At 47.1% G+C, this 122750-nt stretch overlaps 3 protein-coding genes, 1 long non-coding RNA gene, 2 other non-coding genes and 1 pseudogene across 15 annotated transcripts; 3 read left to right on the top strand and 4 right to left on the bottom strand.

The window, feature by feature from the left end:
• Window positions 1–5960: 5960 nt before the first annotated feature.
• Window positions 5961–8448, bottom strand: LOC129380751 (uncharacterized). The gene is made up of 3 exons (XR_008608923.1): window positions 8347–8448; window positions 6420–8214; window positions 5961–6351 (listed from the first exon to the last, which is right to left on the bottom strand). It is a non-coding gene; the product is annotated as an uncharacterized lncRNA (long non-coding RNA).
• Window positions 8449–13064: 4616 nt separating this feature from the next.
• Window positions 13065–13137, bottom strand: TRNAA-CGC (transfer RNA alanine (anticodon CGC)). Its single transcript has one exon. It is a non-coding gene; the product is annotated as a tRNA-Ala (tRNA).
• A 437-nt stretch (window positions 13138–13574) lies between these two features.
• Window positions 13575–13647, top strand: TRNAA-CGC (transfer RNA alanine (anticodon CGC)). Its single transcript has one exon. It is a non-coding gene; the product is annotated as a tRNA-Ala (tRNA).
• A 25973-nt stretch (window positions 13648–39620) lies between these two features.
• LOC126547176 (muscle LIM protein Mlp84B-like) lies at window positions 39621–100909 on the top strand. Of its 6 annotated transcripts, XM_055062761.2 has the most exons (6): window positions 39627–39926; window positions 42723–43026; window positions 85383–85517; window positions 85791–85953; window positions 87315–87522; window positions 100788–100909. In XM_055062761.2, the coding sequence occupies exons 2-5, from the start codon at window positions 42800–42802 to the stop codon at window positions 87507–87509; spliced, it is 720 nt and encodes a 239-aa protein (XP_054918736.1). In that variant the 5' UTR covers window positions 39627–39926; window positions 42723–42799; the 3' UTR covers window positions 87510–87522; window positions 100788–100909. The 6 variants fall into 6 exon arrangements, with proteins under 6 accessions (XP_054918738.1, XP_054918737.1, XP_054918736.1 ...); XM_055062763.2 differs by lacking the exon at window positions 87315–87522 and having other exon boundaries at window positions 39621–39926; XM_055062762.2 differs by lacking the exon at window positions 85791–85953 and having other exon boundaries at window positions 39625–39926.
• LOC126547300 (uncharacterized) lies at window positions 49783–52637 on the bottom strand. The gene has a single exon (XM_050195259.3). It carries the CDS (start codon window positions 52284–52286, stop codon window positions 50391–50393), a length of 1896 nt encoding a protein of 631 aa, XP_050051216.1. The 5' UTR covers window positions 52287–52637; the 3' UTR covers window positions 49783–50390.
• LOC126547471 (U2 spliceosomal RNA) lies at window positions 79970–80144 on the top strand (annotated as a pseudogene).
• LOC126547312 (LYR motif-containing protein 4B-like) lies at window positions 86875–106873 on the bottom strand. 5 transcript variants are annotated; one of them, XR_011894608.1, is made up of 5 exons: window positions 106679–106873; window positions 105703–105823; window positions 102879–103025; window positions 101797–101887; window positions 86875–87540 (listed from the first exon to the last, which is right to left on the bottom strand). XR_011894608.1 is itself a non-coding variant. In XM_055062766.1 (3 exons), exons 1-3 carry the CDS (start codon window positions 106759–106761, stop codon window positions 102957–102959), a joined length of 273 nt encoding a protein of 90 aa, XP_054918741.1. In that variant the 5' UTR covers window positions 106762–106873; the 3' UTR covers window positions 102833–102956. The 5 variants fall into 5 exon arrangements, 1 of the variants encoding a protein (XP_054918741.1); XR_011894611.1 differs by lacking the exon at window positions 86875–87540 and adding an exon at window positions 97965–98087; XR_011894606.1 differs by lacking the exon at window positions 86875–87540 and adding an exon at window positions 100710–100847.
• Between the last annotated feature and the right edge of the window lie 15877 nt (window positions 106874–122750).

The following is a 122750-nucleotide window of genomic DNA, read 5'->3' as shown; positions in this document are numbered from 1 at the left end:
CAAGGTCTCGACATGACATATCCTATAGTCTGGAATTATTTCGTGTTTGAGAATGTTTATAGCGCGCAGTCACTACATGTTGTGCTGCTGCTGATGCTGTTGTCGTCGGTAGGTTCGAAGCAATTATCTGTATTTGCTAACGTTGTGCTGTATGAACGGACGTCATGTAACCCGAGACCTGCTTCAGAGGGGACACGTGCTGGTTGATTTGGCGTGTACTCACAACCTGTGCCTATATAGTACGCATGAAATTAGTGCTCCGTGCGTTGTTAAGATATATATTTTGTGCTTGCATGCCATTTCTTTTTTCCCTCTCACTCTTTAGAAAGTCTGCGGCGTGATGCGACACGGTTAATTGTGCACCTGTTTTCTGAGCATCAGTTTCGTGCGGCCTCGCACAAACAAGCGATGCCGAAGGGCGTTGCAGGTGCTAGTCGGCGATGACGTGATGGCCTTGCGGACAGCTGCCCAAGTCCGGACATAACGTTTGCGGAGGTGATTATCCTGCTGCATTCCCGACACTACTTCTGACAGGGGGCCCCTTTTATAGGTGCAATATTTTGCACGCCCGTTGGTTGGTACAAGTCCGTTTGTGCCCTTCGAGAAAAGTAAGGTCTCTGGCCGGGTCCTCTGGGCTCGCCCGAACGCCGACCCCCGCCATTTCTTGTTAGCGCGTGGTATGCGCTCTTGCGGTGCTATGACACGGATGCGAAATTCCGTCCACCAGTGTTGAATTTGCTAGGCTGCTTCGACGTTTACTGTCGGCAAGGTCAAGGAACTGCCGTATCCTCAAAGGAATGTTGAGCACGGTGTTGTTATTGCCGTTGGTATAATTATTGTGCGGCTGTGAATATCTTTTTTGTCTGCTACTACGCAGGTGGACGACTTAGCTTCCCGTTTTTGTTATTCTATGTCTGTGATAGCATGAAGTACGTAATTCTCTCTATATATATAGCCGCGTTAGTAATAAATTTTCTTGAGTGCGAACAAAAAGAGGCAACGATGGCGGGCCGCACGGAGGTGTGAGGGATCGAACATACATCATTTGTCCATGTTTTCAAAGTCGCTGCGCAATTTACAAAAGCTGTCGCCGGGCTCTTTCGCGGAGGTTCTGTAGTACCCTGGCGCTGCGGAGCTCAGGAGGATTTGAGGATTTCTCGCGCGTCAGGTTGGTAAATAGAGTCCGCTGCTACTAGCTTGTAGACGTAACACGCAACATAATATGTTGCGTTGCGCCTTATGTTCGCCGGTACATGCATGCAATCGGAATGTATTTGAATATGGCCACTTTAGGCTTGATTGAACTGGATTAAAATGTTGCACGCGGTTTATTTTTGCGTGTAGGTGTAAGAGATACATCAATACAGTTTTTTTTTTTCTTGACTTTCCCCGCCCTGAAGTGTCGCTTTTTCAAGAAATTCTCCATGTCAAGCCAGATTAGACCTATTCGCCTTTTTTTTTTTTTTTCGACGAGAACACGATCGCCTTTGTATCGTATGTATGCTCTATACTCACTGTCTGCGCGCAGACTGCGGCAAGCGTGACTGCAGATGCCGCCGGCCATGTGACGCGGCTGCTACGTCCTCAGTTGCCCGAAGCTCTGTGGACAGCGATATGCTTTAGCCTGTGCAGAGCACTGTAGCGCCAGCAGTGCTCCCATCCCCAGCAAACGTTGCGCGGATATTGCCAGTTTTACGCAGAGTGTTTGTTGTATAAGCCACGTTTGTACACGGCGTCGAACAACGAACTATTAGAAAGATTTGAATGCGGAAGTGTTAATGATGTGTATGCAATTTTAGAACACTTTATGCCATAGTGCATGCGTTACGGTGGCCGTGTATCCGGCACGTTTGTCAGTGTATACTGCATGACTTTGGTGTTCATGTTATGCGTCAGTGCATGACATCTGGACAGTGGTTCAGGTGGCGAGTCTAGTCATGGAATTTAGATATGTTTTTTGTTGACTGAAATATTGATGTATTTTTCCCCCGTTACAGTGACCGCGCGGAGTCTAACACGGTGCAATACGTGCAATTCTGAAATAATGTGCTTCCAAAGAACGAATAAAGTTTTGTTACTGGCAATGCTTGGTAGTTTTGTCTTGCGAAATAACTGGGTGGGTCGGAGGTGGAGTGAACGTGGATTGGGAATGACGATTAATAAAAGCCGAGCTCTTAGCGACGCCGCCTTAACTTGAATCCGTGTGTATACGGCGACGTAGTCGCAGCTCCCATCCCGCGCACCCTCTTCGGGCCGGACCCGAGACCCGCGTTGGTCGCCGAAAATCTTCGTTGTGTTTCCTGCAGCCTTAAAAAGGGACACCAACGAGAAAAATCGGTTGGGGTGTACTGCAGTAAAGTATGCTTCTACAATACCAAAGAGGCCACTCTTATACTGCCACAGGAAGCTTGGCGAGCTAGAAACTTGGACGCAAGAACGAAACACTGGCGACGACGCTGCCTTGACTTTCCCACACCAGCTTGCCGTGACGTCATGGATTCTGGGGGCGTCTGCTGGGGTGCAGTTGATTTTTTGTTAAAGGTGGACTATATTGTAGTTCAAATTCAAGAACATATGATAATAGCAGCGACACTACGGAAAATACGAGAAAATACATTGACATACGTGACCTCACACTGACACACCTGCAGTGTGGTTCCTGCGCGAAATAAAACTAAAAAAAAAAAAAAGTGGATGTTTGACCTTTAGTTTCTCTTCAAGGAATCAGGCTATTACCACGAAATTAACCAAAATGGCGTTCTGAAAGAAAAGCTTTATCGATCTGAAGTTTACTGTTTCTCTTGCGTATGCCTTTAGAGTGAGGAACACGGCTACTCGATTCGATTCGGATGCCTCATCATTGTCGCTGTTGCGTCACCGCCCTCTTACCCGCCGTGGTTGCTTAGTGGCTATGGTGTTGGGCTGCTAAGCACGAGGTCGCGGGATCGAATCCCGGCCACGGCGGCCGCATTTCGATGGGGGCGAAACGCGAGAACACTCGTGTACTTAGATTTAGGTGCATGTTAAAGAACCCCAGGTGGTCCAAATTTTCGGAGTCCTCCACTACGGCGTGCCTCATAATCAGATCGTGGTTTTGGCACGTAAAAACCCACAACATTTAGTCACCGCCCCCCCCTCCAGCATCAGACGGCTACTTTTGTGGGTGCGTCGGGGCTTCTTTCGTCTGCATGAAAAGAGGCACCCGACGTTCACCAGATTCGGACCTTGTATGCGCGCCTCTTCCAGTAAGAGGCGGGACTACGCTATCTTCCACAGGCGATAAAATCTCTCTCTCTCTCTCTCTCTCTCTCTCTCTCGCATATATATATATATATATATATATATATATATATATATATATATATATATATATTGTAGCGGCGTGACTATCGCGTCGAAATCCAGTGAAGAAGAAGATGGCTCGCGTGCAGGTAGCGCAAGAATAGAGCACGTTGGTGGCGCTCGACCTAAACGGCTGCGGTGTCGGCCGTTCCCCGAGATCCCACTGCACCATGGCTGGCCGGCCGAAATAAACCGTGGCCACGGCGGCTACCTCTTGGCGCCGCCTCCAACAAATTCCGGGTCACCACTTTGTGGGTGGGCTCGGTCGTCCAGGTCGCCACTTTGTGGGAGGCGGCGCGAAGAGGTAGCTGCCGTGGCCACAGTTTGTTTATTGGAGTATTTAGCCACTAAGCAACCAAGGCGGGTTTGGTATAGTCAAAATTATCCTGGAGTACCCCGCTACGGCGTGCCTCATAATCGAATCGTAGTCTTAGCACGTAAAAATCCCAGAATGCAATTAAGATTAAGTAAGCGGAAGTGAACGTTATTATCGATGAAGAAATAACGCGAGTGCATGCAACACACTTTTTTTTTTCTTTTGCCGATTGTATTTTTTTTTTTGCGCGTTTTAAGAAAATATAGAAGCGCCCCTATAAACTTCCTTACTGCAGATAACACTACTTGACAATGCCATTTACCACATATTTAAGCGATTTAGTTTCATAGTCGGTAACGCACGATTTCATAAGTTTAATAATGGCAACGCCGAAACCACGAGTTTCGTGTATGCGTAACTTATAGGCTAAACAATAATTAAAAGACAAAAAATCAAGCGGTCCTACACGTTGCAGCATACGTGTAACACGTGCAATATTACAGCGTGAGATGGTGTTGAACTGTTACGTTGAAGTACACCTTATAATGAAATTGTCGACAAAAATATAGAAAGAAAGAAACCAAAAGTTGGGTGTTTGTATAAAGTGCGATGAACGTACGATACGCGAAATTTGTGAATAACAGAAAAAAGGAAACGCGCAGCCCATATAGACACAGGCCTCGGAGAAAGGGTGAGGTTGGGTGGGGCGAATATGACGCTCCGAAAAAGGCGGGGAAGTATTGCCGTTACACTTGAGCAACAGCCGTATTATCGCTCATTCAGGAAGCCTCGACGTCTGGTCCGGATTTCGGGCCGACGCGGAAGGGGCGGCGTGTGGAGGCACGGCGGGGCGGAAAAACGGGAACAGTTCTCCAATGTATAGTCGGGCCGGGCGTCCTTCGGCCTCTTCGCTTGCCACTTCATTGTCGTATCTTTGCAGGCGCAAGTTGGAATCGGCTAGCGCAAGACAGGGGTCTGCAGGAAGAGGCCTTCGTCCTGCAGTGGACATAAAAATAGGCTGCTGATTATGATGATGGTGATTATGGTACTTACAGTCAGGTAGATACAACCATAGAGTTACTATACTGACTCTAGAGGACAAGCTATCCATAGGACCCATGCATTGAAATTGGGAACCGCAAGAGCGCCGCCATGTTGCTACGCGCCGAGGTTGCCAGTTCCTGATGCGCTTGCTAGACTTGGTGACAGTAGTCAGTTTTAATCTGGCGACCGTAGCAGCGTAGCCAGCATAGCAGTTGGTTCTTAATTCTATGGCGTAGCAGCATGGCGTCTCGCTTATAGTGTGGTGATGTGGTGTGCGTGCATCCGTGTGTTTGGGCTGTTTATTCTATGTTGCGAGATGGTGTGGGTGTGGTCGATGTTGGCCGTGCAGATGGCAGTTATGCAACCGAAGGATGATCCTGTTGAAGTTTCCGGCGGTATGCGGTTTTCAGCGGTCACGCCTGTTACAGGAGTGTCACTCGACGAGGTTAACGGTTAGGAGCTCGAAGCTGTGGTCAGATTCCTCGTTGGCGTTCCGTAATTCTCTTCGCACGGGCGCAGTATATTGCAGAAGCTGCTGTCGCGATCTATCGTCGCGACGATTTTTTTTTTCTATTATTACAAGTACTGATCCAGCTGTAAGGCACATGTAACCGACCAACGGAAGTCTCAGGAGAGCACCTGAGATTATAATAAAGCAGACGGCGCAGGAACTCCAGGGCACCCAAGGGACGGGAGGGGGGGGGGGGGGGGGGGAATCAAAGCTCTAAGCAGAACGGTACGTAGGTTGGGGCCGCCGAGGCAGGTGTGTGCCAGGAAGTGTTCGCACGGACAGCTCTCCTAGCACGCGCAGCGGTGCCTCGCAAGGTCGAGATACTTTAAAAGCACCTGCGCCCATGATCTTTCTTTTGCCTCGGTGCAGTGAGCAAGATTAACCAGAATAATATGGAGGGCATCCGGTGCAGTCGCGAATGCGAGTCATGGCAAATGTAGCTCGCGTCGCCTGGCGTGTGTACTAATATCAGAGTTAGTTGTATGAACTTTATGCATAATACGTTTTGTTACGGTACCTTAAAGGAATGGGTCTATAGGACGGTGTAGGTAAATTTTTTCGTACCGCCCTAATCCTATACCCCCCCCCCCCCCCCTACAAACACACACATACCCCCTTTTTTTCCTATATGTATACATAAATTCATTCCCATGACCGATTGACAAGTTCAAGTTGTCAACTTGTCAATAACTGCCAGGAATTACTGTAATAAACACAATTCCACGATCATATCGTGTTTATTTTTTATTGTAACACTGAGAACTACATAGAACCTTATTTTGTATATGTGAGAGAAGTATAGGCCTTTTGCACATGTGGATATCACAAGCTTAATCCAATGTGCAATACATAGGCAAAGCAGCTGCTACAATGAACTGCATTGAGGGCCACACAACACATACGTAATTAAAGGTGCAAAATATAGAGGGAAGCTTCAAAATACGCTCTGTAGCACTGCAAAGTATAACGTTTATGTGTACACTAAATGTTCAAAAAAGCAATGCATCAATGTCCCATTTGCCTTCAAGTTTATTATCAAGTTCAAGTTTACTGAAGTTTATTATGAGCATATATATGTACAACAGGAATCTGCTGACACACCCGCAGTCAAGGTGGCGGTTCGAGGTGTGCTGGCTGCCTAAATGTAAGAAAAAGAAAGAAATTAGATTAATGTCAATACCGAAGCTATTGCTTCTTGCCTCTTACCTTCATTTGCCTCCACGGCCTCTTGGCTTGCGGATTCTGCATGAGGGAGCTGCTGTGGCTAGGCGTAGGCATTGTCTAAGCAAAAAGAAAAGGCCATTCAAATGGGGAATTATGGAAATAAATGCAGTTGTTATGTCTGCTTCTTGCACTCTTTCTGCCTAAAAGTTTTCAAACATAGTGTCCAGAATACACCAGCACTTTGACTGCTTTTGCTTTTTACCTGCAAGTGTTGCTGTGAGATCCTTAGCATGGCTGCGTGCAGCATTGTAACACTTGGTAGAGGCATTTGAAGTGGTAGCCAAAAATATAAAGAATCATCCTTGTCTGCATGAATGCTTTCAATTTCTAAATGCAGTGGTAACTATCACTACTGGTGCAAGGCCCCCCACATCTATGCGGCAAGTGCCATAGCTCGACACTGAATTTTTCCTTTAGTCTTTCACAAGGCGTCTGATATGTCTACATTAGATGTGATCCGTTTCTTTTTATTTATCCCAGTGTGGAGAGAGCATCATTAAATTGAGAACTACATAGAACCTTATTTTGTATATGTGAGAATTGTTTTTTTTTTATTTTTGCGTGTCTTGTTTTTTGGTTTGTTTCTGAATTTATCAAGCAGCAGCCTCATGATGCTAAAGTGACTTATGTAATGACAATCATCAGCTTTTGTTTTGCAGAAAAACAACGCATTTCCTGGCCCATTGTTTGCCATCCCATCACCCGAGTAATTTTGCAGAGTATTCTACCTATATTGACTTGCTTGACCTCCACTAAAGAGTCTTGCATTTTCAAATACCATTCTTTCTTAAAATCATTCGACACTTCTCATAATTTCTGTACCTTGGGCTTCTGATACTATGTATTCACCATTTTTGCTTGTTGTTTTTGAGTAGAGTTGTCTTCTTTAATTTAGAGCTTAAATTTTACCTTTGGAACACACAGAAGGGCTTGCCATTGCATATCTGCATAACAGGGAAACATGTTTCATTAAACATTTGCAATATCCAATAGAAGATTGATGAATGTAGCTTGCAGTGTGATTGGACTGAATGAGCCATAATAGTAACTCATCTCACTTGATAAATTAAAGCGCATATTAGTGTGATGTAGAACATATGTTACACTAACGTGGTGAGTTCTCTTGCTTATACAGCAAAATAATCGGCGCGCGAGAAAAAAAGTTATTTTTGCATACTCATTGTACACACTAAATTAAGGAAAATGAGCTGGAGCTGTCCACATGATCTACTTATTTTACCTGCGAGTATACTCAACAAAAATGTGTCTCAGCTGCTTAGTGGTATTTGAGATTGTCAGTATTGCACATGTGCGTGTTGTGTAAAATAATTGTATTTTGAAAATGCTTGTAGGGATCTGATGTGCATATCTGCAGCTTATGGATACATGTAAAAGACTCGGCATCAAGCGCAAGTGAGCGGCCCCACAGGCCCGGAGTCGATCATGCAAACAGATTCGCTGCACAAATTTGTGACCAGAAAAGATATATGCCACATGAAATGACATGCAAGGAAGTGTTGAAAATATTGCACAGTTAATAAAACGCCTACGCTATTGATATGTGGGTTCATGCACTCGATTCCGTCCTTATTAAGCACTCGCCTCTTGGTTGCTTCGTGGCACAGAAATACTCAGAATCGGGCTGTTTTTCTGCTGTGGCCTTTGTAGAAGCATGATTGTTCAAAGTGCAACAATTACACAGATTCTATGGCTTGCTTGTGGATTCGCCAGTACAATTCCGGTGCGCTGGTCTAGCAATTTCCTACTGAAGGGAAACCTGAAAATAAAAACACCGCTCCGCATGTAAAAAAAGTTCTCTACTGTGACGCTTCTCAAACGATTGTGATGCATCACAAGAGCTGTCTACTCGCGTGATGTTCTGAACAAGAAGATACATTCGTTTACTTACATGTGAAGGTATATGCCAGAGCACTTCGGGGCTTGGGTGGCACAAAAGGCATGAATGTGCCATAGCGTCCGATGTTGATGCGCGATAGCATGCCAAACCTAAACTGTACGAAACTACTACGCATCCAAAAATCAAATTCGAAACCGAAATTCGTGTCATCCTTTATTCCATAAATGCGTACATCGTGATTTACATAAGTCACGCACTTATCAATCGCTTTCTGTAAACTTAATATTAACGCATCGCCTTCATAAAGCCATCAGGTATGCGTTTTTAGATGACAAAGCATAAGGTGACTTGTACTTGTTTTCAGCTCTCTCAATAATAACTGCGCTGGCCACATTGACCAGTAGCAACAGGGCGGCGCCCTAGCGGTTCCCACTTTTTCGGGCCAGCTTTTCCTCTAGAGTTTATTATACTAACTCTATGGATACAACCGTTGGACTATCGCCGCAACGTGCTTTGAGGCCAAGATGCCTCATCGCAGTGCGATCGCCGCGCGCTTGGTTTCATTATTTCAGCTTGAGTAAATGCAGGAGTTTCCAACCCACGTCAAGCGTCGGGCTGCATATAGCATCGCGCACGTGACAGTGTGGCGTCGCCAAAGGTTCAGGCAACGTAGGGACGATGACGTACATGGCTGAATGCTCGGGAAGGCCATGCGGGTTGCATACGAGGCATGTTGAGGCGCTTGAGTTACTGGATTGCCGTCTGACAGCAGCGCTGTATTAAGGAGAGGGGGGGGGCTAAGGAGCCATGCAGCCCAGGGACTTCACTCCGAGAGCAGGGAAAAAGGGCCCATTGCTTAATATTGGAACTACTGGAACTTCGGACGACACGTATGAAGCAAGAAAAGCCGGAGGATACTGGGTCCCCGCCTAATGTAACTTCGTTTAGACCCATCAGCCAGAGGCCGTTTTCCGAGCGGTCAGATGCAAAGATTGCCAAACGGAGTCGCGGAACCACACTGCGGCCACTGTGTCTAACTGGGCAGCACTGGAGTGCGCAATCTCGGAGGCCACGGCAGCACATGGCATCCAAAACCGAAACTGACCTAAACTGACCCTCGTGTAGTTCCCATAGTGCCCTTGACGCTACAAGTGGTCCAAACAGTGGTCCAAATATCCAAACAGTAGTGGTCCAAACAAAGCCAGGCGTTTTCGGAAAGCAGAATGCAGATAAAGTGAACCAGTTGTTGGTGTTTCACAGCAGCAAACGCTTCGATCAAATTTTCTAATTTCCCTTATAATTATAATGACGTTTTCTTTTACTACGCCAATTAAAAAAAAAGCCGGCTCATTGGGTGTTTCGGCGGCCGCTGAGAAATGGAAAGACTCGTTAACTGTTCATCAGGTAATTAAATTAATTTTGGGAATAATGGAAAAGCAGAATTGAAGCCCTGCCACCAGATAATCACTTGAAAAAAAAATAAGAGGAAGGAAATAACACGCGTGAAAAATCGCACGCGTGACGCTGGTCGCTGAAAAAAATCCGCGTTTTTCACGCAGTTTCAGAGCGAAGAGCGAGCGACGAGCGTAAATGCGGGACAAAGAGAATAAAAGCGCACATTTCTTCAGCCTGCAGCGAACTTGCGATATTTTTGTGCTCGTTCTCCCCCCCCCCCCCCCCCCCCAACCTTGGGATTGGTTACATATAGCCAGGTCTTAAATTCTGCTATTCCAATGTGCCCTAAAAGTGCAGCATAAAAGTTTAAAAAATTAACCTTATTAGATTATTAACTTATTAACTAGCGTTTCTCTTTAATAATCGCCACCGAAGCACCGAACGCAACTGTAGGGCCTTCAGGAAGCTGGCTCAGCCTGATTTTTCTTCATTAGAACGGTCATGCGAACGAGGGGAGATTCTTAATGGGAGGGGGTTGAAAATATGGGATGAAGTGCAGCACAGTAACTGTCTCTCCGTTGAGGACACCTCAACCGCGCTGCACAGGGGGAAAAGGGGATGGAAAGAAGTCATGCGAACGAAGGCCCGCCTGTCGCTTTGTGTACGGCGCCAACAGCGGAGGCGGCGAGCGCGGTGCGCCGGAATGCCCCGCGCCCCACGCAGTTGGTGCTCGGCCACGTGCGCTCGGTCCACGTGGTCACGTGTTCCGATAGTCGCCTTACTGGCTACGTTTGTGTTCTGTGTGCTGTAAAAGTAATGCTAATGCATTACTGTCGCATGAATTCCATTGATCACACTTTGTTCGTTTTTAACTTGGTGCAGTTGAAACGAAGCCTGGGGTGTATTCCAGACGTGTAGCGCTGGGGTAGTGGAACCGACCAAGAGGGGAAAGGCAGAGGGGGGGGGGGGGGGGGGCTGCGTGAGAATCAGGCCAGGGCCCCCATTTTCCCTAATCCTGTCCTGCCTAACGGTCTCCTGTGGTTCGGCATGCTGGAAAACTTATGGTATCAAAACTAAAGCGTTAAGAGCGCTAAGTCAAATTTAAAAAATAGATGTCGAGCACTTCCCATAACAGTGGCCTCTCAGTCATGGTTTAAATAACTAGTCGAAAATAATACTAATGACTGTGGCTCTCCGCCAGAGTACCAAGAGTATGCGCCAATTATGGACGCCACCCTGAAGCTTACAGGAACAGTGTACTGGAACAAGTAGAATGACGATGTTAAAAATATTCGCTTTGTGTTTTTGTTTCACGGTCGTTTAAATATGTCCGTTTCACCACGAGATATGCCAGAACTGCCATGACGAGGCTGGCTGCTTTGTGCTCCCCTTTTGAAACTGTTACACCTATTTGTTGCATATTACTTCACACATATTACTTCAATTTTATTTTGCAGCCTTGTTACTCACGTTACCTCCTGAAGTTTGTTATTTTTTTTGTCATTGTCGTTATCGTAGTACAAGCCAGCCTAGCACATACCACGTACGACGCCGTCGCGCCACTTTCGCGAGACGATTTTTTCGTAAATTGCTCCATTATTGATGCTATACGTCGACGATGCAGCATATCGAGGCTTTCGGCGAAAATGTTATGAAGTGCGCTGTTCTCTCGCTTCCGGTCTTTTCACTCCCCTCCTCCGTTCCCCAGACCCATTTTGATTCCCATAGGCGGATCAGGTGATGAGCACATGATCTACATGTACTTAATGGGCGATCCTCTCTATGCGAGTTCTGCATCAGCATGAGTCACAGGTGGTTTCGGTGTTGTGTTTCGTACTCCGAGGAATATCGCTGTCATATGCCCCTGACGTCGCGTTACCGACGGCGGACAGGGAAGAAAAGAAAGGAAAGAGTGCGCGATGGAGAAACCGCGAGTGAATTGTGCGTGACGCCAGGAAATCGGATCTGCCTGCTCATCAGCCCTGCGTCATCTGCGATACGTTTGTCGGGCACACGCGCTCCTTTTGTTCGTAGCTGAAAAGGCGTCAAGCGCTCGAAAGCTTTTTCGCCTATGTCAGCGCCGCAGTGCAGAGTGCTGCGAGTGGAGAAAATATACTGTTAAGACATTCTATTTGGCCATATATACTCGGTGATTTCCGGCCACGGAGAGCATACGTTTGTACCGAAAAAAAAAAAAAAGTTATTTGATTCAAAATTATTTAGTATAGTAATTCATTCGGAATTGGCTTGCTGAACTTTCCGCAACTGGGAAACTTCGCTTCTGGACGTACGATGATATGGGTTTCATGCCGTTTTAGGCGCTTAAATCGGCATTTCGAGGTATCAAACTCGGCGCATCAAAAATTTCACGTAGGCCTGTTCACGGGGATAAATATGCGCCGCCACCAAATGAACAGGACGAGCGATATATAGTCCTGCATACGTTCCCTTTGTGTGGTTTGTTTTTATTTGCTCACTTGTTATTGTTTACGAAGCAGTGCACTGTGTGCCGTACGCACAGGCAACCTGGCTGCCCAAGCCGCTCCCCACAATGCGTGAGGTTGGCATCGCCGCGATGGCGGCAAGGATACACGCCGCTGAAATCCGAGCTGAGGCGCACGTACAGAGCAGCTGCGCTTCCCGCTGCTTGATACGGGATGTACGCGAGCGGTTCATCGCGTGACTCGAGTTTTGTGCCACCATCCACCATGTTTGTCGGCGTCACTGCTGGCGCTTGACGATATGTTAGACAGAAGGTGTTCGCATCCGTGTAGTACTGCCCGTATTGGAAGGAGCGAAATCCGGTGAGTATTGCATCCGGTGCATCGGGGTCTGCGCAAAAAAAAAGAAGGAAAAAAAAAAACTTCGTGATCACCTTGTGTCATTCGTACATGTCAGGTCCACAACACAATGGAAACTATATCAGTGAAATCTGCATTGGCCGCGAATATTAAAGGCCTTGCAGGAGAGAGAAAGAGAGAGATTAACTTTATTTTACAGATGGCTCTTTGGTGAATCTTGCAAGGAACGACTCGGGCAAAAACCCTTGCAGGGATCCATCGATTGATCCTAACCAATGCATCGATCACTGTTCAGACTCCAAGAACAAGGAAAGTTCTGGCAACCCTTTTTATGTGGGAGTAACTGAGTGTCTCGTATTAAACTTTATTTTGGAGATGAGAGCTTATCTGCCGCTACAGGAGTATGAACTACAAGAAAGGGAGCTAACCGAGGGGCCCGATTTTTATTAATCGTATCATAAGAAGCCAACAAACAAAGACACCAAGGACAACACAGGGGAAATTACTTGTACTTACTACTTGAATTAAAGAAAGGATAAATTAATGGAAGTGAAAGTGGATGAAAAAGCAACTTGCCGCAGGTGGGGAACGATCCCAAGTCTTCGCATTGCGCGTGCGATGCTCTAACCAATTGAGCTACCGCGGCGCCGTTTTCCCATCCACTTTCCGGGGTATTTATGTGTTACTGCTAGAACTAACCCTGGGAGTGTTAGCCAGCACCAGCCACTCACAAACTTTGGCTGCGGATGTGGAACATCCTTCCTGCCGCAGGCGTTACGAGTACGTGATTTTGTTCAGGTGAAGGCAACTGGTCATTAAACCCACACATGCTACCTGAAGGCATCAATGTTGCCGGATTCGAGACCTTCGTTAAGTGATGAACGAGAAGAAAGGGGGTTAACCGAGGGGGACCGATTTTTATTAATCATATCATAAGAAGCCAACAAACAATGACGCCAAGGACAACATAGGATGTTCCACATCTGCCGCCAAGGTTTGTGAGTGGCTGGTGCTGGCTAACACTCCCAGGGTTAGTTCTAGCAGTAACACATAAATACCCCGGAAAGTGGATGGGAAAACGGCGCCGCGGTAGCTCAATTGGTTAGAGCATCGCACGCGCAATGCGAAGACGTGGGATCGTTCCCCACCTGCGGCAAGTTGCTTTTTCATCCACTTTCAATTCCATTAATTTATCCTTTCTTTAATTCAAGTAGTAAGTACAAGTAATTTCCCCTGTGTTGTCCTTGGTGTCTTTGTTTGTTGGCTTCTTATGATACTACTGGAGCATGGTCACACTTAGTGGGCACAGTAAACTTACTTAATCGGAGAGTATGAGAACTCTCGAAAGTGTAAGTTAAATACAAAAAGTAATAGAAACGCAGTTGCTTGTGCATAGACGTCACTCAACGCGAAGTGAACAGTAATCTAAGGTTCTGCTCCTGTGAACTGAGACAAGTGATAAATTTTGCGTGATGTGATGAGTGTATTAAAGTTTGCTATAAGTGCTTACCACTTCATAACAGCAGCACTTAAAGTTCGCGCTTTAGTTAGACAAAATAATTGTTAACGGCGTGAGTATGAACCAGGAAAAATATAAATGAATCAATGAATGAACAAATAAATAAATAAACAAGTAAATAAGTAGCCCTGAATACCGTTACATATCTTTACTGGCTGTTTGACACCCTATTGAATAAGCGCCGTTATTTTGGTGAGCAGCGCGCGGTTCATGTAGCGCTATCATTTTTACGTTTTATGGAAATTTTAAAGATGGCCTGTGGTAGATACCATAATTCTTGTCCTTGAGCTGGATTATACGATGAGGCGGACATTACTAGCACGAGGAAATCGAAACACATATTCAACCAATGAACAGAAATATACTAATCCACTTCTTAATTACTTTACGGTACATATATCATTTTGCGCATTGTAGCCCGTGAGCTTGCAAGAGGTATCCACTTGAGATGAATTGCCATGACAGAAGTGTGGAACGAAATACCTGGGCGTTCCAGTTACTTCTGTGCTTCAATGCATAAAATAGCGTTTTGTTCTAAAAGTAAGTGGGACAACGGTACATTTTCACAGCAAGTTGGATGGCGCATATCTTCAAACTGGTGTCATTCTGGAAATTCATTTCAAGTGGGTACGCCTTGCAATCTCCCCGGTTACAGTTCGTAAATTGCAATATGCGCCGCAAAGTAATTAATCCAAAAGTTAATTAGTGAATTTTTCTTAATTAGTCGAATATGTGTTTCGATCTCTCGTGCAAGTAATGTCCGCCTCTCTGAAAAACCCAGCTCAAGGACTAGAATTATGTTATCTGCAACGGGCCATTCTTTTTTTTTTTTTAATTCCGTAAAACTTGAGAATGATCACCCTGTATAAGAATAGTCGCCGGCGATGCGCGCGATAGTGATCACATTATTATGACCATCTCGTTACTGATCATACTGGCTGTGCTGCTCGAGCTGCGCTCTTGGAAATATTTATTGGCTCTCGCGGCGTGCGGCCCCGGTACACACAGTGAGCAAGACGCGCGCCCGCCGTCCTCTCATTTCCGCCGCGTGTACCGGCGCAGTGGTCGAACCGCGGTGCAGTGGGCGGCACCGATCGATCTGTGGGTGGACGTGCACTGCAAGCCGAGCTGCCAGACAGTCTTGCCGCTCGCCCACTTCTGTCGCGCGAAGGACACGGACGAGGCGCAGAGAGTGCGCCGTTGTGCCCTCGTCGTCTTTTTCGCACGCCACTGGGTCGGTCCTCCACAATGAACGAATGACGAGCTCTTTTGTGCGGCTGCATATGCGCCGCGCCTCTTTCGAGTCTCCGACGGCGCTGCGCACGCATCACCCACAGCGAACGAGAGTCGCCCAACCGGCGGTGAAGTGCGGAGCAAGTGGCGGCGACCCAACGAGAGCGAACAGCAGCGGGGCGCACGAAGACGGACAGCACGAAGTGCGCGCACTCGACGCATTAAACGGTTTCGCTAAAATGACGAACTGGGCGAGCTGGTGCGCATTCGTTGTCGTGGGAGAAGCGCGAACGGACAGTGACGACAGCGCTCGTTCTGTGTTCCGCTGGCGTCTTTGTCTGTTCGCGCACTTTCCCTAGCAATCAGTGGTTTCGCACGTAATAAAGGTAAAGAATACGTGGCCGTGATCGGTATGTTTTTAAGTCCGCTGATCGAAGGCCTCTCGCCAGTTACGCCTGTCCTATATACGACAACTGGATCCATTTGGTCTGCAAATTTTCGAATTTCGTAAATGCGTCCAGTCCCCTGGTGCCCTCGACTACGTTTCCCTTTCCACAGTCACCTCCCCTCCCCGATTCTGTTGATATAATATACCAGGTGTTCTTTGTTTTTTAGTTGCAGCAAAATTTTTAAAAATGTAGCCTGCGGCAGGTAGCACAATTCTAACCTTTGAAGTAAATTGCTCGATGAGGCGAACATTACTTCTCGTAGAAATCAAATGCATAATTGGCTAATTAGAAATGTTTTACTAATTTGCTTTTTAATTAGTTACTTTACGGCACATATTACGATTTACGAATTGTAGTCGGTGGGTTCGCAAGGCGTGTCCACTTGAAACGGGTTCTCAGCGTTGCACCAGTTTCAAGATAATTTTCAAAGTGTGCTACAAAATGCATTAGCGTTCCCGTTACTTTTGTGCTTCAATGTATAAAACAGTGTTTTCTTCAGAAAGTGGACCAACAGTGAATTTTTACCGCAAGTTTCGCGGCGCATCTCTCGAAACCCGTGCCGTGCTCAGATTTCGTTCCAAGTCGATACGCCTTGCAAGTTACAATTCGTAAATTGCAACATGTGCTGTAATGTATGCAGTAAATAACCTTTCTTAGTGAAATTTTGGTAATTGCTCCATTGCGCATTTGATTGCTCGTGGAAGCAATGTCCACCTCATCAATTTAGATCGAGGGTTAGAATTATGCTACCTGTCGCAGGTGTCTTTTTTTTCTTTTTTAATTTGGTGCAGTTAAAAAAAAAGCGCCCTATAGCAGACCAGAGGTTATATCATGTTCGAAGAAGGCTTTCTGTTGCGGAAATGGCGGGCTAGGTTGGGCTGCGGCAGGATGGCCGAGTGAGATAGACAGCCTCGCAATACAGGCCCACGTATACGTATTATGCACTGAGAGCGGGTGAAGGATGCGGGGCCACTGCGGCGCTCCGCTATCTGCCGGATGCAGACGGCCATGCGCACACACGCGCCTCCATTTGCCAGTGCGGCCTGCGATCGAGTGCTTCCAAGGACCGTCGCTACACCCTGGCAAACGCCAGAGCCTCGTTATACTGCGATAACTCCGCGGACCTGGGCTACTATTCACAAATAGTTCCTTAAGCCAGAACTGTTAGTAAGGGCAGCTGCCAGCCAAACAGATAGATTAGAGCGTAAGCGCTCTTGGCCCATGGCCAAGAGCGCTTACGAATGAAAATCTATGTGAATTCGACTCCTGGTATATCTGGTAGAAGTGGTGTCGGTGTCGGCAATGCCATGACGATATATATAGCGCACAAACATTCTGTTACAGCGATATACCATTCTCGATGCAGTAGGCGACCCATGGCACGGCGGCATTGCGCATGTGCGCGAGGGACTCGTCTGCGCACGATGCAGTGGCGCCGCGCCAGCACCACGCGCCGTACCGAGACGGAGGTAATCATTGTATAGAGGATATCACTAAAGGGTAAACATGAATTATACGAGCTACATCCGGTATTACATTTACTGCCTGCGAACTAAAAAACAAAATCTTATGAGTTGTGAATACGAAAGCATGAATGTTGAATTAAACGCTGCTGGGCTGTCCTTCCGCGTTATGAACTCCTCGCGGGCAAGCGGAGACGCTTGGCCAACGCCTCCTAGATAGTACAAGGTCGGCGCACTTCGATCCGTGACGTCATGCTACCTTGCCCGACTGCCATAGAATCTAATGGGGACGCTGTCGAGTAAGCCGCGGTAATTTTGACGTCACCGCTTTGGCGATGGAAATTTCGGTCCAAGTAACACGATTTCATAAAGCAAAGCGCACAGGCCCGCTATCTAGGAGGCGCTGGTTTAGCCCAGTGGGTGAGTCACTCGGCTTTTGAGCGCGGTGTCGTAGGTTTGAAACTCACTACTGCCAACATTCTTCCTTTCCAAGTTATTTTCTGTGTTTTTATACATTAATTTCTTTATATCGATTACCGAGTTTGAACGCAAGCGAGGGCTTGAGCAGACAAGGAACGCGCGCATAACACAGGCTTAATTCCGAGAGCGAGGGTGGCGTCCCTGCGACGCCCTCTCCCCTCACGCAACACACGGCGCGGCAGCACCCTCTCACCCGCTGGGCTCCGTCGAGGCGCGGATGTGACGTGGCGTCGCAGCCAACGGAAATTTAGGTGCCGTTTCGCTGCTGCAGACGCCGGATTTTTCGCCCGACTGGCCATTTGATGCTTTTGCATCAATAACCCATCCATCTAGACGTTATTACGCAGCGTATGTATATGTATTATGCACGGCTTCTCAAGGTTTACCGGATGTCTGGAGATTCAATGCATATCTTAAATTATAAATATAATTTACAAAGGTAGCGAAGTCTACTGTGGTGGATTTGATTTTGTTTTGTATAATGGTAATGCATGGAAAGCTTTTTTACCCGCCGTGGTGACGTAGTGGCTTCGGCGTTGCGCTGTTAAGCCCAAGATCGCGAGATCAAATCGGGGCCGCGACGGCCGCATTTCCATGGGGGCAAAACGCAAAAACGCCCGAGTACCGCGCATTAAGTGCGCGCTAAAGAACGAGGTGGTAAAAAATTATCCGGAGTCCCCCGCTACGGCGTGCCTCAACATCATATATGGCAGTTTTGGCAAGTAAAACCTGAGAATTTGCTTTTTATTATGAAAAGCTTTTCTGCTTGTCTACAATACACATCTGCGCTACATCATAGTCCACAGTTTTCTGCGACAATTTAGGTATATGCTATGAGCATAGAGCGTTTCTGAGGACACCTCGAATTCCTGACTTCAGCTGGTATACGGAGCCTGCGGCTCACAATGGTCCGATAAACTAATTCCTTCACACCAGCCACACAAGGAGAAGTCGCACATGCCAAATCGGCGCTGCAATACACTTCGTAGCGCAAGTCCACCCGAGGGCATTCGCTCAAGTAAAGCCATAGCAGGAAGTTCAGTACTCTGTCCAAAATGACGTTGTTCTACTGTTACCTGTTATCCTCTGCAATGAAGAAAAATTGTCGGTTCATCTAGATCATGATAAAGATGACTAATAATTGCGTATTTTTTTACTGCGTAAACTTAGAGTTGGAACTGACTTCGTGGCCATCTTGTATACGTATACTACGAATTGTCAAGACATGTAGCGCAAAAGGCAAGAAGAAATAAGGACATAATGAGCGCGAATACGCAATTAATTTTATTTCTGGAAAGCGCGAGCACATAAACACTGGTTGGGTGCCTCAGTTCGAAGGCGTACGTATCCACGGAAGACGCCGTGATGTGATGGCACGGAAGCTGACCAGAATAATATTTCATTAAGGAGAGAAATGAAGCCCATATACATCGTTGTTCCTGGTATCTCACTATACAAAAGCGAGTTTCAAGCTCTATTGATAGTTCGCGATAGTGCTTTTTTTTTTTTCATTGCTGATGTTGCTTGTGACGTTTGCGCTGTGGATCTGTACAACCAGAGTTTATTTGCGGGCTCTTTCCGGATATTAACCTAGTTGCAAGTTGGCGTTCTTTGTGTCCATTTGTTCTATAGCTGCTCCATTCTTACCTTCTTTGCCACAGGCCTTGACAGCTATGCACCAACTCGTGCAAAACAGTGCTTTGCGGTGTACGACTACCAAATGTAGGTCAGCGCATCTGACCAAAGGTAGAGGCGCGTGCTTCCGACAGTGTGCGTGATCGTCGAGCCTGTGTAGGAAGGAAACGCCGTCGTCACTTCGCCCAGCTAGGCGGTAGAACCACTGACGGCGCCGCCGACACTTCGCAAACCAGACGCATCCGACGGGAGCGGCCGATATCCTACAGGCCGCACGTGGCGCGCTTCCTTCCCGCTGTTGGCAGCTGGGCATCAGAGCCTTCGCAGAGAGAGGCGACATATAGAGCCCAGCTGGAGGGGGGATCAGTGCAATCATGTCGTTATTAATGGTGTTTTCCCGTGTGGTCTGGCACTTAGCATACATCAGCAAAGGACAGCCGCCTCTCGTGGGCTCTCGGGTGCACATCTGCAGGGCGTGCTGTTGCTATATATAGCTATTGCTCGCGCCTTGTCAACGGTGCCATTTAGACCAGGCCCACTGTTTATTTATTTATTAATGCCTCAAGGGTCCAAAATAGGACATTACATGAGGGGTGGGCACGTAAAAGGCGGGATTGATGATGATGAAATTAGAAAGATGAGTCGGAACACTCAATGTCAGATCTAAAGCGTGCTGTATCGCGGATGAGTGCAGTTTGTCTGGGAAGGCCATTCCAGTCTCGGGCAGTTCGGACGAAGAATGACTGCGGGAACGTAGTGCTGCAGGCTTGTGGTGGGTGTGGTGCGGGCTTGTGCGGGCTTGTGGTGAGACGAAGCCAAGGCTTCTTCGAAACCGGCTTCACCTGTTGCTGCTATGGGTGCAACACGCCTGCAGTTCGGATACAAGGTGTTCGCCATTTTGGTCGCTTAGACGGCGTTGCGGCCCGATTTCTGTTTTTGTTTACCGCATACTCGACTTAAAATATATGCGTTATCTTTGCCTTTGGCGGGCGTCTATTGACACAATAACCAAGCCTCTGAACTTGTGCGGCACATGAACGTCGCTGTGGTTATTTCGTCACATTCACAACGGCTGTAGTGAATATATATATATATATATATATATATATATATATATATATATATATATATATATATATGTATGTATGTATGTGTGTGTGTGTGTGTGTGTGTGTGTGTGTGTGTGTGTGTGTGTGCACTTCGCTGCTCGAAGAGGCAGGACGTGTGTCGATCGAGTGAGCTGCTGAACAACACTTTTCAATGTGGTGAACGCTGTTTAAATCATAGATCCGGGACCTCAAACAGGTGCGACGTAATGCTAACGCATTTCTCTCGCATTTACCGCTAAATCGCCAATTAATTTTATTGCGCTAGCAATTATATGGGCACTCCAGACTCATTTCCGCCGTCGCCTTATGTTCCGCATAAAGTTCAAGTGCGATAACACCGTGGCCGCGCGCCTTATGGTGTAGGTTCGAGTGAAAGCGTGGGAGGGTCTACTGAGGGAGGGTCTACTCCGGAGGCGGCTGCGTATGGAGCAGCTGAGCGCTGCGTGAGCCCAACCTTGATAGCGATCTGCGACTAATACAGAGTCTAGGCGTGCCGAGGGCTCATAGCTTCGTGTGCGCTGTGTTCTCGCCGCTTAGTTCGCGTTGAAGCGAGAGGCAGCACGAAGGTAGTTTCGCTCGCTGCTGCTGCCGCTCTTGCTCACGCCAACATTTTGACAGCGAGTGTCCGCGCTCATCAAGTGAGATGTGTTTATGTTTGCCAGTGCGCGCGTGGCACCATGCTTGTTAATTTAGTTAGTAAGCGAATGTTTACGAGTTTATACGGCCGATGTAACTACTATCATTACTTCGTATGACTGTCTACTAATTTGTTAATTTAGTTAGTAAGCGAATGTTTACGAGTTTATACGGCCGATGTAACTGCTATCCTTACTTCGTATGGCTGTCTATTAATTTGCTATCGCAATCGATGGTTCGCCTTTCTGGCGAAACTGCGACTTTTTTTTCATTTGATACGGAAATGACTTCGGTGCGTATACAAGAAATGTAACTCATGGGCAAAACTTTGCTTCGTAGTTTCACGTCAAGGCTCTTTTAAATTGAGGACTTCGACTTGGCTGCCGAGGACTGACTGCTTTGATGCATGCCTGAGCGCAGTACCGTATGACTAAAATTCTCGCTTTTACAAACTCGAAGCGTAGTATAGGCATGCTTTCAGGGCTACAGTCTTGTCAATATGTGTGGCATACGAACACTGCGCAGTGGTTCAGCGAATATTCACGATTCAGCGTAATGGACCCAAAAGAACAGAAGATAGAAAAGGAACACCCATGCACGCACGTCTTCTCTCTTCCGTCTGCGACCTTTTGCGCTGGTTTCATGACTCGTGAAGATTCGCTGCGAATCACGAAGCCTTAGCAACTCGTCTTTCTGTCTGAACGGAGGATCTTGTAGTATGGCATTAGGCCGGCAAAATTCTTTTACGGTTTTACGGCCACGGATTCAACCCAAGCGCGCGGCCACATCTGTGCTCGTGGCAAGTACTCCTTTCTCGAGTCGCATGCGCCTTTCACAATTCTTGTCACATGGATTTATCTGACTATAGAGCCCAGCGACGACAGGCACATGGATAATCCGGTGTGTGTGCCACCTACATAATTATTAACACGTAGCGATAAAACATACAACCAGGGCCTTTGAAAGGCTCATTCACCGTCTGCGGCTCGGCACCGCATACACGAAACACTTTCTAGATAAAATTTCAAGAGATAGTCTGGAACGCACTTTTGGCCACGCGGATGAGGATGTGCAGCATCTTCTGGTAGAATGTCCGTGACACGACACGCAGAGACAACGTTTAGCGCGTGACTTAGTGGCATTAGATCGCAAGCCCTTCAGCCTCGGGAAGATCTTATAGGTCCTTGGCCAACTTACTCATTGCAAAGCCGAGCGTTACTGGCCCTTCAAATATTTCTACAAGCAAGCAATATTCTCTAAAACTACTGAGTAGAGGGTTTAAATGTGATAAGCGCATTCTATTATTTTTTTTCTGACCCGACTTTCGACAATTCAATGCCTGGTTTTATGTACCTTCATGCGAATCTAATCCGTGCTTTCTTATGTGCCCTGATTTTAGTCTAGTTACGTGACCGGTCTTTGTGCTTACTTTAGGTAACATATATGTGACTGGACTTGGTGTTGCTGTGTTTCTGAGTTGACTTTCAGTTTTAGTGTGGAATTAATGTACTTATGTGACTGGACTTTGTGATGTTCTTTATGATTTGGAGTTGACTTTCAGTTATAGTGTGGCATTAGTGCACTTATGTGACTGGAATTTGTGTTATTATTATTCCATTATATTTATTATGATTTTTTTTTTATCCCTATGTGAAAAGGAGTAGCCGGCGTCAATTAAAGGCGACATCTCCTAAATAACATATAATAATAATAAAAAAAGGATAATTTCGGCCAGACGATCGCGTAAAAGCAACAGCGATAGATTGAAATCATAGGCTTTGGGTATATGTGTATATACGGCTTCCGCGAAGATAATCAGCGGCCGCGACGACTGGCTTGAGTGCCGACTTCCCGACAGTTATCTTGCACTCGAGGTGACCCGCTGAAAGCCCAGTGAGGGATAACCCGTCTCAACGAAAATAAAGTCTGCTTCCGTGTCGATATCACTGCTGCGCAAGGGCTTTCGTTGTATCTCGAGCGCGTTCGCGGCAGTGGTTCGTGTACAATAACTGGACATTTATGGGCGCGAGCGCTGTGCCGGGAAAGAAAGAACACGAGAAATAAAAAATATATATATAAATTGTGGAGTTTTACGTGCAAAACAACGATCTGATTATGAGGCACGCTGTATAGTGGAAAGCTTGAGATTAGTTTTGACCACCTGCAGGGGTTCTTTAACGTGCACCAATTGCACGGTTCACGGGCTCTTTTTTTTTTTTTTTTTTTTTTGCATTTCGCCCTTATCGAAATGCGGCCGCCGCGACAGGGATTCGATTCCGCGCCCTCGGGAGAACCCTAAAGAATCAGAGCCCGTATTCACAAAAGACTCTTAGGTTGGAATTGTTCGCAAGAGAAAATTGCAGTCAATCTTGATGCTGGATATATTATTAGCAAAGTTTGCCGACCAATGGTAACGAGCGCTTAAGAGCGAAAAGCTTTGTGAATTCGGCCCAGGGCGTGAATTCACAAATATTTTTGTTCGTAAGAACATTTTTTTTTTCATTGGCCGGCAGCCTTCGCAAATACCCATCGTCGCAATGCTGGCGCCTGCGTGTGTGTGTCCAATGATGTCACATCTCTTCTCGCTGTCCCCAAGTATTCTCGTTGATATATGTACCAATAAGCTCTGCAGTGATCTTACAATTCATTTACTAGATGTTTTTTTTTTCTTTTACTTCTGAACTACGTTGTTACCCCGTTCACCGCGTTGCAGATGTTATCTCTGCCTTCCCCTCCAGATTCCATATAAGCTTCTTCCCCTCCTCTCCCCTTCCTGTCGTTACACTTCCTCTCCTGATTCCATCAACAATTCTCGACGCAGAGTGCACGTATTCTGTAACGGCGCGCCGGCAACGCCAATGCAGCCAGCGCGGCGCTGCGACCAATCGGACGACAGTGGCTGAGTGGTCGCGAGAACGCCGGCCCTTCCGTGCGTAGTGGTGACCCGCTGGTGCCTGGACTCTTGTGTCAAGCTTTTCGGACGCAACCTCAGGGCTTTTGCCAGCGCCGCGGAGAGAACGTTTGCGCAAGCAGCCGCGATCCGCTCTCTTTGTCAGCACGCGCAAGTCGTCCTTGTGTTGGTTGGTTTTGCGCGCATGCAGACAGTTTTTAACCCCTGGGGATGGCCTCCTACTCGCCGCGGCGCCCGAAATATACAGGGTGTCACGTACGGCGGCTGCCGCCGCGCACAGGTGCAGACACTAACCACTCGAAAGGGACGGTCCTTTTTTCTTTTGCTTTTCACGCGGAACATCAATTAGTTAAAATGCTTCTGGCGCAGGACCAATTTCTGCGCCAGGTAAAAACGCGCCTTGGCACCGAGAAAACGCGAAAGGGTGCCGCTGTGGACATCGCGTGCGTTGGAGCTAGGTGCGTGGAAAGGGCGAAAACTGGTTGATTGATTTTAACGTCCAATGCGTGGACTGGGGTCGCAGCTGCAGCACAGCGAAGGGCTTCTAATTTTGACCGCCTGAGGTTTCTTAACGGGCGCTGAAGTAAATGCGCAGAACGTTTAATTCGCGTTCCACTCCAGCGGCTATTCGGTCGCGGAGGCCGGAAATCGAACCCTCGACCTCTTGCCCAGCATCAGAACGCTTCACTGAGCACGTCGTGTCGGATACGAAGCGTCATAGCTCCGTCACGTACTGTCGGTGCCGGATGGAAGAGCCGGCGAGTTGACTGTATATATGACGGATACTTGTTCGGTTTTTGACAGCGAAACGACAAACAGCGACATAGTGATGCGCCCTGTAGACGGATCTTGTTTATTCATAAAGTATGGTGCGGTTCGCTCTAACAGGAATATTTAGGTGGACTATAAAGAGAGAGAGAGAGGAATGGGTATTAAAAATAATAAATAAAATGCAACCTCTATGAGAGGTGGGGTGCCTATATATATTAATATAAATTAGATCTATTGTTTTGCGCCTCAGGCAGATGTGTCGTATTGGAGGCTTTCCTGTGAGCAGGGGGTCTCTCTTGAAAAGATCCAGTCGTTCGATATAACGACTGAGCCCCATAGCCCAGCAAGGTGCAGATGTCTTGCAGTGCGAGTAGGACACGTCCATATAGCAGGTGGTGCGCTGTGGCTGGCTCACCTGTGCTGCAAGGGCCACATGTCTACATGACCCAGGGCTTACGACCTTTCCGACTGGAGTGCAAATAATATCTAGAGAAGCGGGACAGTTACCTCAACCGCACCTTGTCGTCCGTCTGCGGGGATTGTCCTGCAGTGCAGGTGCCAGAGAGCATAGGGGGGCAAATGCACCGTGCTGCATATATATGGCCGCTGCGTTCCCAATGGCGTGCCGCGGAAGGAGACGATGTCACAACACCTGAGCGGGTAGCGACCTTCGAATATCGTGGTTACCTCGTGCGCTGGTTTTCGGCTTTATGCGCGAAAAGACGTCGATATATTTTACTTCTCTTTAAAATCAATTAAACACGTGTAACTGTCATCGACGATCTGCCTCTGCTGGTTTCAGGTTTATCTCCAGTTCTCCAATTACCGTGCGTCTGCGGAATTGAGGGCGTTTCTGTGGTGACTTGAAACCTAGTGACTTGATGAAGAATAATGTAATGCTCGGGTGAAAACGAGGCACAATTGTGCTCGGTCCCCTTTGTTCGCTATTACTCCTACTCAAGTGCTTACACACGAAGAGCAAGAGGCCATCGCGTGGTGTGCTCGCGGCATTGTAGCTTGCTGTAGATGACTGGAGGTTGGAAGAGTATCGCTTAACAGCTGACGCTGTCCTTGATGAAGGCTTACAAAAGAGCAAGAGGCCATCGCGTGGTGTGCTCGCGGCATTGTAGCTTGCTGTAGATGACTGGAGGTTGGAAGAGTATCGCTTAACAGCTGACGCTGTCCTTGATGAAGGCTTACAAAAGAGAGATAAATCTGCGAGTGGATCCTCCTAGGAGTACTCGAAGATGTTTTAAACCCCCGCCCCGTCCTTTCTTCTTTAAATGACTTAGTGCCTGCTGAAAGGGAAGCGAACGAGAATTAACATAAGTAAACACGTGCACGAACGTTGTGTTGGCGTTCTGCTTCTGAACGCGAGGTATGTAGTTAGCAGTTTCGACTCCGGGCTGTGGCACTCGCATTCCGATGGAAGCGGAGCCGTGTGCTAAAATTTCGGCACATGCTTTGAATGAATGAATGAATGAGGAGCTTCCTGTCCCGGCATCTCTTGTAGTAAAAAGGAGAGCTTCGGGACATAAAACTCCACGTCAACTTTACGCGTATACTTCAGATTTCACCGAGGGGATGATTATCAACGGAGTGACCCTAAGCGCACCTGCTCCTTTTGCATGCCACAGTGACCGCTCACACGTTTACTCCGATGGGTCGGTCATGCACTCCAGTTCAGCAGCTGCAGTATTTGTCCCAGCAAAATCTACAGCGATAAAATTCAGGACATCGCACTTGACATCAACGACGGCTGTCGAACTTGCAGTTCTGCGTGCAGCACTTCAATTGGTCGATCAGGAAACGCCTCAGAAATGGTACTTGCGATTCCAAAGTTGCCCTCCAGAGCCTGCTCTCTGCATTACGCCGTGGACCCCACGAACGACTTGTCGCGAACACACGGGAAATTTACCAGCAGGCAGCTAGTTGAGACAGGACATGACATCGTATTTTGATGCTTGCCAAGTCAGTGTGGCAACCTTGGAAACGAGCAAGCAGACACAGCCGCTCGACCTTCACATACCAGTGCCGATTGCGTTGCTATCCCGCTGTCAAGAACAGACGCAACGGCAAAGCTCCGTGCGCTTGCTCGCGAGCTTACGTCGGCCCAACGGAATTCGGCAGACCTTAAAAAACCATCGTCTTTGTTCCCTGGATCCTCATCTGAAGCTCCGCCTTCCACATGGCTTACCACGACGGGAGGTAACTCTAATTTGTCGCCTATGGCTTGGAGTAGCTTTTACCAATGCGTACTCTTACCTCGTCGTAATGGCCACAAATCCAGACTGTGAAGTGTGCGGGTGCAAAGAGATGATAGCCCATATTCCGTGATTGAGGTCGTTTCAATGCACAAAGAAAAGTCCTCAGCACCACGCTCGACGAGATTGACAACCATCCCCTTACGGAACGCAGAATTCGTGGATACGGAAAGCAGAATTCGTGGACCCTGATTCCAGCCGACGGCGGCATGAACCGGTTTAAAAGCGCTATAGTGTGCTTTTTAAAGGAAACGGGACTCATCAAAAAACAATAGAATGTGCTAACTGATGCGTTTCTTTTTTTATCTTCTCTTGTTTTTTTAATCTTTCTGCCATTACCCGTCCCCCTGTACAGAGTAGCTAACCGGACACTTAATCTGGCTAACCTCTCTGCCTTTCACCTCTTTTCCTTCCTTCCTTCCTTCCTTTGCATGCATTTTGCCATGTTACATTCAGGATGCGAGACCGATGGTACGCCGGTCGGTGGGCGCCATTTGATCGGTCGCGCTATGGTGATAAATATCGTCCCGCAATAAGTGCAGCCCACGCGACAGACGCGTGCCAATCTCGCGTTCATCCATGGGTGCCGGTGATGGCGGCAGTCTGACGGGAGCTCGGTGCGTCACCAGCTGCCACGTGTGGTCAATGCCGAGCGTTCGAGTTCCGAGAAGCGCGGGATCCGTGCTCACCGCATGCGGGCAAGGTGTTGCGAGTGGGTGCCCCCTTGCCTGGCGTCGGCACTTGCCCGAGGAATTCACGCGTTACCGCTCTTGGCAGCGACTGGGTCACCGGTGTCCGTTTTCTGCCGCTTTGTTCGCGGACCGAAATAGGGTTCCATTGGCACCGGTGCCGGGTCTCCGCGTATAGAGCGATGGCCTCGACCTTTATAAATACAGAGGGAGCGATGCCGCCGAATCGCGTGACACTTCTATTAAAAAACCCACTGTGCTCCCTTCCGTGCCTTTGGAGTGCGGTGCGTTGTAACCCCTCCGTTCATGACAGTCGCTGGCAGCTCAGCGCACCGCGTCGGCGGCAGAACTCGGTCCCGGTACGGCACACGTACGCCATGGGCACGAAGCCACTATACGCGAGCGCAGCAACGTGGTAACCGCGCCAACGACGTAGCACCTTGTTTAGGACGCAAATTTCGGCGCGACGTTGCCGCGTCGTAACACGGCGTGAGACGGCCGCGCTGTGATCGCAGTAGAAATTTCTTCCATGTGGCTGCAGCTTTAAGCGACAAGGAACGTCATTCAGTCGTGATTTCTATAATTGGCCATGGCGCGGCTTCAAATGAACGCATCGTTTCCGCGCCGAAAGTAGGTCGTTCCGTGTGATTGATAATGAGAGGTATACGCTCTTGTGCAGACACACGTGTGCCTCACGTGTATACACAACTCTTCCGTGAAAGCACCAGTGCAGGACAGAGACATTTAGGGCCAGCTACACTTATGCGTTTGTCTGCGTATGTAGTTGTAAACGTAAGCTGAGAAACTTTCATCCAGGTCAGTTAATCCAAAAGCTTTAGTTTGACGTGGGGTGACTAACCAGTCACAATGTCATGGTGTAACAGCGCGAATTTCACAAGCGCCGCTGTCATCTGTTTCTTTTCGTCCGCGTTTACCATTTTTCCGCGCGCCTCAATTCTTCTGCATTGTATAAAGCAAACACATTTCAGTGACTTGACACTGTATGCGAGAGGTACACGTGGGTCTGCGGAAGAGCTTGCGCCTCTCAATCAAAGGAAGTATTTATAGTCCGTCGTTTTCGGTTTATATATATATACAAAAACCAGGGAGAAATCGAGGGTATTCTATGCCCAAAATTCATTTTTCTGGTAACGTTTACAAGAGAGCAAGAGAGAGAGACAAAAGGGAAGGAAAGACAAGAAGGCTAGCCAGTGTAAGTACCGGCTGGCTTCCCTGTGCTGGGGAAAGGGGTAAAGGGAATGAAAGGTAAAAGAAGAAACAAATTGAAAAAAAAATTACGGACGGACGGACGGACGGACGGACGGACGGACGGACGGACGGACGGACGGACGGACGGACGGACAGACAGACAGACAGACAGACAGACAGACAGACAGACAGACAGACAGACAGACAGACAGACAGACAGACAGACAGACAGACAGACAGACAGACAGACAGACAGACAGACAAAGAACTTTAATTACAAGGTCCTGAGAAGCTTTACCCTAGGGCAGAGCTGCGGGCTACTCGCAATAAACCACATTAACAGAAACTACAAATATAGAAGGGTTTGTTGATCGCTTATTTCCTTGTTGTCCTCCGTTTCTCAGTCTAGCGTTTTCTTCATTACACCCAGGGTAGATAACATACGTGTTCTGGGCTTACACATCAGGAGACTGGAAGGCGCGGTCGCACAGACCGCCAGGTTACTCAGACGCATAGCCAAGAGACAGCGGGATGAAAGAGGGCAACATGATCAGACTAGTTTAGGCCTTCGTAATTGGCCGAATAACGTACGTGGCACCCTACCTCAAGTGGCAGGTAGCGGTGAAGACAAAGATGGAAAGCTTAATCAGAAAGACCTATAAACAGGTCATGGGGTTGCCGATCAACACGAGCAGGTTACTCGATCTGGGCCTACACAACACGCTGGGGCAATTGATAGAGGCACAGACCATAGTGCAGTACGAACGCCTTTCCAAGAGTAGAACAGGCGGATACATACTCGAAAAGTTAGGCATCGGGTATCACGATCAACACGGCGTCAAAGTCGACGTACCGAGCAACGTCGGGGACGGGTTAGTCGTCCCTCCGCTACCGAGGAACATGCACTCGGAATACCACAGGGGTAGGAGGGAAAAGAGAGCGCAGGACGTACAGAAGAAGCACGGGCAACTGTGAAGACGTGGTGTTCGTGGACGTGGCCGCGGTGGTAGAACGCTTGCGAGACTAGCGTCACGGTACGCACAGTGCACGTGGAGACGGCGGAGGAGGTGTCCATCGCGCTCGCGGTGGCCGCCACCGCGGCCGAAGTGGTAATCAGCGACTCCCAGGCGGCAGTTCACAACTATACGCCAACGGCCGCATCTCCGCTTGATGTGTAACGAATACTACTCGTGGGTAAAACCAGAATAAGGAAGTTTACATCGACGTAGGGCGAGGGGTGGGAGTGGGAGGGTCGCCTGACGAGTTAAAGAGAAATCACACAACACTACAGACTGTCGAGGTGCGAATTTCCGCCACCACACCAGAAAATGAATAAGAGACAAGCGCTCGCTTGGCGACAGCTGCAGTCAAGAACGTTTCTAAACCCGGTGATCTTGAATCTCTGTTACCCAGAGCTTTATTCGTCAAAGCAATGCAAGTTTTACGAGGCCAGGGCAACCCTGGAACACATGTTATGGGAGTGCGAACAAGGGGGGGGGGTTCCAGATGGGGAAACAGCCTCGAATCGAACGCGCTGGGAGACTACGCTGCTTTAACGGGTCTTCAGTGCTGCTCAACTGCGCCCTCGAAGACCAACTCTGGGCCATCCAGCGGGCCGAGGAAGCCGCCAGAGCTCAAGGGCTCGTGGCCGACGCCTGTATAGGAGGGGATGTTCGCCCAATCCCCGAATAACTTGCCGGACCTTTAAATAAAGTTCTTCTTCTGGTTATTGTTGATCTCTTCTATACTTTGTCTTCTGCATTTTTTTTTATTAAAGAAAAGTAATGCGAAGAGTATTGCGCACGGTCGGTCATGCTTTGCAGGAGGTGTGATGCTTTTCCTTACCTTACAAGCCCTTGTCGACGTACGTTATCATATGCGTTGGGAACATACTCCTGTGTGGATCCTAGACCCGTCGGGCCTTTAGTCCTTGCCTGTGGTCGTCGTGTTTTACTGGTTCCCATTATAAACCCTTCCAATAAATTAAATGGAATACGAACTTGACATATCAGACATCCTTCTTTGAACGTGACGTAGTTGGGTAAACGTCCTCGTCACAGCTACCGTTCGCAATGCAGAGCAGCGTCGCAGCTGCGTAAATTCAATTCCTAGCGCATTACCGCCGTTCACATGTATGCGACGTGAGGAAAATGCCAAGCAATGATCCATTGCCGCATTGAATTAAACGCTGCTACTTAAAAAGGCAACACAATTTCGTTCACTCAAGACCGGAAGGCGTTGAATATATTCTTACAACTACCGATATTCGTTGAGTGTTAAGAGAAAACGAGGCATGTAACATAGTCATATATTATTATTATTATTATTATTATTATTATTATTATTATTATTATTATTATTATTATTATTATTATTATTATTATTATTATTATTATCTTCGGGATACCTGCATTTATTGTAACCCTCCAAGAAAAGTTCCGAAAATTCGGGCAGAAATCGGGTTTTACCCGAAAACGAAGGACCCTATAGGTATTGCGACAGGGTACTGAAACAGAAAACCGCCAGAGACCCTTCTACTCTTTTTTCAGTCGACGCGCCACCGGTTCTCCTTCAGATTAGTGCACACTGTATATAAACGTGCGAAAAAAACAACAAAAAAAGAAAGCGTGGCAAATGCTAATGGATTTCCTTATATTATTTTGGGGTGCGCTTAGGACAAAGTTGCACGAGTGTTGACGTGGCGGCGTGCGCGCATGCCGTACGCTGCCGCTACAGCAGCAGGCTCCGAGCCAGACTTAACATTCCACGTTTAGCTTGTCTTACTATCGTCCCGAAGTGGCTGCAGCCATTTATTTGCAAGAGGAACGAGGGAAAAAAAGAATAAAACAGGTCTAGGAAACTATTTTAAGCGACCGACCCAGAAGTGGCTGGAGGTGAACCTGCAGAAATCACCGCAACCGAGCAACACCCTTTAAACCCGGCGGTCTCGCAAGATCTCGCGGTCGAGGAGAAAGGCGACCGCTGCGCGCAACAGATATGCCAGCCTGCTTGATCACTTCCGCCTCGTGATGCACGCCAGCTCTCGATCGGTGCTAAGCCACCCAACACGTTTAGCCAATGGATCGGCTCTGTCACCAGAGCCATTTAATGAAGCATTAAATGACTACGCGAGAATCCGTCACACTGCAACTGCAAAGGCGTGTGTATACACCAACTGTGGAAAAAGAATGAGGAACTACTACGTGCCGCATCTTTTTAACAAATTACCGCAGAAATACGTGCAATGTAGGAGCACCAAAGAAGTGAAAAATGTGTTAAAGAATTTGTGCCGCCTTCCTTCATAAAGTATAATTCCGTGTATTTTGTTAGTCTGTGTATTTTCACTCCTAATGCTATTACGAGTTTTGTTTGATTTTATGCATTTGTGTTCCTCCGGTGCTGACTTCTAGCGTTGACAAATTGATTTTTTTCTGTTACATATGTTCGAGTTTATCTTCGCTCAGTCAAAACTGTAACCAATTCTTGTTACACACCGAACGTCTTTTGTTTCTTTTTATAACGTATGTTTGCCTGGCACGTCACTGCTGATCTGCCTACCCACCCACAAGCAATGTATGCTTAGGTGAGATAGAAAATGTTACGAGAAAGGAAAGGGCAATAAAGATTATTATTATTATTATTATTATTATTATTATTATTATTATTATTATTATTATTATTATTATTATTATTATTATTATTATTGTGTTATATAATGGTACATACTCCCGCCGCGACGATTTATGCAAAAGCCAGCGCGGCGGCTAATCACCGGGACGCTAATCTACATGAACACCCCGCTGTATACCTAACGGTGGCGCGGGCCATACAGCCTCAGGTCACAAATGAAAAGTGAGACAAGCTTTTCACTATATGTGGCAGAAAACGCAATACAACTTTACCTGCGCTTAGAATTATCTCCGGCAGGACGGTGCCGACAGAAAAGTGGCCACCGCGCGCATACATGCACGGAGCCGCGCACCAGCGCAACCGGCATTTTTCGCGCCATGCGGCGTAGCACAGGATCGAGACACAACTGTGTACGACTTGGCGTGTTAACCGGCGCACGACTATTATGGTACCAACAGTCGCATCCAGAAAGCTTAAAACAGGTTCCTATAGTCGTAGCAGCCACGTTTAGATGCGCTTCGCTTCGTGTGTGTACATTCGTCGACGTTGTGAAGGTCGAAATTCCGCGGCGGGCGCCTTCGGGCGCGATGCTGGGACGGGGTCAGGCTTCTCCTTTTCCTCGACTGTTGCATTTCAGTCATCCTGAGAAGGGCAAGGTCAATTCGATTAGCTCCGTGCCGCCGCGACAAGATTAAAAAAGTCGGCGACTGTGTATATACGTGCACGCACACCCGCGTCGTATATACCACGTGCCTCCTGCTAACTGCATCCCCGCGCGACGCTCACGGTGGTACTTTACTGCGGCAGCCGTTGTGTAGCAGAGTCGCGCTTAATGTTACCTTGTCGTCACTCCAACGTTATGTAAACAAAAAAAAAATAATAAAGGTTGAAGAAACGCTGACACTTCAGCGGTGTGTCGAACACAAGGGGCTGCGCATGCGCTCTGGAAGTTGACGCTCCGACCAATAGCGGCATCGCGACGCCGGCAAAATACGAGTCGAAGGGAAGCGGCAGTGCCCCGCGGTGCAACCGTTGCGGTGAGCGCCGCGAAGCGCGAGACAGGCCTGAAACGTGTCGAAGAAGCGAAGTGAAGCCTGAGCCACGACGTGAAGCACATGCACACAGGAAAAAAAAAACACGGTTGTACAGAGCTGCAGAAAACAGGACGGTTGCGTCGGCGCACGCTTCATAGATGTGGACTTGGATTGACGCTCGCCAAGTGCTAGGGAGCCTGACGCGACATATATGCCATATACAATTTTCGCCTCCCCGTATATCGCACAGCGCTGCACGAGCTCGGGCTGAGCCCGCTGCCTGACCCGGACGGCACACCCGACTCCCCATTGTCTCGAGCCCGAGACGCGCCCAGATCAAAGTGCTAGCTGTCACGTCCTACGCAGGCGGACTGCACATACAAAGCTCCACTTTGTACGATGGACAGTGACGCGCAGAGTGTTCGCGCGTCGCTCAGAATGCGCACTGTAAGTGATACGCGGTGCGCGAAGCACTGCGAATCTTATACTGCTCGCGACGGTGCCAAGGTGTCGCCGTCACTATACTTCCCACTTGGAGAGAGAATGCAAAATAGCTCGCTAGCTCTCCGTTCACTGGAACTGCCTCTTGCGCCCGGCCGCCTGTGGTTAGAAAGCAAGATCACTTTTATTTGTCGCACCTTGTGGAGAACTGCGTGACAGAGGAAGAGAGAGGAGTGTGCTGGCACTGAGGTTGTGGGCAGCGAAAAGCGCGCGCTGTGACCAAAATCAGTGAGCGAAAAGCCACGAGCTTCTTGCTCTGCTTCAGCTGGCTACCACGAAAGATCTGGCACTCCGGTGCGATCAACTAAAAGTGGTTTATTTTGCCTTATACGGCACAGCGGGTGTTCAGGCATCCGGAACGAGAGAATTCGCCTGGAAGAGAGTGTTGCGTAATCGGCGTCGAAATAATTCGCAGTTTCGCTGAGAGTGCGACGATCGCTTGTGCAGCTCCCGAGACCCGTCGCTCGTGAATCTTTCCATTTCCTTTGTTCCCGTCGCCCCAATACAGAACGGCGCGAACCTACAGCGACGGAAAGGCCAATCAATTTCTCTGGCTTCATTTCACGCTTCAACAGTATTTCTTCCTCTTATTGCTCTTTAGCTATCGTTCGGAATATATATATATATATATATATATATATATATATATATATATATATATATATATATATATATATATATATATATATTTATTTATATTTATATATATCGGTTACGCTCGGTCGCAGGCCGTTCAAGTTGAGCGAAGAGATCTTACAACAGCCATTTCCGTAAAAAATATAATTGCTGAGTACACCTATCTGTTGTTTTCAAGTCGAGTGTATTTTGGGCAAACGAGAGCATGCACGGCAAACAAGCATCTTGATTGTGTAAGTCAACTATATAACCAGCCCGGTTAAAGAAACGTCTTCGTTGGAAGAAGATTATTCCGCGGCCCGTTAATATGAATGAATGAAAATTCATTTGAACAGGGGACCGATTTTTACTTTAATTGTACGGGAGCAGCAGAGTTTCATAGAACTGGATCACATGCGACGACCGAATTACGAGAGAGAGTAGCACATCGGTGGACTCGCTGTCGCAATGCGTTCTTGAAGGTCGTTTGCACTTTAATATAAACTCATTAGTATCGACGCCTCGTGAAATTAGACCGAGTCGCTGGACGGGCTGCAACATCGATTTTTCTTCATCTATTCTGTTCCTCCTTAACGGCCGTTCATTCGGGTGACTCGACGCAGCTTTCCACGCCGAAGATGATCGTTGCAATACAACCTCCTGCAGCGGATCTTGCTACTGAGGGTATCGCTGTACTCGGGCAAGTTAAATATTTTACATGAGTAGCCTGACCTCTTAGTCAGTGTAAATTGCCGTGTTATTATGTGCGCACGGATCCCAATAAGATTGAAACTTGCCAAATCAATGTCGTTGCTTCAAAAGCATTTGGTGCGCTAACGTTGACCTTGAGAGTTGCATAGCTGTACTACTCGCTCGACGCCAGACCTAGCAGCCCTATACTTTTTGAAAAGCATTCGACAGGTGCATCAAATACATGAATTCGCTTGAGCGCGTACGAGGCGATGACTTGCACAAATATCTTGTCGCGTGGGTTGACAAATTCTTAGTTGGCAGAACATTTTGTTGCCTTTTTTTTTTTTCGGATATAGGCAGTCGAGGGGCGTTCGTCAAGGAGCGGTTGTTTCTCTCGCAGCATTTCGTGTCTCTTTTAGTTTCTTGTAACATACCAGCCACGGCGGCTCCGTGGCTGTGGATTTGCGCTGCTGAGCACGAGGTGAAGAGTTCGAATGCGGCGGCTGGCACTGCCGATGTGGGAGAAAAATAAATAAAAGGACGCCCGTGAACCGTGCCTTAGGTGCACTCTAATCTGGAGCATGCGGAGCGCTGTAAAAAAAAGAAAGAAAAAACATTTTATAATTTTTAAAACTCAATGTTTTTTTTTCTTCTTTACAATGCGTTGCATTTGCCTCTCACTCCAACAAGTCATAACTCACAAACAAATTGGTATGTGGCATAACGTTTTGGCATTTATCCAGGTGTGCGGGCAAGTATCCTTAAAAAGACTGAACAAAGACACACACACACACACAGAGCTGGAGTTTCGCAAGGCTATGTTTTGAGATAACAAGCCATATTGTAAAAAAAAATATTCGGGAATTTTAATAATCCTAGATCATACTGCATGCCTTAATATGTAAGAAATCAGCTTGAAAAGATTCAAGACTAAATCTTGATTGGGTGGAACACTGTTAATGTCGGCGTAACAGAAAAAGGAACAAATTCGCATTTTAAGATAAACAAGAACCAATATTAAGTTGCAATCGCATAAAAACAAAATTTTAGAGCGGTAAAATTCTAGACTTTTGTAACAGGGCCTTGTGGTGCTTCTATTATACAGGGTGTCCCAGTTAACTTCCCAGCCAGAATTTTAAGATATGCAAATTCCACGTAGCTGGACAGAACAAAGGTTTGTTGTTTGCCGTCGCTTGGAGATACTCAAAATATTCTTTTTCATACCGCATAATTAAATAATTAGTCTTAATTGGTTAATCAGCCTCAAATATCATAATTTGATGAAAAGTGTCATTGAGCAAATTGTAGAGCGACATGGAAAACTCCCGATACAGCTTTCTGTTGCTCAATACGTGCTACATAAAAGTGTTTTCCCGAGCGAGGAAGTAGCCCGCAAATGCACGCAAAATTTCCGCGCGACTGGCCGCTCGAGGCAGTTTGCGTGTATTCGCGGGCTTCATTCACGCTCGGAAAAACTTTTATATAGCACATATCGAGCAACAGAAAGCTGTATCGGGATATATTTATTTTTTATCTTAGGATGGCAGCGCTGAATTCTTTATTTATATATATATTTTTTTACTTCTGTTATCTTGCATATTGAAACGCATCCGTAATAGAGGATAGCGCCATTACTACCAAAACCAAGAATAAGAACAAACACCACAAATCTCTCTTCTTCTATTTCTGTTTTTTTTTTCCTCGAAAGCTAACCTTACTTTTAATACTTATGCATCTAGATTTACTTAATTTTTTCTTTAGTCTCCAGTTTCTTCCAGAACAATCTCGTACATACTTCGCGGTTGCTGCCTGTGTGGCTAATCTGTCGTAATAGCGTGTGTGTGCCATGGATTTGAGGGGGAAAAAAAGACGAAGACGGCAGTGTGAAAGCCACAGGGTAGAACGCTTGTATTGCTAGTTTGTGATTTTGATTCGCGATGCAAAAAATGCTGCCGTAAATTTTATAAAGCGGTACTTGTTTCTTTCATATTTTTTTTCTTTTTTGCAAATTTGGTATTCCGCAGATTTATTTTATTATGGCAAGATTCGTCTAATGTCCGCTCTCTTTTTGTCTCCCTATAGAAACTATGAGCACCCATACTTTAATATTCTAAATTAGATTTAGATATTGTCCCTCTAAAGCTAATTTGAGAACCGCCTCATCTTGGCCAATCCCCAGTAGTGGGTGAGCGCCATTGTTCGGGAACAATAACAAGATCTGCGGGTGAGTTGACAGCCACATATCACCAAAACTCTTAAAAATTTCTAGTATGTAATTTACTTTCAACTTCGTTTGCTCAACGTTCTTTCTTTATTTTTCTTGAACCCTCGTACCGCCAGATTCCTCGCTCATCACCCGGAGTGTTTGAGGAGCAACAACTAACCAACTTGACTCAGTAGGAGATAGCATGTAGCCGGTGAAAGACTTCGAATGCACGTATAACCAATAGCTGTTTGTTAGTGCACGATAGGTCCAGCAATCAGCTGACATCGTTTACTTGCAACTTGCACGTGTATTTGTCTTCACTTATGCAATAGTTGATTATGGTTTGGTGGCAGACCATATAGAGCGCCGTCAGTGAATAATAAATGTTCAGCTTATTAATTTGTCTGTATGGCTTACGATCCGAGCTCTCTGGAACGAGGCCACGAGTGGTGCTGGGAAGCCACGGAGTACGTGTGGGAAGCGCACGCCAACCGGGCGGGCGGGCGCTCCACCGTATAAGGGCAGCGAAGATTGCCCAGGTGCGTATAACGGAATTACTCTCTCTTACTTTTTTTTTTTTTTAATGTCGCGCGCGGTACATAAAGTCTGCGTCTCTCAAGTAGTACTTACAGAGGCTAACATGTATTAGTTGATCATTTTAGCTCAGTTCTCTCTGTATTTTTTAATTCATCGGCTTAGATCCAAATCTTGCTTTGCTTTTCATGTCATCTGCACTCTTGTTTTAATGTCTGGGTATACCACAAAACAGCATGGCACTTGTATAGCCGCAAAAGAAAGTGCCTTGTATAGCCTCGCGGAATGTATAGTTATGGTCTGAACGCGATGATACGCAGACGGGAGCGGAAAAAGGAACGTCTTTTAGAATGATAGAATTTGCGGAACAATGAAAGGCGAAAGCATTTACGGCGCAAACATAGGTAAGGCAAGTGTTGCTTTCGTTGATAATACGCCGGCATGCCGAGAGTAATTTGATAGGATGAAACGAGCTGCGGGATTCTGGACGGATTCAATAATTGCTGAAAGTGTACTGTTTTTGGGGTCCCAGATAGCGAATGCGTAATCTAATTTAGGGCGCACAAGCGTTTTACATAGATGTAGCTTTACTGGCGAAGGTGATCGGGAAAAATTACGTCGTAAGTAACCCAGCATGCAGTTTGCGGCGTTGTTAGTAACTTAATTAACACGTATGCGCCAGGAAAGATCGCAACTGATGTGGATGGCGAGGTACTTGTACGAAGTTACAAGATCTAGTAGGATGCCGTCAAGAAAATACGCGCTGCTAACAGTGTGGCCCCTTCGAGATATTCTCATGTTTTTACACTTCTTGATGTTGAGCCGCATCATCCATTTATTTATGTAGTTGATGTGTTAACATACAAGATTAACTTCATATCGAAGTAATTATTAAGCATCTAGATAAAGCCACGACATTCTCGAAGTTGCATATGTAAGGGTCGCAGCGAGCCCTCCGGAAACAGGACTGCTGAAAGAAAGGAGAAAAAAAAATTACAACCATTCCACTCTGTGAAGATGGAATGGCAGCGAAAGCTGACGACAGTAAAAGCTCTCAAACGAAAAGCGTAAGTGCTTTCTCTGCCATGCAATCTTCACAGAGTGGAATCGTTGTCATTTCTTTGAGTTGCGAGTGTGGCGTCGTTGCTCGCTCGGAGGTGCCCGGGCTCGCGATTGCCGTTTTCGTTCAGCATCGCGGGAACGTTCTTGTCGGTGGTCGTTTCGCGCCGGCGCCGTTTACATTCTCGTTGCTGTTCCCTCCGGCGATCCTCGTACGCATGTTTTTTCTTCTTCGGGTGTACGAACTATACGTGTCCGGCCCGTCGACAACGCAGCTGTTTTTAGCGAATACCTCTTCTGGTTATGCACTGCGATAACCTTGACGTCACGCTATTGTTCACGGCGAGCGTTCTAATCTGTTCCGCATTTTGACACCTGCGCCGCCGCACTTCACCCGTATGGGTTTGTTAGAAATCGCTAAGTCCGTTTCTGCTGCGGGACGCCGAAAACAATACGGTAGGTTAGTCATATACAGCTTTCGCTGTAAAATAAAAGAGCAAAAGTCGAATAATGACGCCTGGGAAATGACGATACGTCGTAGAAGACGCGAGCGCTTCACGTACACTTCGTTTGCAGGCCGCCTTCACCACAGTTACCGGGAATACTACGTCGGAAAAAGGCGCAGGAGCACACTCGGTTCGAATCAACCGGAAGTAGGCAACGCTCGCGTCGCCATGCGTTGTGCGAAGACGGCGGGACAAAGCCATGGCTGCACGGAATATGAGTTGACGGGGAACGCCGCGGCCTTAAAGGACGGGTAATGTGCAAAGCCCTATTCGCTGACATCAAGTTCAGGTGAGAAAACATTCTGTGACTGATACTTTTTACAGCGAAGCTGTTAGCCTCTAGTTGATCGGGATGTTTCGCGGCGGCCTCCTCACGGACAAAAAACAAAAAGCAAAAAAAAAAAACAAGACATTTCAGCGATTGAAGCGAAAAGTGCATACATTCTTTTGTATGAGGCGTACAACATATAGCGCAGCATTCGTTTCAATAAACCCGTGTGCTTAGATTTAGGTGCACGTTAAAGAACCCCAGGTGGTCAAAATTTCCGGAGTCCCCCACTACGGCGTGCCTCATAATCAGAAAGTGGTTTTGGCACGTAAAACCCCATATATTATTATTATTATTCGTTTCAATAAAGAACACGCACAAAACAAGCACCGAAACCACATAACAGGCGCTCCTGCCAGCAATGCGAAGCATACGTTCCCAGTAAAGATTACTGTTGCGCAAGCTGCCGCGGCGCCGGCAGCTTGCGACGTGTGGAGTGACGTCACTAGCCTTTCATATATAGACTAACCAGTCTATCAACTGGTTTCATTGTTGTTGCAGCACCGCTATGGGTAGTCAACGCATAGTTAGTACTCCCGAGGAGCGGCGTGAATACGAGGAGCGGCAAAGGGAAAAGGAACCGCAGTACAGCCAGCGGCGGCGTGCTGCCGCTGGTCGTATTGCGTGGAATCCCAGCACAGAGGAACTGCGCACGTCCACATTCTCCTGCGGCTGAATGATGCGCCGGAGGAGGAATTGAGCAATAAAGTATTGGCGTGCCCGCCCTGAGGCGTTGCAGTTTTCAACAGCTTCGCTGGACATCCACTCTCGTAGGGCCGGGATGGCGAGTCAATTTTTCATTCCCAAGCGGTGTTCTATGGCACGAAAAAAATCGTCTCTTGGACAGAACATCATGCAATGGAAAATGAACCGTATAGCCCCCCACTGCGATGTCTCCCGTAGCCAGTGCTTTGCTTTGAGTAGTCATGTATATCCCAAATTTTCAGAACCCGCCGTGGTTGCTCAGTGGCTATGGTGTTGGGCTGCTGAGCACGAGGTCGCGGGATCGAATCCCGGCCACGGCGGCCGCATTTCGATGGGGGCGAAATGCGAAAACACCCGTGTACTTAGATTTAGGTGCACGTTAAAGATCCCCGGGAGGTCTAAATTTCCGGAGTCCTCCACTACGGCGTGCCTCATAATAAGAAAGTGGTTTTGGCACGTAAAAACCTATAATTTAATTCTTTTTTTAATTTTCAGATTTTAAGCTTACCGCTGTTTACTGTTTAAGTATATTTGTGAAAGAGGGACTCACTCCAGCTATAACTACAACCAATGGGTAATTAGGAACGATTATTACTTTGATTCTCAGACTCTGGATTCGTTATCTGAAGATTTTTTCCTTCCGCAAGTTGTGGAACTACCGCGAAAGCGGTAAAAAGTTGGACGTTTACAGAAATAATAAATTGCAAATTGAATGAAATAGCAGAGGTGAGTAGTCAGTACACGGATACTTCGTACCTACCACCTGATTAACCCGCCGTGGTTACTCAGTAGCTATGGTGTTGGGTTGCTAAGCACGAGGGCGCGGGATCGTATCCCGGCCACGGCGGCCGCATTTCGTCGGGGACGAAGTGCGAAAACACCCGTGTACTTAGATTTAGGTGCACGTTAAAGAACCTCAGGCGGTCCAAATTTCCGGAGTCCCCAACTACGGAGTGCCTCATAATCAGAAAGTGGTTTTGGCACGTAAAACCCCATAATTTAATTTTCTTTACCATCTGATTATTATTTTTTTTAGCTCAGCCTGTTTTTTTTTTTTTAAATAAACGCCAGTGAGCATATGGAGTCGAAATGCCATCGATGGCATCAAATAATTTAAGTACAGAAAGCCCCGGTGCTTTGTTGCAGCTCTTGAACAACATAGAGAACTGGTTCACGGCCCACTGAATATGTTTGTCTGGCCTTCTCTATAACGGTACATGTTGTTCGAGGCAGTCTTGATCCGCAAAGCTGCGGCCGAGGACCGACCTGTTCATTCTCCGCCAACTGATGCATAGCTTATTTACGGCACGGTATGCGAAGTTGGCAGACTGCTGGCGTACAAGTATTTTGTTTTTTCGCGAGTACTCTGGCAAACACACTATACGGATATCGGAAAACGAATATTTATTTATTTCTTCATACTGTCAACCCTCTGCTGAGGGTTCTAACAGGGAAGGTTTTAAATACAGGCAGACCATATGCAGACTATGCATCAAGCGGCAGCGGAATCACAAAAAACGTGTTTAACAATTTTTCAAATTCACAAACATCACTGGCATTTGCCACAAAGCTTGGTGTCGCGTTCCAAAGTTCAATCACGGCAGGGAAAAAAGAAAAGCGAAGCACATCACTGTGAGCAAAGTATGGGCGTAAAACATATTGATAATTAATATTAGATGATTAGCGGTACAGCGAGGTTTACGGATAAGAAATTCTTGTCGGGACCACTTAAAGCACCCGTACGATCTACTTACTCTAGATTTACTTTAGAAATAATAGTTCCTCCGTCAACCCGGCTCATCAAAACCGTGCTTCTACCTTCTCGCGTACCTCTATGCATGAGCTTTCTGGCAGCTATATATATTAGTGCGTCGGCTTTCTCCACTGGAAATGGCCTGCCGCTCCTCGTGTCACGCCTAAAGATAACGCGTCCCTGCAGCTTTCTCCTCCCCCGCCTCTTTATCTCCGCGCGGTCGTGTCACCGGCTAAATTCCCTTCCGCAATAGACCTCTCTCGTTCTGCTATGACAACGCGTAATCTTTATTTGTGCAGGATGCCAGAAAGAGAGAGAGAGAAAAAGAAAAACATGGAGAGAAAATAAAGCCGGTCGACGTTCCTGCACAGCCAGAATGAGCAGTGGCGGGGAGCAGAACGTGGCCTTGGGCGACGCGCATTATTTACAAACAGCCTGCCCCAGAGCAGTCGCTAACGGATCGTCCCTCCGGCGGCGGCCAAGGTGGCATCCGGCCAGCCTGGGGCTCGAGATCAACTGCCCGCGACAGTGTTGCGGCGATACTCGCACTACTTGCGCCATCTTAACCGCTGGACCAAGCCGGTCGGTGCCTGCGACCGCGCGGTGCGCCCTCGTGTGCCTATAGAGTTGCTAGCGCACAGCTTTTCTCTCTCTCTTTTTTTTTTTTTTTTTGTTTCTCCCTCTGCATCTTGCCTCCCATTTCAGCCGACTTCAGGCACCCAGCTGGGATCAATCCTAGTTGAATGCTTCCCTTTGCGTATCCTTGTGCGTTGCTCGCAGTTGCCGAAGAGTGTTCGCTGTATCTGTATTCTTCCAAAAGTTCATTCAAAACCTGACACGTACGCAACTTTGTCGGATGGAGAGAGCGAGTTGCCAAGGCGAATCTCGTGCTGGAAATTTCGGGCAGAGATGGATGGCTTTGTACAACAGCATGGAGTAAACATGCATAACGACGACAGCTCTTTGGCACTCCGAACGTTTAGTGTCCACAGTTGTTTTGCCCAAATGGTTGAGACATTTGCGACTCATATGAGCTGTGTATAATTTTCAGTACGTATGCATCCCTGCGCACGCTTATGCATATACGAGCGCCATGACCACCATTTCTCTAGCACGGCGGCTGTCGTGGTGGCGTCAGCGCGGTTTTATGGCGAGCTCAAGCGGGCGCCCGATGCAGTTGAACGCTTCGTCTCATGTATGCCACAATGCCCATGCGCAACGTTCGTAACGCCTTCAGCACCGAACCATGCTCCGTTGCTAGTGTTACTTGTTCGGATACTTGGTGAAACAGAACTACGTACTTAAACAGGCGCGAACAGACACGCATACAAAAATGAAGACAGACAAGGACAAGGACTGCTCATCTTCTCTGTCCTTATTCCTGTATGAGTCTGTTCTTGTCTGTCGTTCATGCACCATGTTCATCGCGCTCGTATGGCTCGGAAAAAAGAAAGAAAACCATCAAGAGCGAACAGCCGGCTTGAAGACATATGGAATGCAAGTCACTGAAGGCACCCGTTCGTTCAGCATTTACCGGGCGATCATATTCAAGTTTTAAGGCATTTATAAATATCGTCTGTGGCAGATGGCATTATTCTTGTTCTTGAGCTGGATTATTCCAACAGGCGGACATTATTAGCGCGAGAAATCGAAAGAACTATTCAACTATTTAACAAAAGATACTAATTAATTTAATGACCTTTCCGCACATATTGCAGTTTGCGAATTGTAGCCGGTGAGCTTGCAAGATGTATACACTTGAAATGAATTTCAAAGATGACACCAGTTTCGTGATATTTCCCAATGTGTGGGACGAAATACATGTGCGATCAAGTTACTTTTGTGCTTCAATGCATAAAGGAGCGTTTTGTTAAAAACGTAAGTGGAACAACAGTGCATTTTTAGGGTAAGTTTGATGGCGCATACCTCCAATGTGGTGTCATTCTGGAAATTCTTTCCAATAGGATATGCCTGAAAAGCTCAACGGCTACAATTCGTAAATTGCAATATAGGCCGTAAAGTAATTAATTCGGAAGTTAGTTGATGCATTTTTGTTAATTAGCTGAATATGTATATCGATTTCTCGTGCAAGTAATGTCCGCCTCTCTGCATGATCCAGCTAAAGGACTAGAATTATGGTATCTGCAACAGGCTATTTTTAAAAATTTCATAAAACTTAAATATGATCATCTTGTATGCAGTACTGGAAGGCTGACCTTAAATAACGTTCTATTCTTAATGCTGTGCATGATTTATTGCGCTGTAGAAAAATAGTTTCCCCACCAGACTGTATGGAGAACAGCCATCTTGCTCCCAGGTGTGTCGGGGACTGCGGCACACATGTGTGTTTAAGCTCCAATCACAACGTATGCACAGTACCGGATATATATATATATATATATATATATATATATATATATATATATATATATATATATATATATATATATATATATATATATAGAGAGAGAGAGAGAGAGAGAGAGAGACTAGCCAGTTTTGCGATAACCAGACCCGTGAAAGACATTGTTCTTTATGTACTTTTAGAGAACGTCACCCACGTTCTTTTTCGCGTGCATAATTGGTCTGCACGTTATCGGTCTTATACGTCCTGGAAAAGGGGGGGGGGGGGTAGGAGGGCAGAATGGGACGGTTGCATGGACACGAAAGTAATACGGATGTGCGATTTAAACCAAATTGACTTGCAACCAAATTAAATCAAATTGCCACGGGCCTTGGAAGTGGTTGGCGAGATGGGGGAAAGGTGCTTTCCCCAACCTCCACTTCAACGTCACTGGCATTGATGAGCAGTCGGACACTATTCAAGAAACGCTCAGACTTTTGAACATCACTTATATCACTTAAACGAGTACATATATTATAGCAGGGGTGCCCGTGAATATTCGAAACTCTCGTCACTCTAAGGTTTAGAATGTTCGCAATCTCCCGAATAGAGAATGCCATAACCGTGGCATTCAATCTGCGTCAATTTGCACAGTCAATTAAGGCAACCAAAAGATGCAACGGATGTGTAATCAACTGTTATCGCGAGGTGTAAAAATAGCCTCTGTGCAATTCTGTTTATTCCAATTATCCATTCTCATTAAGGCTGTGCAAGTATTCGAAACTTTCGAATAAGGAATCGCATAGTGTCCTATTCAATTCGCTCTTCGAATCGAATAGTTACTATTCGTAAATGCGAATATTTTTCGAACACTTTTAGAATATTTCGAAATGTCAACTGCGCCCAAGTAAACATAAAATTGTAGCAAGAGTACGGTAAATTTTCACCTCCATGGGCATCATCATCATCATCATCATGTTCACTGCAGGATGAAGGCCCCTCCCCGCGATCTCCAATTATACCCCCGTCTTGCGCTAGCTGATTCTAACTTGCGCTTGCAAGTTTCCTAATTTCATCACCCCACCTAGTTGTCTGCTATCCTCTACTGCGCTTCCCTTAGCACTCATTATGTGACTCTATTGGTCCACCGGTTATCTACCCTACGCATTACATGGCCTGCCCAGCTCCATTTGTTTCTCCTAATGTCAACTGTCCACGGGCATAGTATAGCTACACAAAAAAACATGAAAATTTGCGTAGTGGAGCAGGCTACGTCACTTAGGTAGCGATACTTTCCAGACTAGAGAGAGATCATTCGCCCTCTCTGAAGAGCCCTGTGCATGTGAAGAAACTTTACTTGTTTGCTCCTAATGCTCCATTTGTACTTTTAATAAACAACGCTTCATAATGTACCGTGTAATGACAGCAACTTGCGAAGTTTAGAATTACTGTGATGTGAGCATCGTTTTATATTAATTGTGGTAACAGCTCGCTATTCTTCATTCGAAAATTATTCGGTATTCGATTCAAATTCGGTTCGGTCTGAAAAATCACTATTCGCACACCCTTACTTCACATATTCTGGAAAAACGCTTGCGTGCGTGCCACGCTTCTGGCACAATTTTCATCTTGTTCCATGTTGTAGAGTCACAATATTCTTTGTTTTATTGTATATTTTCCCAGTAGCACTCTTGTCATACTCCCCCCCCCCCCCCCCCACCTTCTTGTTTTTCGTCTACTTTGCACTGCGTGAACCTCACGCTCCTTTTTCAAACACCCACTTACCAACTCGCACTTTCGCCACTGGCAGTAGTGAAAACATGACGCAATGTCCGGGAGGTTTTGCTGCATCTGCCCCAGCAAACAGACCACATGTGGGAGGGCCAGTTTAAAGAACGGTGTGGTAGTTGAAAAATATAACAAGGGCTTTTGAGGCGCCCTTAGGCTTGCTGACAGGACGCATTTCCAAGAAGCTTGTAGATAACGCACGATATCTGCGGATATACTGACGCTATCAACGGTTCATTGTAGCTAAATGCTTGGAACTTGAATACACAGGAAACAAAGCTACCGATTTACCGTGACCATTTTACGGAGAAGTGCATAATAAATAAATAAAGGCGGGGGGTGGGGTGGGGGTGAAGGAGTTAGGGGGATACGCGCCTTCATATCTAAAATGTGGCACATGCGACGACATATAGCGATGAATGTATATCGACCTAAAGGTGCGTCGCGATTATCCGGCACGAATATATGAGCGTTACGATCGATCGATGAACTATAGGTGTGGGTGGTGTAACGGAAGGACACTTGTCATTCGCTACCGATGCCACCGTTGGGAAATTCGCTATATGCTTTCTCCTCGGAAGCATATTAACACCCCCCCCCCCTTCCTTTTCTAACTTACGCTATTTGTCGAAACAAACATTCAAACACCGCACGGAGCTGATCGAAACACTCCTCATGCAGGGTGCGCGCTCACTTCGCTGTCATCACGGCTAGAGCGCTACTACTCGAACCGGTGCACTCGCCGCAGCTAAGTCGTGCAGCACGACTATAGAGGCTAGAAGGTTCTTCTAGCCTCTATAGCACGACAATTCGAAAGCCTGAAAGCAGCGCGGTGCGCGAGCCCACTGCAGCGTCGCGAGAAGAGCGCGTAACCGTCTTTGCTGCTCCGCGACTGCACGACCCCGGCTTCGTCCTTTATGCGCGTCGTGGTCTCGAGGGCCACCAAGTCAACCATCGCTTATTATAGGGAAGGTAGCCTCCGTGAGCCGCTTGCCGAATAACCCTGTTTTGAACTTGCCACTGCTTTGCGCGGCGCCAACAAGCAGAGAAAGTGAGCTTCCGCTTACACTCGAGCAGCCTTACTGCTGGCCTCTGTGACAGCCTTGGAATTATCCTCGCCGATAACAATGCCTGCACAAATTTCGCTCTCCAAGCATTCTCAAGCCCACTCCAAACACGCACGCGAAGATCACCGCTTCCGCGCTCCTTTCGCGGTCTTTGTGCTCCGAGAGAAAACGCCAGAAAGGGTTTCGTTCCAGTCGCTTCCTTCTATCGTCGCGACCGCGACACACGTGCGTATCGATTGGGAGGGAAAGGAACCGGGGGGCGCTTGCACGAATAATTTTAACCGTAGGTAAATTAGCCCAGGGTTAAAATGCCCTGTGCAAGTGGCCCTTAGAGTAGTAGTTGGTGTTATCCTGTTAACATTGTGGCTCTCATCAGTATGGGGGAACGGCGAAGACGAAGGTGGATAAGCTTTAATGAATGTAGAAATTAAACTTCACTTGCGAAAACCTATTTCAACGTAAAATTTGCAAGAGAACCAATGACGTAGCCTGAATCGAAATGTGCTAAAAATAATGATCGTCTACTTTAAACAAGAACATGCTGATTATCAAATTTCCCTTGTCACACACACACACACACATATATATATATATATATATATATATATATATATATATATATATATATATATATATAGTTTTAGAAACGAAGGTGCACACTTACGAAAATTGCATCTTTAATGTTTTTAACGTTTCGGCCGTGGCACGGCCTTCGTCAGAATATTTTTTCTGACGAAGGCCGTGCCACGGCCGAAACGTTAAAAACATTAAAGATGCAATTTTCGTAAGTGTGCACCTTCGTTTCTAAAACTACTTATGCACCGGACCCACAGAACTTCTCATAGAACTATATATATATATATATATATATATATATATATATATATATATATATATATATATATATATATATATATATAAACAAACAGAAACGCGGCGCAAGCACTGCGAGTTCTGACGTATCGGTCCCGAAGCTGTCAGCCTTTATGTTTGAAGAATAAACTGCAAAACATTTGGCACCCACCTTCGCCGTCGGAAGAAATGGAAATATGACGCAATGCCGTGGAGCTTTTGCTCCGTCTGCACCACGGTACAGTGTTCGGCACTGAAACACGTACGGCGGGTGCGAGCGCCCGTCAAAAGAAATGTGCAGGTAAGGAAGCCGCCAAAGAAAGACTATAAGAATGCATTGTCACGGCATGTTCGTTTAGTTCAAAGAATTCTCATGAGGTGGCTCGTTATCGTCTTTTGCTCCAAAAAGAAAACAAAGAAAAGAACTTTCTAGACGATACAACAGCATACAACTAACTGAACTGTACGTTGCATTTAGTGATGTAGCGGGTATGCATCGCGGATGACCGCATCAGGCGAATAACAAACATAGCTGACGTGTTTATGTTCTTTGTTCACTGTCTGGATAACGCTGATAAAATGCGACCGCTATTGAGATTTGGGCGTTGCAATATCGATTAAATCGTAGCCTATGGCCTCTCGAACCAATATTAACAGGCACAGCCTGTTGAAATTGCCTCGACAGGACTGCCATTACGTGGATTCCTCTCTGCATTAGCATTATAAGTGAGCGCTCATTGAGTATTGAATGCAATGACCAGGCATCGCACAGTTGCCAACGCACACCAATTTGAAGTGTGGCCACCGCGCGTCGTAAGTGACAAGCGTCACCAACAGAGCTGTTGTTAGTAATTGGGATATACGTAATATATTTTGAATAGGCAGCGTATATACGCAACGATTTCTGCTCATGGAAGGCAAACTTGGACTTAACAATGAGGTGCCTTGTGCGTAGACACGCCTCCTTGGTGACTTTTTTTTTTATGTTGAATAAATATTAACCACGTTCCACTGATCGTACACAGGTGTCACTCGTTGACACTAGGCGAGACGTACCAACGATATAGACGTCCTGAAGCCAAAAACACGCAAGCACTCGCCTGCGTGGTTCTGGCCCTGACGCTATGGTGCACTCACCTGCAACGTGCGAACGACTCGCACAGGTAACCGAATAAGTGACTGAAGCGCTAAACAGACGAGGACAAACGGAAAGCACGCAAGCGCTTACACGTGCGTTCCTTTCCTTGCCATCTTATGTTTAGTGCTTATTTCTTCATGCCAAGCTGTTATCAATAGCAAACAAACCTGAAAGGTTCAAGAATCGTACGTTTACAACTTGCTTTCGTCCCATACACTGGAAAAACTGACGCGGCAGGAGTAAACAACCGCGCGAGGCAAGTGAATCAAGATCGCGCACCATCAATTTCCAACATAGTAGTACTCTTCACGTGCGTATGTTCTGCTTTCCGGAAGCATTTATTTTTTTTTCCTCATTTCTCTAACGTTAACACCCACAACAGACTGTTCAAAATTCGGTGGAATAATTTTTAAGGCATTTGTCGACCCAAATTTCTGAAAATATTCCTTCCGTGCTGAAAAACTCGTAAGGGCTCGCTGCTCCTTATACACCACTGGCGTGTGCGCGCCCGCACAGAATAAATAGAAAGGCGCGGGGGTGGCCGCGCTCTCCCGCGTGGCACCTGCGCGGACACGTCGGCCACAGTCCTCGCACATCCAGTCGCGAGCCGATCCTGCGCTCGTCTGACACGTCCATTTATTATTGCTAACCTATGGTGGCTTCGCGGTAGAGACGCACAGCGCGAACGAACTCAGCCCCGGCCACACACACTCGTTCCTGTACAGCTACGCGCGCGCACGAATAAATACTAGGGTCCTCCGAAGGGCCTCCGCTCAGGTCAGAGGTAGTTCATCAGGGGCGTCACCTCGGGCTCGTCTTTAGGGGAGTCCCGGAACTCGAAGCAGTAGTTGGCGCCTTCGTTGTTGTCCCAGTACTCCTGGTCTCCGACCACGTAGCGCACGCACATCTGCAGCTGCGCGTCGCCTTGGGGCGTGAGGTAGACGTCGACGCCGAAGCGGTCCGAGATGCCGTCTGACGATCCCGGGAGGTAGACGGCACGCAGGTCGCAGAAGGACCGCCAGTTGTCCAGCGAGTAACGCAGCACCACCAGCTTCTCGAAAGCCACGTTCAGCACCCGGATGACGGCGTGCAGCGCGCAGCCCGACGACACGACTGACTCGAGGCAGACGCGTTGGCTCGTCAGCCGGGTCATGAACGTTGGGCTGGCGCCGGGCTGCGAAAACAGTGCCTTTAGCTCTAGCGTGCACGGCGGTGGCGACCGCACCAGCGGCGCCAGCTGGAGATGCGTGAAGGCGGAAGCCGGTACCAAGGGCAGCTCCTCGGACACGATGGTCCGCACGGCAGCCAGGTCGAGACCTAGCGCGTCGGCGAAGCGCACGATCTTCTTCTTGAACGGCGTACCCGGTGGACTCTTGCCGCTCTTGAGCGACGTGCTGCGCACCAGGACGGCGCGGCCAGCCTCGTCATCGTCGCTGTCCACCGAGTCTCGTTTAGGTGGAGTGGCCGGCGGCATCTGGGTGTCTGCGACGGGCGACATGGTCTCAGACGACGAGGACTCGTCGGACGGATGCTCCGGCACTTCGGGCGCTTTGGGCGTCACCTTACGCGAGGGAGCCTCGGTGAATCGGTGCTTCGCGAAGCGCGACGACCGAGGCCGGCTTGGAGACGCCACCTGTGTCGAACTGCCGCTCACCGACAAGGAGCCCACGTCGGGTGAAGTGGCCACTGACGAAATGGCGGGAGGCGAGGAAACAGCATCTGGAGAAGCGATTGTGGCCGCGACGTCAGTGGTCGCAGCGGTGACGGTAGCTGTGTCGGTGGTTGTAGCGTCTGTGGTAGTAGGGTTGGCTGGAGCAGCAGTCCTGCCAGACGCGTTCTGCGCCGCGAGTGCCTTTTCCTCGTTGCTGGTCTCCGAGGAACCGCTGCCGTCGCGAAATTCCTCGGCGAGCCCGTCAGCGGCGTCGTGGAAGGCGTCGTCCGAGAGGTCGCATGAGGAGTCGCTCTCGTTGTGCACAAGCACGCCAGGCCGCACCAGCTCTTGCACGATGGGGAAGCGAAAGCCGTCGTCCAGGGGGCGATGTGCGAGCGCGGCGCGCACCACGTCTCGCTCGGCTGGGTAGCGGCGCGGCTCCTCCTCTGCATCGCCCTTGACATTCCCGGCGCTCTTGACCTCCAGCTCGCGAGGGACGCAGAGCACCGTGTCGGGAGCTACGGCGGCACTTTGAGGCAGGCGCTCAGGCGGAGTCACGCTTCGGGGTTCCTCTACGACAACAAGATCTTCTTGCCCGCACGAGTCGGCAGCTGGCGGAACTGTTTTCTCAGACGCCTGTGCATCCGCAGCTTCATCGACGGAAGACGATGGCGACGGGTCATCAGCGTTGGAGCCCTGCTCGCAGTATTGAACGACGCAGTCGGTGGCTTGATCTTGGAGCAGCGAAAAAAGGCGGTCGTACAGAGCGCGGCCCGTACGTACCAGGAAGTTGGACGCGTCTTGCGGCGCCGCGGTGCTCGGCGGCCAGGATCCCGTCGAGCCGTTGACAGAAGTGGACGACTGCGACTGTTGACGGCACGGCGGACAGCGCACCACCGCGGCGGGCTGGTCATCCATGGAAGTGAAAGGCTTGCAGTAAAGCTGCCTAGCCAGATACTCGGCGCGGAGCCGGCAGCTAGCGAGCCCAATCGCGCACGAGGACTGCCATTCGCTCGGGGTCATAGTCTCCCACGCGAAGAGACTGACGACTAAATATAGCGCGCGGACGACGCCATCGCACCGACCTCTGGGCGACCTTCCCGGACGAGGCGCTGCCGTCGACGACGCCGCCGGGCGGGACCGGGCCCGCACCGGCGGCGGCACGGCTCCACGGTGGCCGCCATGGCCTGGAACGAGCTGCGCCTGTCGTCCTCGGCTTCGTCGTCCTCGTCAGCGCCGCCGCCGGCTGCCAGCGGGCCCCGGAGGAAACGCCAGAGCAGCTCGCGCGCCGCCTGAGGCTGCCTCGCCGCAGCTGGCCTCGGCCACTGCGCCGCCGCCCGGCCGCCCCGCCGCCGCCACCGCCGACGGCCAGCTGCTCAACGAGGCGGCGCTGCATTCGCGAGAATGCCTTGCGGCGGCCATCTTGAGCGGGACTCCGCTTCCCGTCCCGCCAGCCGGCGTCTTCTCTGTCGCGAAAGCCTTGCATTCCTAATCAAAGTTCCGCCGTCGAACAGTTCCGAAGCGTTGATAAGAAACCTAATCGCGGGCAATAGTTCGCACGTGTCTGTGACTGCTGCCAGCGTCTCTTTTTGAAAGTGTTATCGGACCAATCGGTAAATTTCGTCCCCTCGAACGCCGATGTTTTTATGCATATTAACTGTTTTTTTTCTTCTTTTTTAAATTCAGGCACCAGGGTACGGTGTTGTTGTGCCACTGTCGAAATGGTACTTACCTACAGGGAGATGGCCACTAGAATGAGAAGACAAAATATTCACGCTATGATTACAAAACAGAAAAGGAAGAAAAAAATAAAAAGATAGAAAGAAAACAAGTAATTAGTATGAAAACAGTAGGGCTAGAAGAAAAATAAGGAGGTGACCATTGACGAAAAAGAAAAGAAAGAGACAAATACATGCCAAGAAGCACCCTTAATGTAAAGCATGGTGGTGGTGGTAACAACTTTATTGAGATTCTGATCAGTTATGATCTGGCAGGCCCGAGTCCTAGGATGGCCCCTCACGAGGAGCGACCCTTTCGGCCCAGGCATAGACGGCAATCTTAGCTAGCAGCGTTATCTACCAGAAGCCCCACTAGCCTGCGGAAACCGCTTTGCGGCTGATGAGGAATGACAAGCGCCAAAAGATAGCTGTAATCGAAAATGCTGAATATCGGTTGGAAAAATACAAGAATTATCTGACATAGGAAAGTGAAACAGCGGCATCAAAGAAGTTGTTTTTGCGGAGACGCCTGCCTAGTTTTCCTTTTCTTTTTAAGTTTCATGATGACCCGCCGTGGTTGCTCAGTGGCTATGGTGTCGGGCTGCTGAGCACGAGGTCGCGGGATCGAATCCCGGCCATGGCGGCCGCATTTCGATGGGGGCGAAATGCGAAAACACCCGCGTGCTTAGATTTAGGTGCACGTTAAAGAACCCCAGGTGGTCGAAATTTCCGGAGTCCTCCACTACGGCGTGCCTCATAATCAGAAAGTGGTTTTGGCACGTAAAACCCCATAAAAAAAAAAAAAGTTTCCTGATGATGTCCTTTGCTTTGTAAGAATCTGTCTTCCGCTGGTGGGCTCGTTTGGCGTCTTGCTCGATTGCTCTAGATCTTTCAAACGTCTTGAACTGCAGTGTAAGAATTCACTGCAGGTAAGTCGAAAAACCTATCAACAAGGTTCAAGTACACCTAATTATAACAAGCGCAAACTCAGAAGTGCTCATCGCATAGCTGAAGGAAAACGTAAACACACGTTAAGACGCAACAAGCAGTCTTACAGCTGTTCGTTAAGCAGACGAAAACAACTATTCTTCTTTTTTTTCATTGCAAATAATTAAAAAAAAAACCGAAGTGCAAATATTCGCACACACGTACGGCTAATAACCAATGGGACCGGGCCTTCTTTTTTAAAAATAATTTAACTGCGAGTGGCACATCTTCATTGGAGCGAAATGTGATAACACCCACGCTACTGCAATAGGCGATGACCGGGGTCTTTCACTGTGGCATCCTTCAAGGCTTATGTGCTGCCCGTTTCTTACTATATTGACGTAGAAGACACGGTCAATTCGGGATTAAAAATAAGCGGAACATCTTTGCCAGTATCACATTGTATTTACAAAAATCTAAGTTAGCGGGGTCTCTGAGAACTCGGATCACTCGTGCTGTCGCTTGACACTGAGTACTTCTTGCCATTACATGAGCTTTGTATTGTCAGCGTCATTCGTGGCGAAGTGCGTTCTGTTTCATCAATCTAGACGGGCTAGAACATGCGGACGGCGACCATAATAAATGACGGTTCAACCACTCGGTCGGCCATCGGCCATACCATGCTGAATACGCCGGTTCTCGTCCGAACCACTCGGTCGAACCGCCTTTTATTATTAGATTCATAAAAAAAAAAGTTAATACGCCGAATTGGGGGGGTGGGGGTGGAGGGGGCGTATGCGCAAGCTGGGCGAGAGATAGACGGTGAAGCGGAAAACCGATAACAACCGACTGCTAGCTGGCCATCACGCTACCTGACGCACCCTTAATGTGACCGCGTTTAACTGCCCCAAGCACGATAAGGTATATTTCACGCGTGGTAAACCCTTATTCAAATCCGATTGTGGGCTTACAAAACCCATCAGCAGTCTCCGTCGAGGTCGAATTAACGGAACACCACTGCATATGAACAGGCTTGCGAGGTCGCTTCCTTTTTCTTTTCTTTTTTTCTCTCTCTTTTTTTTTTGGAGTGGGGGGATCATTGTCTAGTAGACTTTGAGAAGAGAAAGGTGTGTTGCTCTCCACGGGAATCGTAACTGCCTCACTGCTTTGCAGGCACCCGAACTATCCTGCGCTGCGGTCAAAGAATGATAAAGAGAATGGGTAAGGGGCGGGGTACGGGTGGAAGTGAACTTGATTAAGTATGCAGGAAAGAAAGGAACTCGGAAGGTAGACAGGCAGAGAGAGTTCTGGCGATCTGGTGACCCTGCTTCTTTGGCGGACATCCCGCGTCGTCGCAGGGTCAAGCGCAGTTATTCCTTTTTTGTTTCTTTATTTCCCCGGGCAACCTCGCTCGTGCGAAGGTGGCGTCGACAAAAGGGACTCGTGTTGTGTTTCCGTTCGTCAGCGCAGCGGTGCCGGCCACCGCGTGACTGCGTCGCCCCGGTGTCGATCGATCGACCCCACGGCGCGGCACTCGGCTCAGTGACCCCGTTATTGCAGCGACGCTGTTGCGCTGCTCCGCGACGCCTCCGCCGCGGCGCGCGCGGAGCGGCGAACACGTGCGCCGCCGGCCGCGCTCCCAGTGGCCGGTCCAGCTGCTGACCCGTAGGCGCCTGCGGCGGGAGAGAGTGGGATTTTTGCTATTTTTCGTGCAGGACGTGCGAGGGACGATGGGAGAAAAGGGCGCAACGAAGCAGCTTGACTAGCTCCCAGCATCCGTTACAAGGGCGATAAGTAGGCAATGGATCTAAACAAAGGAAGAGTACTAGCATGAATAAGGGCTTGAGCAAGCCAGAAAGTAAGCGAAAAGAGTAGTAGTAGTAGTAGTATACTCAAGCACTGCCGAATCCATGACAATAATTACAAGGAATAAATGAAAGCGTAATCATCAACTAATACTTTTCTTTCAAAAAAACGAGTGTATACACTTGCACACACCGTTTCAGTCATCAATAAACCGTGTGATCGTGCTTGATGCACCCCGAATGGTTCATTGATTATCGATACGTGGGCGCAAGTGTATATATTGCTGGCGCCTTTCAAGAAATAAAAATTTTGTCGGAAGCCAGCGCTTACGTTCTTCTCGTCTCGTTTCCGCGCTGTCGATACGCATCGCAGAACCCAAACTAGCCCACTCGCTTTTCTATTGTAATGCTGGCGCGATGGCACCGATGCGCAGGACTTTGTGTTCTGCAGTAGTGGGCGCAGCGAGGCGGAGACTGTTCCTCATTTTGAAATACGCATAAATAAATAATTAATGAGAAGAATAGATACGCTGCCACCTCAACACCGGTCGAAACTTGCTTGCTTGTGTGACTCGGCACTGAGAAGTCGCATATGTAACTGTAAAATGAAAATAGTAAAAAAGAAAGTTCAGTGTAAGAGCGGATAAAATGAAATCGAGGGATTATTTGTAGGATATTGTGCACTTAACCACATAAGAAAAGAAAAAGAAAACAAACTAACGCATCGATATCAGAACGCCACATGTTGAAAACTTAAGAGCAAGCGCTGTGACACTACAGACAGCATGCATAGCAAGAAAAACGCTTATCCCAGCGGTGATGAAATGTTATAACTTTGAACAAGAGTGTTTGCGAAGTATCTCTGTGGTTATGTAAAAAAAAAAAAAGTTATAGGGCTTGAGCTGCCGTAGCAACTCACGGGCTTGGGAGACGCCGCAGTGGTTAGCTCCCGATTAATTCACACCACGTGGGTTCTTTATCGCGCGCACCCTACAAGCACGAGCACTTTTGCATTCAGCCCCCGTTGGAATATGTGGTCGAGAAACGAGCCTAAAAGCATAAAGTATTTCGTAGCCAGACTTTTAGTCATAAAGCCAATTTCGAATGCAGTAATATTCTATAAACGTAGAAGCACAATAGCTTGAGAAAGCAGTGAGTGGAAGTTCGGAAGGCTTCGATCTTTGAAGATATCGGGTGACAACGACTCAGGTTGGTTGCACGCCATGCATTTAAGCCTCGCAAATGTTGAAATGTTAGCTTATTTCGTGCATCGCTTCCTCAGTGGTTTCGCCAAGAACTGGCACGCAAAATTTGGGGTGCAAAGCGGTGGGAACAGTCGTCAATTATCCAGCGTAACTGTTGCACATCATTGAGACTGTGAATTTTCCATCAGTAAAGCTTCGACTGGGGCTAGTTGGTACGGCATCTTTCTGCTTGCTGCGCTATGCTGTTATACGAAGGACAAAAAAGAGACATTGCTGCGCACATGTGTGTCGGTCTCTGCTTTGTCCTTCGTATAGCGCAGCAAGCAGGAAGAATTTTTCATACACAACACCAGCGACAGAAATTTCCAAGATGACTAAAGCACCGAACAATACTTCAACTGTGCACTTAATTCTGCCGGAAAACCGCGTATTTCAGTGAGTGCAAACGAAAAGCACCGTTACAACGTGTGAACGTTATTGGGCCTGCCAGAGACATCGGCTAAATTAGCGAGGCAATTAACAGTCTAAAGTTTCAACTGACAGACAGTAGCCGTACAAGAACGGAGACATATTACAGAAACAAGTAGTGTGATATGCTCAGCACGAGGCTAGTTGGTTAGGGACGACTAATTAAGACTACACCGCATTAGAGACGGCGGAGACAGTAGACAATTGACGCGAAGAGCCCGTTACTGACTGGTTTACTCTTTCGCGACGGCCCTGCATACGTAAGCAATTATAGTTTTAGTGAATCGCCAAACAGCCGGAAAGAGAAAAGCGCGACGAAAGGAAAAAGCGAGCTGAGGCAACCCATGATTGGCGTCGATAACCGTTTCCCCGAAAACTATGCTATCTATATTTCTAGTCAGAAAACAAGGTTCTTTGTCGCAGGGAACAAAAGACCGATTGCTGACACCTGTGTGTTTCAGTCTTACAGTACTTTTTGCTTCTATGCTTTCTAATGCGGTGCTCAAGTAGTCCGCAAGCTTGGGAGAGGAACCAAACAAGATATATATAGAAGCGGAAACGCTTGAAAGAGACACGCCAAAGAACACGTGTTTAACATCCCGTCTTTTGTTCCTTCCGATAAGGAACATGTTTTTGAGTTGAAATAGAATCTTTCCAATCGCGAGCGTGCTTGACGCCGCCTTACCGCTCTGTGGGTGACGTTGAAAATACGCGATTCCTGACTCAGCGGACCAAAAGCCAAGTTCTAAAAAAAATGTTTTCGCCTTACACACATCTGCAGCTATATTTTGTAACGTAGGCCACCAAATTTTCACTTGGTAGAATATGTTCTTTCTTTCTTTCTTTCTTTCTTTCTTTCTTTCTTTCTTTCTTTCTTTCTTTCTTGCTTTCTTTCTTTCTTTCTTTCGTCCGCGAAGTAAAGACGAAAGTCGAAAGTGAAACACTAAGGAAGGTCGCGGATTCAAGTTTGTCATTTTCCGAAATTAGGAAGAAGAAAAAGACAATTTAAAGATCAAGTCAAAGTCCAGTTACGCTTCACTCCATTCTGGTTAGCGAAAGCCGTATAACGAGGTCCGTGAACTCTCTTGGTCAGCCGCATCTTGAACACGCCATCAAATAAAAGAGCCTGTGAGATGGCACTGGCTTATATTCATACGTGCACAGGACAGCGGAGGTGTACATATACTCAAAAATTCATTTGTGCAGTCCTCGGCGGGGCTCGTTCGTGATGCAAGAGTCGGTGTCCACGCCACGCGCCATCCTCCACCTGATGGCGATACGAAGGAGCTTAGAGCGCACGGCCGCGCCTAATCCGTTCTGCTTGTTGTCTTTCCAACCGGTGTGAACGGCTGGTCGTATATTTGCCTGATGCAATCCCGGGGCAGCCTAAACCGCGGGATCAACGGTGGCAGTGCAAGGCCGCTCGTGGAGCTACAGCTGCGATACTGCACCAAGTTTATGGCCCATCAAACGGACGCTGACCGGCACAGCGCTTCTCGCTGCGCAACGGGACACGTCCAATTTCTATCCCCTCGCCGGTTCGTTGGTCCTCGTCTCCGTCTGCCTGTTTTCCCTTCACGCAGATAGCCCTGCGTTTGTGTGAGCTACGGTCGACTACTCGACAACCCACACCTCTCTCCCACTTCTTTTGCCTTGGCCATAAAACACGGTCTCTTCAAGCAGCGACGTGCCCGGCCGGCCCCATACATTGTATACGAACTACGCGCCTGTAGAGTCTGGTGTGGCAACAAGGAATCAAGACACGAGCAACAGCCAGCAAAGTGCGTCCGTGCTTGCGAGGAATCTTTCTTTTTCAATTGTGCATATTTAGTAACAGCGAGAGCTGTTGTGCGCTGAGTTAATTAGCAAATCAGGCCCTGTGCGTCGACGACCAAAAGAAGAAAAGTAAACAGCATTGCGCACAGCTCAGACCGCACGCTACACTTCCCTGTTACACGGCAAATGCCCAGTTGCACTGACCAGGAAGGGCACCAGTAACAGCAACGAGAGCTCAAAGGAGTTGGTTTTAGAGCGAATGCGTGCTATAGTCGGCGATGGTGATGCTATAGCGCGCAGCACTTAGTTTGCCGCGTTGCGCACCTATACCTCCTGCGTTTAGAGGAAGCCGGAGGGTTCGCGAGCAACGAGCTCGAAAAAAAGAAATGGTTCTGGACGCACAGTGGCCAATATGAACAAAAGCTAGAGCGAGAGACCATCTGCGGTATTATCTTGCTAAACTGCAACATAAGCACGCAGTGTGGTGAAAATGCAGAGGAAATACTACGCGTCTGTATTTAGGGATGTATTCCTGATCAACGATATCAGAGCAATATGGCTTACGTGCGATATGCGTTGCTCGAATGCGCATAAATGTTATCGCTTGATTTCGTCTGCAAGGAATTGCGGGGACGGGCAATTTCTTGATCCCGCTTCTTGTTTTTCGGTTTTTAAGTATTCACATTTTTTACATGCATTACACTATGGCGTGATAGCTAAACGCTAGTATGAGCTTAAGTTGGCTTCCTTCTTTAGGTGAATAGAACAGAATAAAACGAAGCGTGACCTGTGGTTTAGGCCGTCAGGCCAACAACAAACGTCCTCCCCCGTCCGTTCATCTCTGCGGTGGTGCAAGACAGACTGGTCAAAAGCGGGCGCTGCCCAAATTTTCGTACTCTTTTTCCTTAGGACGGCACGTGTGTCCCGCGGGGAATTTATCCGTGGCTTGGTGCCAGAGTCGCTTTTTCTGAAAGCTGTGTTTCTCTCTCGCAATATACACAAAAAGAAGCAGCACTGTTGCTTACCGCAGCTTCTGCAGCAGTCGCTGGTAGTGATGACGATTATTTACACCATGGCAAAGCACCAATGACGAAGCAAGTTCACCCAGAAGGGTATATGAGGCATGCGGGAGGTCACTGCGCTAAAACCGCGTTACGTAATGCTTCCTCACGTGCGAGGACAACGCTTGCTGCTGTACGGTAACTATATAGATCGTGAGCACCTCCTGCTGCCGGCGCATTTATGCCGTCCCAGCGTAGTTTTATGACTTAAACCCTTAAAACTCCACCAACTCTTGTCGATTCTTCTTCCGCGACGCAAGGTTAGGCGTGATTCTCTGTAGACAGTAGCGGCAAAATTAAGTGGCATACGCGATTGTACGCGTCGTAAAGGACGGTGGTGGCCACTGTCTATCGTTCTCATTGCACAACATTTTGCCGATGCGGCGTCCTTTCGCACGGCTCACTTAGATGCACAGGTCTGTAACTACTTATACTCGGCTATAACTGACCATTTCTTTCTGTAGTAAGACATAGTAGGTGTTTACAACGCTGCACGGAGTAGTACGAAAGCAGAGTAATGCGCCTTTCTACTCGTTAGTACGCCAGCGCAGCATCTTGGAATACTGCAAAACTATTACGTGATGGTGTGATCACCTGTCAAATCCTGCTGTCAGTGTTAAGACGAGACCCTTCTTATGCATCGAGGCATCAAAGGCGAGGCTCAGTTCAATGGATTGATCACGTTTTTAGACTGAGCCTTCTCTGGCTGACTAGTTAAAGAAAATTTTGCTTAAAAAAGTCACAGTTTCGCCCAAAGTCGAAGCATCGATTGCCAAGTTAGTAGACAGCTATACAATGTAAGAATAGTAGTTTTATCGGCAGTATAAACTTGTAAACATTCGCTTACTAACTAAATTAACTAGCACTGTGTCACGCGCACACAGGTAAAAACGAACACATCTCACTCGATGACCACGGAAACTAGCCGTCAAAACGCTGGAGTGGGGAAGCGCGGCATCAGCAGCGAGCGAACTGACCTTCGTGTTGCGTCTGGCATCAAGGCCACCTAAGCCGCGAAAACAGCGCACGGTGGACTCTGTCCACATCGCAGATCGCTTGCAAGATGCGGCGCGCGTCCGCGCGGCCTCGCCGTATGCAGCAGCCGCCGGAGTACCCCCCACCCCCCCACCCCGGTGCCTCGCGCGCGACGGAAGACGGCGCGCTTCCTCTGCGCTTCCCTCCCTCGCGCGCGCGAGTTTGAGCCGCGATGATTGTGTGACCCTCGCAAGTTTCACTCGCACATACAGCATACGGCGCGCGGCGACGATGTCATTGTGCTTGGACTTTATACGTGTCACAAAACTTACACCCCGTTCGCCGATCCGGCTGCCAGGCGCAAGCCGACGGAGCACAGGGGTCCGCTTTACGCTTCACCCCGGCCTACAAGCGAGAGGTTTTGTACAACATTTATTTATTTAGGGTTGGTCAGCCCGAGCAAGGCGCTCGGGTATCGGTGCGTCGGCAATCAGGAAGCAACTCGTTGAAGGGCGATAACAAAGCATTTCATCATACACAAAACTGATCAAGGACAATAAGGGAACAAAGAATTCAAAGTAGGAACGAACAAAATTGGCGAAAAGCACACAATATTCGAAACGCGACCAGGGGCGCTATAACGTAAAACTATTCCAAACTTTTCTATTCCAATTCTGTAATCAGCACACCGCGATTGGTCAAAAACTTTTTTGGACCCCCCCCGCCCCCCCACTGCACCTGTCTGTCACCCGACGTCACGAAAACCGCGATAGCTCCCCACCTGATATGACGTGTACACACTGATTATGCATAATTTGACCGAACAAAACAAAAATAGTTATTTCTGATTCGATGCCTTTTTGCCATTAGCCCTCGGCTATTGGTCAAAAGTTATCGGGCTGCACCCACTTCACCTGCCTCTCACGCGACGTCACAAAACAGCAAAAACTTACCGCGTCAAAGTGACGCGTACGCGTTAAAGGTGCATTAATATGCCGAACAAAACTGAACTTTCTTCTGAATAGCGGCAGTCTGCCCCGTTCCGAAAGGAATAAAAGATGGCTGCCGCCCATCGCTCTGGCACTGGCTACTCGCCCCTGACGGAGAGCATGGGTTTATTTGCGTGTAATAAAACTGTTTGCGTGGCCGTGTAACATTTTCGAGAACTTTCGGCAGGTTTATGACCTCGTTCTGCCAACTCTTCCTTGCTGAGGATCCGTTTTAGCGACATTCTTAAGCTTCCGTTGCATGCCGCCGCGATTGTCGACGAGCCACCGCAAGCTAAGTAAGAAAAAGCGGACCAATCGCAGACGCCGGCACCACCCTCTTCATAAGGTTATCGATGTTCAGTGCAGTGGCTCGGCCCCATCGAATCCCTCTCCACTTGAGCATGCTCCACGCCTCTTGTGAGCCAATTAGATAAATCAAGCCGCTCAGTGCAGGCAATGTTATTCGTTTTTCAGGCAAACAAAAGTGACCTCCTATGAACAAGGGGAGCATTTGATTGGTCTTTTCAGACAGCCCTGCGGGTGACCACCTGATGCTTGCGTCGGCGGTTACGCAAATTTGACGTCAGGAGATTGGAATAAAAGCATATTGGAATAGTTTTACGTTATACGGCCCCAGAGCACACAATAATCAGGCAGGGTTACAGCAAAAGCAAACAAATGAGTTTAGAGGCACACGAGTCATTGAGAGTTAACAGAAAAGAGAAGAGGACAAGCCGGCGGACAGACTATATCGGAGCGCGGCGAAGAACGGGGACGGCTCGGGTGGCAGTCGTTGCGGCGATGGCTCGAAGGCGGCGGGCCCTGTGCGATGAAGCGCGCGCCTTGCCGGCGCCGGCAGGAATTCGGCCCCGCGCGCCGCAAAGACTCACGCAACCTTCTTCGCTGCCTGTTTCCAACCGACTGTCCCTTCTCACCGAAATGCTAACGAGCCGGCGGAAGACGCTGGTCAAAGACAGTGCGTTTTCCTCGGCGCCACCGAAGACAGCATGAGCTCTGTCTATTTATGGCCCGGTCGTCTCCGCGATCCCGACCAGCGGAAGCGACCGAACAGTGGACACAGAGCGCACAACTCTCCTCACCGTGCGCTCTGCCTGCTCCACTCTGGTAACCTTACACCGCGGCCAAGCCCCGACTCCGTCGAAGGGGACAGCGAAGCCGCCTCCGAAGAACAGCCGCTTGCGCGGCTCACAAAGCCGACCGTCTCCAGATGCCCCTCGACCCTGGGCAGCCCTCTCCGCCCTCTCTCGCGGCCTCCTCCCGTAGCTTCTGAACGGGAGGCCCGAAACAACGCACTCTGTAGAAATATATATATATATATATATATATATATATATATATATATATATATATATATATATATATATATATATATATATATATAACAAGGTTGGCGCCGGTCTGTGACAATACGGAACATCACGGCGACGGCAAACATGCGCCTGGAGTGTCCATATAATTGCCATCGCAATAAAAAAAGACAGAAAAAAAAGCTGCGAGGTTTCTGGCGCTAATCGCAGAAAGGGCAAGAAGAGGCAGACGACAGCGTCTGCGTTCGACAATTCTTCCATGATCCTCAGAGGACTCACTCGCCTTCCTAGCCGATGACGCACAGCGATTGTGGGTGATAATCTCTATGATCAAAACATCTCTCCTGAGACCGAGTGCAGTGCCCACTGACACCCAAGCCGCGTACTACGATTCGCTGTCATCGTACAGCGACTAAAGGCGGTGTTCAGTTTTCTCTTTTCCGTTTCCGTATTTATTTTTTTGCAGCGTTCTCTTCCGTTTTGTCGCCTTCGCATCATATATTGTTGGTACATTTATTCGTGTGCAAGAGGTCATGGGATGGCGTCTCCGCCACGGTGGCTCTATTCATATGTGGGTGGGATACGCAAATATTGATTGACTGATTTGATTTGATTGATTGATTTAGGCACAAATGATGTACTTAGGCTTAGATGAAATATAAAGAACCATAGGTGGCCAGAATTAAACCGGAGGCCCAACCACGACTTCGCAGCGGCTAGCGTCATGTCCTGTTTGTTTGTCGCTCTCGTACGCCTTTAAGCGCCAGTTAAAAATGTGTCAGCCTATACGTATATGCCTAGCTTGCGAACTCAGGCTTCCCAGATAAGCTTTGACTCTTGGATGGCGTGACATACAAGAGCCGCCTATTCTACTTCCCAGAACTTCATTCCTTCTTGTTGCTACAAAGCCGGTCAAAGCTACAAAATATGGGCGAAATGCACGCGGCTTGTAAAAGAAAATAAACAAATGGAATAAATAGAACGGAGGAAAAAAGGTATACGTGAGCAATACACTGGTATCAGGAAAAGTACCAGAGCTCGAAAAAAGAGTGGGATAAAAGGTCCCTACAAACAACAAGTTTTCTTACTAAAACGTCTTTTTTTTTTCTTAAGCTTTCAATAGAAGCGCCCTATTCTTCTTTTTCTTCCAACCAAACGAAAACAGAAAGCGGCAAAGCAATCCAGAAACTGGTCCACCAGCACGAAGGCTCCGACGAGGAACTACTGGAGGCAGTGCGTGTAAAATGCTACGGCAAATACAATCCCAAAGGCTACGACGGGGAGTATCTGGGGACAGAGAACCTCGACATGGACAGACCGATTACAAGAGAGGAAGTTTACGCGGCAATTAGAGCGACGACCAAAAACACAGCCGCGGGCGCGGACAAGATCAGAAACTCCCTAATACGCAACCTCAGCGACGAGGCGATAGATCAGCTCACAGCATACCTCAACACACTGTAGGCAGAGGGCACGATACCGAAGGAATGGAAGCACGCTGTCGTGGTGATGATACCTAAACCCGGCAAAAAGCTTCAGATTGAAAACCTGAGGCCCATCTCCCTCACCTCGTGCCTCGGCAAACTCTACGAAAGGATAGTCACCAGAAGAATCCAACACCACCTGGAGGACAAGGAGCTATACCCGCACAGCATATTTGGCCTCCGGGCGAACCTGTCAACACAGGACGTCCTGCTACAGATAAAAGAAGAAATCATAAACACGTCACCCAGAGCAGGCGAAAACGTTATCATGGCCCTATAGATATCAAAGGGTCCTTCGACAACGTTAGCCACGAAGCCATCATGGAAGGACTGAACAACGCCAACTGCGGCAAGAGAATCCACGACTACGTGAGGGCCTTTCTGACCAAACGCACGGCCGGCAACGGTGGGATTGGGGGATCTGCGAAGTGACCTCTTCACCACCCCACGCAAAGGCACCCCGCAGGGCTCCGTGATCTCACCAATACTCAACATCGCAATGATCGGACTGGCTCGAAGACTCAGCAAGATTGATGGCATCCAGCATGCAATATATGCTGACGACATCACGGTCTGGGTCAATCGAGGCTCCCTAGGACAGAAGCAAGAAAAACTGCAGGAAGCGGCCAAGTGCGTGGAAGAATATGTCAGAGAAAGGGGCCTGGCGTGCTCTACCGAGAAATCAGAAATCCTGAGAGTGGGAAGAAACCCCACCGAGGAAGAACTAATAGTCAAAAATTAGAGGGACGAAACATACCTGAAAGGAGCATGATACGCATCCTAGGCATGTGGATTCAAGGAAGCAAGAAATGCAGCCACACAATCAGCTTACTAAAAAAATCGACAGAACAAGTGAGCCGAATGATAACGAGGGTATCTCAAAGAAGAAGCGGAATGAGAGAAGGAGACACAATCAAGCTGGTCAGAAGCCTGGTGGTCAGCAAAGTCACGTACTCGCTCCCGTACCACAACATGACCAAGCACGAACAAGAACAGACGGAAACGCTACTAAGGAAAGCGTATAAGACGGCGCTACATCTGCCAAGAAACACGCCCAACGATAAACTGTTACAGATGGGCCTAAGCAACACCTTCGAAGAACTCGCGGAAGCGCAGCTCAATGCACAGATCGCCAGGCTCCAGCAGACTGCCACCGGCCGCAAGCTCCTAAAAAGAATGGGACATAACACAGACGGAATAGAGGATCGGGCAGGTAGCATCTCAGACAGCGTTCGCCAGACACTGGAGATTAGCCCCCTACCGATAAACATGGACCCGAATCTCCACGCCGCCAGAAGGCAGGCACGAGCAGATTACGTGGAACGAAACCTAGCCACACTAGAAAACACAGTATACACAGACGCGGCCGTATACTTATGGGACCGCAACACTAGAATGTTTAGAGTGGCGGCAGCAGTGGTAGACCACACGGGAGAACCAATTAGCTGCGCGACCCTGAGAAACTGCACGGTAACGGAGGGGGAAGAAGTCGCCGTAGCTCTAGCGGCGGCTGAAGGTTACCGCAGGAACAAATCTCTGATAATTCCAACAGACTCCAAAGCAACATGCAGGAACTACATACAAGGCAGAGTTAGTAAGGAAGCACTGAGAATCCTCCTCGAAACAGAGCATCCTAACAAAAACATAAAACATAGGATCTTCTGGATACCGGCACACACCGGGATAGAGGGCAACTCAAGGGTGAACAGCCTAGTTCGCGAACTTACGCACCGAGCAGGGCAGTCGGAAACCCTAGAGGCCCCCTTAACGGTGGAGCCGACGTATGCAGAAATACTTAACCACTACAGAGGAAGGAGACTTAAATACACCCACCCCACACATCGCTCACACAACACAAGGCAGTCAGCTGGCGAAGACTGCAAGCAGGTACGTTTTTCAACCTGCACACACTACACAAGATGTTCCCTACCCAGTACAGGGATACATGTCCGTGGTGCGGGGCAACCCCCACGTTATACCACATCACGTGGGAATGCAAGCGTAATGTCGCATTCCATAAAATAAATAACCCAAGTGCGGAACAATGGGAGGGTCTGCCCACCAGCAGCGAGCTCGCAGCCCAACGGGTAATTGTGCAGCACGCCTGCGATGCAGCAAGACTCAGCGGTGCCCTGGAATAGGGGCGCCGACCTTGTGAAGCGGCCAGGACTCAAGACATGAAGACACTGGCCCACCGCCAATCTCTCTGAGATATAGAGCAATAAAGTTTTTCCATTCTATTTCAGTCCATTCTTTTCTTCCGACCACCGACTTATTGTGGCCAGTATCAGTGATTTCCCTGGCGGGGGTGTACACACCCGCTTGTACACACCCCTTAATTCGTCACGATATTTTTTTACGCTCGACGGGAAATTTTGTTTAATAGTGGCGGAAGAAGGGCATGTACGCGAAGGGATACATTGTCCACAGTTGGCTTGTGGGGGAAGAAACCACGACTTCCACGGCGAAATAAAGTGCGGCGAATACGAGGACCGCCCGAGCTTCAAAGGGCCAGGGCGCAAGCATGGGAAGCGTGCAGCAAGACGGCAGGAATTTATATGCGGAGTGGAACATCTTCCGACGACTGAAGGAGCATTGCTCGACGTTCCCCACTTCGATCGTCGCTATATGTTTCCGAAGTTGCAAGATGTCGCCGGTCATCTTTTGCTCATACCGATCACCACATACGCTGTCGAGCGCTCCTTTTCGGCCCCTAATTAAACCGTGTCTTGTTGTCAGAAGGAAGCCGCCTTCTCCCTAACCACGTGTGAATGAGCTGCTCAGCACCACCTTTGAAGTCGCGGAACTGCCAGACGCCCGAGATGCCACTGACAATGACCGACGGGTCTTTGTTTTTGCGATTTTTATCGAGAAAGTGGTGGGAAGCCCAGACGGATGTCACTTCAGAATATGGTTGAGAATGTGCACATATATTTGGGGTGTTTTCGTTTTTTTTTATTAGTAGGAAGTACATAGATGTCTTGGTTTATATTTCTTTTACTAGTTTAATTAGTTATTGAATGAATGGTCTCAGAATGTGCAAAGTGTGTGCGCTTGTACATATTCAACCAATTGTTCTGTGCAGCAGCCGTAAGTTATCTATATGTGTCATTGTCGTGCAAATTGTCGTGGCGGATATCAAAGCTCCGACATACACCGTCTACTTGTGTGTACATCTGTTAAGCATGGACTCGACTTCTTGGTATTTATGTAGAGGACACATTTTATGTAGTCCAACTGTTGTTTAGTCTTGTCTGTTCATAAATATGTCTTTAGTTCTTGTGTAAAGTGAAGTAATTGTTCGAAATTTCTTTGTCGTGAGTTTTGCAGTCATAAACGTTACTAGTGCTATGCAACCATCAGTGAAAAAAGAGAGAGAGACAGAGAGAGAGTGAAATGAATGAATGACTACCGCTTATTCTCTACCCTACTAAAGTGACTACGCCCTCTCCCTGAAAATTTAGACCCCCCCTACATCCCTGATTTCAATTTCTGGGGAAACCCCTGACCCAGCTGCGACTTTTTTCTGTCCCCATGCATATACAGAGTGTCCCAGCTAACTTTAGCCAGAGTTTAAAAATACAAAGGTAATTTGTTTGCCGTCGCTTGGAGATACTCAAACTATTATTTTTTCATTCAGCCTAAATAGATAATTAGTCTTAATTCATTAATCAACTTCTCAAATATTATAATTAGGTGAAACGTATTAATAAGAAAATTGTAGAGCGTCATGAAAAAAATCCCGATGCAGCTTTCTGTTGCTCAATACGTGCTACATAAAAGTGTTTTTCCTAGCGCGAAAGAAGCCCGCAAATGCACGCAAAATTGCCGCGCGACTGGCCGCTCGAGGCACCCTGTATATATGCTCTTCGGCCAATTCCCCATTGTAAGCATTTTTCGTAAGCCGTAATGCCAACAACACTAGCAACAGTGTGCAGTTAGGGGAAGAAAAAGAAGAGCAGTAGGAAGAGAGCGAGGCGTACGTGCCGCCGGAGCCGACCATGGAGGCCAGCCGTTGCGCCAGCGGCTCGGACCTGACCTGTGCGTCCAGGTGAGATGCGCTGCACGGCCGGCGTTCGCGGCTCGAGAGCAGACGCTCGATGTACGCCGACAACGCGGCTGGTTCGCTCGCCGGGTCATGGATCTGGCGTACTCGCGCGCGCTGCCTCCTACAGCTGCCTCCTACGACAGATCACAAGATCTGTCGTCTGGCGCCCCTTGGCAGGGTTTCTTAAACAGGTCTGGCGCTTTCAAGCGCATGAAATTTAAGAGCACTGGTCCTCTCAATCACTGGGGCTTTAGAACAATGCAAGTGTGACCGTCCCAAGCACGCGGAGTGACGACAGTCCTGGCCTCACACGTAGTCATGTCGGAGCTTTTGGCGCAGACAGTGCACGATCGCTACTAGCGCATGGCGTCACGCCCCCCACCCCTCACCCCCCGCGTTGACATGGGCTTCAGAAGTTCGGGTGGTCTATACACCTGCGGATGTCGACATACTTAAAACATCCCGCAAGCCATTCACTCTGTGCCAGTGAAAAAAAAAAGAGTTATAAGGGATATTAATGCTTGAAAAGTTTGTGTCGTTGATAGTCTTGAACAGTCTAACGTTAAAAATTTAATTATGGGGTTTTACCTGCCAAAACCACGATATGATTACGATTCACACCGTAGTGGGGGACTTCGAAATAATTTGGACCACCTGCCATTCTTCAACTTGCACCTAAATCTAAGTACACGGGTATTTTCGCATTTCGTCCCCATCGAAATGCGGCCGCCGTGGCCGGGATTCGATCCCGCGACCTCGTGCTTTGCAGCCCAATCATATACCCGCCGTGGTTGCCTAATGGCTAGTATGTAGCGTTGAGGCGCATTAAGAGGTTAGGTAATAACACACGGTCAACCTCGTCACAGGCATTTAAGACGCATATCCCGTGCACGTACGTATATACACGCAATTTTGTATCCGTATCCCTTCAATAAAAGAAGGAAAAAATTGCCTCTTCGAAGGAGCTTCGATGATTGTCTATATGTATACGCAACGCATTACGCTTGGTTACAATGGTCGCATAGCGACGCGGAAAGACGTGCGCCGTGTCTGACTTGGCGCTATGAGGGTTTCGCTAAAAATAACTGAGCCTTGTCATGTGGTTCGCACAGCAACGCCTATTCCATTCCGCGTATCGTCAAACCCTTTCCATTCGCTAAAGGCGCGCGGAGAATCCCAAAAAGCGTGCGCTCAAAGGTGCTTCACCTCGGAGACACGCGGTTGCTTTTTTTCCCCACCAACACATACCTTATATAGACCCTGCGTTTGGCGCGCTCCCAGTCGCGTGGCCCTTTCGCTGCACGGTGTCATTTGCTATCGCCAGCATGAGCAAAAGAGCACGTGTCGCTTGGATTTGTGGGAGGGTGGGGGAGTGGGGGGATGTTGTGGGTCGCATTTAGGCCGTCTCACTTTTATTTATGCTTGTGTGTATGCGCGCGGTAAGCCGAGGAAAGTAACACCACTATACCTGATCGGACTGTGCCATTTTAAAGAAAGCTTTAGGACAATTCGCAATGCGTGTTCCTTTAGCGATGCCGGCGTCAGACAGTCCGAGCTCTGGAAAGTGGCGCGTTACAGCACGTATACGATATATGCTGCTGCATTACCGACGTGATGCTGCGTCACAAGGAAAAATGCGGTCGCGTGCGTTTAATACTAGCGCGGTGCCAAAGTTGATGCATAACGCGAAACAGTTATGGTAGAAAGCTTCTTCTAAAGACTGCTTTCAATGCTATCACACTTCAAATCATCGACTCGTGTATTTCGTACGATTTATGCACTTCAACGTGCATAGACGCAACGGTGTCCGCAGTCGTGCCCTTATAGAAATGCAACTCTAGCCTAAGCAAGTTGCCGGCTGCACGCTGTCAAGCTTGTTCTGTAAAAATAGAATTATTCGCACAGCCACATGCAAGTGGATACAAACAGTCCATGCTAAAAAAAAAAAAAAGGTCGGGACACCTGAGTACTTTTTATGAGTTCTGAATGCGAAAGCATTAATGTCCAATTGGACTCCGCTGAGGGGTCCTGTTTTGCGCTGCGAGTACCATAGCGGTACGTGCACCCCGAGCAAGCAAGCAGCAGCAGCCTGCGATTCCAACGCCGCATGCCACCGACGTCCTGCGCGACGAGAGAACGAGGATGCAGCAGCTGCCACGAAGGCCGCCAGGCGCACGCGGCAGCTAAGCACTGTGGGGGTGAGAGAGAGACAGAGAGAGACGGACCGCGCGCGGACTTCCGAGAGCGAGACGACGGCACCCGCGCGCGCGCGTCACGCGACTGTGAGTGAGTGAAGAAACTTTATTGCAGGTCCGGCGAGGACGCGAACTCGTCGCGCACCCGGCTGGTCCCACGTCGGGACCGGCAGGTCTAGCCCACCGGCCCGGTCGCGGGCACGCCGGACAGCCAGGATTTGCTTTTCTAGAGCGGAGCTACGCAGAAGCGAGTCCCACTCCTCCTTGATGAACTTGTGGTATGTCGACCCGCACTCCCAGAGCATGTGCGCTAGAGTGGAGGTTTGCCCGCAAGACGGGCAGGCGTCGTCGCGATACACGTCGGGGTAAGCCTCGTGAAGAACGAACAGACACGGATATGTGCTGGTCTGCAGAAGTCTAAGCGAAACGGCTTGCGCCCTATTCAACTTGGGGTAAGGGGGTGGAAAGACCCTTCTTGACATGTAGAAAAATTTAATAATCTCGTTGTGAGTAGCTGGAGCGTCCCTGTGGCTATAGATAGGAGGGGAGACAGCGCTCCTTATAGAGGAAGCGCGGTCGGTGAGGTCACGCGCAGCCTCGTGAGCAGACTCATTGAGGTTCGGGGGAGCACCCTCAACCGACCCTACGTGAGCGGGAAATAAGTGAATTGAATGATGTGTGAGAGCATATGGACTCTAGCCCCTAAGAAGACGAGCAGCTTGCTTGGCGATGCAACCCATCTGAAAAGCCCTAACTGCCGTTTTGGAATCACTATAGATCTCGGACCCACGACCGTCTAGCAAGGCGAGGGCGATGGCGGCTTGCTCGGCGACTCCGGGGTCTGAAGTGCGAATCGAGGCGCTATTGGAAACCTTGCCGCTGGAGTCGACCACAACAACGGCAAAGGTCTTCCCGTCGCTGTACTCCGTGGCGCCGACGAAACTTGCTCTAAAGTCGTGTTGCTTGATCTGTTTCAGGATGGCTGCTGCTCTGGCCTTTGTGAGGATTGGGGGCTCAATCCCACCGTTCGTAAACAGTTGTCAAGATTGGAGTCTGGCATGAATTAGAAGGTAGCTGGCCCATGCCGTCGTCCAACTTATCCACGCTGAGGACGTTGTTGAAGGGAAGGACTGCTTCTCATCGAGAACGAGGAATATCGGTTTATTTACAGTATCTACATAAGGACGTTGCAGTTCATCAGTCTAGCATGACTGCGAGAGAAAGTACACTCGAGCAGCCGCACAACAGCGGTTTATAAACACTCTGTCTTCCCTCGATCCCACGGTGAGGGAAAGGTTCGACACGTCATCGTAAACGAGTCGCCTCTCTGCACGAAGGATTACACACACACATACACACACACTTCCGCACAGGTTCACGGTCCTCAACCGAGGTCAGGCGGTCTTCGCGGAACTCGGGGCTTACGTCAGGAAATGTGCCTTTTATTCCCCAAGCTGACCCCCGCAGCGCGCCCGCCGGATGCCCATTGTCTTGCGTCTTGAACGGCGCGTGGGAAGGGGCCTCGAACTACGTTCCCTCGGGGACTCCCTCGTTCACAGCAGACCAGATTGGCGGTGGCGGGTTCAGGCACAAAGCCTGCTTCGTCGCACTCATCTTGGCTCCAGCGACGGAGAGTCGAGGACGCGCGTATTGTTCTCCACACACAGTCGACTTAGTGACGCCGTGGCTAGAGGTTTGCAGTGGCGTTCCAGGAAAAGTTGACGCCCGCTGTCGCAACTGGCTGGCAAAACTTGCACGTCAGCGGGCCGTTTTTAACACCTTGGGTCTGCCCTCGTTGGGGGCGGGATGGACGTTTCGGGGCACAGGGGCCACTTCGAACTTGTCTCGAATGCACCTAGGGATCGGGGTAGCGACCATCTGAAATCCCGCAGGTTGGTAACCCAACTCTTCGAGGATGCGTTTACCTGCCGCTGTGGTGGTCAGGCGATGAGTTGCGCGTGTTCTTGGGCTTCGGCAATCTCCTCGGCGGTGTTATGTACCCCCAGCTTCAGGAGATCCTCGGTATGGGTCCTGATGGGTAGCCCGAGATCCCTCTTGACTACTTTGCGGATGAGAGCGTTGAGCTTGTCTCGTTCCGCTCTGAGCCAGTTGTGCATAGAAATCGTGTACGTGAGGTGGCATAGTACGAAGGCATTGATCAGCCTGAGGAGATTGTTTTCCTTCATGCCTCGGTGCCGGTTAGCGATTCTGCGAACGAGGCGGAAAGCGTTGTCCGTCTTTGCGATTATCTTGCGGAGAGCCGTTCCGTTCCCGCCGTTGTATTGGACAAACATATCCAGGACCCGAATAACGTCGACCCTGGGTATCACCCCCCCCCCCCCCCATCACAAGTGCGAATAGTGATGCTGCTTTCGGAGTCTGGCTTCCAATCTTTGGGTCTGCCTCCCTTCTATTTTCTGTAAAGCAGAAGCTCCGACATGGCGGGGGAGCATCGAAGTCCGGTGGGGCGGAGATACTCCTCGATCACGTCGATCGTCTCCTGCATGGCTTCTTCGACTCTGCCCTCGCAGCCACCGGAGCACTATATGGTGATGTCGTCTGCGTAGGTGGTGTGCTTGACGTCCTCGACGCGTGCCAACCTCTCGGAAAGACCAATCATACAGACGTTAAACAGTGTGGGAGAGATGACGGCGCCCTGAGGAGTGCCCCGCCCTCCGAGGGGCATATCTTCGGAGCGGAAGTCTCCAATGCGAAGCTTGGCCTTCTTGTCAGTTAGTCGCCGACGAAAGCCTGCCTCGCCCTGCGACATCGTGTCTCCGTATCTACTTCGTAGAAGCGCGCCGGTGACGTGGCTTCGCGGCGATGCCCTCTCCCTTCACTCAGCATCGTTTCGCCCGCTCTGCTCCGTCGGGGCGCGCTCGTAACGTGGCGTCGCAATCCATGGGAATATAGGCGCCGCTTCGCTGCTTCAGACGCCGGCTTTTGCGCTCAATGGGCCATTTGATACTTTCGCACCAAAAATAGACTAGATGGAAACTGAAGCGGCGATGCATGGTCTGCCGAATGCGCAGTGAAAGCATAAGGCGGATGGTGGTGATAAAGAGTCTTTACATGGTGTTTCTTGCGTTCGTTACCGCTGTTATCGTATATCCCTATCGCAGTCGGTTGCAGGGAGTGGCTTGCTATAAAGTGCTGAATGACAGCACTGTCTCCAGATTCCTTTTTCAATAAAGCTTCCCTCTTAAATAGTCTTGTTGGGGGCATAATATTTATTACGCGCGCACCTCCGTGATTCTTTGCGTAACGAACGCTTTTGATAAGAAACAGATGCGGACATTATAAATTTGACAGTGTGCGATTCGGCCCAGGCTCATATTGATAATGATTTGTCTTCTCTAATTCTAGTTTTCTGGAATTTTGGACACTATCCTGTCTTAATATATTCGGTATTTTTTTCCTCTCAGCCAAATTGTAGCTATGATCGACGGTACATCTTCGCTGTAATTTGGCTTCACTTTCCCGCGGGTTAGACGAAGGCGAGAGACGACCTATAAAGGCACTGAAGGCAGGGCAAGAACAGCGAGGGCAGTCGCGGCGCACCGCCATCACGATCTCATTTGCCACCTATGTTTCCGTGACCTTTCAGACATGCCTTCTTTCTTTCCTTCTTCTTTTTTTAAGTTGACACTGTTCTCAATTTCCCCAATGTTTCCTTCTGCATCGTACCTGCCGTACTGAGTAACTATTAAGCGAGCTGCTTCGTAAGAGTGATTGAGAAGCTACTTTATTCACAAATCGCTTCAACCAACGCTGCGCACCTCAGCTCTGCTGACGAGGATATAAGGCGGACGGGCAGTTGAAAAAATAAATACACAGAAATTAGGTTAAGCTAACAGCAGGAGACAAGGAGTCAACGTAGCATGAGACGAAAAATTGGGCATATGGTTTAGCATGGGCCAGCAGCCTGAATGACAGAATTGTTCTCAAATTGCAACACATTTACGCATTAATGGGAGTATTTCCTATTATCAGTCACACTATTAACCGATAGCGTTTGTTACAACACCCCTCACAGCTCATCTGTTGCTTTGGGACGTTAAACCTCATGAATCGATCTAACAGTTTATTACAGGTAAATAAACATTTCAGCGAAGAAATTGCATGTTCTCGGGCGTTGCTCTAGAAATATAACTGAGTAGGGTACTGGTTTGGTTTGGGCTTATCCTTGTCCACCTTTCTTGTTTCCTTGTTTTTATCGTGCTAAGCTACTACTTCAATTATGGTAATCCATGACGGCGGGTATTTGCACGCAAACTGTGGTACGAAAACACGTGAAACGGCAGACACAACCGCGAAAGCGCAACGCTTGTGTTTCTCTCTTCACTTGTTTTCGTCCCCTATAGTTCGCGCGTGAAAACCCGCCGTCATGCACTATCAAAATATACTCATTTGTTGCGTAATCGGATCTATTAAAACTGATCGTAATTCTCACTAACAACCTTGTGGCCTTCAACGACCCCTTGCAAACAAGCAGGAAAAATAAGAAACAAAAGATTTTGTCACCGTTCGGTGAAAAAAAAAAAGCTGCTAAACTGAGGATCGCTTACGCCAAGGAGTCCCATAAAACGGCTAACCTATAGGAAATGTGTCTACATCTCTATCGCCACATTGTTTTACACATATATTCAGCACGACGAATGTCGAGTTCCACTTAAGGAACGCTACACCTTGATACGAACGCACAGGACCCATGTCACCCAAGGGTAAATTTACGAAGAAGGTAAGGATAAAAAGAAAGTTATTTACAAAGCAAGACCTCATTGTTTTGCACATCCGTTGTCCTCAGCGCAGGCCTATGACTAAAATTCATAATGCCGCATGAAGTACAGTCTCTTACTTTACTTTTCAAAACAGCGACGGTGCTACACCTCTCTGATTTCCGCATTGAAACTTGGGTGTGCGACCACGCAAATAAAACTTAAGCGTGCTTGCGAACAATAATACCTTTGACAGTGTTCAACACAATGCCGACTTTTTATTTGTCTTTGTTAGAGGATTACCGGTTTCAGGAAATTGTTGGTGTGGACAACGAACTGCTTAGCAGCTTACGAGCGTTATGAAACTGCTTAAGCATGTCTTAAACCGCTTAACTGCAGCCTTTTATAGAGTATTACAGTCTCCGATTACTACGTCACGCCGCTATGTTCAGCCCTTGTTCAGTTTTTGCAAAGCTGCAAAATTTAATATAGCGTATGAAACTGTTGGCTTCACTGTTAAGCAAAATTGCTCTGCGACAAAGCCAAAATTTGTATTGTACGGAGAAGTCCTGAGACGCTGGCTCATGTTAGCGTGTGTGTGTGTGTGTGTGTGTGTGTGTGTGTGTGTGTGTGTGTGTGTGTGTGTGTGTGTGTGTGTGTGTGCGCGTGCGTGCGCGTGCGCGTGCGTGCGTGCGTGCGTGTGTGTGTGTGTGTGTGCGTGTGCGTGCGCGCGCGTGCGTGCGTGCGTGCGTGCGTGCGTGCGTGCGTGCGTGCGTGCGTGCGTGCGTGCGTGCGTGCGCCGCGCAAGACGGGCTCTGCGGCGACGACGGCTACGAGATGGCGTCAGAGTAGCACGCATCGTCTGTTCACCGATGACGCCACTGGTACAATATACGGAAACAATGCGCTGCATGAGCGGAGGTCTCTCTGCGGCGGATGCTGTGAATCGCGCCCACGCGTCACCCACGGGAGACAGTCGCGCCATACTTGGCTCCGTTTGCAACGTGCCGCACGAGACAGATTATCGAAACCAGCCAATATATTCCACAATGAAAACGCGTATAGAGCTGCGCTTGAATTTCGCGAGTATCGTAATCGTCGGTGAATTTTTTTTCCTGTTTTCTTTTTTACTCCGCTTGGTGCTCAATTTTGTCTCAGAGCATGGACTAGAGATTACTTGAGAAGGGGTCCAACAATGTGCGACACTATGGCGCATGCAAGGCTGCTCCCACCCCGGCTGTTCTCTGAGACAAAATTAAATCCGTAGCACTCCGCAACAGTATCCCATCAATCAAGTCCACGTCACTCATGCTTTTGAAACTTAAACATTCCTTTCAAAATGTTTATTAGAGAAAGCTTCGATCTCTGATTCACGTGTGACCGTTTGAACGAGCAGGAGTCACGCTTCCGACGAATTGTGACTGATGATCGTCCCGACGAAACAGCGGCGATATTTCGGTAGCTAACACTAAATAATTTCGAAGGCTGCAGCGGTACGCGGCGCTGAAAAGACTTGTAGTACATAGGTACATTCAAAAACGCAGAAAACTGCCAGTGACGTTACGAACTGGAGCGCAAAACGAGCATCGGTTGCTGCAGTGCTGCATACTTGCAATGACCGCAGTCAGTCGGGAGTCCCTTCGTTCACTTATGGCGGTTCCCACGCAGCAAATTACTGTTGGTGGCCTCTATATTGCGTAGCAGCCCGCGCGGTGCGTATTGGATGGTGCTGGCCAGATGGGCGACAACTGATGAATATCGCGCAGCTGCGCGCGCCGATGTGGCGTCACGCATGCAAAAAGCGCACCGGTCGGCGAGCATTGGTAGAGACGGCTACACCAAAATAGCCCCCGACGTTGGTTTTGAGTCGTCCGCGTGCCGGCACGTGCGCAGAGGCGGTCCTCTATGCGAGCGCGGCCGGCTCGGGTTTCCTGCCCGCGCGTGCCTACGTGCCGACCGGACGGCTTTTGGCCGACCCCGAATATCGGCCGGTTTGCGCAACTGCGCCGCCAGCCGCGGACATTTCGCCACCACCGCTATTACCGCGTCTGGGAGCCACGATGATCATGTGCCGTGCAGGCCGACATACCTGCGCGTCTGCGCGATCCACCCCGTCGCTATATATACGAACAGCGAGCTCTCTGTGGGCGAGGGTCACTGTCATTGCTTGCCTCCTTGCCGTCCATTTTAGCCATCAAAATATTGCGGTAGTCCTATACTGGCTATGGCGTCGCGCTGCTGAGCTCCAAGTCGTGGGTTCGATTCAGGCCGCGGCGGCCGCAATTTCAACGGGGAGCGAAACGCAAAAAACGCCCGTGTACTTAGATTTAGGTGCACGTTAAAAGAAACCCAGGTGGTCAAAATTTAAACCGGAGTCCCCCACTACGGCGCGGCTCATAATCAGACTGCGGTTGTGGCACGCAATACCCTAGAATTAAATTTTTTTTAGTCAAAAGATGGCGCGGATGTTATCAACGCAAACGAAACTTGGTACCTCTTTGTCTGCTTGATGTATTTACCGCAGCTGCTCAAGATATATAAATTACACCATAAAGTAATTAATGCGTGCGAAAAACGCGTAAAGCATTTCTGATGACATCGCATCTGCCATGTGGCTATGCGATCCAGCACCCCGGATCGCCGCACCACTACGCGTACTATATATAAAACGGCTGTGATGTGGCGATCTGTGCTGCTGGAATGCCCATCGGTAGAAGACGCTTTGTGCAAAGTGTCATCATTTATAACGTTCACGGTCGGCAAACGACTGCGTGAAAATTATTTTGAAAAAGCTGACTCGCAAACGACAGCCAGCTCCACATTCCCTATTTTAGGCGTCGTCTGTCTGCACAGAATGACACTCGGGTATACCTGTATGTGCTGCAATCATTTCTGGCGCGCCGTTTTCACCTTGTAGGCTGCACTGTAAGTAGCTATCCCAAACGCTAAATCAGTCTCTCTCTCTCTCTCTTTCTTTAAGTGTCTGCTATACGCGTTAAGAGAAGACTGGTAAATCAGCGCACGCAGAAACGTACACGCGCGCACACACAAATCATGCGGACCTTTTCCTCTCTTCCTGTCCGGTTGATTATGATGTTTTGATGCATAAACGCAAAGGTTTGGTGCACCGTCGGGCGGACGAAGTGCATCCCTGTGCGACTTCTACAGCACACTAGCTAGCCTACTCGTGTTAATATATGTGTAAGGACAACTGGTCGAGTTCGAAACCCGATTTTATTGGTTTTAATCCATACCGGTGACACGTAAGTGCGTCTCTGACTAAAATGCTTAGTAATGACCAGTAATGACTAATAATGACTGAAATGACTTGTAATTACTACAACTGGCTACGAAATGACCAACTTGTCTAACAACAACTTGTAACGACCTCAATTCATTAGAAATGGCTAAATATGCTTAGTAATGACCAGTAATGGTTAATAATGACTGAAATGACTTGTAATGACTACTAATAACTATGATATGACCAACATGTCTAACGACGGCTTGTAATGACCACAATTGATTACAAGTGACTAAAAATGCTTAGTAGTGAGCAGTAATAACTAAAAGAAAGAAGATAAAGAGAAGAGGCAAAGAGAAAGAAGCGAATGGTAAGAGGAGGAAGAGTAGCCTTTCGCCATTCACCTCTTAAGAGAGATCTTAAGAGACCCTGTAAATTCTTAATTTTTTTGTTCCGAGATGCCGGCTGTAAGTTCCCTGTCTTCCGAAAAAAATAATTGTGCTCGCTAGAACGAAAAAAAAAAAATCATGAGCTATTTGTGGATGGCCACCGAAGCCGTTTAGCATACGACAAAAAGGTGACACAGAATTTTGAACAGAGGTACGGACTCATTTACCGTAATTTTTACATACATTCGCGTGGACGACGGGACCGCCGCACCGAGGAGCCGGAGGAAACTAGACACCAAGGGAGAGTGGAAGGAAAAGAATGTAGATACGCAAGCAGTTGGAACGCCGACAAAGAGTGGACGGTGGAAACGTAGACATGGCCGACGTGGGTCATAGTATCTGTTCTTATCAGATTAAGATCTGACACGGGTTGTATTTGGAACCAAGATATTAGACTTACTTTTGCAAGTTGGCGGAGTGCTTGAAGCCTGCTTCACCTCCGCCGCGGATTGGCCCGGTATTGAACTATCTTCGGGATCGGTCCACGTTTTTTTGGTCTTACGGATATCGATACTTGACGAAAAGAGCGCTACGAGCGCCTTGTCCGTCGTACATGTTCCTCTTTTAGTCCGCGTCTTCGTAGCGCTCTTTTCTTCAAGTATGCAAAACCAACTCGCCCACATCAAGTTTCTGCTGCTTCGGATATCGATACGCTGGAAAGTAGCCATATACAGCTTCGCTGTAGAACAGCGCACATGAACGGGATAATAATGAAAGTTTGTGTGTGCTGTTTCGTTCGAACGACTATATGTACCATAACAAACTCTCGTCCATTTCGTTTGTGCAGACATAATTCTCTGACATATTTGTCCATTCGCTATAGTTGCGGCATTTGACGGCGGTCAGGCAGAGGTCAATCTTTTGACTGCCTTATTGCTTTTTGCAGTCATTGTATGACGGCGCGCGTTCAGCTGCGACATCACATAAATGCGATACCTATCTGACAGCACTCGTTTAATCGTGACGTCACACACGTACGCGACGTCGTCGCGGTTCAACGCTTGCAGTCATATAGGCATTGCTATCATATAATGACAAGAAATCAGTCAGGAAGGCCAGTGCCCTCACAAGATGACTTCGTTAAGCACCACCTCGGGCCTCATTGAAGAGTACGGGCTCTCAGCCTTCACCGTGACGTCATGGCTTAAAGCGCGCAGGTTTTCTATTATGCCTGTAGTGGACAATCAAGCCTGGCGCTGCGTGTGTCGCTGATGTCCCAATGCTCGGCCGGCCATGCGCGCGCACGCTGCCCCTCTTATTCGCTTTTTTTTTTTTTTTTTCGTCGATGCGTTAGTCGATTCACTCTATCCTCCCGTTCAACGAAGCCGGCCAAATGGTGATTGAAAGTGAGGATGCATCCTGTCGCAAAAGAAGCGGCGAAAGATCGCAAGAGCTTGAAACCGTGGAGGGAGGAAAAGGATAGGAAGGAGCACACCGCAACGCGACTGAAGCCAAACCTGATGGCCCAACACGTGATCGCACATCAAAGTGCGCGGTTGGTTTTAGTGTTCCCGCACAGGCAGAGCCACGGCAGGGCAGCTGAACAAGCGCGCACGGAATAAAAACTACTGGCATAGCTACTGGGAACCGAACGCCTCAGCAAATATTGATTCTTGCTCCGTGATCTCGACGCAAAAGGACACGTGCTGGGCCACCATCGTGGCTTCATGGAGCGCTCGCTTGCCAAGGCTGGCTGCGTGAGGTAATGCTCCCTCCTATATTTTTTTACTCCATGGTTGAAACGCACCAAAAATGACGGCCAGACGTGCTCTTGGGACTCATTTACCATTTCTCACGATTCCTCAACGCGCCCAAGGTCAAGTTGGCTTCAATTGTCACACTTCCAATAAACGGCCTTCGAAGAGGACTCGGAAGAGAGCAAGCCACGCACGTTCCAGCCTGAAATGCAGCATCGAAGCTGTTATTGTCTCCTGATCAACGAGATGGGACGCGGTACCTGTTTGGGCACAGTGAGTGGCGTGCACGTCGCTGACTGTGTATCCATGACCGCGTTCGAGGCCGGAGACAAAAATAGAAGCCGCGTTATTTACGCTGCGCATTGCCTGACAGGCGGTGGCAGAGAGGGAGAAGAAAAAAAAGTGAGAGACACGGACGTGCTTCATCGCCTCCTGTCGTCCGCCCGAGCCGCTCACGAAGACGCCCGCGCGGCCACCTTGTACCTATTGCGTAATCACGGCTGCGCGACGAGATTTATTTATAGTATAGCTGCCAGGTAGCAAATTCTTTGTTGCGCAAAATGTATAGGCAAGGGAGTCTGCACTATATATGCAATAACGTGCGAGACGGACCGGATCGATGAAACTCGCAGCTTGTTCTGCGTAAAGCGTAACAAGACAACGAACAATGCCCCAGCACTGTCCCTGTCCAACGGCAGTGCCTCGCGAAGCATCTGTCTCGCGCAGTGCTCTCCCACGATGTCAGTGTGCCGTGAAGAAAAAAAAAATCTCGGAAGGTTCGTTTCTTATCCCGTGCTTGCAGTGAATGCCGCACCTTCAGCGGCACCGTAAGGAACCTTTCCGTATGAGCAGTTCGTTGCACGCGCTGGTGAAGTCCTGAAGAAACCAGTATTCCGTAAGCTATAGGGTCACGTGAATAGGTACCTCTGGTCATAACTGCGCTGTTATCGAGTAGTGGGAGAGGTAGGCTCGAGAGATGCATACGCAGCATAGCGGTAGTGTACAGACAGGACATTGTATATACACTGCGGAGAGGCCCTTTACGGGCTGCGTGTTTGAGACATAACTCAGCTTTAATCAACTAATCCCCTACTCAACGGTGTGATCTCTTGTGACAGTGATGTCAACTCAAGCTCATACAGCCACCGCATGGATGAGAGGCTGAGAACAGATGATTACACGAGAGTATAACGGCAGGATAATTCGCGCTTCCATTACGTCATTTCGCTATGCAATTCTGAGCAAAAAACATGTCGCAGCGCATGTATCCTCGTCGTTGTTTATTAATTTCTCGCTATTAGTTTATTTGTTTGCGGAGTTATTTAGCTACTTCTGCTAGTTCGTCCGTTTATACATATTGTACCCCGTTTGAGGTTGTTGCACCAGTCGGATAAGGCCATAAAAATGCCAATTATAACATTCATTCACAAAACTTTATTAGTGTCCTGAAGCCCGGTCTTTTCAGACCGAGGCGGGCCGCGTCCGCGTCGGCACCGCCAGGCCGAGCCTTATGGCGTCATCGTGGACCCTCTGGACAGCCTGTAGTTGATCTTGATAAGAAGAGCTTGATATCATCTTGCGGTGGACCCTCTGGACAGCCCGTAGTTGATCTTGATAAGAAGAGCTTGATATCATCTTGTGCCAGTAAAACCATCTTTCTTCGGGGTCGGCGAGAGTCGCGGGACAGCCCGCCAGCATGTGTCTGATGTCAATGATGCCATCGCACACGTTACATTCTTTCCTAATTTCTCTTTCGGGGTGAATTTTATTTATGAAATACGAAGTGGGGGGTACGTCCCGGTTTGCAGTAAACGTAGCGTGACTGCCTGAGCCCTGTTCAATCTTACGTGTGGCAGTGGGAATTACCTATACGCCCCAAGTAGTAATATTTAGTGATGTCGTTGTAAGTTAGTAAGTGATCTCTATGCTCCCCGGAATGGTAGTGGGCGTCGGTTCGGTTCTGACCGGCACGGCAAGCAAGTCCTTGTGTCAGGTCGTTCGTAACCTCGTTGAGGTTGGGCCGATTCTCGTCCACTTGTCCCATATGTGCAGGAAACCATCGGATTTCAGTTTTGATAGCTTCGACCTTGTCGATAATTTTAGCCGCAGTCCCAGCTACATAGCCTTTGTCAAAGCTCTTAATTGCTGCTTTGGAATCGCTATAGATGAAAGACCATTTACGGTTCCTGATGGCTAGAGCAATCGCGGCTTGCTCCGCCACCGTGGAATCCGTAGTGAAGATGCATGACAGCGTCCCGTACCTCGCCCCCGCTGTCGACCACCACGGCGGTGTAGGCCTCTTTGCCTTTGACCCAGGCAGCGTCTACAAGGGCCGCCTGTTGTCCTAGCTGTTCAATTTCTTTCAACAAAGCTTTCGCTCTCGCTTTTCTCCTGCTAACATTGTGTTCCGGGTGCATATTTCTCGGGAGGGGGGTGGTTCTGATCGCGTCTCTAAGGTTCGCGCTCAATTCTACCTCGGATTCCTTCGGATTCATCGATCTATTGGGGTCTGTCCCTATCGCTTTGAGTATAAGCCTGCCCGCTCGCGTTTTCGTCAGTCTTTCCTGCTGCGCCATCTGCTGCGCTTCCGCCATCTCTTCTATCGTATTGTGCACGCCTGGTTCATGAGCTTCACGTTCGAGGTGCTGATGGGTATACCTAGGGTATACATCGATACAATAATTAAAGAAGCAAATTTCATAATTCAAGCAAGAAGCAAAAGGAAGACACGTCCAGGCAAAATAAAACAAGCACTTATGTGCCTCCTATGGAATCCAATAACATAGTGATAATGAGCGAGCTGCACCAGGTGATGTGTCATCGTAATGAATGCAGCGAGGAAAGAAAAGCGATGAAAATGTCAGGGCGCGGATAAAACGGCAACATTGTTCAAGGCATGGAAACTCTAGTTGGTATTTAGTAACCTAAAACACACACACACACACACACACACACACACACACACACACACACACACACACACACACACACACACACACACACACACACACACACACACACACACACACACACACACACACACACACACACACACACACACACACACACACACACACACACACACACACACACACACACACACACACACACACACACACACACACACACACACACACACACACACACACACACACACACACACACACACACACACACACACACACACACACACACACACACACACACACACACACACACACAAACACACGCACGCACGCACGCACGCACGCACACACACACACACACACGCGCGCGCGCGCGCGCACGCACGCACGCACACACACCACCACCACCAACATCATCAACAACAACAAGAAACGAGGTACACAAGCGGTGACTGGAATTCATCCAATATAAACTCGATCACATTCGACATACCGCCTTGTTGAATGGGTACGTCAAGTTCACTAAGGGCACCTGTAAGAGAAACCACGGTCGAAGCGACGACGCATAACACGCATTTAAAAAAAATATGTTATGGCATTTAGCGCGTCAGTATCGGATTGTTTGTGTAGATTCCAAATGCAAGACGCATTTTTGTAGTAGCAATAGACCGGATTACTGATTTATGTAGTATCACTTATCACTCGTGGTTGTGAACGAAGCGCAACATAAATATAAGCGAAGTTTCTTTAGTTCCTATTAGGCAAATGTAACCTATGATTGTAACAGGACATATTTTGTGTAATGATAACATCCAAATATTTGCGTGGCCATTGCAAGTGAAACAATGTTGCAAGGATAGCTAAAAGATAAAGGAGGTTGCTCATTAGCAAAATATATTTGATCACACTAAACTGTCTGCACACAAGCACGTTACGGATGATATAAAGTGTGTTATTTTGGAATATTTGCTTCCCATTGCTTACACATTGGAATCCTTGCTTCCCATTAATAAAAGCGAAATACAACTGTGAGTCCAGCGCCGAGCCCTGCAGGGACCCCGAGATGACGCTAACCACAGACGATTCCGCAGGTAGAGACAGGATATGAACGGGAAAACGTGCGCAGGGCGGCCGGTCAGGGCCCGAAGCCTCCGTGCGCGGCCTGCGGCCGTCCAGCGAGCCGACCGCTGGGCCAGGACCTTTACTGTGCCGCATGCTACAACGAGGTACTGGTGCTGTCGCCGGGCCTGGCGCCCTCAAGGTACGCCCTGCCTCTGTACGGTACTGGGTTGTTGGTCACGTGTCACAACCGCGCGGAGAGAAGCGGGCCACACGAGATGTGGGCATGATCGCGTGCAGTTCCTTAAATATACAGAACGAATCGACAAAAAACATTGAAAACCTAATCATTGCGTTATCTGCAAGTTCAATTGACAGCAAATGTTCGCGCACCGTGTGTTCTTTCATGTATGTCCCGCGCTTTGCGCGCAACAGTAACCCCATTATCGGCGCACTCCGGGATTGCCGCGCGCAGGTGCTCCCCGGCGCCCAGCACGTGCTCGTCGGGTTCGTGGAGCCTAGTTACGGCGTGCACGCCCACCCAAGCTGGCCCCAGCCCGCGCAGCTCCGGCCTCGGCTACGGCGGCGGAGAGGTCTGCGCACGTTGCCGCGACGTCGTCTACTTCGCCGAGAGGCAGGTGGGCCGTCCAGCAGCCAGCCACACGCGCTTAAGTTGTCGCGTTCACTCCCAACAGGTTATGAGTTGGCATAATTACCCGAGTGATAACCGTAAATAATTTCTGCGGGTAAAGTCAAGTAATGAACTAGAGTATAACACCTAGGAGAGAGAAGGAACACTGCACTTAGCAGTTCACTTTCCCTTAACCCAAACTCTGACCTCCGCCGCAGCCCCAATCACTTTCGGCGTGGTTTACAGACCCTGCACAGTGTTCTCTCTTATGAACTTCGTATGCTTGAACTTCGCTCATTTATTTGGTACGAGCGGCACGAGATGAGCCGTTTTTTGATGATGACGCAGACCTCAGTCCACCTTCTATTTTCAAATTTGCAAACAGAGGAAGCTGCCCCCCCTCCCCCCTTTCGTGTGTACGAGTGACGAGAGTGAGTCCCATCTTGTCCTGACACATCAGAAACCGCGCGCATTAGCAGCGTCACCGCCACGTGGAAGGGGTGCGCACAAGCAATGCCACCGAAGCGGAGGAGCCAGTACAAGCACTGACCACGACAGACTCGTAGTATTCCACTAACCTCCTCACTCCAGTCGCCAAGCAAAGCAAAGTGCAGGCTATACGTAAGCGCCGCTGTCGTTCCTTTTATTATCAGCTCTGTTAATTGTAATTATACTTACGTCGCCAGCCGACAGAGAGCCCTAAAGCCTGCTACAAATGAATAACGGTTAGCAAATTGTTCAGCTAAGTCATCGTTCCCTCGCCACGTAGCAACAAATGTCCCGTTGTGCTCAGTCTGACGCCAATAGAAATTCAGGACATTGATCACCTGCTCAACGCTGAACACTCCACATCCGCAAGCGCGTTACTTCTCGGTCAGAGTTAACTATACACTCTTCCCAAAAGTTTCAAGAAAGGATCCACACGAAATAAAACATACAACTTTAATTTATTCACTGTCCATTCATGTTTATTCACAAATTTATTCGCTGTACACTTCAACATATTCCATTTTGCAGCAAACATGCAGAGACCAAAGTTTCCTGCACGTCGAATAATATGGGCAGAAGTCAGGAGAGTATCTGTACCTATAGAAACACAGCCAAACTGTGATGATGTGATGACACGGCTGGGTGAGTTTCGGAAAGCATGGCAGCATAAGCCAACATCGCTCATTTTTCTCCGGCTTCGTCAGCGCGTGGGGCTCTGACACACGAAGAGAAAGATTTGTGCGCTTCTATTGCTAGTCTTAGCACTGACATTGGCGACTGGTACATTTATTTAAATTGAGGGAATTTAATTGGGGGAATTGAGGGAACCCACTGCCTCCTACCGCGCCATGACGTTCCCCGCCTCGGGAACGCGTGCAGGTCGGCACCGCCGGGCGCGTGTACCACGTGCGCTGCTTCCGATGCCGTGCGTGCGAGCAGCGGCTGGCCTCGGGCTCCTACCGATCGGATGGCGGAGAGCTCTACTGCGAGCCCTGCCACCGACGGCACCTGGGACCCAGGGGCTACGGCTACGGGCTCGGCTCAGCGCTGCGATGCTTTCCGGGACGCCTCTGAAGACGCCGTGAAGGTGGGCCTCGTGTACATCCTGCATAGAGATGCAGTCCTTGGAAGCAGTAGCAAAGATGAAATGGCGGTCGAGGCAAGCGACTCAATCGATATGTGAAGCTTTTGGCCCTTTCGGCGAGAGATATCGGTGTATTTTGTGTATGCCGGCTCGTGCATCATGGCACTGGCGATATGTACTGCGTAACTGTGTTCATTCTGGACTCTGTTTTCTCCCGTGCACCGATGTACGGAACATGTGCCGCATAGCGCGCGCTTATGTTCATTGAAGCGGAGAGCTATGCCGACAAACATACTTAAATTATCCTCTCGAAAGATGGGGTCGCATACAGGGTTTGTCAGTAAACTTACGAGACTGGTTATGGTAAAAACTTATTGATCCGATCGGTACATATTACTAAAATCCTTCAAAATAGTCTCCTTGGGCATCGATACACCGCTGCCAACGCGATTGCCACGCTGCAAAGGCTCCCCGAGAGTCAGATGCCGTAACCTCATTCAAAGATTCTGTGACACCCCGTTGGATGGCGGGAATATCGTCTAAATGGTGACCTTTCAGGCTTCTCTTGAGCTTTGGGAAAATGAAAAATGAGCAACCCTTCCCCTACCGGAAAATGGGGATAAGCGAAGCTTGTCCTGCGTGCACCTGACCTTCGTCACGGTTATGAAACCCACAGGTAACGTTGCCGGATTGCTTCGGCCTCCCGCTCCCTCAGCTGGGGATCATCTCGTTGCTGTCGGATTGCCTGGGCTCCGGCGGCTCTTTCACGGGCGAGTTCTCGCCGCCGCTCGTCCAAGGCTGCCTGTTCCTCGGGGGAACGCACAACGCGTGGACGACCAATCCGTTTTTCGAGACTGAACTGAACGGAAACGAAGCCGGCGCAGCGCGCGCGAAATGGCTCCAACGGCTGGATCAGCGCGCCGACGGCGAGCCCTTTCACGGGCGAGTTCTCGCCACCGCTCGTCGAAGGCTGCCTGTTCCTCGGGGAAACGCACAACACGTGGCCGTCCCATCCGTTTTCCGAGACTGAACTGAACGGAAACGAAGCCAGCGCAGCGCACGCTAAACCCTTTCCCTGCCCGGCAGAAGCGAAACGGTTCTGATTGGTGGCGCGCGTGGCGTGAGCGCGCGCATATGCAGCTGGAATCCTTGCTAATGACTCACGCTCCGGCGCCGCTGTTCTGCTCTGGGAGCAACGGGTTTTTTTGTGACCACGACAACGCCACCGAAACTTTTGAGCCAATACAAGCTTCGCTTGAAAAGTATACCGGGCTCCTATCGGGGCTGTACGCGGTGGCTGCGGCAAGTTTGCAACCCCTATCCGGGCCAGGTTGGTGGTCACAACGAAGGCGGTGTGGTCTGGAGCGTTATCGTGGTGGAGCTTCCAGTGATCGGCAATCTCCGGTTGTTTCCGTTTGGCGGCTCACTGAAGGCACTGGAGAACTTCTTTGTAGGACACGGCCTTGACGGTTCGTCCCGGAGGCACAAATTCTTTGTGGACCACCTCACGCTTGTCAAAAAAGACAATATTTTTCTTGACCTTGGGCTTCGACATGCTCGTTTTCTTGGGGCGCGGTGAGTTAACGGTGTGCCACTCCGAACTTTGGCGCTTTGGTTCGAGGTCGTACTGGAACACCCATGATTCTTCGCATGTTATTACGCCGTCTAAATAGTCCCGTTCACTTTCTAACTGCACAAACATCTCACGGGAAACGTCAACTCGTCGTTGTTTTTGTTCATCATTGAACACTTTCGGCACCAATTTCGAACAAACGTTCCGGATGTTCAAATTATCCGAAATAATTTTGTGAACCGTTGTTTTGCACATGTTGAGGTCTTCAACGATTAATCTGATACTCAAACGAAGGTCGGAGCCCACTTCGGCCACATTTTTGTTCAAACCACTCGTTGAAGGGCGTCCAGATGGCTCCGATCTCACTTCCGATGTTGAACTCACTGAACTAAGGGAAAACCTGGGCCCTTGACAGGGCGTTGTCTTTGTAAGCCTCCTTAGCCAAGGCAAGCGTCTCGGTAGCGGTTTTGCCTAGGTGAAAGCAAATTTATTTCCGTACCGCTGCTCCAGCGAACGCTCCACTTTTGACGTTTTCTGCCGTGAAAAAAAAAAACTCGAAAACAGCTTTTTCACCACTTCAGATCCTCACTGCGTCAGAGCTTGGACGCGACTGCGCCCGGTGCGTTACTGGCTTAGAACTAGAGTGTACTTAGAACCGGCGCCACAAAACCCACTCCTTCCGGTAATATCACGAGTCATCACTTACGCAAGCACAAATTTTGGTTTTCAGTCCCTCATGAATAAAACGGTGCGACAAGCAGAGTCGGTACTAACGTTTAACCGTGCCCTCGTGGTTGGGGGCCTACGTGGGCTGTGGGATCCCATGGGTTTGTAGCGACCGTTGTTGCGACGCCTGTTTCTCGAACCTCGACCGGCTTTACTATTGGGTAGCGTGGCGTTGTCGGCAGGCTGCAGGCGTCCGGTAGACCATGGCGACCAGGCAGGGACGAGACGATTTCTAGTGCGAAACTTGCACTGTTTATTCAATGGTTGGTGAAGGATATAGAAGAGAATGAATGAATACTACATTGCGGGGCCGCTTCAATAGGCCCGCTAAAATCGCAGGCGGAATCTTGCTCCCGTCAACGTCAGGTGACATGCACTGAGTCTGGTCGGGGATGGGCGGCTGTTACACGCCAATCGTAACACCGTCCGTCACTTCGCCTTGCCTCACCGTGGTGTTCATTGCCCCTGGCTCCGGAAATCCAGCTTACCTCACCTTGATTCGCCGTGGGGGTCATTGCCCCCTGCTCTGTCTAGGAACCGAGGTGGCTGACCGACTGGGGCGCCACCACTACCACTCGGCAAACCTGATGTTACTTTTGAATAAAGCTGGTCGACTCTCCGTTCTCGACCTGTCAAGACGCGTATTCCTTGCCTCCGCTAAACCGAGCTCCCAACAGGTTGAAAGCCAGTTGCCATAGATTACCAGGCGGTAATTCTAGTGTTTGCAGACGCTTGCATTCGAATTTCCACCGAGGCCATCATGTGTACACAAACAACCTTGAAAAAGAAGAAGATGGGGTTATGGTACAGGGGTTACAGCACGAAAGCAGGACAGGACATGATTACAACCGACAAGCTCTGTCCTAGAGACAGCTGATAACTGCCAGGAGACATGCTGTTAGAAGAGCGGATATGTTTCTGGCAGAATTAGGATTCAAACCACTACTTCCGCACACGAGGCAGCCATGATGCTGATTTCTAAACATTGCCGTCATTCGGAATTCTTTCGTTGCACCCGAGCCGTTCGTAATAAGCGCACTTCCCGAAATCGACCAAAAATGTGACAAAAACTAAGGCAGACTTGTGCGACATTGTATTCCAATGACAATACCCACCATGATACCGCCCATGACAACTTTGCTCGGTTAAGCCGTCTCGGAACGTTTTCCCGCCAAAGATGTCTTTCCGGGTGCTGCGCTTCGAGTTCCGGATTCCTATTTCCGGCTCTCATGGTACAACAAGTGCCCGTCGATATTCTGAGAGGACAGTCTCGTTTAACCAGTTCCTGAACCGGAAGGACATTGCGCGGACGCCTTCCACAAAAACTAGTCGCAGTAGCAGCCTCGCTGTAAGAGCTGTCACGGTGGATCAAAGCAGTAACACAAATTCGCTTTGCGGCGAAGTTGTCTTAAAACGTTGTTCCAGATCCGGCGGAACCGGTACTGTCCATTCAAAATGCCAGCGGGAATTTATTCAGATCATAGAGTTTCATACAATAATTACTAGAGAGAACTCAGGCGCTGCGATCGTTTAGCCACCGTGGGAATGATGGGAAGTACATGGATTTGTCTGATATTCGCACTTGTTGATTCAGACGCTCTTGTGGCTTTATTTATTACGTTTTATCTGTGTTCACTGTCCTAAACATGGAGGAAGGAAAAATATAGGAGGGAGCATTACGCCACGCAGCCACCCTTGGCAAGCGAACGCTCCGTGAAGCCACAGTGGTGGCCCAACACGTCACCTCTTGCGTCGAGATCGCGGAGCAAGAATCGAGATTTGCTGAGACGTTCGGTTCCCTGTAGCTATGCCAGTAGTTTTTATTCGGTACGTGTTTGTTCGGCTGCCCTGCGTGGCTGTGCCTGCAGAGCGAAAAAAACCAACCACGCACTTTGACGTGCAATCACGTGTTGGGCCACCAGGTTGGCTTCAATATAGCGTTGCGGTATGCTCCTCCTAACTTTTTCCTTGCTCCATGGTCCTAAATTACAAAGCGATCTATACTTTTCTAAGTGCAGAATACTCTGCGAAGACGCGCAATCGCTACTAAGTGCAGCGGCTCAACCTGGCGAGATGGCCAAATTGAAACGCGCCAAGCTTCTGAACACGCTGGCTTGCCCGCACGAAATTCATAAGGGCGCTTGTCGACGCATGCGTTCGTGGCGTCATTTTTTTTTGGGGGGGGGGGGGGAGGGGGGGAGGTAATGATTTCGATATCGGGCCTCTGTACTATTAGTCCTGTGTTCGAATCCTTCACTCGGACAATTTTAATGATAGGGCAGTTTTTTTTTTAACCTACACTTCGTGCAGGCTCGTGTAGCCGAGTGTAGTACCAGGCAGAGGCTATGACGTCGTGTGCTGCACTTCTCTCGCTGGGCTGTAGCCAATCAGAGCAGACAGCGCGTCGTCTTCTGCATCAGCAGACGAAAAGCGCCAGACTTCACACTTACTGGCTGTATATATGCCCTTGCCTGAAACTAAACGCCAATGTACGAGTTACCTTTCATCAACAAATATAGATAAACTGCAGCGAAATACGTCGCGAATGCGCAGTGCACAAAGACAACTTCTCAACGCGTATAATACAGCGCGGAGTCTGAAACAGCCCGCACAATCGGTGAGCAAGATAATTTTATCTTCTTCGAAGATTAGCGCACTTTCCTCTGTGACACATGGTCACGCCAGCCCTTCGCTACCGTCTTTGCTGCGAATATTCACTATCGTCGGTATATCAGCGCCGACAGTCACAGACAAAATGGCGCCACGCTTTTGCAACACCAGCCTGCTTGTTTATCGTCTGCTGCCTACACTCATCGAAACAACAGTGCAGAAAGTGTATAGTTTTCATGCTACACTACATCTATAAAAAATGGCTTCGTGTAGGTTGGCGGAGCTGCACTTTTCTACACCAAGTAAAAAATATGGCGACTTCCTACCCTAGCTACACTCGTGTAGCCAGTGTAGGTAAAAAAAATAGCCCTAATGCTTATGTAATTGCTTATTACACAGTCATCATCATCACCAGCAGCCTGTTTTATGTCCACTGCAGGACGAAAGCCTCTCCCTGCGATCTCCAATTACCACTCTCCTGCGTTAACGGATTCCAACTTGCACCTGTGAATTTCCTAATTTCATCATTCCACCTAGTCTTCTGTCGTCCTCGACTGCGCTTCCCTTGGCACCCATTCTGTAACCCTAATGGTCCACCGGTTATCTAACCTATTTTTATAGGCATTACACGGCCTGCCCAGCTACATTTTTTTTCTGTTAATGTCACTTAGAATATCGGCTATCCCCGTTTGCTCTCTGATCCACACCGTTCTGTTCCCGTCTCTTATCGTTACGCCTATCATTCTTCGTTCCATCGCTCTTTCCACGGTCCTTAACTTGTTCTCGAGCTTCCTTGTCAATCTCCAAGTTTCTGCCCCATATATTAGCACCGGTAGAATGCATTGATAGTGCACCTTTCTTTTCAATGATAGTGGTAAGCTTCCAGTCAGGATCTGACAATTACTGCCGTATGCACTCCAGCGCATATTTATCCTTCTGTAAGTTTCCTTCTTATGATCAGCGTCCCCTTTGAGTAATTAACCTGAGTAAACGTACTCCTTCACGGACTCTAGAGGCTGACTGGCGATCTTGAACTCTTGTACCCTTGTCAGGCTATTGATCATTATCTTTGTCTTCTGCATATTAATCTTCAACCCTACTGTTACTCTCTCTGTAAAGGTCCTCAATCATTTGTAACTCGTCCCTAGTGTTGCTGAACAGGACAATGTCATCTGCAAACCGAAGGTTGCCGAGATATTCGCTGTTGATCCTCACTCCTAAGCATTCCCAGTTCAATAGCTTGAATACTTCTTCCAAGCATGCTGTGAATACCATTGGAGAGTTTGTGTCTCCTTGCCTGACCCCTTTCTTTATATGTATCTTCCTACTTGTGGAGAATCAAGGTAGCTGTGGAATCTATGTCCAAGAGATTTACCTAAGCCTCCTGTACTCCTTGATTATGTAGTGCCTCTATGACTGCTGGTATCTCTACTGAATCAAATGCCTTTTCGTAACCTATGAAGGCCATATAGAGAGGCTGATTGTACTCTGCAGATTTCTCGATTACCTGATTGATGACATGGATGTAATCCATTGTAGAGTATCCCTTCCTGAAGCCAGCCTGTTCTCTTGGTTGAGTGAAGTCTAGTGTTGTCCTTATTCTGTTGGAAATTACCTTCGTGAATATTTTATACAATACTGGAAGTAGGCCTAATGGGTCTATAATTTTCAATTCTTTAACGTATCCCTTTTTTGTGCATTAGTACAATGTTGGCATTCTTTCAGTTCTATGGGACCCTTGAAGTCGTGAGACATTTCGTATAAAGGGCCGGAAGCTTTTCAAGCATGATGTCTCATCCATCTTTAATTAAATCGACTGTTATTCCGTCTTCTCCTGCCGCCTTCCCCGTTTCAAGTCTTGCAAGGCTCTTCTAACTTCATCCCTAGTTATAGAAGGAGCCTCTGTGACTTGTTCATTACTACTTCGAATGGAGGTATCGTGGCTGCTCTGGGTACTGAACAGGTCAGTATGGAATTCTTCCGCTGCTTTTACTATATCTTCGGACTTGCTGATGATATTACCCTGCTTATCTTTCAGTGCATACATCTTGGTTTGTCCTATGCCAAGTTTTCTTCTCAGTTTTTCATGCTGCGTCCACTTTTGACTGCTTCCTCAGTCTTTCTTACGTTATAATTTCGAATATCTCTTACTTTCTGCTTGTTAAGTTTTGACAGTTGCGCGAATTCTATCTGATCTCTTGAGTTAGACACTTTCAAACTTTGACGTTTCTTTATGAGGTATTTCGTTACTTGGGAGAGCTTACCTACTGGTTGCCTTGGTGCCTTACCCCCTACTTCAACTGCTGCTTCTGAAGCCAATCTAGTTAGTTTCGTTCACTACCTGTATGTCATCTTCATCCCTCTGTTATAAGGCTGAATATTTGTTTGCAAGCACCATCTTAGTCTGCTTTTATCCTTACTGCGTCTAGGTTGGCCTGTTTCTTCTTGACCAATTGGACCCTCTCTCTTCATATTGAGGTGAATCCTAGACCTCACTAGCCTATGATCACTGCATTTTACCTTGCCTGACACTTCTACATCCTACGCTATGCTGGGATAGGCAGAATGTAAGAAATCTATTTTATTTCTTCTTTCACCATGAGGTACTTTGTTGAAAATGACGAACTTACAAGGTCGCGGAGCCGTTTGAAGCCAGAAGGACGAAGTTTAGGCAAATCCATGTACTTCCAATAATTCCCATGCTGGCTCAACCGCCCCGATTGCAGCTCCCGTAGACACTAGCGCCAGAGTTCCCTAATTTTTTAAACGACAGCAGCAGTGAAAACACAGAAGCTTCTCTCGGGCTGTCAATTTCCTGATCCGACGTCTGGGCTGCTTTAAAGGGATACTAAAGGCAAATCTTAAGTCGACATGGACTGTTAAAATACCACCCCAGAAACCTCACAGCGCCTGTTTCGTGCCAAGAAATACTTATACGAGATAATTGCGTCTTAAGGGTCCGCACACCTTTAGCGCAATTCAATAAATCGCCCGCCCCCGAGCGGGCAGTGGTGACGTTGCATACATACATCACCGCCCTTTCCCTTTACTGCCATGGATGAGTAAAACGGCGCAGGATAAACGGCGCTATGGTTTTCTGCGCAAAACGAAAACTCGCGCCCTGTAGAAACCGAGCCGAGACGGAGCATTGGATTTGCCGCAGCAGTTGTTCTTGGTCAAGTGGCGTGGACAGTTAGGGAATCCCGCGACATCGCATGGACGTGGCATTATCCACTACTTAACAGTTTGTGTGAGTTCTGCGAGCCACAAAACCAGCACAGCACTAAGCGATAACGAAACTATTGAAACGCTAAAGCGCAGGTGGCGCGCAGAGTGGAGAAAACGAAACTTTTCGACCGCCCGCGTCGTTGTCAAGGGTAACGCCAAGCCAATGAATTCTTTTTCTCAAAGTCTAATAGAGCTTGGTAAGTTGCATTTTCTTTCGTCTTATAATGCAATACAGTGATCTTCTTATTACGAATGGTTGCGTACTCGTGACAGAATTAAAATGAGGAGTGCCTTCGCCATCGGGCTAGTATCCTCTAATCGTGTTTTACATTTACCTCGATTTCTCGATTACTAAAGCTCTGTTCAGTGACCCTTAAACGATGTCTCCAAAAAAACGGTAGGTGCTTATGAGCGCGTGCTATTGTGATAATTGTGTTCGACTAATATCAAGTGCAACTTTATTGTGATAACAATTATATGGGCACTTCAGGCGCATTTCCGCCGTCGCCGCCGGCGTGATGTTCTGTATAAAGTCCAAACAGAAACCGGGGGTAGGTTGGGCATTTTGCATTTACTCGTCTTAATAGAGCTTATTTATTCCTTCTCCGGTGCACTGTCCTTTGTTGATGTTGCTACCGTTTTTGATTTCATGTGAAATAAGCATTTTTCTACAGTGTCAAAGAAATCGGCGCATATATAGGAAGCTAGAGCCACGCGAACGAATACTGACCCGCTCACGCCATAGAATGTACAAGAACATCCGAGAAAAATCCACCGATAACAGCCCGAGAGAGCGTAGCTTCGTGCCGGTTTCTCCTTCTCCTCATCAATCGCATGCGCCGCCGTCTGCACAACAAAGAAGCTCTTCGTGTTTTCTGGAGGTTTATCTGCCTCCCGAGCAATGGGGATGCGCACCCCGGCGGGAGATAGAGAGGGCGCTTGTACCGCCGATGTTAGATGTTTGTGCGCCTCTGTGCTTTGGTGCGAACGAACCAACAAACACGCCATGCCCTATAAATAAGAAGCGATGATTGCCGGTTATCAGTGTCTTAGTTTCGTTTTCGGGAAGCACTAGAAGCGCTACCGTGCGGCCTCCGGCGTTTCAACGCTGCTGATGCCGAGCCAGCGCGGGGGATCGACCGTGCGCGCTCCATTCATCGGGATGGCCACATCGTGATCCTGCGCTTATCGGACTGTCTCTGTGGCCGCTGGCTCCAGATATTGTTTTGCAATGTGTTACAGCGCTTTGTCGAACAAGTGCGATAACATCGTGGCCGCGCGCCATGTGCTATATCGCGCTTTACTAAAGCGGCGGCTGCGTATGGCGCGGCCGCGCGGGCCCTATCTTGAAAGCGATCTGCGATAGGGGCATAGTGCGCCAAGTGCTGATAGCTTCGTGTGCGCTGTGTTCTAGTCGCTTAGTTCGCGTTGAAGCGAAAGGTAGCACAAAGGTCACTTCGTTTGCTGCTGCTGCCGCGCTCCCTCGTCTGAAGACGTCTGAAGACGTGTGTCTGTGTGTCTGAAGACACACGGAAATTGTTAATATCCTCGCCTTTCTCGACTACTCCGGGGGGGGGGGGGGGGTGACAGAAGACCTATGGGCCCCGGGTGCCAGACGACCTAACTACGCCACTGGCCACATCCAAATTGTGCATTTTGAAGCGCTGTCAATCGCTCAATACGAAGCGATGTCTGCCAAGATGTCTCGCCAGGAGTGAGTGCATGCTGGCAAGCTTAAGTGAGGTCCGACCCTTAAGTTTCATGTGGTTCAAGGCTAGCTGAGCGTTCAAAATTGAAATTGAAGACCCGATGGCAGACACCGATTAGCAGTGTGGCTATAGTTTAGTTCTATGCAGGCAGCCGAGCATGAGCAGATGATAGTCACCCTTGTCTGGAAGTATGCGATTATTATCAACATTTGAAATGCAGGTTTTCGCTTACTTTAGCCTGTTTACTTAACTACATCAATAAGCATGAATAAAGCACTGATCCAAACACCCTTCTTGATTGATGTCAGCTATCAGCCAATAGCAGCCGTCTATGGGAATCTTGCATATGACGGCGTGTGCAAGCCACTGGTAGCTTCGAAACAGGCGAGGACAAGGCCTCGTTTGAAGAGTGTTTGAGAAAAAAGTGACCTTGCGCTCTTTTTGAGAGCTCTGTGTGCCACACACGATTGCAAAATTTGACTGAGATGTTCACAGCAGTGTATGCCATCTGCAGACTTTTTTTTTTTCACCTAGCCCGAGGGGTCATTCAGAGCTCTCTTAAATGAAGGTCCAAACCCTAGAAAATATGTGGAGAAAAGTCAGAGTGGCCTAAATAATTTACTACAGCTGTTTCTACAAATGATGTTTGGATTCGGTACTCAGGAGGTCGATACATCACGACGTTATGAAACACTTGCTCTTCATTCGCAAGACTGCTGTGGCTGCAATATACAAGCGCAGTCAGAAAAAACATACACAATACTCATTTGTTTTTTTCCTTCTACATCATCATACAATTTTGCGCTCATCATGTGATTTTGCGCTCATATCATTATTTCACAAGTACGTTCATGCGAATAGGAAATCTTCTTTACGGCTAGAAGTCGCACCTTTCACATCTCGCAGATTATACAATCACCTCAGCTTCACACGCATCTACGGGAACACACATGCATTCAACTGGTCGGCGCTTCTTCGTGCCATTCGATTTTGGAACGCACTTCCCGATTTCGTCTCCGAGCCTAATCCCGATAAATTCCGCCAGCTCATCAGTTCATATTCCACCGCCCAACTTCAATAAAGTGCATGATGCTTTTGCTTCTTTTTCCAGTTATGTGCTCTTTTGTTTATGAGCTCATCATTTCGCTTATTATTGTTGCATCTTTTTTAGTATTGTTTAGTATTTGTACTGGAGTGGCTACATTTTTTTTATTGAAGGAACTGTATCGTTGTCTTTTTCTGTATGTACATTACGCTCTATATACTCTTTTCATCCTACTGTAACACCCCCCTTACCCGATGCCTCATACGAGGCCTGTAAGGACATTTTTAAATAAATAAATAAATAAATAAATAAATAAATACCCTGCCTTATCACTACATGACATTGGCAAATGTTGCTGTGTCACATTGTCGTTGATGCCAAGTCTGCCACTTTGAGACCAACTTTAATAACAAATTGAATCATCTCTGATAACTGTTTCCTAACCTTCATACTTACGAAGTGTCATCCCTTTAGGTGTAAGAAACATGTGGTAGAGTTTCTACAACTTCGACAATATGTGCGAGTATTTATATGACATGCAATTTCTTACTTTTTATTTTTTGGGGGAAATGAAGGTCCAAGACATTGCAACCTTACAAAGAGTGCTGGAAAGTCTGAGATTGCCCCAAATAATTTACTATAATAGCTTTTATGCAAACTACTTTCCGCTTCGTTTTCCAGGAGGTGTACCTGCCGTGACGCAGAAGGTGGTCACTTAGCAGAACTTTGCGAATTTTGCCACTTGCTCTGGCTAGCTTGGTCATCTGCTATGTTGCTACATCAGGCAGCATGGCGGATGATCGAGTAAGTCGGAGAAAGGAGAAAGTGTCAAAATGTCACGAAGTTCTGCTATGTGACCACCTTCTGCATCATGACACACACACCTCCTAGGAAACCTAACGGAAACTGGTTTGCATAAAAGCTACTATAGTAAATTATTTAGGACACTAAGCATTTCCAGCATTTTTTCTGAAGTTGCAAGGTCCAGCACCTTCATTTAATGCAAACATTATAAGTCGAAAATCTTGTGTCAGTACACCTTTAAATATGCACCTTGGAGAACATTTGAAGGGAATAGTGTCTTCTCATTTTGTCATGCACTAGAGCTTTTGCCTTGCCATCCCATTTTCATGATAACTGGAATTCTTTCTATTTATGCTTCTGTACTAGTGAAAAAGTGTACAGGCTGACAATACCATGTTCAACTTTCATTAACATGTTTCTTTTAGTCACCGCTAATACCACATCTGCCAGCTCTCTAGAATTTGCCATAAGTTTACCAATATGGGCATGTTTTGCTATTTTATTAATGCTCCATCAAGCTTTACAAAAAATAAAATCTGTTCACAAAAAAGTTCACTCGTTAGTCTTCTAATCTTTTAGCAGCATTCTGATGTTGAAAAGAGGGGCACTTGCTTCGAGGAAGTTCATACAGACAAGTTCCTGAAGCAGGGTAAAGTGGCAACAACAATGCCACTGAGGAAGTCACTGTGGTCTAGAAACAATGCATTGCTATTCAGTACGTGCTGTGCCAAGTTCATGTTTGTTGATGCTTGTGTGCTGGATGCAAAGGTAAATCATCAATAAAGGGTGTATGTATAGCTGAGAAAGTGTTTGCTCAAGGAACATTTTACAAATATACATGCTATCCCATCCCTTCTTCTTAAGTATAGTGTCTGCAGGATTTTACGAATTCTAATGTTCACAGGTTTGCAGATATGCCGATACTAATCACCTTTTTACATATTATGCACTGCAATAGACTGCTTTCCAGGAAATAAATAAATGAAGGTGAAACTCTGTTAACGCTTTCTAAAAATAAACACTGCAAAATCAGAAGCCTAAAAAAATTTAATTATGGGGTTTTACGTGCCAAAACCACTTTCTGATTATGAGGCACGCCGTAGTGGGGGACTCTGGAAATTTTGACCACCTGGGGTTCTTTAACGTGCACCTAAATCTAAGTACACGGGTGTTTTCACATTTCGCCCCCACCGAAATGCGATCAGAAGCCTATGTTTAGTACAGGTACAGATTGTTCCAATGGCATACTAGTGCAGTTTAAGATGTAATAGAAGGCTCTACATGAACGGAACAAACTGTGTATTGCTAGCGAATGTATATTCTAGGTATAAGGACTTTTTTTTTCATTTGATAAAGAGTCTGCAGAACTTGTAGTGTGTACAGTCTATGCACAAAGCACTTAGAACCAGTAATATCTCCCCCTTATTGCATCACTCATTCAGCACACCATACAGCTACTGCAGATATTTGTAAAGTGAAACAAGCTAGTCCAAAGGCCTGCTAACCACTAACATATTTTATTCCGTCTACAGACATGCTATCTCTAAAGACTGCCCAATTATTTTTTATGCAGGGAAGCAGCAACCTCAAGGCCCTGTCGTCCAGATCACACCGACACCCAGAGCTTGAAAAACTGAAACAACAAAAAGAAAGGCGGGGTTTGTGTGAGGTTACATAAATGGTACACAAAATTTTTTTTTTGCTCCCCTAAGAATGTGTAGTGTGTGTAAATTTGTGTGCTGTTTTAGAGACCCCAAGGGCATTTGATTTTTAGCAGCTACATCCTTTAGCCACACAGTTTAATATTATATCTACCTGCAGTGCCCCGCATGGTCCAATTCAATGTTAACGTGCTGGAATACATACAGCATGTTAACTCAACACTGGCAACAACACCTGTAGGCTGCTTGTGCTCAGTGCCTGGAAATGCAGCCCATGCCACAGAGCTGACATATGGGCAGATTTACAAACTTCTACTGCGTCAGTGCACTTCCTTATTGGTTGATGCTGGCAGTTACCCGGGTGTCCACCACTCCTAACAACAATAATAATCAGACTATCAATGTGGCAGTGGTCCCGAGTTGTGGACTGCACTTACACAAGAGAAGTCTTGTGAACACACGCCCTGATTTTAAGTCAGCACTTTGTCTTTTGCATTTGTGCTGCTATTTGCACATAATTTGCCGAAGCTATTAAATTTTGTAAAATTATTGTAATGCTTTATGAGCCTCAAAACATGCATTAAAAAAGGCTGCTAGCTTTTCCGCTACTTCATTTCTCATAAAGAGGTGCCCAGACAGAGGTAAGGTGTTAAGTGGATGACAAGGCAATGGTGGAATGTGGTGTTGCATCCTGATGTGCCAGAGCTGTTACCAGCTTATCAGTAGGCTAGCTAAAGGAAAACACAAATGAGCTGGCTGGCATTTACAATCAACTAAATTGAAGCCTCATACTTTTGAATGGACAAATATCAGACGGAACCACACAATTGAAGGTTGATGTCTTGAACTACAAGCCCATTGCCAGAAGTTTAGATATTGAGCTAATCTTGAAATGACAAGAGAACAACTGAGACAATGTACCTTGCTTTAACAGTGCTAGTTGGTGTGGGATGAGAAGTGACCAGGAGAATCCAGGCAGGATGGAAGAATAGCAAGGATATTATGGATTCCTCTGCGATAAAAAGATACCAGCAAGTTAAAACAATTTCACAAAGCAGTGGTGTGGCTAGTGTGTATGGAATTGAAGCAATGCAATGATACCTAACATTCGAAAGACCCAAAATGTTGCTGCAGTGGGGATGCTGAAACAAGCTTGGAATGACTACATCAAAGAAGAGGTCAAGGTCACAAACATAGCAGCCAAAGTTCAAAAAAGACAAATGTTTTGGCCAAGTGATGAGAACAGATGACTGCATTGGCAATCGGGTAACAGCAAGAACTGGCAATATTGAGCAAGACAATACCAACAACTGCAAAAGGAGTGGGCAACCTAAAAATAAACTCTGCAAAAAAGCAAGCCGATACAGATGACGATCATAGGTTTCCACTGGTAGGTTATCTCCTGCAATGCAAACATATGCCCGAAATTGTAAATGTGAATTATTTCAGTAATGAATCCATGACGCCTTGTTGCAAAGTTGGAACTGGCCTACATGAGGATGTATTTTATTAAATGGCCATATCACAAAAATAAAGGTGGGAAAACAGCCTTGCATGACCCACCTGCAGTAGATAAATGAGGGCTGAACTCTTGGCAAAATGATTCTAGCATAAAATCCCCCCCCCCGCCCCCCGTAAATTCCAAGATGCCCTTCCGTGAAGAAACGCATGCGAGAGTGCTTAAACAATAAATGCCTCTCCTGTTCCACAAGCTGCAAGACCACCTAGCTTGAGACCTTCTCAAGTCACTGCAGTAAATACTATATCATGCAAAAAAAAACAATGAACAGACAACACGTCTGGTGCATTAGCAGTTTTGTACTTGTAAAATTTATTCAGATTTATAATAAAATGTCTCCACTTTCCACAAAGCCCAGCAGTGCTGGTATTACTTCATAGACTGCTTAGACACAACTAAAAATGAGTGGTACACCATGGATGAGTATAACCCGTGAAGTGATAAGTGAAAAAACATGGCACAATTTTATTTGTCTACTACTCACACCAGGATGGGTTGTGACCAGGATGCAGGAACAGTACACAATATACAGAAAGCTACAGCAAAGGATGGCTTCACAGAGTCATCGCTGCTGTGCGAACTGCTTTTCAATGACCAAGTCAGAAGCCTTGTAGAGCTTGCCAATGACCACCTGCAGTAAGACAAGCCAGTCAATTAGTGTCCCACCATTCAGTGCCTCACATATCTCGAGAAGATGCAATATCCGTACATACCAAAGAATGCCCATTCAATAAACAGTGTCAAGCATCGTGTATGGCATGCACTCTTAGAGCTAATACCACTAGGCAAAATATGGCATTAAGAGGAAGCTGCAGCTCGGGGCCTCCTATCTAAATACATGAGGAAGGAGAAATTGTCTTTTTTTTTTTTTGACAACCACAGCAACAAATTTGGTGATGCGGTCCCTTGGCTTTGGTATGGGAGAAAGTCACTTGTGGACTCTAGTCGAGGCAAAGAGGGGAGAGTATGTTGGCAGATGCACTCGCCCTCTGGTGGTATGGTAACAGGACAATTAAATTTCTTTTATCTCTTAAAATAATGAACTGATTTGAAACATTATCAACTTCCAGTGTATAACCAAAAGTTTCAATGGGGGATAATGAGGGTCCCTTTAAGAACCTAAAGCTGCATTGTTTTCTTATTTCTATGACCTACCAGTGCCGTAACCTAAAAGTCGAAGCTGCTAGCTACTGAGTCCAGAAAACCAGAGTTTGAATCTCATGGGCCTGCAAGGTATTAATTTTAATATTTTTCTTATGCAGTTAACGCCTTCGAGCACTATGTGCACAATAATGCATGCAAAGGTAGTGCATCAAAATCAAAAGCACTGATTGAAATTATATTTAAAATATGTCACAAACATCATGAAGCACTTCTGGTTTGACCTGTTTTATAAGTTTAAATGATAAAGTGTTTTAGGAAAATTAGTTGGAAGGTAGACGGCTGGATGTTTCCCCTCACAGCGTCAGTTTGTCTTCATGTAGTGAGTTCACTTCTTTCATTCTTTGCACAACATTTTGCATCAGGTATATATTTCAAGTGCCTGGATAGCTTCTTTCCAAGTACATTATCACCATTATAATGAGCCTATTTTTACATCCAATGTGGGACAAAGGCCTCTCCAAGCAATCCCCAATTACCCCGTTGCTGCGCCTGCACATTTCCTAATTTCATTACCCCATCTAATTCTTTGCCATCCTCGACTGTGCTTCTCTTCCCTTGGCACCAATTCTGTAGCTCTAATGGTCCACCGGTTAGCTGCCCTATGCGTTACATGGCCTGCCCAGCTCCACTTTTTTCTCTTAATGTCAACTAGAATATCATCTATAGCCGTTTGCTCTCTGATCAACACCGCTCTCTTCCTGCCTCTTAATGTCACACGTGACATTTTTCATTCTATTGCTCTTTGCACAGTCCTCAACTTGTTCTCGAGCTTCTTTGTTAACTTCCAAGGTTCTGCCCCATGTGTTGGCACCAGTAGAATGCAATGATTGTAGACTTTTCTTTTCAACGACAGTGGTAAGCTGCCAGTCAGGATTTGGTAAAACTTCTGTATGCACTCCATCCTATCTTTATTCTTTTATAAATTTTCTTTTCACGTTCAGGGTCCCCTGCGAGTAATTGACCCAGATAAACGTACTCCTGCACAGACTCTAGTGGCTGACTGGCGATCAAATTCTTGTTCCTTTCCAGGCTATTGGACATTACTTTTTTCTTCTGCATATTAATATTCAACCCTACTCTTACACTTTCTCAGTTAAGGTCCTCAATCATTAGTTGCAATACATCCCTAGTGTTGCTGAATAGGACAACGTTATCTGCAAACCGAAGGTTGCTGAGATATTTGCTGTTGACTCTCACTCCTAAGCCTTCCCAGTTTATAGCCTGAATACTTCTTCTAAGCATGTAGTGAACAGCATTGGAGAAATTGTCTCCTTGCCTGAGCCCTTTCTTGAGAGGTATTTTCCACTTTTCTTGCAGAGAATTAAGATAGCTGAGGAATCTTAGTAGACATTTCCCAAGATATTCATGTATGCCAGACATTAAATAGTTGTGTTATAGCCCCTATAAAAGAATTCTCGAATGGGATCCAATTTCTGTAATCATGACAAAACTCACAGAAGAATTGAAAATTCCGAAGTTGTTCTGCAGCTGTCTGGTTTTCACAATTCTGAAGGTACAATAAATGTGATGAAATAATTTTCAATGGACAGAATTGGCACCTGAAGAGGTTAAAGACTAGCAGCCTGTGGTATCCAGTGTGGTGCTGTGTTGTAGGCATCCTGTCTTAAGCTGCACCCATGATAAATCTTTCCAATAAATAAAAGACCCCTGAATAGAAAAGTTGCGTTTAAATTTTTGCACAACATGCTATCTTTTATTCTTAGTTATCCTTGTCTCATTTAAGACACAGAGACAGCCCTGTACAAATAAATGCTGCATTAATTCCTTCATTCTGAGAAGCACCACGGCATAATGGATTCGACACAGCAACATTTGTGAAGCACAACTACAAATTCTCTTTATTTTTTTTTTATGGTGCCAGTCACGGTACTCCCCCATCCAGAACAATGGAATCACACAAGCACGAATAGAAACAAGCTAGAAACAAACTTACTTGGCAAAATCTTACTATTCATTAAACATTTGCAAACCCATGTCATGCACTGATATGTCACTGCACAGCAGATGCACACTATGAAGGTCACTTTGTAAGATAACTGAAGGACGTTTAAAGATTAAAATGAAAGCATACATGTGCAGAATTCGGTTTCTACAAAAGCAAATGGTAAGAAAATCAAACACACCTGCCGTTTGATGATTTCCAAGTTTTTCAGTCCATCATCCAGAAGCTCATTGACTTCATCTATATCCTGAACAGCTTTATGCTCCTTGAAAGCATCTCTCACACGTCTCAATGCATAAGACCTGTGAAACAAAATTTTTGCCAAATATTATGCCTAACTGATTACATACTTGAACGTGCGACTGAATAGCGCGAAGCGTAACCAACCGGTACCCAAGCATCTACTTAGAGGCTGCACGCATTTCGTGTAACTGCAACGCTACAGAAGCCTGTGTTGACTTGCAAATTTATGCCACTATTTCAGCCTTCTGCACACGACGTCGTGCGTACAGCATTGCTCATCCGAGAAATCTATCACTGTAGCCAAATCCTTCGAATAAACGCGTTTAACACATTTCCATGTAACTTTTTGTAAGCGTGCATTTCTTTCTGTAACCTTAATAGGCGCATGGTCTTTTAAAAGACTGCGCCATTGTCATGTGCTGGACAGACATGGATGTTGGCATCAAGGAAACGAAGGCAAGTGCGCGACAATGGAATACACTAAAGTGAAGTGATCGATACTCGCAAGGTGGTATGAAAGAACAAAAAAAAAAAAAAAGAACAGCGCGACGGCTCTTATGTGCCACGCGTGTCACGAAACCGATTTAAAAAAAAACGCGCTGTATTGAAAGATCTGCGGGTATCTGCGTATGCTTTTTACACAAACAGTTCAGTAGGTGTGCACGCAAGCACGCCCATTCGGCGCTCAACTAACAGCATTCTAACAAAAATTACAAGTAAAACTAACATGATTACAGATAATTTTACAGCGAACTTCCCATAAGAAACAGGCTAATATCAGTATCAATATATGACAACATTACGGACGCCGCTGCGTCTCGCAGGGAGTCGTGCATCTATGCACCAAATTCGACAAACAATACCGTGCGCTTGCCATTGCTACCCGTTACCTACTCAATGAAGTTAGCTCTTACCTATAAATGTAGTTCTTGAACTGCCCAGACTCGCGCATCAACTCCTTGTAAAGCCTCAACACTTGGCGACGGGAGGCTGCCATATTTCAGTGAAGAGCACACGGCTGCGCAGCTGGGCACATGTCACATGTTGAAACTACCATAGAGAAAATACCGTTTGGCGTTGTTGGCAACTCCAGGAATTATATTTTCGGCCGCCGTTCCTGCGACCCGGTCGCAGGAGTGGAAAGGGGGGGTAAGCGTTATAGTGCCCTGGTCGTTCGAACGCTTAGGGCCCGAAAGCGTTAGGTTCACCCAAATAGACGCTGAATAATGGTTTGGCTTGGCTCCGTATATTATTTTTAAATAGGTGGCGCTAAAGCGATGAACGCGACGATCGAGCCCTGAATCGGTGCTTCCGTTCTGTCCGTGCGGTCTTCGCCTGTGTCCGTGGCTGTGGAGAATTAAGTGATTGTAGCTGTTTGATGTCGTTAAATGTGAGAGCTTGTGGCGAAGTGATTGAGTATGGCCGTAGTAGTTCTGCCCATGTAGTGTTTTGCGGACTTCACCTGTGCCTGTGACTGATCGTGTTGCCCAATAGCTTTGTGGAAAGCGACGTGGTTTGTGTGGATGTCATCGCAGCGTTTGCCAGCTCCTGGGTGGCCCGTGTGCCAGTTATTGATGGCGTTGCCCAGTAGCTTTGTGGAAGTTGGTGTACCTTGTGTGGAATTCGTTGCCGCTTATGACTGCCTTAACTATAGGTGGTCACGCTGCCTTTTGAAGCGCGTCGAGCGCGAGAAACTTCACCGATTTTTTTTGTAAACAACGTGGACGTCTCGAAATGTTAGCTAGAAATCAACCAGCAGCAAGCCAAGTCTTTATTTTGTGTTTTTTCGAGCTTATGCTCATGCGAGCAGCAGAAGGACAAAAGGTCCGTTACATAATGTCAGTTCCATAAAATCAGCTTTGCCGCAAAACAGTCATGTTATGCCGTGAAGCACATGTAATGTATTGCGGTAAAGTATATGAAAAAGTAGGCAGGGACCACTGCGTTACTGGGGCGATTTTTTTGTATCATGGTCATGGCCGTGCGCGAACAAGGAAAAATCACGGTCGAAGCGCATGGCACAAACCTTGCCAACGCTTCAATTGGAAAAAGAAAGAAAACGAATTGGAGTGGGTGATGCTTGGAGTGGGTGATGCCAAAAACAAAGCCTTGACTTCTGTATTATCAAAGCAGTTCCGAGAATAGTCAACCATATTCCAAGCTCCTGCATTATTTATGATTGATTAAAGTATATTCATATATTGTGCACCAGCCTTAGCGCCAATTCTGATGTACTTTAATGATGTAAGTTTAATAACACGTGGCAAATATATAATTTGTGCTGTATGGTGTTGTGCTGTTTATAAGCTGCTGCTTTCATGTGGTAATGTGTAGATTGGCTGGAAGAGTTGATGCATCCTCCTTATAGAACTCATTGAAAGGTGAACCACCTGTCAAGCCATCATTGTTCTTGCTGTTGTACACCAGATTTCACAAACATGGGGATAGTTATGATACAGAAAGAGTAGTTGAGGCTTAATATATCCAGATGCATGCACAGGAGTGTGGGAGTCGACCATCTATCTCTCTAACTCAGGTTGAATGTGCCTACATGAGTAACATGTAACACTTGTTAAGTGCCTGGTTTCTTTTATTGTTAGCGTAGTTTGTGTTTTTTCTCCCATTTGTAGGTTTTAGTGTGTGTTGCTGTGTATGTATATAATTGCTTCCAGAGTGGCTTTCTTGTTGCTAATAAATTTACAGAAGGCAGCGTTCTTCATTTTGTGCATCAGACAGCAAGTGAGCATGTTTCAAAGGATGTTGGATTTTGTTGCCATAAGCAACAAAAAGGCATAAGCATATAGACTGCTTGCTGGAGGTACTCTTTATAGCATTAAGGATATTATCATGCTGATAACTCTGTGCACAATAATTAGAAAGATCACATCATGTCTGTCATGTCTTCTTGCCACCATGAAATCTTGTCAGATGCATAACACGGGACATACACCACAGATCTTGGCCAGCCATTCTCATTTGCGATCTCGACCTCCTACCACTGAGCAGACTGGTCCAAGAGACCAAACATGCAACTTTTATCTGATTAAATGTAGTGTATGTTGCACAAAATTAGATGTCAGGTGGTGTTGTTGACACAGATACATATCTGTGAGCCTCATAAACTAATGTCAAAAGATAGAGAATAATACCCATGAAATGCCCTCTTGGTAGGATGGCAGTACCATTCTCTTGCAGAGATAAATAACAACCATGCAGTAGTATCATGATATCAAGCTGAACAATAATTTACTCCAACAATAGTTTCCTTCGTGGAACATTGCACTGATAGTCTTGAAATACAATACCCATTGCTAACAGAAGGCCTTCCAAATTATGCATGACAGGAGGGCATATTTTAGGAAGCAAGAATGAAAACGGAGCCGGTTAACTATGAAACTTGTGAATGCAACTCTGCAGAAGTTAGAAAAATGAACCAAATGGAATAGTTTAAAAGTAAGTGGTTTAGAGACAAAAGGCCATTTTATTCCATGCCAGAAAAGCAAGCAGAGGTTGAAATGCTTTCCACATACATACCTTCAAGGTGCATGTACAGGGTCTGTCCTGAGAGTAATGTCAGTAAGGCGATTAAAAATCATTTATTGATTTTGTTGTTACAAAAAGTTTAAAAATCTTCAAAATACTCTCCTTTTGCGTCAATACATCGGCTCCAGCGAGACTTCCAGCTCTCGAATGCGTTGTGGTAGTCCTCCTCCGGAATGGCATTTAATGCTGTGGTGCTAGCTGCTTTAATCACATCCGCTGTCCCAAAATGATTGCCTTTCAGGGGTGTTTTGAGGCATGGAAACAGAAAAAAGTCGGGGGGGAGCCAAGCCCGGGCTGTACGGGGGCTGGGGGATCGTTGGCCCCACTGCATTAACCAGGTAGTCGGTGACGATGAAGGCACTGTGGGCCAGCACATTATCGTGGTGCAACTTCCAGTTGTGTGCAATGTCCGGCCGGATATGTTGAACCCTGCGTTTCAGTCTTTCGAGGACATCCACATAAAATTTGGAGTTCACAGTGGTTCCAGGTTCTTCAAACTCATGATGAACCAGTCTGTGGATGTCAAAAAAAAAAAAAATGAGCATGATCTTGATCTTTGATTTGCTCATCCTGGCTTTCTTCTGGGGAGGGGACGAGTGTGTGTGCCACTCAGATGATTGCCTTTTGGTCTCCAGGTCATATTCAAATACCCAAGTCTCGTCTTCTGTAATGACGTTGTCCAAAAATTTTCGCTCACATTTGCACATGTTGAGATTTTCTTGGCATGTTTCAACGCGGTGTGACTTTCCGTTGTCAGTGAGCACTTTTGGAACCATTTTCGTGCACGCCTTCCGCATGCCGATATCGTTTGTAACAATTTCATGAACTTGAGTTTTCGAAAGGTTTAACATGTCGGCCATTAAACGAACACTTAATCGCTGGTCTGAGTTCAACAGTTCCCTCGCTCGTGTCACATTGTCAGTCGTAGTGGTCTGGATGGCCATCCAGCGCAGTCCTTGTCGTCGCCCTCTTCTCGGCCTTCCAAAAGGCCTTGTGCCACCGAAACACTTGCTGATCTGACCATGCATGTTCTTTATAAGCAGTCTTGAGCATAGTAACAGTTTCCGCAGCGGTATTGCCAAGTTTCACACAAAACTTGATCGCAAATTTTTGTTCTAATGAGCGCTGCATTTTCACTTGCACAAGAATAAAAAACAGCTCTCATGGACGGGCCCGTCCGACACTCTCTGATGTTCGGAGCACACTGACTGACGGACCGCTGCTTAGCTGGATTCCGTCACTACTAGTTTCAACCAGTTAGACCGCTCTGACATACAGTCACATCACAATAAATTTACTGACATTACTTTCAGGACAGACCCTGTATGTGGTGATAGACAAGCTTTTTAGATATAAATGTTGGGAACCCGGATGGAGGTGAGGGACATGTGCAGTAAAAACAAGATGTATAAGGTCAAAAATTAATTCTTTTAGTCAGAAATTGGTCAATGGTGTCTGGCTTCGCTTGTTCCCTGGCCCTGGATGGTGAATACAAAGTTATATATATATATATATATATATATATAATTTTGTACAATCAAGCATAGAATCATTGCCTTCTACCTGAGCTAACGTATGGGGCAGAAACTTGGAGGTTCCTTGGAGACAAAAAAGGGCATTGTGTTGTCATGTTGGAAAGCACTTTTCCGGAGGAGGGTGTGTCAGCCACTGACAAATTTTAATGAAATTTATACCAATATAGCTGACATAAAATGTTGAGCTGTCACGAAGTTGAATCAGTTTGGTTTGACAACAGTCTCAAATGATGTTAAGGTGGAAAAAGATCTTCTTTTATGTGCCTTCTTCAGTGCAAAACACACAAGCTTAGGGAATCCATTTCAGAACCATTGTGTTGGAATGTAAATCATGGCTTCATGTTTCAGAATTTCTGCAGACACACCTTGACAGGCTGGGAATCAACAACGAATTCCTTGCTGCCAGCTCTCAGACTGTTGTACACTTCCTGCAGGAGCATAATCTGGGAAAATGGGCAGGCTTTAGTAGATGCAGAAGATTTATACAATTCTTTGCCGCAGGTGCGTCTCTTGCAGTTTGTTAAGGACTGCATACACAAGCAAATAGGTTAGCTGGAATTTGCTGAAAGGTGTAAAATTCTTGTTGCAAACTTTCTGGAGCTTCTTGATTTGTATTTAAGGTCAATTTGGTGGGAAAGTAAAATATGTGTCCAGAATGCTGGCATCTGCATAGGTTCCGGTGTTGCACCAGTGCTCAGTAATATTTTAAGTTATGTTGACCAGAAAATAATCAAAACCTGAGTGGGCTTGCTCTTAAAATTTTCAGATACGCGGATCATTATTTGTTTTTCATGAGCAAATGATAACTTTCGCAGAGCTGTCATCGAAGTACTTAAGCTATTTAAAGAACAATAGCAAAGTTTCAACTTCACTTTAGAAGTTCCAGAAAAAAAATGTGCTGCAACTTCTTATGTCAGGCTTACTTTTATGTGGGATCACGTATGCTGGGGATATCAGTCGAGAACTTCTAAGCTCCTTCTTGATTATAGGTCTAGCCATTCAAAACTTATTAAGTACAGTATTGCCACTCACGCAATTAGAGATGCCCTAACCAAGAGCTATCCTCACCTTATCCTTGAAAGTGTAAGGAATCTGGAGACAAGGCTTAATCAGGCAGGTTATTCAGTTTCAGTGGTTTTTTTATCTTGAAGCACGTTAATTAAGAAACTTAAGGTGCAACCAGGCTGGAAGAAGCTTAAGGAGCAAGAGCGGAAAAAAGTTGCCATTATCCCCTCTATTAATTGTCGCACAGGCAGAAAAAGGTGGCTTCTAAGTTCCAGGAGAGGATTGGGTTTTCATTTAAAGATAAGCTGAAGGGAATATGTGAAGCAATAAACAAGCACATTCTTCACAACGGGTGTCTGAGCAGGGAGGACTGCAAAGTGAAATATAGCATACAGTTTGTCTCTTGCACACGAAATGTTGTTTATTCGATTCCTTTTTCTTGAAGCCTACAAAATATATATCAGTCAGACTGGAAGGTGCTTAAACATTCGACTAAGGAAGTACCATAGTTTTTTAAGGGTTTTTGCACATCCACACCTTTCTGTGCATTGTTGCAGCATTGGGCGTCATCCAGTTTTTGAAAGCACTATTCTGCTGTTCACACACTGTGAAAAGCTCTCACATGAATTAATGGAGGCTTATCACATTAGAAAGAAAGGCTCACTATGTGTTAGCCAGCCATCCATCTCGCTGTAAGATAGCGAGGTTGCCGTGTTAGTTCTTAAGTAAAGCCACTGAGTTGCATTGTGCCTTAGTAATTGTTTTTTTACATTGATTAATCAGCCGTGACATGTGTGTTGCCGTCAAAACATGTGCATTCGGTGATGTGAAGGTTGTTTTGGTATGTATCTGCATATGCTAGGGGGCCGGGTGTTGGTCACGTGATGTGTGTTATATATTGGTTGTTTTCTTTCAATAAACTTCATTTGATAGTGCTGTATCCTGTCCCATTCTATTACTTTTGTCGGCATCTGTCATGCAGTAGCTGCCATGAAGCTTCAACAACTTGCCCAATTTTCTATCGTATTTTCTATCGTATGGAGCATTAGAGTTACGGAATGGGTGCCATGGTATATATATATATATATATGTGTGTGTGTGTGTGTGTGTGTGTGTGTGTGTGTGTGTGTGTGTGTGTGTGTGTGTGTGTGTGTGTGTGTGTGTGTGTGTGTAAAGGTAAAATGGTGGTAAGGTGGGGTGGTAAAAGTAAAATGAAGAGATTTTCACATCATGACTAGTCCTTTTAACACATTTACCTACAAAATTAAACACTCTGTTCTAATTAAGCACCTTGTACATAGGTATTCATATTACTAATAATCTTTCAATGCAAATGCATATCAACTTTTTGAGTAATGCTAATAACTGAACACATGGCTTTTTGTGCTGCAAGTTTTCTTGGGACTCCTGCTTCCCTTAAACTTATACTGAATAATATGCTTGTAAGATCAAAACTGGAGTATGCTTCATAAATCGGGGTATACCTACAAAAAACACAACTCTCATATTTAGTTGAAGCCATACAAAACCAACCTGTACATTTTATTGTAGCTGCTTATTCCCACACCGCAAGCATATCAACAATTAAAGGTTGCCTTGATTGGCTAGGCAACAAGAAAACTTACCTGCTTATTTCACAAATTCTCAATTGAAACATGTTTTTATTACCTCCTTGTAGCTCATTTATATATATGTGTGTGCGTGTGTGTGCGTGTGTGTGCGTGTGTGTGTTCTGAGGCTGCCTTTTACAGGAATAGTAAAGATTGGTATGGCAAGTTGGCACCTGTACCTTGAGGTTGTAGTTCACTCTCAATGAGATACAAGGAGGTAATAACATATGTTTCAATTGAGAATTTGTGAAATAAATGGGTAAGTTTTTTTGTTGACAAGCCTGGCCAATCAAGGCAAGTTTTAATTGTTGATATGCTTGCAGTATGGGAATAAGCAGCTACAATAAAATGTACAGGTTGGTTTTGTATGGCTTCAACTAAATATGAGAGTTGTGTTTTTTGTCGGTGTATCCCGGATTGATGAAGCATACTCCAGTTTTGATCTTGCAAGCATATTATACGGTATAAGTTTAAGGGAAGCAGTAGTCCAAGAAAACTTGCAGCAAAAAAAGACATGTGTTCAGTTATTATAGCATTAGTCAAAAAGTTGATATGCATTTACACTGAAAGATCACTAGCAAAAAATCTGATAGAGCAACCTAATAAAAATTATATCAGTTTTTTTCTATTGCATTATGAAACGATACAACTGATACACTGATAAAATTACTTTTAGTTCTATTCCGGACGTATCTGTGCTATTCTGCTTGTACAAGTCTACTAGTGTATTCTTTTTATTAGTGTAATAGTGTATTGATATTAGTTTGCCAGATTTATAGTCTATCAGTATCTATGTGTGTTGTGTAGGTGTAATGTGCTTCAAGGAGAAGCAAGCTTCCTCATTTGCCCAAAAAATGCGTCAGAAATAATGCATTTATATTATCACAAAAGACAATACATATAAATCAAATATGAAGCCCAGGATTCAGAAAGGAAAGATTGTTGGAACAAATATACACCATACAACAGCTTAAAAAGAATAAAAATGTGATCACATTTAAAAGAGAAAAGATGTTTAGATTGGTTCACAACAAAGTTTGCCTCTTTAAAAAGGAGGTTATTGGCAATCAAGCCACCGAATTGGTTCACACATACACCACAAAGATTATTAGACTTCACAATCTCAAAAGCTAGTGAATGGAAGTGGTGGGTTCTTCATTATTCATTACCATGCCTTCATGGCTTTTTGCCAGATAAGTATGTCAGACATTCCAGTTTGCTTGTGGAAGGTGTCTATATACTTCTACTAGACACCGTCACTTCAGATGACCATAATGAGATCATCTGATCTTCTCTCGGAGTTTGTTGTGAGAGCACAGTCTTTGTTTGGATTGGGTGCAATGACATACAATGTACACCAAATCCTGCATCTTCCTAAAAGTGCAGCTAAACTAGGACCTCATTGGTCGCATTCTTCATTTGTATTTGAAGGCGGAAATGAACTTCTTGTGAAATTGGTCAGCGGAGCTAATGATGTTCCTTTACAAATATTGGAATGTTATGTAGTTGCTCGAAAGTTACAGGCAGCTAAAGTTAGTTTAAATCTTTCACCAGAAGCAGTGAGTTTTTTTGGTGTACAGGAGAGGAGAGCTGGTCAGCAGACAGTTTTGTTAGGCACTGGAAAGCTGTGCCTGAACTTGGATGAAAGTGAAAAACAGGCTGCAGTCCACAACCATGGCTGTGATTCAACAAGTGTCACTGAATATTAGCGAATGGTCATCAACCAACAAACATTCCACTCTCTCCAGTACACTTGAACTATAAAGACTAAAAACAGTGCATTTGTCAGCTTCTCAGGTGCGTTTTCTCTCATTTGTAGAATTCTTACTGGAGCGAATTCTTGTATAATTCTGAAATGCAAGGAACTATTTCCTGTTGAAATTCTCCATGCAAAGCACCTTTCAGTCTGCGTCAGAAGAGAGGAGCCACTAGTTTACTTAATACCCAGCGAAGTTATGCGCCTTTATGTGTTTATAGAAATAGACAGCAATATTTTTGAATGGACAATACGAAACCTTTATGAAAGAGACTAATTCCCATGCTCAAGACATGGCAACGATGAACAGTATGTCTTCAGCCATGGTACATGAATGTCTGGTAATAACAGGTTATAGCTTTAAAAAACAACAGTTGGTAACAGTGCACCACACTTTATGGCGTTCTGTAATAATCAGCTTTTTGATGTTTGAATATATTAACCAAGCCAGAGCCGTCAAAATTCTAGAGTGTTTATTTTTTCTTGCGATAGCTTCTTGTTTTCCTAATGAACCAGCTAGCCCAATTTGCCACTCTTCATTATTGTACTCTTGTTGATTAAGTGCTTGGGGAATTGCATGGTCTGCATGTTGGCAGTAGTGATGCAGCTGCTGATGAACAGCTGCAGTAGCCAAAAAATGACAATATTTTACAGGACTTATGCACAGTTTCGGGTCGGTGTCCTTACATGTAGCGAAGGGCCTTACTTAACCACGTGACTGCCTTGAGTGGGTGATCACAGTGAACAAACACTGCTTCATTAGCAGATGGTGAAGAGGTAAAGTTTCTCAGTCTGTATGCAGAGGCATGGAAAGCAGCTGAATGTTAAGTGAGCAGTTATGCTACTTGATACAACAGCATCATTTTCACACCATGCATCCTTCTGCCTCACTTTATTTACTCCTTTGACTCAATGTAGCTGGTGCAAGTTTATCCGTTAACTGTGGCAGCATGACTCAGACACTATCTTTTTTCTGAATCAAACAAGCAAACTCTGAAATTTTATTTTAACAGTGTATTATGGTTTGAATCAAAGACTCCAAACACTATATATGAAGCCTGTTCTGATAGTCTTCTTTGCTTTCGCATGCTGAAGGCTACACAGGTTAAACTACTTTTACACATTTCAACGTGCGGTGGTTGAACTAGCACCCAGTGAAGAATTGTGTCTTCTGATTTTGCAATATGTGCACTGATGTTTAGCTGTTTTTGTTCATGATTATGTGGTTTTAAAAATGGTAAATCCATGTTCTTACTTGAATAAGTTCTCAGATCTGTACTCACTTTTGCTTAAATAATATTGCTGCATTGTCATGTTCTGATATATTGCTGTAGATCTTGTACCAGTAGCAATGCTTGTCCTCTTTCCTTGCTTCCTGTCAGTGTGCCATGCCAGTTTGTTCTTTTTGCACAAGCTCACTTGTGTTCTGTGACATATCACAACACTTTTGGGGTGAATGCAAAAATGCATAGTCTAGAGAAAATAGTTTCATATGAAGTTGTAATATTATAAAAGCATATGCCAATTAGACCTGGTGTTCTATACAGCATCTGTGAGCACAAATGGGCATGGTGAAGTTGGTACTTCAGTCTGTGTTGTTCCTGTTATGTGTTTGTTTAAATGTGGCTAAAGTTGCTTGCTTATTCTTTAGATAGTGGAGTGTAAAATAAACCCTAGTCATGTTTGTAGTCATGTTGCTTGTGTCTTGTCCTTGTTCCTTTGTGGATGGATGCATTAGCATTGTTCTAATTTTCAAATCAAGTATGCACAAACTAGCCCAGAAAGTAGCTTTAATGAAATCACGTTGGTAGTATCTAATTTATGGCATTCACAAACTCAGCCGGACATGTTAGAGCTACAGTTAGTATCCACAGTCTTGAAAGTGCTTTGTTTTGCTTTTGTAAATAAACTTTATTACAACAGTAGGAAGATACCTATGAAGAAAGGAATCAGAGAAGTAGACACAATCTCTGCAGTGCTATTCACTGAGTGCTTGGAAGAAGTATTCAAGCTATTAAACTGGGAAGGTTTAGGAGTAGGGATCGACGGCGAACACCTCAGCAACATTCGGTTTGCCAATGACATTGTTCTATTCAGGAACACTGCGGACGAGTTAGAACAAATGATTGAGGACCTTAACAGGGAGAGTGTAAGAGTGGGGCTGAAGATTAATATGCAGAAGACAAAGATAATGATAAATAACCGGGCACATTGAACAAGAGTTCAAGATCGCTAGTCAGCATCTAGAGTCTGTGAAGGTGTATGTCTACCCAGGTCAACTAATCACAGGAAACCCTGACCATGAGAAGGAAATTCACAGAAGAATAAAAATGGGCTGGATCGCATACGGCCGGCATTGTGAGCTCCTGACTGGGAGCTTACCATTATCATTGAAAAGGAAAGTATACAATCAGTGCATTTTATGGGTGCTGACATATGGCGCAGAGACTTGGAGACTGACAAAGAAGCTTGAGAACAAGTTAAGGGCCGTGCAAAGAGGGATGGAACGAAGAATGCCAAGTACAACTTTAAGAGACAGAAAGAGAGCAGTTTGGACAAGAGAGCAAGCGGGTGTAGATGATATTCTAATAGACATTAAGAGAAAGAAATGGCGCTGGGCAGGTCATGTAATGCGCAGATTAGATAACCGTTAGACCATTAGGGTGACAGAATGGGTACCAAGAGAAGGGAAGTGCAGTAGAGGATGCCAGAAGACTAGGTGGTGCGCCAAAATTAGGAAATTTGCGGGTGCTAGTTGGAATCGGTTGGCGCAGGACAGGGGTAACTAGAGATTGCAGGGAGAGGCTTTCGTCCTGCAGTGGACATAAATATAATGATGATGATGATGATGACAGTAATCCTGTTTTGGATATGCATTAAATGTTGCACATCCGTCTCGCAAAATTTGTAAATGTAATTTTGTATTAAAAGAGCTGGAGCACACCTGCTACAAAGATGGACTGATACTTTTCTCATGCAACTTCCCCAATGTAGTTTCACAGGCTAAGTAACGCTGCTCTGCTTTGAAAACGTGTGCTTTAATTTATGTTGAAACATGTTTAGAATAATATATCTGCATACAAGCTGTAAAAAGTTTTGATAATTGCACAGTTTACACACTTCATTTTTATTTGATACTCCAATATCCCAACTGTGTTTGTTAATCTGTTCACGTGGCAGGCAATGCATTCAGGGTTGTATATTCAGTTCATTTTAAAAACGTCTCTTCAGGCATGTGGGCACCGGCATGTGTGCTATTTCTAACATGCTTTATCAGTGCCTCAATCAGATTTCTGTATGTCATATGATGATCTCTATCTGGGTTTAAAAGACTGATACGTATATCATGCTATTTGGTCTTGTAGGCAGCACAGTGAGATCTATCTGCTGCCTGCCAGTCTGGTAAAGAGTTCTATGGGTCAGGTAGGAATGTATATCACTCTTAGAAGGACCCGTACAACCTATACATATTCCTAAGAGACTATAGAAATTTCTATCAGTTTTTTTTGCTAGGGTACATATGTTAGGTTTTTAACTAGTGATGGCACCCCGGAGAGACATTAGTGTAGACATTGCCCCACTGGACTTGTGCAGCAGCTAAGCCCAGTGGGGGGGGGGGTGATATGGACTGGGCGCCGGCTTGCGAGAGTAAGGATGACGTGGCATTGCGGCGGTGCCCTCTCCTCTCACACAACACCTGGCGCGCTAGAGCGACGGCAGATGTACCCTTTCACCCGCTCTGCTCCGTAGAGGTCACAACCAATGGGATTTGAGGTTCCATTTCGCTGAGACGACTGACGCTGCCTTTTTTACTGATTGGGCCATTTGTTTAGTCTGTTTGAACAGAAACGGACCTGCCAGAGTTCGGTTGTTTCAAGACAAAAGACACAGTCATCAACAGAAAGTTTAGTTTTCTACGTTAAGTCCATTGCGAGATCTAAAATGAGAAAAATCAAGGGCCTAAACACTCAGCATTGTGGCATGCCAGAAGTGACAAAAGACAGATTTATGAATTGGAGTTGTTAACATACAAATTGTGTTTAGTCATGAAGAAAGCACTCAGTGAATTTTAGTAATTGCATGTGGATCAATATTAAGTTAGCTTATTCAGGAGAAAGAGGCAGTGGCACAAAGTAGCAGAATTTAAAATGCTAGAAGCATCCATTCAACGCAAGAACTAAGTTCAATGGAGGAGATCAAGTTAGTGAACATGACAATATAGTTGTGTTTTTCATGAGAGACAAGGTCTTATGGAAACCATGTTGACATTTGTTGTAGAAGTTTTGTGACACAATTTAAGATTATTATGGAGATTGAAATAAATGATGTCACATGGAGGCTTGGCAATTGAGGCCAGCAATTGTTCCGCCCAAGTGTCTCTCATGATATTACTGCGGTAGATCACCACGTGCATTCTGTTCTAGAAGCTGAAAAGGTCATGCTAATTTGTGTAATGCATCTGTCGAATGCCGACAACAGTATGATGCTGATGCGGTGACAACGATGGCATGATCAAAGATGGGATGACAATTCTAGAGTCATCACGATTGAGGCATAACGACTTTGGGATGATGAGTGCATGCATGGCAATGACTGCGTATTTACTACACAGCGTGAAGGCGGCAGCATCCGACGGCGTGATATTACAACTAATTTGAAATGACAATGCAATGATGACGACAGATTGAAGACTGTGAATGGTGAACAATGCTGCATCCACTTGGCAACTAAAGAAAAACATATGAGGACAGCTAAGCATGTCTTATCTGAGTTGTGATTGCGAAAGCATTAATGCCCAATTGAATGCGGCTGAGCAGGCCTTCGAGTTTTACGCTGCAAGTGATGCACCCTAGAGCTACATTGGGCCCAAGCTAGCAAGCAGCAGCAGCCTGCGGTGCCAACACCACATGCCACCGACGTGCTGCATGACCAGAGACCAGGAAACAGCAGTGGCCACCAAGGCCGGCAGGCACGCGCAGCAGTTAAGCCCAGTGGAGAGGGGAGATACGGACCGGGCGGCGGCTTGCGAGAGCAAGGATGACGTGGCGTCGCGGCGACGCCCTCTCCCCTCACGCAACACCTGGTGCACTATAGCGACAGCAGGTGTACCCTTTCACCCACTCTGTTTCGTCGAGGTGCGCTTGTGACGTGGTCGCAGCCAATGGGATTTTAGGTGCTGTTTCGCTGAGACGACAGACGCCGGCTTTTTTGCTCAATGGGCCATTTGACGCTTTCGCATAAATAATCGCTATAGAATAATGACGACGTGGTTATGTTGAGCTCGCGTTCACGCTTCGTCTACACGGACCACCCTACCTGTGTACTTTTGGTACTGGGGCCAATTCTGTACCATGCAATACACTCAGCCATGGAGCACCCGCAACGATCATGCGATAGGCAAAAAACGCTGTGGTTTAAACATGCACCCATAGAGTGCCCCAATATTGCAACCAGCCGATCCGTGCATAGTGAAGCGTCCGCATGGCTGCGTTTGCCACGTGGCCGTGCTATGCGAGTGTGTGGCTGATGTATCAATTGAGTAATCGAAAGACTGGTTCCGAATGCATTTACCAACCAATTTGAGTCCGCGGCACTTTAATGTGCTGCTTTGAATAACTGCATGTGGTACCACAGTTCCCGCAGTTGCCCAATGCATGTGGCGCGTACTTTAACAGCAGCGCTCGGCGTGTTTCGACTAAAGCAATTTCATTTCAATTCTGCTCGCCACTCTTGGCGGCTGTAGCTGCTTATAGTTATACAGTACTTTGGTTATAAAGTACAATAAGTCTAGTTAATAAATTTTATTGGGATGTGAGGTTTTATTTTGTTAAATCGAGAACTTCGTCAAATTCAAACCACTTGATTAGATCACGCAACATGCCATAAAATTGATGCAAGAGCCAGAAATGTCGTTTTTGCCTACATTCACACTTATTGTAGCAGTTGAGCATGTACTCTGCCTTAACAGAAGAAACGATTAAACATTCTTAAAAGCTACATGTCAGTGATACTAAAATCACCAGAACTCAATTAGACCTACTATACCCACATTTTTTTTTAATTATGGCAAATCAGGCAAGATATTAGTTGATTCTAGGTTTTCAGTGCTCATGAATGTGACAGTGAAAGTATTGAATGTCATGTAGTGTAATGCAACGAAAACAAGGACACAAGAAAAAGCAAAACACAGACATAATTAGGCGCTTGTGTCTGTGTTTCACTTCTTCTTGTGTTCTTGTTTTTGCTGCGCTACACTACATGCTGTTCCATGATGATCAACGAACAAGCCCACATTGCCGCCCCCGTGTAGAGAACAGGAAATTTCGTTATACACTTAAACTTTGATATAACAAAGTAGGTAAAATCGGCAATTCGCTTCGTTATATAGAAATTTCGTTGCATTGAAATTCGATCTGATATGCAAATGAGTACAGTCGCCGATCGATTTTTATTGCACAGAAAGGGGCCATGCAATTTTCTGAACTATTGGGCAATAAAAAAAAGCGTTTGAATGAGAAAACAATTTATTTTGAGAAATATAGGAGTCAGCGGCGATGAATGATACGGTTTCATGCCACGTTGATATCTTCACATCAGCGGTACGAATTAAGTGACGCCATATGCTTTCGCGTGCACTCCGCCCCCAAAGCGTCGCCCGGTCGCACTGCGACGACGCTATCATGAAAAGCGCCGGCAGCTGGGAGCGAATGCTTCGTCTGCTTCTCGTTCCAACGGGTCATCAAAACTCGAGATTGCGCAACCTTCAATACTAAACGTACCGGAAAACAGCTTACATGATGCCACGCCGTCTTGGCATCCCCGCTCTTTCCACATGCAGCAGATTACCTCTAGAGCAGGGTGCGCGGCTGCATATGCGCTCAGCCGCGCTTACAGCCACGCGCAGTCATGGCCGAGACGCGCGTCAACTTACCCCCCCCCCCCCCCCCCCCCACTCCGCCCCCTCGCGCGCGCTTGATCGCGTTACCGCCAGCTCGCTTTCCTTCCCCACTTTGCCATTGCTCGCGTGGGAAGGGCGCACTTATGAAGCCACCATCTTTCTTGTCTCACCCTCGCACACTTTCACTCGCACCTAAAGCACAAGTGCGCGGGGCGCGATAGGATCTGATCGCACTTGGACTTAATTTATACGGAACATGATGCGGCTCCAAGCTGTTCTTGTCGCGCTGCACGCCGTTTGAGAGGTGCGTTTGCAAGCAGCCGCTTGTAATTCAATCATTTGACTATCTGCGTCCGCGGAAGTTACCATTGATTGTCTTGGCACTCCTCTGCGGCAGAAGCAAAATTTCGTTATATTGAAATTGCACACAAACACACTTCTTTATATTGAGGCTCTAAAGGCATGGTGTTCTATGGAGAAGAGGTTATGAAAAGTTAAATACTTCGTTATATCGAGAATTTCGTTATACTGAGGCTTAACTGTATAGAGATTTGAATTTATATACCTTGTTGTTCAGCTCCTTGGGTCATGGTTTCTATGACTATGACTCATATAACTCTGTATCTGTTGAGTAGAAAA

This window comes from Dermacentor andersoni, chromosome 1, assembly GCF_023375885.2.
Source record: "Dermacentor andersoni chromosome 1, qqDerAnde1_hic_scaffold, whole genome shotgun sequence".
NCBI lineage: Eukaryota > Metazoa > Arthropoda > Arachnida > Ixodida > Ixodidae > Dermacentor > Dermacentor andersoni.
This window is presented reverse-complemented; position numbering and strand designations above follow the sequence as displayed.

Excerpts from the sequence above, each read along its gene's own strand:
- LOC126547176 (XM_055062761.2), top strand. The coding sequence starts at position 42,800 with ATGAGCAGTGGCGGGGAGCAGAACGTGGCCTTGGGCGACGCGCATTAT. Across the intron at positions 85,518-85,790 it reads CCGGGCCTGGCGCCCTCAAG|GTGCTCCCCGGCGCCCAGCA; the intron begins GTACGCCCTGCC and ends TGCCGCGCGCAG. Across the intron at positions 85,954-87,314 it reads TCTACTTCGCCGAGAGGCAG|GTCGGCACCGCCGGGCGCGT; the intron begins GTGGGCCGTCCA and ends GAACGCGTGCAG.
- LOC126547300 (XM_050195259.3), bottom strand. The coding sequence starts at position 52,286 with ATGACCCCGAGCGAATGGCAGTCCTCGTGCGCGATTGGGCTCGCTAGC.
- LOC126547312 (XM_055062766.1), bottom strand. The coding sequence starts at position 106,761 with ATGGCAGCCTCCCGTCGCCAAGTGTTGAGGCTTTACAAGGAGTTGATG. Across the intron at positions 105,824-106,678 it reads TTCAAGAACTACATTTATAG|GTCTTATGCATTGAGACGTG; the intron begins GTAAGAGCTAAC and ends TTTGTTTCACAG. Across the intron at positions 103,026-105,702 it reads TGGAAATCATCAAACGGCAG|GTGGTCATTGGCAAGCTCTA; the intron begins GTGTGTTTGATT and ends GTCTTACTGCAG.